Source organism: Entelurus aequoreus, linkage group LG26 (assembly GCF_033978785.1).
Source record: "Entelurus aequoreus isolate RoL-2023_Sb linkage group LG26, RoL_Eaeq_v1.1, whole genome shotgun sequence".
NCBI lineage: Eukaryota > Metazoa > Chordata > Actinopteri > Syngnathiformes > Syngnathidae > Entelurus > Entelurus aequoreus.
The window spans coordinates 33169588-33313766 of NC_084756.1; the positions used below are offsets into that span (position 1 = coordinate 33169588).

Here is a 144179-nt window from a genome sequence, read left to right on the forward strand (position 1 = left end):
ATTAAAGGTTTCTTGATGACTTCAGTTTAAGTTTGTTGACTGATTGACTTTGAAGTGTCCACTGTAATATCACTATCCCAGTCATGTTCTCTCTTAATAATGTCTTCTTACCAGTTCTATCTAGTGCTATCACGTGGTGTGTGTGTGGACGTCTTACCTCTGTACATGCCAAAGTAGCCGTCTGATCGAACTGTCTTGACAAGGCAGTCCATCCTACAACAAAAAGACCGTAAGAAAGAGACAAACGAGTCACTGAAAGTTGAGTTTAGTACAACTGGATGGTGGCTTTTCAACTTGTGACTCTAAGGCACCGGTGTCAAACTCAGGGTGTGTCACTAAAATAAATACTTTTTGCCTAAATAGATTTGTTATTTTCATTTTGACGGAAAAACATACTGAATATTAGAATCTTTGGACACTCGATGTTGATTCTTGGGATGACAATTCAATTTAACACAATTCTTCATATATATTTTCTGCTACATCAATTATAACAAAAGCTCCTCTTGACTGCTGACATACAACTTTGAACACGTTTGGCTGAGTTAAAAATGTGTTTAAAAAAAAATATATACCGTATTTTTCGGATTATAAATCGCAGTTTTTTTTCCATAGTTTTGGCCAAACTATGGAAAAAAACTGCGATTTATAATCCGAAAAATACGTAGTTTTTTCTTTTTAAACACACTTTTAAGCCAACAAAACGGGTGCGACATATACTCCGGAGCGATTTATGTGTGAAATTATTAACACATTACCGTAAAATATCAAATATTATTCATCTCATTCGCGTGAGAGACGAAGCAAATGTCAGCAATCGTCACACACACGTCAACCAATAAGAATTCGACGGGGGCGGGTCATGGCAGAAGTGCATTGTGGGTCATGGGATGCTAACTGCGTACAATGTGTTAATTCCACGATTGCATATATCAGTTGATATCGGTATCGGTAATTAAAGAGTTGGACAATATCGGAATATCGGATATCGGCAAAAAGCCATTATCGGACATCCCTAATATATATATATATATATTTTTTAAATTGTATTTACAAAACTCACAGTATGTTAAAATATTAAATGACAATAGAGCAACCCCAGCTTTACGATACTAAGGATGGAAGTTTAAAAAGCACTTAATACAAAAATGTATAAAATCACCAGTATGAATAATATCAATAATAGTTGTTTCTAATGTTGATTTAAAAAATAATTTGGCAATAAATACATGATGAAAATGTAATAAATACTGTGTATCTGCATGTATTTTAAATATCTGTGCATACAACCAGATTATTTCCAGTCATCAAAAATAAATACATGAATATCTGCTTGTCAAGTCGACCTAGATTTCATAGCAAGTTATCCATCTGTCTGTGGGTTAAAAAAAAAAATCACCTGGAAATTGTGTAAGGAGGCTATTCTACATTTTATTCCTAAGGGGCCCTACTGTGTGACAGCTAGGGATGATACCCAAAACCGGTTTTCCCGGTTGTTCGATAAGAAAAGAACCAAGTCCTCGGACTCTAATCCCTTTTTGAGAACCGGTACCCGTTATCGAGACCACTGTAGTAAAGAAAAAGAGTTGGTTCTTTATTCGAATCCCTGGGAACGAATCCCGTCCCGACCAGAAATGCCCCGTGAGACATCACAAGAAATGGCGTCACGTAGCTCAGTCATTAGGCGCAGATAGGGAAAGCAGGAAAACAAGGAAAACAATGGATGGGAAAAAGCGCTCCAAGGTGTAATAAAGTTCAAAACAAAAAGGTATAATCCAATGAATAACTTTACTGAGAGATTTGAGCAGGGTACAAACACATGACCAACACTTTTACGACCAACCGGAAACATAGCAACCAGGCTAGCAACGCACCTCCTTTACGGCAGCTGTTGCAACGTTCTTAAAGCAACCGCAGCACATACATATATACACAACACATCTCCCTTTTTTAACTTTTGTTTTTCTTTCCTTGTAAACAAAACAAAATCACACTGTATACGTGTTGTCTGTCTAATTATAAATAATGCAGACGAGGCGTGTTGGCTGAGTTCTTGACGTTTACTTTCACAGCGTGCTCATTCTTAGCTGCCGGGTGGCGACATCCAACAACACTTTTCGGGGCTACCGCGCATGCTCGTCACTCCCGTCGCATGCTGGGTAGTGTAGTTGTTATATTCCCTAGCTCATAACATCACATCTTTCCCCCTATAAAGAAATAATGTTAACTCAATAAAGTGTATTTCTTTTTTTAGCTTTACTTTTCATTGTTTAGCATTGTAACCACATTTGCAGACAACTTTTCTCTTCATAGAATTTTCTTTCAATAAAGAAATAAAGTGCAAAAATGTCAAAGCATCATAAATAGTTATGTCAAATAGCAGCAGAAGTGCACTTTTTGGAGAGCTGTATTATTTTCAGTTTTGTGCCCAAGGGACTGATTTTATTTACACCTATAGTGATCACAGAGACAGCTTGTTTTTGTCTTACTGTATATATTTGTTTTTCTGAAAAATCCCACTTAATATACTTTGGGTAACAACAGTCAATATTTATTTATTTTATTTTATTATTTTAGGGGGGTAACAGTCAATATTTATTTATTTATTACATTTTATTTTTTTTCTTATATAATAAAAGTGAGCTTTTGTTAAACCAAATATTGTGGTTTTTTTTTCCATATACAACAACCTATCTGGACTCCATAAGAGAATCAGTTCCATAAGAGGATTCGATAATAGGCTCGAACTCGATCATTTCTTATCAAACATCATCCTTAGTGACAGCCCTGCTCTGATGCATCATCAGCTACAATAGTTATGTCAGGCAAGTGCTAAGTCACCTCAAAGTCAAGTATTCCAGGAATGTGCCCCCATCACATGGTCACTTCTTTCCACACTGGATTAACCAGACTAAGGCTGCATTGAAAAGTGGGGCCCCGTGTGGGTGCGACGTCACAGTAAAAGGATTTAAAGACTGTATACTCACATGCTCTTGTAGACCTGCTGACCTTGCCTCTGGTTCTGTAACCTGGTCTTTGCCAGGTCGATGGGGAAGACACAAGTCACCCCCACAATGCCGGCAATGCCGCCATTAATGAGCTTGGCGGGGAGGCTGTGAGGAGCAAAAGCCTTGGTGAAGGAAAACTGTTCCATCCTAGAAAACCCTGGAGCTACAGACTATATACATACCTGATCTGCTGCTGAGACATGATGATTAGGAGTGGATTTATCTGGAAGCAGTGGACAAGTCCTGGAGGATCAGAGTTCAAAGTTGCTTTAGGTTACAGCACTGCACGGATCTTCTCAGTAGACATGACACGATTAAATAAGCTCTGCTTCTTCCTACTCCTTTTCGAACATGTTGAAAAGAGAAACTGGAAATTGTGATGTATCACGTTGTATGTTTGCATGTTCCAAATAAACTCAAACTCAACTCCACACACAGGAGGGCTTGTATGCATGTAGTGACGTCACCACGTTACAACCGGTGGGCGTCGCATTCCGGAACACCATAAATGGACATGAGTCGCACAACGTTACTTTTGATGGAGGCCAAATGAATCTTTTGTTTACAACAAAGCTAAAACCAGATGATAAAACCTTCGTGCGATTAGCAGCGTAATTAACAATACTTCGTACTTTTAACACAATTAACATAAGGACATGACCAACCTTACTTAGAAAGATGCTACTAATATATAATATGGAGGAAGTTATTTCAAAGAACATGTAGTTAGTTAGTTAACATTGCATGAATGAGTGAAGGCGGTAAGCCTCATAGAGACGTGACGAAAACACCCTCAAAGCGCTACGTTATTTAATAAAAGGCACACGTAAGTGAAAAACACTCACCTTAAATACTGTGTTGATCTTTTTGTGTGATAGTCGGTTGGCGTTGAGGATTAGTTCGTCAACTGCTTTGTCCTCTTGTTCAGTTCTAGAGCACGATGGAAATTTCCATTGATACTTAAAGGAATAAGACCGCCCCTTTCGCCACAAACCCACCAATCAGAGCGGAGGTAGTTTCCATACCAGGCATTGATTGGCTGCCTTAAGCTGCCGTTCTCATTGGGCCGTCGACCTGTCGCTCAAAGTGTTCCGCCAATGAACGACTAGTTTGGGAGAAAGGGGTGTGCAGGAAAAAAGCCTGCAAAGAAAGGAAGTCCCGCGTGTAGGACACCTTTAGTCAGGTCCTTGTGTAACATGTCGACAGCAATGATTACATCCATTTTCTACCGCTTGTCCCTTGTTGTGTTCCATACAGAATAAAAGCAAACATCTTGCTATCACCACAGTTTATTCTGTTTTCCTGTTGCTAGTTTGACAGGTTAAAAATGAGTGTGAATAAATGGGGCTGCACCGTGTCAGGACAGGTCTGAACTATCTGATATCCTCAGGCTTGACTTTGAGTGCAATGCAGTATGCTTGCTAAACTTAATCAATGTGCAGTTTATTGCTAAGAAGGTGTCACATCCAATAGACCTTTGCAAACCTCTTGTCAAAGTGACGACTCAGTGCTATGTGCGTCCAGCACTCTTTCATTTACGTCTTCGTAACAGCTCAGAAATGACACCTTCCTGGCCCCTGAGGTCAGTTCAAACCTTGGTGGACAAACAAGTTTGCAGCAAAGTGCTCCTGTTGTATGCAGGAAGTTGCGTTGCATTGACCTTTGACCTTGCTAATGGACCATGTGTTCGTTAGTAAACCTCCACAGCCTGCCGTTGTTTTCTTGGAAATGTGCCAATCATTCTCAATCCAGACATGTTTTTCTTCTATTCTAACTCATACACTATGGCAAGTAGGAGGCAGCTAACAATACAGATAATGGCAGGGATCTATTGAACCAACCAACGTAACGTGTGGAGTCCCCCAAGGTTCAATCTTGGGGCCGACTTTATTTAACATCTATATGCTCCCACTAGGACAAATCATGCAAAATAATAACATTGACCATCATTGCTATGCCGATGACACCCAAATCTATGTAGCGCTATCACCAAATGACTATCGCCCCATAGATCTTCTGTGCCAGTGCATTGAGCAAGTCACACACTGGATGTGCCAACATTTCCTACAACTAAATGAAGATAAAACTGAGATAATTGTTTATGGTGCTAAAAAAGAAAGGTTTAAAGTCGTCCAACACCTTCAATCACGGTCCCTGAAAACCTCAAATAAAGCCAGAAATCTTGGGGTTATTTTAGATTCTGATTTACATTTCGACAGTCACATCAAATCAGTAACAAAATCGGCCTACTATCACCTCAAAAATGTAAAAAGACTTAGAGGGCTCATGTCAGCTCAAGACTTAGAAAAACTTGTACATGCCTTTATTACCAGTAGGCTAGACCAGTGGTTCTCAACCTTTTTTCAGTGATGTACCCCCTGTGAACGTTTTTTTAATTCAAGTACCTCCTAATCAGAGCAAAGCATTTTTGGTTGAAAAAAAGAGATAAAGAAGTAAAATACAGCACTATGTCATCAGTTTCTGATTTATTAAATTGTATAACAGTGCAAAATATTGCTCATCTGTTGTGGTCTTTCTTGAACTATTTGGAAAAAAAGATATAAAAATAACTAAAAACTTGTTGAAAAATAAACAAGTGATTCAATTATAAATAAAGATTTCTACATATAGAAGTAATCATCATTTAAAGGGCCCTCTTTGGGGATTGTAATAGAGATCCATCTGGATTCATCAACTTAATTCTAAACATTTCTTCACAAAAAATAAATCTTTAACATCAATATTTATGGAACATGTCCACAAAAAATCTAGCTGTCAACACTGAATATTGCATTGCTGCATTTCTTTTCACAGTTCTTTTTGACAAACATTTAAAAAAAATCTCACGTACCCCTTGGCATACCTTCAAGTACCCCCAGGGGTACGCGTACCCCCATTTGAGAACCACTGGGCTAGACTATTGTAATGGTCTCCTTGCAGGTCTTCCCAAAAAAACTGTCAGGCAGCTACAGCTTGTTCAGAACGCTGCTGCTAGAGTTCTAACAAAGACCAAAAAATGTGAGCACATTACAGCAATTCTTAAATCCTTACATTGGCTCCCTGTACATCAGAGACTTGATTTGAAAATCCTCCTGCTCACATATAAATCACTACATGGTCTAGGGCCCAAGTATATCACTGATATGCTCCCACTATATAAGCCCTCTAGATCACTAAGATCTTCTGAGACCAATCTGTTAGTGGTTCCCAGAGTAAAGTCAAATCAAGGGAGAGCATCATTCAGTCACTATGCAACACATAGCTGGAATAAACTTCCTGAAGATGTCAGACTCTCCCCAACTCTGACTACTTTTAAAACTAGACTGAAAACTTTTATGTTCACCTTAGCTTTCAGCTAAATCTTTTAACTTTGAATGTCCGCACTGTTTTTAGTTTTATTGTCTGCATTTTAGTTTTGCTTTTATTTTCTTTCATTTCATTTTGTTGTCTGTGAAGCACTTTGAGTCTGCCTTGTTTATGAAAAGTGCTATAGAAATAAAGTTGCCTTGCCTATTGCGCCCATAAAGCCTTCTAAAAAGACATCAAATAAGTGCCAACAAAACTCTATTTACATCTCATTACCTGAATATTAACCAAAAATGTGCAATATTGCTATTATATGTTGCTGTCACATATACTGTATATACTGTAATATTGTACATGGTCATTGGTTTATATTGTATATATGTTATAGACATAATATATCTGTATATATATATTGTTCTGTACACATATTATGTATATATGTTAGATTTTTTTCATAGCTATATTAGTCTATTTATACCTGCATTGTCCTTTCCATCCTTACACTTTCCATCATTGTAACTGAGCTACCGTGTTGAATAATTTCCCCTGTGGATCATTAAAGTTTGTCTAAGTCTAAGTCTATAGGCGCTAGTCCTGAGGAACTACATTTAGCGGTGCCGTGATTACAGAGGAAACTAGCTACTGCAACTATTGACTTAGGTGAGCTGATGTATGGCCTCTGAGTTGGTAAAAGTTATTTCTAGATTTGAAATCAAGCGTCTTAGACTTAGACTCCCTTTTTATTGTCATTCAAATGTGAACTTTACAGTACGGATAAGAACGAAATTTCGTTGCTTTAGCTCATGGTAATGCAGGATAAAAAAGCAATAAGGTGCATATATAAATAAATAAATAGATTACTGTACAGATAAATATATTGCACTTTTTCACATGCGTCCACGTTTATGGATGTATGTTATATTGTCTTTATATTCCAGCCACTTAATCCATTTTTGGGGGGAGTTGAGGGGATAATTATGATGCGTTCAAGAGTCTTACGGCCTGAGGGAAGAAGCTGTTACAGAACCTGGAGTTCTGCTACGGAGGCTGCGGAACCTCTTTCTAGAGTCCAGCAGTGAAAACAGTCCTTGGTGGGGGTGGGAGGAGTCTCTGCAGATTTTCTGAGCCCTGGTCAGGCAGCGGCTTTTTGCCATCTCCTGGATTGGAGGAAGAGGAGTCCTGATGATCTTTTCCGCCATCCTCACCACTCTCTGGAGAGACTTCCAGTCTGAGGCACTGCAGGCTCCAGTCCAGACAGAGATGCTGTTGGTCAGCAGGCTCTCTATAGTGCCTCTGTAGAATGTGCTGAGAATGGGGGGAGGGAGCTGTGCTATTTTATAATATAATATTAGAAGGTTGTGGACATAAACTGACAAGTTGGTCAACTTTTACATATCATTTGTTTGGTTGGTTGAGGTTTATTTGGAACATGTATACAATTTCAACATATAACATCACATCAATTTAATTTCTCTTTACAAGTCCGAAAAGGAGTAGGAAGAAGCAAATCTTATTTAATCCTACCCCTTTTCCACTTCATAGTAACTACTAAGACATATGTTTACTTCCTGTTGTCAATTTGTGACATCATTCTTTTTATGACATTTGCAGCTCATTTTATCATCTATTTCTACACACCCAAAAGATGTTGTGTTTGACTTCCTCTTCTACTCCATCCAGGCATCCATCTTCTTCCGCTTATCCGAGGTCGGGTCGCGGGGGAAGCAGCCTAAGCAGGGAAGCCCAGACCTTCCTCTCCCAGCTCTTCCCGGGGGATCCCGAGGCGTTCCCAGGCCAGCCGGGAGACATAGTCTTCCCAACGTGTCCTGGGTCTTCCCCGTGGCCTTCTACCGGTCGGACGTGCCCTAAACACCTCCCTAGGGAGGCGTTCGGGGGGCATCCTGACCAGATGCCTGAACCACCTCATCTGGCTCCTCTCGATGTGGAGGAGCAGCGGCTTTACTTTGAGCTCCTCCCGGATGGCAGAGCTTCTCACCCTATCTCTAAGGGTCACCACCACCCGGCGGAGGAAACTCATTTGGGCCGCTTGTACCCGTGATCTTGTCCTTTCGGTCATGACTCAAAGCTCATGACCATAGGTGAGGATGGGAACATAGGTTGACCGGTAAATTGAGAGCTTTGCCTTCCGGCTCAGCTCCTTCTTCACCACAACAGATCGATACAGCGTCCGCATTACTGAAGACGCCGCACCGATCCGCCTGTCGCTGTCACGATCCACTTTTCCCCTCACTCGTGAACAAGACTCCGAGGTACTTGAACTCCTCCACTTGGGGCAAGATCTCCTCCCCAACCCAACCATCTTCTACTGTTATCAAATAACATTATTTTAGTTGTATGACCCGCAGATGGCGAGAAAAACACAAAAAAACCCCGTTTGTTTCAGGTTTTATTTACGTTCTACCTGCATGAGGATTATGAATAATTGTTCATGTAAAGGGGAAATATAAACAAGCCATTAGTGTTTATACCAGTGAGAGCAGACATTGTACAGTAAGTGACAGTTGTATTATGTTGATAGTTTGTATATGTTGTTTGGAACTTAGCAACACTGCTACTTGCTGGGTCTGCTCATCACTCAGCTTGTACAGTAAAACTTGTAGATCATCCTCCTTATATTCAGGCTCAAAAATAGAAGCTTCTGGATCATCATTTATCCCCAAGAAGTCTTTGTTGTCTCTCATCAAGTCTGCCATGATTAGTAGTCTTGTTGTTGTTGAAGGGAACACGAACGTTGTGATGCGTGTGTGTGAAACTAATATGTCGCCGTATTCCAAAAAGGATCCAAATATGTAAATACTGCATGTTATTACTTACTGTACATAGTTATACTTACAGCGTGTAAATGAAACATTGGAGGTTTTTAAGAGCGCTCTTTATGCGGAATAGACAATGATGTGATGATGCCGTGTTAGCTGACTTTTGCTAGTGTTTATTTACGACTTAGAATGCAACATGTTCTTGTCTCACATAAACATTGTGAATGATTGGCTACATTCCTAAAGAGTGCAGTTCCCCTTTAAGAGCCAGCGCTGTACAGCCACAGCTTTTAGCTCGTTGTCTGTCATTGTGGACAACCCAGGTTCTCAGGGGTTACACCAGCAAACTGCGATTGGGAGGTGTTTGACATAACTGTTCCTCAAAGCACCGCCTGTAGTCCATTACTTTTTGTGTGTGATGTCTTTTATGTGACTGTGTTTGTGGAAGGGGCGTGGTCCACGCGACCCCTGCGGGCAGGGCGTGTGCTGGAACCAGTTGTCTAATCACCTGTCTCTTTATTAGCAGCGTCGGAGACCATGAGGGGAGCGCGGTGACACTCACGAGGAAGAGGAAGAAAAAAGTTATGATTTGATTTATGTAAGGGAAAACATTAAAAGTGAACAAATAACCCTCCCAGTTGATCATCTTGAGTGTGTTGGAATTAAAATCACATTGTCCTCAGAAATGTATTTCAAGGTAATTGTAGCATACCGACCGCCCACAGCTAAAGACATTTTTCTCAGTTCATTTTCAGACATCCTCAAACAGCACAGTATGAAAGAATAGATCGTTATGGGGACGTTAATCTGGACTGGTTAAATAAATCGTGTAGAAAGAAACTTAAAGGCCTACTGATATGAAATTGTTTTATTTAAACGGGGATAATGTTAATATTTAGTTCAAGAGTGGATGCAGAGAATGGAGGCGAGGTATGCGATAAAAACACACAACAAAGTCAATGTTACAGAAATATGCGAAGGCAACATACCAGGGAAGCAGAATCAAGGTAGCACATGTCAAGGTGGAGTTCAGGAAACAATAACCGGCAGGGACCAGCTGGTGGAGACGCGCTTAAATGCAACCGGGAAGTGATTAGCAGCAGGTGTGCCTCGTTGGGGACAAAAAACTGGGGGAAGAAACTGACAGACCAATAGAGAAGGCAGGGAGAAGACAACAAACACAACAGATAGCAGATCCATTCTATGTGTCATACTTGATCATTTCGCGATATTGCCATATTTTTGCTGAAAGGATTTAGTAGAGAACATCGACGATAAAGTTCGCAACTTTTGGTCGCTGATAAAAAAAGCCTTGCCTGTAGCGGAAGTAGCGTGACGTCACAGGTTGAAAGGCTCCTCACATTTCCCCATTGTTTACACCAGCAGCGAGAGAGATTCGGACCGAGAAAGCGACGATTACCCCATTAATTTGAGCCAGGATGAAAGATTCGTGGATAAGGAACGTGAGAGTGAAGGACTAGAATGCAGTGCAGGACGCATCTTTTTTCCGCTCTGACCGTAACTTAGGTACAAGCTGGCTCATTGGATTCCACACTTTCTCCTTTTTCTATTGTGGATCACGGATTTGTATTTTAAACCACCTGGGATACTATATCCTCTTGAAAATGAGAGTCCAGAACGCCAAATGGACATTCAGTGCCTTTTATCTCCACGACAATACATCGGCGAAACACTTTAGCTACGGAGCTAACATGATAGCATTGGGCTTAACTGCATATAGAAACAGACGAAATAAACCCCTGACTGGAAGGATAGACAGAAAATCAACAATACTATTAAACCATGGACATGTAAATACACGGTTAATGCTTTCCAGCCTGGCGAAGCTTAACAATGCTGTTGCTAACGACGCCATTGAAGCTAACTTAGCAACAGGACCTCGTCAGAGCTATGCTAAAAACATTAGCTATCCACCTACGCCAGCCAGCCCTCATCTGCTCATCAACACCCGTGCTCACCTGCGTTCCAGCGATCGACGGTGCGACGAAGGACTTCACCCGATCACCGATGCAGTCGGCGGCTAGCGTCGGATAGCGCGTCTGCTATCCACCTCAAAGTCCTCCTGGTTGTGTTGCTGCAGCCAGCCGCTAATTCACCGATCCCACCTACAACTTTCTTCTTTGCAGTGTTCATTAAACAAATTGCAAAAGATTCACCAACACAGATGTCCAGAATACTGTGGAATTTTGCGATGAAAACCGAGCTTTTTGTATTGGATTCAATGGCGTCCGAATACTTCCGTTTCAACGATTGACGTCACGCGCATACGTCATCATACATAGACGTTTTCAACTGGAAGTTTAGCGGGAAATGTCACTTTATAAGTATTGGCATGTGTTGCAATGTTAAGATTTCATCATTGATATATAAACTATCAGACTGCGTGGTCGGTAGTAGTGGCTTTCAGTAGGCCTTTAAGGATATTATAAACAGCTTCTACATGACACAAATGATAAGCAGCCCTACTAGAATTACACATTCCTCCCGAATCTTGCTGGATTTGGTATTTACTAATAAACCTGATCGCATAAAAAAAACGTACAATTTACTAACAGGCTTATCAGACCATAACCTCACATTGATAACACGGAAGTTGTCAAAATTTAGGCATCACAGCCAAAAAGGTACACAAAAGTGCTTGCCCTATATCCCTAAAAAAGACCAACACCTACTAGAGAATGAACTTAAAACTGTCCCATGGAGTGACATAAATTGGATGAGCACCGAACATGCCTGTGATGACCTAATGACAAAAAACAAAGAGATCATCTGTAAATACACTAAAACAAAACCCAGAATGAAAAGTGCTAAAATAAAAAATACCTTGGGTTAATGAAACAATTTGGATTCTAATGAAAAATCGGGACTCAGCTCTCAAAAGAGCAATTAAAACAAGTCTAAATACGGATCGTATGATTTTTTGAAGTTTGAGGAACAAAGTTACAATGCTTATGCGGAAGTCTAAGGCTGACTTTCACTTAGAATTAATCAAAGCTGCAAAAGGGAACATTAGACAGTTATGGAAAACCATTGACACACTCACTGGAGGAGAGCAAACAAGAAACAACACTATAACATTAAACATCAATGGCGCTACTATCACAGACAGTCTGGACATAAGTAATCATTTTAATGAACATTTCATCCAGTCTGTACAAACCCTGAATAAAAAATTCCCTCAAAATCAGTGCAAAGAATTGCCATTTATTCAGGATGGACTAAGTTTAGAATTAACAAATGAAACAAAGTTAAAACAAAATCCTCCCTGCATTATCAAACTCACGATCTAGAGATATATACGGTCTGGACACTTTCTTCCTAAAAACGTATAAAGATAGTCTTACTGCTCCTATAACAACATTGATAAATAAATCAATAACGGAAAACACTTTCCCTACCACGTTGAAAACTGCCACTATCATCCCAATCCATAAAGCAGGAAATAAACAAGACATCAACAACTACAGACCAATTAGCCATCTCCCCGTTATATCCAAAGCAATAGAAAAAGTGATGGTCTAGCAACTCATAGAACATTTGGACTATGAAGACCTCCTACATCCCATGCAGTTTGGGTTTCGGGCAAATCACTCGACCGAAACGGCATGTTGCCTTCTACTAGAAACAATCAAACTGCATGTTACCTTCTACTAGAAACAATCAAACTGCATGTTACCTTCTACTGGAAACAATCAAACTGCATGTTACCTTCTACTAGAAACAATCAAACGGCATGTTACCTTCTACTGGAAACAATCAAACTGCATGTTACCTTCCACTAGAAACAATCAAACTGCATGTTACCTTCTACTGGAAACAATCAAACTGCATATTACCTTCTACTGGAAACAATCAAACTGCATGTTGCCTTCTACTGAAAACAATCAAACTGCATGTTACCTTCTACTGGAAACAATCAAACTGCATGTTACCTTCTACTAGAAACAATCAAACTGCAAGTTACCTTCTACTGGAAACAATCAAACTGCATGTTACCTTCTACTAGAAACAATCAAACTGCATGTTAGCTTCTACTGGAAACAATCAAACTGCATGTTACCTTCTACTAGAAACAATCAAACAAAACCTTGATATTGGAGGTGTAGTTGGAGCAATATTCTTAGACCTCCGCAAGACATTCGATACAGTCAGTCACCCCACGTTACTTACAAAATTAACAACTTTTAAACTGTCGACAGATACTCTGGCCTGGATTATGTCATATCTATCTGGTCGGACCCAATGTGTCCGTATTGATAACACAACATCCAGTCTCACTGCTACTGATATTGGCCTGCCACAAGGCTCTAATATCGGCCCTCTTCTTTTCTCCATGTATATCAACCACCTGCCATCTGTATGTGAGGATGTAAATATCCAGATGTATGCAGATGACACGGTTATTTATACTTGGGGAAAGGACGCTGAAACGGTTGCCAGAAAACTTCCAGCAGCCATGGAGAAGGTGGCAAGATGGCTACATGACTCTTGTCTTACATTCAACTTTAAGAAAACTGCAACAATGTATTTTGTAAACAAATATAAAATGTCATCCTTTCCAAATATAACGGTTAATAAGGAAATAATACAAAATGTTAGTGAATATCGTTACCTGGGTGTCATTTTAGAGCCAACACTTGGCTTTAAAAACATATCAAACAGATGTGCCAGAGTCTTAAATACAACATAAAAACGTTCAAATGTATCAGGCATTCATTAACACTGGAGGCCGCTCAAACTTATTTTAATGCAATGATTATGTCTCCTTTTTATTATTGTATAACATGTTGGTCGCAGGCAAGCAAAATGACACTGAGGCCATTGGAAACTTCGCACAAACAATCCCTCAAAATCCTTGACCGAAAACCACAACACTACCATCACTGTTTAGTTGTCCAAAAATATAGATTGTTAAATTTAGCTAACATTCAAAGATTAGCATCAATACGAATGGCCCATCCAATCCTAAATAACTGCACCAGCGCCACTTAAGCACTTTGTCCAGTTTACATCTGCTGTGACAACTAGCAACACACGAGCCTCCACCAGGGGGCAGTGTAGCGTACCCAGATGTAAAACCTCTTTTGCACAATCAGCCTTTTCATATAAAGCCATAAGGAATGGAACGACCTCACAACAAACTTGAAAAGTCTAACAGATTACTCTTCATTCATAATTGAACTTAAAGGCCTACTGAAAGCCACTACTAGCGACCACGCAGTCTGATAGTTTATATATCAATGATGAAATCTTAACATTGCAACACATGCCAATACGGCCGGGTTAACTTATAAAGTGCAATTTTAAATTTCCCGGGAAATATCCATCTGAAAACGTCTCGGTATGATGACGTATGCGCGTGACGTCACGGGTTGAATCAGACATTTTGGAACGGCACGGTGGCCAGCTTAAGTTGTCTTCCACAGTATTCTGGACATCTGTGTTGGTGAATCTTTTGCAATTTGTTTAATGAACAATGAAGACCGCAAAGAAGAAAGCTGTAGGTGGGATCGGTGTATTAGGGGCTGGCTACAGGAACACAACCAGGAGGACTATGAGTTGGATAGCAGACGCGCTAGCCGACGCTAGCCGACGCTAGCCGACGCTAGCCGCCGACCGCACCGATGATCGGGGTGAAGTCCTTCGTCGCGCCGTCAATCGCTGGAACACAGGTGAGCACGGGTCGTGATGAGCAGATGAGGGCTGGCGTAGGAGGAGAGCTAATGTTTTTAGCATAGCTTTGTCGAGGTACCGTTGCTAAGTTAGCTTCAATGGCGTCGTTAGCAACAGCATTACTAGGCTTCGCCAGGCTGGACAGCATTAACTGTGTAGTTACAGGTCCAGTGTTTGGTTTGGTGTCTCCTGATAGTAGAAGTAATAGTAGTATTGTTGATCTTCTGTCTATCCTTCCAGTCAGGGGCATGTTTCTTCTGTTTCTATCCACAGTTAAGCACGATGCTATCACGTTAGCTCCGTAGCTAAAGTGCTTCGCCGATGTATTGTCGTGGAGATAAAAGTCACTGTGAATGTCCATTTCGCGTTCTCGACTCTCATTTTCAAGAGGATATAGTATCCCAGGTGGTTTAAAATACAAATCCGTGATCCACAATAGAAAAAAGAGAAAGTGTGGAATCCAATGAACCCTTGTACCTAAGTTACGGTCAGAGCGAAAAAAGATACGTCCTGCACTGCACTCTAGTCCGTCACTCTTACTTTCCTCATCCACGAATCTTTCATCCTCACTCAAATTAATGGGGTAATCGTCGCTTTCTCGGTCCGAATCGCTCTCGCTGCTGGTAGGAATGATTGTAAACAATGTGCAGATGTGAGGCGCTCCACAACCTGTGACGTCACGCTACTTCCGGTACAGGCAAGGCTTTTTTATCAGCGACCAAAAGTTGCGAACTTTATCGTCGATGTTCTCTACTAAATCCTTTCAGCAAAAATATGGCAATATCGCGAAATGATCAAGTATGACACATAGAATGGATCTGCTATCCCTGTTTAAATAAGAAAATTTCATTTCAGTAGGCCTTTAAAAAGTGTCTTTGGAGCAATCAAAGCTGCTCACACGGTCACTAATGTCACATGTCAACTTAATGTGTATTATATTTATCCATGAGAGCATTTTTGTTGTAAATTGTGAGGTGTGTGTGTTAAAATCATGGTTGTTTTTACAAATGATGACAGATGTGAACAAAGCATGTATTGTCTTTGTGTGATGATGTAAATGAGGTGTGGCTGTATTGTCTATTAAGTATGTGTCCATTAAAGGGCATTTTATGACTTTTTTCTTAATACTTGTGTATGATTTCATTGTCATAATTTTACTGCATGATTTTTGTATCCCTTTAATTTATGTAGACAGCGACTGCAGATGGAAATGAGCTATTTAGCTATAATCTGGTACAGAACATATCTGTCTTTGAGCTTAATGTTTCTGTGCATTGTCCCTTTAAATAAATACTCAACTCAACTCAAAAGACGACGATTGCACGAAAGAGCAAAATAAAAGAGACTTGTACACCCTGACAGCGGCCCTGCATCAGTTATATTGGTCCAAAAGAACCCACAAGGGAAAGAGCATTACAGTGTTGTTGTAGCTTCATTCTTTACTTTTCATTTGTTCAACTTCTGTAGTTTGTTATTCTACTGCAGGCCCGTGAGATCAGTCATAAAAACATGACACTCACATTTTCTCAGCAGATTCCTAGGAGACCGGAGGAGATGTCACCCAGATGATCTTTGACCTGCTTCTAAGTAGCAGCAGATGGCTCCTGAAAGTCAGACAAAATAAATAGAGCATGTCTACTGTAGGGTATACAAAATAGGACTAACAGTGAAGTGGCCCCTGAAACAACTTAGTGGAACATCCCTGCCTGAGTGTATGGATTCTTCTGTCAACAATGAGGAGTCCAAGTAGAGAATTACTTTCTAATCTATTGTTTTTAAGGACAAGTTGACACAACAAACCTAAAGAGCTGGGCTGGTATCAGGAGTTACGTCCTATATAAATATACTTACCGGGAAGAAGAAAGAGGGGAATTCAGGGCGTCCCATGATGTCTCACTGACACGACAATGTGCATCATGCATTCTCCCCGTCTATTAATATGCTCCAGCTGCCCCCTTGGCCCCCTGGTGACAACACCTCAGTGTAACCTTGGAGCCTCTCCCAATAAATGAGCAGATGTGTGCATGCATCTTGTCACCTGTACCTGGCTGCTCTTCTACATTCAGGTTAGCTCCTTGACACGCATGTTGGGGCCCGGGCAGGGTGCGGGGCTGGACACGACGGTGCCATGACCCACATGGGAGTGGCGTTCCGGGAGGTGAGCGTAATGGATGCCAACTAGTGTGGCTGTGCAATAGTACGTTGTGTCAGTCACACCTCAGGAGCTGTGCTGGACAATGGCTTTTAGTTCATTAGCTAGCACTCTGTGATCAACATGTTGGGGCCCGGGCACAAGTTCATTGTACACATGTAGTTGTCAATGATAATAAATAAATAATGATACATGGGTTATACTTGTATAGCGCTTTTCTACCTTCAAGGTACTCAAAGCGCTTTGACAGTATTTCCACATTCACCCATTCACACACACGGCGGGAGCTGCCATGCAAGGCGCTAACCAGCAGCCATCAGGAGCAAGGGTGAAGTGTCTTGCCCAAGGACACAACGGAAGTGACAAGGATGGTAGAAGGTGGGGATTGAACCCCAGTAACCAGCAACCTTCCAATTGCTGGCACAGCCACTCTACCAACTTCGCCATGCCGTCCCCATGATGCTTGCTTGTCTCCCCTGTGATTGACAGGTGACCAGTCCACGGTGGATCTACACCAAAGTCTACTGGGATATGTTCTAGCTCAGTGTTTCGTAACCATAGGGCAGTCCCCACTAAAAATATATTCGTACTCAGTTGTAATACACCTTTCTACCACTTGTGGCAGTATTGACAATCGCAAAAGTCATAGAGAAGCATCTTCAGCGCAAAAAATATGATTAATGTGGTAAAGGTAAATTTTCATTTCCACTCTAATTCTATTGACAGTTTAGTCAGGAAACATATTTAATAATAATTTAGTTCATACATTTTAGCACTACATACTTATTTTCTTAAGTCATTTATGAGTCCCTTTCTATGCAGTATTTATTTTTGTAATCAGCCTGACCTAAACCTAAGGTTAATGTGTTAAATAGTAATCTTTGTGATGAACACATGCTTTCATATCATTGAACCAGGTGGTAAAGTGTAAGTATGATTATTGAACATGATTCAAATCAAGAGTAGGATGACTCATTCATTGTTAATATTTGAGTGGGCCCCGGGCCCCTATGTTGTGGAAATTCCTGTCATAGCTTAGACTTAGACTTAATATAGACAATAATATTGGTGCTCCTTGACAATGATTGACTGGCAGTAAAGCAAGTCACCAAGATGACAATGTCTAGAGATGAAGTAGGAAACAGAAGAACAGGGCTTAGTCTGAGAGCTACTAAGTGACTTTAATTGAGTCTGAGAGCGACTTAGTGAGTTGAATGAGTCACATGGGGTATAGAGCGTGTCAACAAAAGAGTCAAAGAGGGAGCATTAGACTGTCAGTGTCAGTAAACATGTGTCTGACCGCCTTAGAGCATCTAGCCCCGCCCCCACCGGCCCTGTGGGCGCACTGGTCGCTGTCAGTGCGACACGCTCCACAGTGGCAGCTGAGGGCCACTGGGTAGGTGAAGGCAGCGTTGGTGGAGAGGGGACATCCGGGCAGCTGGGCCGTACGGTACTCCACCTTCTGGTAGGTGCAGCCTCTCTGGATGAGGAAGCGTGAGCCAAATATGTCCCGCATGTTGCTGTCCTGTGAAGATACACAGCAGATCTTTACATGGAACAAAGAACATGGAACACTTTCATTTGCTGGAACTGTTGCTATTGTATATATATATATATATATATATATATATATATATATATATATATATATATATATATATATATATATATATATATATATATTAGGGGTGTGGGGAAAAATCGATTTGAATTTGAATCGCGATTCTCACGTTGTGCGATTCAGAATCGATTCTCATTTTAAAAAAATCGATTTTTGTATTTAAAAAAAAAAAATTTTGATTTTGATTTTTTAAATTAATCAATCCAACAAAACAATACACAGCAATACCATAACAATGCAATCCAATTCCAAAAGCAAACCCGACCCAGCAACACTCAGAACTGCAATAAACAGAGCAATTGAGAGGAGACACAAACACGACACAGAACAAACCAAAAGTAGTGAAACAAAAATGAATATTATCAACAACAGTATCAATATTAGTTACAATTTCAACATAGAAGTAATTAAAAATCCCTCATTGACATTATCATTAGACATTTATATATATAAAAAAAAAAGAACAATAGTGTCACAGTGGCTTACACTTGCATTGCATCTCATAAGCTTGACAACACACTGTGTCCAATATTTTCACAAAGATAAAATAAGTCATATTTTTGGTTCATTTAATAGTTAAAACAAATTTACATTATTGCAATCAGTTGATAAAACATTGTCCTTTACAATTATAAAAGCTTTTTACAAAAATCTACTACTCTGCTTGCATGTCAGCAGACTCGTGTAGATCCTGCTGAAATCTATGTATTGAATGAATGATAATTCTTTTGAATCGGAAAAATATAGTTTTTGAATCAAAATTTGCGTTGAATCGAAAAAAAAATAAAGATTTTCAATCGAATCGTGACCCCAAGAATCGATATTGAATCGAATCGTGGGACACCCAAAGATTCACAGCCCTAATATATATATATATATATATATATATATATATATATATATATATATATATATATATATATATATATATATATATATATATATATATACAGTGGGGCAAAAAAGTATTTAGTCAGCCACCCATTGACAATCAATGGGTGGCTGACTAAATACTTTTTTATATATATATATATATATATATATATATATATATATATATATATATATATATATATATATATATATATATATATATATATATATATATATATATATATATATATATATAGTGACCACGTCACTGGTATATATATATATATATATATATATATATATATATATATATATATATATACCAGTGACGTGGTCACAAGTGCACATACACTTGTAAAGAACATCATGTCATGGCTGTCTTGAGTTTCCAATCATTTCTACAACTCTTATTTTTTTGTGATGTAGTGATTGGAGCACATACTTGTTGGTCACAAAAAACATTCATGAAGTTTGCTTCTTTTATGAATTTATTATGGGTCTACTGAAAATGTGAGCAAATGTGCTGGGTCAAAAGTATACGTACAGCAATGTTAATATTTGCTTACATGTCCCTTGGCAAGTTTACCTGCAATAAGGCGCTTTTGGTAGCCATCCACAAGCTTCTGCTTGAATTTTTGACCACTCCTTTTCTGGACTTGTTTCTTCAGCATTGTCCACACGTCAGGACTTTGGGAAGGCCATTCTAAAACCTTCATTCTAGCCTGATTTAGCCATTCCTTTACCACTTTTGAGGTCTGTTAGGGGTCATTGTCCTGTTGGAACACCCAACTGTGCCCAAGACCCACTGTATCTTCCGAACCATAGAACGCACTACTTTATAATCTGCACCCACTAAATTTGAGAAGAAACAAATATTTCTCCACATGAACTACTGTAAGCCACCGATAGATATTTTGTGACATGAGTTATTTGTACTGTAAAATGTCAAAACATTTTGCAATATTTGGCAAAACTACTAGTATTGCACAGTTGTTATAGCATTTTCTAAAAATAAAACACTAATTACTAAAGAGCAATGTTTTTTTTTATATTAAACCACTAATTTGTCACCTGTATCACAAACTTACAGACACCTATTGTTAGCTGAGCTGGCATATAGTCACTTACATTGGATTGGTTTTAGCTAGGACTGTCAACAATAATAATATCCATCCATTTTCTACAGTTTGTCCCTTTTTGGGGTCGCGGCGGGGTGCTGGAGCCTATCTAAGCTATCATTGTTATATAATCATGATTTGGTTGAGTTACCGCAGGATGCAAGGGCAAGGCTGCATGTAGGATCAATGACAGTTGACAGGAAGCAGAAACATACAAAATAAAGTAATAAACTGAGCAGTGCAGAGAGTAAACTAAATAAAAACAGACTAACGGATACAAGCTGGGTCATAGAAACAACTGATCTTCCAGCTTGAGATATGACTATTTGTATTTAAATGATGACTATACTCACATTTTGGTCAAGTGAAAGTCTTTAGCAGAAAGAGTGAGTGAAACAGCATCATGGTGAGTAGGGTACATACCCTGGAGTAGCAGGTCACCCAGAGTAGGGTACATACCCTGGAGTATAAGGTCAACCAGAGTAGGGTACATACCCTGGAGTAGCAGAAGCCCACACAGATGGTGGTGTTGATGGCCACACAGAAGTCACACTCTGGCTTCTCCACGTACAAAGTGAAATCTGTGGGCATGCAGGTTGGTGCTGCTGGGTTGAAGATGAGGAGGAGGAGGAGGCCGCAGGTGATCGCTGCAGTCTTCATCTTCAGAAGGCTCCAAGTCACTTTCAGACCTATCAAAGAAAAAAACAAAGGAAGTCACAAAAGAACTTTTCTTATTTATGTGCTCTCTTCTGCATCAGCGACTTGAGATAGGTGGAAGTGGTGATGCTGTGCCTGAGCAGCCTCCTGCACATAAATAGTCTACACCTCAGGAATAATCATCTCTTATCTTCAATCTGAAAGAAGAGGAGACCATTAGACTGATGTCATGAATGACTGATTATTTTCCTCCAGGAGTTCATGCATGTTCAAACCTCCTATAAGCCTTGTTTTTGCTTGGAGTCTCTCGAATATCCATCCATGTGTAAACATTAACTGTTGTCTTCATATAACGTCCCCTTACAAATGTGAGTAAAGACCACAGCATTGCAAAAAGTATACACACTCACAAACACAATTCCATTCTAACTAACATCAGCCAGTGTTTTAAAGTCAATGAAGCTACTGGATACCTTCTGTACGGGAGTTAGTTTAATGATTGTCCAGGATAGTCAAAGTCTCGTCCACTAAGATAATGTAGAATTGGTTTTCCCCACAGCCACACTCGCTTGTTTTGAAAGGTCCGTCATTGTCCTGCTCAAATACCAACATAGGAAAGTGTTGTGGTATATTTCTGTGCAATGAAGATGGACAGACATGTACAGTAAAGTAGATTTTACACCAACAAACAATAACAATTGAGTTTCTCCTCATTATGGCCGTTGAAACCAATCACCCATCAAATCTCTGCTCTTGACAAATACTACACGCCAACCCAAAGGTCCTTCTGATAAACATGGTTTCCTGTCATATTTTCCTGTCAAGTGCAATAAAGTCTCCATCATTGGAGACTGTGACATGACTAGGAGTGATTATGATGTGATGGTCCAGCTGCATAAACCTGCCCTGCCTTCTGAGATAAGCGGCAGGTCGAGAGCACACTGAAGCTGTTCATTGACCACTCCAGGAAACGTGTGACTGTCAAGCTGCTGTATCAGAACATTGACAACAGCTTTTTTACAATGCTGGCTGGCACTCAGGTGTCCTTGATGGATTATTAACAAAGGGATATGATTTATATTGTCTTTGGAGCACTTCAGGTGGACTTGGCTTCTGTTGTAAGTGTGAACAGTGTTGGCCACTATAAACCACATGGAGATTTAGTTTAGCTTTTGTTGTTTAACTGGACTATTCTACAAGACTGCAGCCTCAAGTAGAAAGGTACACAGCACCTTCTCGTCTGAACCAACCATGGTTGGTACAGGTGGTCCAGTGGCCACCTTCTCCGTGTGGGACTATGTGGTGTTTGCCGGGACAATCCTGGGAGCAGCAGGCATCGGCCTCTTTCAAGCCATCCGAGGCCGCAAGGAGACCAGCTGCGAAGAGTTCCTGTTGGGCGGGCGGCAGATGACGGCGGTACCGGTGGCCATGTCTTTAACGGCCAGCTTCATGTCTGGCATCACCGTCATCGGCACACCTGCCGAGGCGTACTTGTTTGGGGCATCCTTCTGGCTGTTTGGCTTCTCCTACGCCATCATGTCCACCCTCACTGCCGAGTTCTTTGTGCCCCTTTTCTACAGACTGGAGATCACCAGTGCCTATGAGGTAAGAGACCGTGGATCAACTTCACAAATACTGTTTTTACAATATTCAGGGATCCCAGCGAGGTAAAAAACTATTGAAAAATATCAACTTTTGGAGGTGGAAGATATTTGTCAATTTTTAAGATGCTTTAGAAGTCATATCCTACATGTGTAGAAAAACACGACCCAATGTGACGTTAAGATAATCACTGATTAAACTGCTCCAAATGTCTTGTAGTGAAGCAAAAAGCCTTGTTATTTTGTAGAGACCAGTTGGCTAACAGTCTTATAAAGATGTTTGGCTCAAGTACACTATATTGCCAAAAGTATTTGGCCACCCATCCAAACGATGAGAATCAGGTGTCCTAATCACTTGGCCTGGCCACAGGTGTATAAAATCAAGCACTTAGGGATGGAGAGCGTTTCTACAAACATTTGTGAAAGAATGGGCCGCTCTCAGTGATTTCCAGCGTGGAACTGTCATAGGATGCCACCTGTGCAACAAATCCAGTCGTGAAATTTCCTCACTCCTAAATATTCCAAAGTCAACTGTCGGCTTTATTATACAAACCTCGTTTCCATATGAGTTGGGAAATTGTGTTAGATGTAAATATAAACGGAATACAATGATTTGCAAATCCTTTTCAACCCATATTCAATTGAATGCACTACAAAGACAAGATATTTGATGTTCAAACTCATAAACTTTATTTTTTTGTGCAAATAATAATTAACTTAGAATTTCATGGCTGCAACACGTGCCAAAGTAGTTGGGTAAGGGCATGTTCACCACTATGTTACATCACCTTTTCTTTTAACAACACTCAATAAACGATTGGGAACTGAGGAAACTAATTGTTGAAGCTTTGAAAGTGGAATTCTTTCCCATTCTTGTTTAATGTAGAGCTTCAGTCGTTCAACAGTCTGGGGTCTCCGCTGTCGTATTTTAGGCTTCATAATGCGCCACACATTTTCGATGGGAGACAGGTCTGGACTGCAGGCGAGCCAGGAAAGTAACCGCACTCTTTTTTTACGAAGCCATGCTGTTGTAACACGTGCTGAATGTGGCTTGGCATTGTCTTGCTGAAATAAGCAGGGGCGTCCATGAAAAAGACGGCGCTTAGATGGCAGCATATGTTGTTTCAAAACCTGTATGTACCTTTCAGCATTAATGGTGCTTTCACAGATGTGTGAACTTTGCGTCGATAACAGTCTGGATGATTCGCTTCCCCTTTGGTCCGGATGACACGATGTCGAATATTTCCAAAAACAATTTGAAATGTGGACTCGTCAGACCACAGAACACTTTTCCACTTTGCATGAGTCCATCTTAGATGATCTCGGGCCCAGAGAAGCCGGCGGCGTTTCTGGATGTTGTTGATAAATGGCTTTCGCTTTGCATAGTAGAGCTTTAACTTGCACTTACAGATGTAGCGACCAACTGTATTTAGTGACAGTGGGTTTCTGAAGTGTTCCTGAGCCCATGTGGTGATATCCTTTAGAGATTGATGTCGGTTTTTGATACAGTGCCATCTGAGGGATCGAAGGTCACGGTCATTCAATGTTGGTTTCCGGCCGTGAATTGATGTGAATTCATTGTATTCCGTTTATATTTACATCTAACACAATTTCCCAACTCATATGGAAACAGGGTTTGTAAGAAAAGTGAAGACTTTGGGAACAACAGCAAGTCAGCCACCTAGTGGTAGGCCACGTAAACTGACAGAGAGGGGTCAGTGGATGCTGAAGCGCATAGTGCAAAGACTTTCTGCACAGTCAGTTGCTACAGAGCTTCAAACTTCATGTGACCTTCCAATTAGCCCACGTACAGTAGGCAGAGAGCTTCATGGAATGGGTTTCCATGGCCAATCAGCTGCATCTAAGACACCACTGGACTCTAGAGCAGTGGAGACGCCTTGTCTGGACTGATAAATCACGCTTTTCCATCTGGCAATCTGATGGACCAGTCTGGGTTTGGAGGTTGCCAGTAGAACGCTACATTTCGGACTGCATTGTACCGAGTATGAAATTTGGTGAAGGAGGATTTATGGTGTGGGGTTGTTTTTCAGGAGTTGGGCTTGGCCCCTTAGTTCCAGTGAAATGAACTTTGAATGCTCCAGGATACCAAAACACTTTGGACAATTCCATGCTCCCAACCTTGTGGGAACAGTTTGGAGCGGGCCCCTTCCTTTTCCAACATGACTGTGCACCAGTGCACAAAGTAAGGTCCATAAAGACATGGATGACAGAGTCTGGTGTGGTTGAATTTGACTGGTCTGCACAGAGTCCTGACCTGAAAGCACCTTAGGGATGAATAAGAACAGAGACTGAGAGCCAGGCCTTCTACACCAACATCAGTGTGTGACCTCAACAATGCGCTTTTCGAGAAGAATGGTGGAAAATTCCTATAAACACACTCAGCAACCTTGTAAACAGCCTTCCCAGAAGAGTTGAAGCTGTAATAACTGCAAAAGGTGGACTGACATCATATTGAACCCTATGGGTTAGGAATGGGATGGCACTTCAACTTCATATGTGAGTCAAGGCAAGTGACTAAATTCATTTGGCAATATAGTGTATTTACGAGGAGACCAGCGGTGAAATCCCACATTCTTCACTAGCTTGATCGTACAATACTATGAATTCCTTTACTTTACCACAAATGTTGGGATTCTGGCGTAAACTTGGCATGAATCTGTCAGGGTATCTTCATTGTGTGCGTCAAGTGCTTCCTTAAGATGCTTGTGTCGTCCCACCCGTCCATACAGAGATACAACATTGCAAAGTTTGGATTTTGCCGTGCGACTTGTTGGCTACTCCACTTTCAAATATTGCCACACTGTCATCATGATGTTTGCTATGGTCGCCCACTCCTGAGGTTTCCATTTGCGGGGAAAAGAGGCGAAGAAGAAGACATTTTCGTGTAACAACATTAGCATGCTAACGGACTTATTAGCTTGTGTGCACTCTATTTATCTCGTACACAACCCACATTAGTATGGTATCAGAGATGTAGTTACAAGTACTCTCCCATACATGTACCTAAAAAAGAGCCGTATATTGAATGGCCTACCACGACAGTTTAAGAATCACTGGGCGAGAAGAATAGCAGAATTTCATTAAATAGAGGACATCTGGGATCCCTGAAAAACAAAGCTGATAAATGAAATGAAAAACAAATCACGTGGACAGATCAATTACAATGCTTTACAATGTTTTATCCTTTCTAGTACCTGGAGTTGCGTTTCAGCCGGCCCATTCGAGTATTAGGGACTTCAATGTACATTGTTCAGACGGTTAGTGACCTAAAACTACTTCTGTGAGAATGTGGACTAAGACTGGAAAAAAAGCACAGCAAACAACATCTGTCTGTTCCCCTCTTGCTTTATGGAAAAGGACATCTTGTGTGAATGTGAATAACAAGCATCAACCAATCAACTAATGGCAGCTCTCTTATCAGGCCCTGTACACTGGTCTGGTCATTTACGCTCCTGCCCTGGCACTGAATCAGAGTAAGTCAACAAAGAGCAACTTTGTCAAGCGTTTACATGTCCCAGTGATGCCTTCTCTCAGTAAAACAAGGCTAGAACATCTCAACAAAACCAAGGTGAGGTGAAGTCCATATCTGGAATCAAGTACCATGGTAGGTGCACGCAGAAAAGCAAGAAGTGCAGTGAGGTGGTTTAGAGTTCAACAAGGAATGGAGCTGAGATAAGGTGGTGAGGACTGCTGCAAGGCTCGCAACAAGGAAATAAAAAGTAAATATAGCATGGAAGCTAATATGTGCACAGACTAGAGGGGCTGTATAGCTCGGTTGGTAGAGTGGCCGTGCCAGCAACTTGAGGGTTCCAGGTTCGATCCCCACTTCTGCCATCCTAGTAACTTCCGTTGTGTCCTTGGGCAAGACACTTTACCCACCTGCTCCCAGTGCCACCCACACTGGTTTAAATGTAACTTAGATATTGGGTTTCACAATGTAAAGCACTTTGAGTCACCAGAGAAAAGCGCTATATAAATATAATCCACTTCACTTCACTACATGTGGACACACAAGGAAGCAACTGGAACTAGGACAGACTCTGTGCTGACTCAATATCCAAACTTTCTTCTGATTCAGTCACTGGACTGGACCTGTGGGGAGTGCTGGTGGCCACAGGGGCAGTGTGCATCCTCTACTGCACCTTGGTTGGTAAAACACTGTTTCAATCCACAGCAGTTGTGTGCAAACCTTGTTTGACTAATTATCTATTCCAAGCATTGCATTTTAGCTGCTCATGCTACACTTGTGCTCATCTTGTCCCTAGGGCGGCCTGAAAGCAGTCATTTGGACCGACGTGCTGCAGATGGTGATTATGTTGGCAGGTTTTGTGGCTGTGATAGCGAGAGGGGCAGTGCTGCAGGGGGGCCTGGCCAACATCTGGGAAGATGCCAGGCGAGGAGGCAGGCTGGAGGCCTTTGAGTAAGATCACAACTTGTCGTACATAGTTAGGCTTGGACACACCAGTGATATTCTATATCTGGAGAGTTTATGAAAATAAGCTTTTATAGTGCAGTATATATACAAATAAATATTTATTCTGACTATTTCCAGCCAGTAAATACACATGTATCAGACAGAAATAAAATAAAATAACTTTAACTAGCCAGGGTATGAAAACTTAATGATTTAACTGCATGTTTTGGAGCACTTATAGGAATCTATGATTTACAGAAGCTTTGAGTGTACTAAAACACGTGCAAACTTGATAGCACACAAAGTGATCTACTAAACGTGTGCAAAGAAGATTGCATCTTTTAAGTGAGCAGAATAAGTTGTGCAAACCCTTCATTAGTATGCAAAATATACAGTACAGGCCAAAAGTTTGGACATACCTTCTCATTCAATGTGTTTTCTTTATTTTCAAGACTATTTACATTGTAGATTGTCACATCAAAACTATGAATGAACACATGTGGAGTTATGTACTTAACAAAAAAAGGTGAAATAACTGAAAACATGTTTTATATTCTAGTTTATTCAAAATAGCCACCCTTTGCTCTGATTACTTTTTCGCACACTCTTGGCATTCTCTCCAATAGCTTTAAGAGGTGAAATGGTTTTCACTTCACAGGTGTTCATTCATAGTTTTGATGTGACAATCTACAATGTAAATAGTCATGAAAATAAAGAAAACACATTGAATGAGGAGAAGGTGTTTGGCCTGTACTGTGTACTGATCATCTAAACAACCACAATACTGGGAGGAGAAGATGCAACTATAATTTTCTAGCACGCACAATGTGATTAGATGACTCATCTGCACTACTTGGCGTTTTATTGAGAAGGACACACTTGGCTGTGAGAGAGGAGTGCAAAGACACACGATGGATGTACAACATGTGCGTTTCAACATATTAGGATGGTCAGAAATAAAAAAAAAATATTATACTAGTCACTATTCTACTCAGTAACACTATTCTATAATTTTAGCTGCTAGATGACTTAAAGGGGAACTGCAATTTTTTGGAACTTTGCCTATCATTCACAATGAGAGACAAGAAAACATGTTTTATTTGTGCATTCTAATTTTTAATAATCAGCTTGCTAGGTGCTAGCAATGCAGCTAAAGGGATCAATCCATTCTGCCTCTAAATCACTTTAAAATGCATTCAAAAACTGTCAAAAATACTTCCTTTATGTTATGTAACCTGCATTATAACCAAACTGTAGCAACATTATTTTTGTAAGAGCGAACACTGAGGAACTCTTTTTCTAGCATACTAACATATCACCTTGAGACGGCATGCTACAGTATTAGTCATAAACTAGCTTCTACGTCAGCAGCTGAATGCCTTTTGAGTTAGTAATACACAACACAATCTGTACTGAGTGAAAAACATGAACAATCATATCACAGTATCTATCCATCCATCCATCTTCTTCCGCCTATCCGAGGTCGGGTCACGGGGGCAGCAGCCGAAGCAGGGAAGCCCAGACTTCCCTCTCCCCAGCCACTTCGTCCAGCTCTTTCCGGGGGATCCCGAGGCGTTCCCAGGCCAGCTGGGAGACATAGTCTTCCCAACGTGTCCTGGGTCTTCCCCGTGGCCTCCTACCGGTCGGACGTGCCCTAAACACCTCCCTAGGGAGGCGTTCGGGTGGCATCCTAAACAGATGCCTGAACCACCTCATCTGGCTCCTCTTGATGTGGAGGAGCAGCGGCTTTACTTTGAGTTCCTCCCGGATGGCAGAGCTTCTCACCCTATCTCTAAGGGAGAACCCCGCCACCCGGCGGAGGAAACTAATTTCGGCCGCTTGAACCCGTGATCTTGTCCTTTCGGTCATAACCCAAAGCTCATGACCATAGGTGAGGATGGGAACGTAGATCGACCTGTAAATTGAGAGCTTTGCCTTCCGGCTCAGCTCCTTCTTCACCACAACGGATCGATACAGCGTCCGCAATACTGAAGACCCTGCACCAATTTGCTTGTCGATCTCACGATCCACTCTTCCCTCACTAGTGAACAAGACTCCGAGGTACTTAAACTCCTTCACTTGGGGCAGGGGCTCCTCCCCAACAAATAGGTGGCACTCCACCCTTTTCCGGGCGAGAACCATTGACTCGGACATGGAGGTGCTGATTCTCATCCCAGTTGCTTCACACTCGGCTGCGAACCGATCCAGTGAGAGCTGAAGATCCTGGCCAGATGAAACCATCAGGACCACATCATCTACAAAAAGCAGAGACTTAATCCTGCAGCCACCAAACCGGATCCCCTCAACACCCTGACTGCGCCTAGAAATTCTGTCCATAAAAGTTATGAACAGAATCGGTTACAAAGGGCAGCCCTGGCGGAGTCCAACCCTCACTGGAAACGTGTCCGACTTACTGCTGGCAATGCGGACCAAGCTCTGACACTGATCATACAGGGAGTGGACCGCCACAATCAGACAGTCCGATACCCCATACTCTCTGAGCACTCCCCACAGGATTTCCAGAGGGACACGGTTGAATGCCTTCTCCAAGTCCACAAAGCACATGTAGACTGGTTGGGCAAACTCCCATGCACCCTCAAGGACCCTGCCGAGAGTATAGAGCTGGTCCACAGTTCCACGACCAGGACGAAAACTGCTCTGTTCCTCCTGAATCCGAGGTTCGACTATCCGGCGTAGCCTCCTCTCCAGCACACCTGAATAGACCTTACCGGGAAGTGGGATCACACATACCCTCCGGTTCCCCTTCTTAAAGAGAGGAACCACCACCCCGGTCTGCCAATCCAGAGGCACCGCCCCCGATGTCCACGCGATGCTGCAGAGTCTTGTCAACCAAGACAGCCCCACAGCATCCAGAGCCTTAAGGAACTCCGGGCGGATCTCATCCACCCCCGGGGCCTTGCCACCGAGGAGCTTTTTAACTACCTCAGCAACCTCAGCCCCAGAAATAGGACAGCCCACCACAGATTCCCCAGGAACTGCTTCCTCATAGGAAGACATGTCGGTAGGATTAAGGAGGTCTTCAAAGTATTCCTTCCACCGATCCAAAACATCAGCAGTCGAGGTCAGCAGCACACCATCCTCACCATACCCAGTGTTGACAGTGCACTGCTTCCCCTTCCTGGGGTGGCGGTTGGTGGGCCAGAATCGCTTCGAAGCTGTCCGGAAGTCTTTTTCCATGGCTTCCCCGAACTCCTCCCATGTCCGAGTTTTTGCCTCCGCGACCGCTAAAGCCGCACACCGTTTGGCCTGTTGGTACCTGTCCGCTGCCTCTAGAGTCCTATGAGCCAAAAGAACCCGATAGGACTCTTTCTTCAGCTTGACGGCATCCCTCACTGCTGGTGTCCACCAGCGGGTTCCAGGATTACCGCCACGACAGGCACCAACTACCTTGCGGCCACAGGTACAATCAGCTGCCTCGACAATAGAGGCACGGAACATGGTCCACTCGGACTCAATGTCCAGCACCTCCCTCGTGACATGTTCAAAGTTCTTCCGGCGGTGGGAATTGAAACTCTCTCTGACAGGAGACTCTGCTAGACGTTCCCAGCAGACCCTCACAATGCGTTTAGGCCTGCCAGGTCTTTCCGGCATTCTCCCCCACCATCGCAGCCAACTCACCACCAGGTGGTGATCGGTAGAAAGCTCCGCCCCTCTCTTCACCCGAGTGTCCAAAACATGAGGCCGCAAATCCGGTGACACAACTACAAAGTCGATCATGGAACTGCGGCCTAGGGTGTCCTGGTGCCAAATGCACATATGGACACCCTTATGTTTGAACATGGTTGTTATGGACAATCTGTGACGAGCACAATAGTCCAATAACAAAACACCACTCAGGTTCAGATCTGGGCGGCCATTCGTCCCTATCACATCTCCCCAGGTTTCACTGCCGTTGCCAACATGAGCGTTGAAGTCCCCCAGTAGGACAAGGGCATCACCCGTGGGAGCACTTTCCAGTACTCCCTCGAGTGTATCCAAAAAGGGTGGGTACTCTGAACTGCTGTTTGGTGCATAAGCACAAACAACAGTCAGGACCCACCCCCCCACCCAAAGGCGGAGGGAAGCTACCCTCTCGTCCACTGGGTTGAACTCCAACGTGCAGGCTTTCAGCCGGGGAGCAACAAGAATTGCTACTCCAGCCCGTCGCCTCTCACTGCGTGCAACGCCAGTGTCGAAGAGAGTCCAGCCCCTCTCGAGAGAACCGGTTCCAGAGCCCTTGCTGTGCGTTGAAGTGAGTCCGACTATATCCAGCAGGAACTTCTCCACCTTGCGCACTAGCTCAGGCTCCTTCCCCCCCAGCGAGGTGATATTCCACGTCCCAAGAGCCAGCTTATGTTGCCAGGGATCGGACCGCCAAGTGCCCTATGACTAAGGTGTGGTTACCGGTAGACTGGGGTGTAGGACTAGCTAAAGGGCTAAATCTATTATGCGTCTCAACCGGTTCACCGTTGCTTATAGGCCACTTAGGGCTGCTATAAGCTGGGCTAGTTAGCTCGCTACAGCTAACGCTAGCAGATGTGTCCGTGACGTCTAAAGTTATGAAATTACTCTGCTGTAACTGGCGGACACGGCCCTGGAGTAGAGCTATGCATGAGTAAGGTGCACAAAGAACAGGAAGCCACACTTACTTCTTTCTTTCACTGAGTCAAGTTTTTGTTGCCTTGGAGCACAGTAGCTTCAAACTGTACCTAGTTTAGCTTCGCTAGCTTAGTAACTAGCTAGCTGAAAGTGAGGCACTGAAACAGAGAGTGTAAGTTTGATAAGACTGTTAAATATGTTGGAGAGGGAATAACGCAAGTTGTAAATCGATTAGAAGCACACAGACAGAAAGTTAGCAGCGAGAGCGGTCAGACTTAGAAGGCTACATTGGTGACTCTCATTAGCTTCATTTTGCAAGGGTTATTTATTATTTTTAGATTCCTAAAATAAAAAGACACGTTTGTTCTTGTTTCTCATGATTGTGAACGATAGGCAACCTTCCAAATACCAGTGCAGTTCCCCTTTAAAGGGCTGATTAAAACAAATTTAAATGATGTGTTTTGTTGTCATTTAATTGTTTTAAAGACGTTTGTTTTCTCACATAGAATATATGTTACTAACATAAATCCTTTGCGATAAAAACTTCTTGAAGTATGCATGTTTTGCAACTTGAGCACAGCAGTGCAGCCTCCATCCAGCCATGCACCTTCAGCACTAAATGTCAATGTAAGTGCACTGAACGACTGCTTCTACAACGCTCATAAAAAGTGGTAGATGTCTGCTGCTTTTGTGAAAACATAGTAAAACACCAAAGTTATGAGCATTATAACATGAATGTGCAGCAAATGAGTCTGCCTATTACTTGGTACACGCAAAATCGTCATTTAAATAAGGCGTTTTGCACCACTTTTTAGTTGTTGTCTTAGTAAATCAAACGCAACACGCCCACTAAAAGTACACATTATTTTATAGACTGCACACACTGTTTAGCGCGTGGTGTTTTGGATCTGAGTAAGTCAGGCACATACTGCATACTAGGGCTGTGAATCTTTGGGTGTCCCACGATTCGATTCAAAATCGATTCTTGGGGTCACGATTCGATTCAGAATCGATTTTTTTTTTTCAATTCAACACGATTCTCGATTCAAAAACGATTTTTTATTTTTTTTAAATTTTTTTTATGAAAACAATACACAACAATACCATAATAATGCAATACAATTTCAAAACAAAACCCGACCCAGCAACATTCAGAATAGCAATAAACAGAGCAATTGAGAGCAATTGAGGACACACAAACATGACACGGAACAATCTAAAAGTAGTGAGACAAAAATGAATATTATCAACAACAGTATCAATATTAGTAACAATTTCAACATAGCAGTGATTAAAAATCCCTCATTGATATTATCATTACAAACATTAATAAAAAAAACAATTACAAAAAATGAACAATAGTGTCACAGTGACTTACACTTGCATCGCATCTCATAAACTAAATGTCTAATGATAATGTCAATGAGGGCTTTTTAATCACTACTGTGTTGAAATTGTAACTAATATTGATACTGTTGTTGATAATATTCATTTTTGTTTTACTACTTTTGGTTTGTTCTGTGTTGTGTTTGTGTCTCCTCTCAATTGCTCTGTTTATTGCAGTTCTGAGTGTTGCTGGGTCGGGTTTGGTTTTGGAATTGGATTGCATTGTTATGGTATTGCTGTGTATTGTTTTGTTGGATTGATTAATTTTAAAAAATATAAAAAATTTTTTTTTTTTTAAATCAAAAAAAATAAATCGATTTTTTTATAATGAGAATTGATTCTGAATCGCACAACGTGAATATCACGATTCGAATTTGAATCGATTTTTTCCCACACCCCTTCTGCATACTATATTCATCTCTACAACCAACTTTAAGATGAAACAAAATAGCAAAAACTCAATTTGCTGATTCCCTACATGAAAATGTTGTAATTGGACTTAGCTTTGACCCCGATCCACTGAAGAGGCATACTTTCTGGACCATCACAATCGGTGGCAGCGTGATGTGGGTATCCATCTACGCCATCAACCAGTCCCAGGTGCAGCGCTACATTTCCTGCAAGACATTGGGCCATGCAAAGATGTGAGCATTCCTGCACGCACATCCTCACCATTATGTAACATCTTTGTGACAGCTCGCTTACTGCGCCCAGGTCTTTGTATGTAAACATGGTGGGTTTGTGGGTGACTGTGAGCCTGGCTGTGTTTTCCGGACTCACCATGTTCTCCATTTACAAGAAGTGCGACCCGTTCACCAATGGTGACATCGGCACCACTGACCAGGTAACCAGTCAAATGTCACCTGTGAAGCGTGTGTTAACTGCTTTGTCTTCATAAAAACAGTTGCTGCCTTACCTTGTCATGGACATTTTGGCAGTCTACCCAGGAATCCCTGGCTTGTTTGTGGCTGCTGCATACAGCGGAACCCTGAGGTGAGCACACATTATGCAAACCTGCACGAGCAAACATAACTCTTGGGTACAGGCTTCAATTGGTACTATCAGAGAGAACAATGCAGCATGTTTACTTGTGTGGGAGTGGTTCATTCCCTCTCACCAAGTCAGTTCCTAAGAAATATGACCAACTTCCACATGGGTTCTTCAGCACAGTGTCTTCCAGCATCAATGCTCTTGTTGCTGTCACTGTGGAAGACTTCATCCGTCCCGTATGCAAGAACCTGACACAGAAGCAGATGACATGGTTGAACATGGGCCTGAGTAAGTCTTATCTAACCTAGTTCACAAATACGACAGAAATCACATACGTTGCTCTGTACAAACGTGTCCAAATTGTTTGGAGAGCAGCCTGATGTGCACTTTAAGCTGACATGTTCATAAATCCCAGGTAAATATTCACATACCATAAGAAGCACAACATAAAGGCAACAGTGGAGTGTGAGATCAGTTGTGTTGAAAAATGCCTGGCTACCTGAAACAACACAAGGATGTTAAAATGTGAGTGAAACATAGTAGTCTGTCATAAAGTGACAAGTGTTCACAATGTCATCTCTGGAAGCTTCTGTGAGTAAACTAGCACAAGGTGAATCATGTGTGGAGAGAAGACAGTTCTTACACAAGTTGATGTACAGTATGTATATACTGGGGCGGTATGGCATAGTGGGTAGAGCGGCCGTGCCAGAAACCTGAAGGTTGCAGGTTCGCTCCCCGCCTCTTGACATCCAAATCACTGCCGTTGTGTCCTTGGGCAGGACACGTCACCCTTGCCCCTGGTGCCGCTCACACTGGTGAATGAATGATAGGTGGTGGTCGGAGGGGCTGTAGGTGCAAACTGGCAGCCTCGCTTCCGTCAGTCTACCCCAGGGCAGCTGTGGCTACAAATGTAGCTTACCACCACCAGGTGTGAATAAATGATGGGTTCCCACTTCTCTGTGAGCGCTATGAGTATCTAATAATAGAAAAGCGCGATATAAAATCTAATCCATTATTATTATTATGTACAGTATGTATATGTCTGTCATCCTCATGTTAGAACAGGACTGGGCAATTATTTTCACTCGGGGGGCCACATTTAGAGAATAAAATGTTTCTGGGGGCTGTATATCTGATTTTTAGGAATACTAATACCTCACAATAATGTCTGATTGAATGCTAAAAACGTTATGACAAACCGTCTTAAAAAACGGAATGGAATTTTACATTTTTTTACTGAATGAGACACCCAGAATGAATGTGGGTTTTACAATATTAACTATGAAGGATAAAAGCACTATATAAATATAATTCACTTCACAAAAACACTGAATATTGACAACATATCTCCATCCACATATTGTCGCAAACTCGCATGGCTGCAATTGTAGTGACCCCAAGATGCAGGAACCAGGAGAGTGAAGATCAGGTAAGATGATTGAATTCACTCAAACAGAGATGAAGCAGTCTTGCATGTAACAGTTCTCAAAACATAAGTCAACCCTCGAGCACTGAGGAGCGCGCGAGACAGGCATAAATAGAAACATGCTGATTGGCAGCAGGTGTGGACTGGCTGCCAATCAACAGCAGGTGAGGGGAAAACAACGCTCAGCGGGACACGCAGGAAATAGAACCAAAATAAGAGCACTGATAGGAAATAAACACAAAACAAGGAAGCACAAACAGAAATGAAGTGACGGATCGTCACACATATTTTACAATCAAGCGAAATGCAACAAAAATACAACAAACACGCCGAAATATGAACACGAAGGGTAAAAACCCCGACCTACTATCTGATATATGTGATGTATCACTAAGCTTTAAAACTTTGTTGTAAAAATCTCCTTCCGTGTCTGTCCCTGACACCCACATTTCACTCTGGAAACACTCTGTGGAAACACTCCCCACCCACACTGCTTGGTGCCTTGTCTGAGCTGCTGTGACTTAGATCACCATAGTAACTAATTACATGACCATAGTAACTCATTAGATTGCCATAGTAACTCATTAGATTACCATAGTAACTAATTACATTACCATAGTAACTAATTCGATTACTATAGTAATTAATTAGATGACCATAGTAACTCATTAAATGACCATAGTAACTACTTATATTACCATAGTAACTAATTAGATTAGCAAAGTAACACATTAGATGACCATAGTAACTCATTAAATGACCATAGTAACTAGTACCGTAATTTCCGGACTATAAGCCGCACCAGCTAAATTTAGGGGAAAATACAGATTGCTCCATATATAAGCCGCACCCGACTATAAGCCGCAGGGTTTTGATGTGTAATTACCGTAGTATATAGGGGTTCCTGCTACCACGGAGGGGATTGTCGGGACAGAGATGACTGTTTGGGAACGCAAAGCGTCCCATTTATTAACAATAAATCTTTCAATCATTCAATCAAACTTTCAAATCTTTGACATGGCGAACAGCATTCGTGCAGAGTACAAATAATACAACGGTGCAAAGTAATACAAAGTGCTCGCCTGTACGTTATCAAAATAACCAGCCTACCGGTATATGAAAAGTCAGTCTTTAATCATTGTGTCATCGTCTTCCTCCTGCGTACTAAAACCACCGAAATCCTCTTCGTCTGTGTCGGAGAAGAACAGGCCGTAAATAAGCCGCACCCTTGTATAAGCCGCAGGGACCAGAACGAGGGGAAAAAGTAGCGGCTTATAGTCCGGAAATTACGGTATATCACGCATATTCCAAGCATTGAAAGACTTAGTATAGTTGAAGACTTACGGTCATTAGAAAACATGAGTGCACATCATAATGGCAGCTACACTTTACATCTTAAACATCTAAAAAAAAATGATTTGGGAATGTCCGGCGGGCCAGATTGAAAACCTTAATATATATATTAAGAGAGAAAGTACAGTGCATCCACAAAGTTCAGTGAGGAGGTTGTGTTACGTGTGTTGACTTTTTGTTTTGATTGCAATTAATTTGCGCCATGAGTGGCAAAGGTAGTTTGGATCGGGTCATATAAGTCAATGCTGTGCTAAGCGGGCTTCACACTACATTTCATGGTCATTGAGCTGATTTACTGGCGTTGTCTAAGAGATGGAGGCACACTTGCAGCATTTGGATTCATGTGTAGTGTTCAAATTAAGTAGACTAGGGACATCTCGCGAATTAAACTGAAGATGTCAGCAGGCCGCACTTAGCCCGCTGGCTGAACCCTTCTAGAATAGCAAATCATCCATCTACTTGCCTCATAAAACGGTTCCCTGACAAGAACTATAGTGTACACAAAGTCTGACCCAAGTCAAGAAAGCTGTTTTCCTACAAAGGTGTATTTTTTGGCGCTCTGTGCATCGGGATGGCTGGCGTGGCTTCACTGTTGGGAAGTATTCTGCAGGTAACGCTGACATGCCTTACCACGGACTCTTCAAAGCACACATGTCCTGACACTTTTCTGTGTGCAGGCAGCTCTCTCTATATTTGGCATGGTCAGCGGGCCTCTTCTTGGCCTTTATCTGTTAGGAATGCTGTTCCGCACATCCAACTCCACGGTGAGTATGAAGTATGCATGGACACTGAGCTGACAACCTGACAACCTGTTGACTCTGCAGGGAGGCCTGGCAGGAATGGTCCTGGGCCTGGTGTTGACCCTGTGGGTGGGGATCGGAGGTCAGATTTACCCGGCAACCACTGCCAAGACAAACCCTCTGCTAGTCAGCACTGTGGGATGCAACAGCACACACCAGTACAACACCACCACAGCAGCTCCCTGGACCAGTCCACTGACCATGTCACCTGAGTGAGTACTAAGTACGGAACCAGTCCAGTAACCATGCCACCTGAGTGAGTACTAAGTACTGGACCAGTCCACTGACCATGCCACCTGAGTGAGTACTAAGTACCAAGTACTGAACCAGTCCAGTAACCATGCCACCTGAGTGAGTACTAAGTACCAAGTACTGAACCTGTCCAGTAACCATGCCACCTGAGTGAGTACTAAGTACTGGACCAGTCCACTGACCATGCCACCTGAGTGAGTACTAAGTACTGAATCAGTACAATAACCATGCCACCTCAGTGAGTACTAAGTACTGGACCAATCCACTGACCATGCCACCTGAGTGAGTACCAAGTACTAAGTACTGGACCAGTCCACTGACCATGCCACCTGAGTGAGTATGAAGTACCAAGTACTGGACCAGTCCAGTAACCATGCCACCTGAGTGAGTACTAAGTACCAAGTACTGGACCAGTCCAGTAACCATGCCACCTGAGTGAGTACTAAGTACCAAGTACTGGACCAGTCCAGTAACCATGCCACCTGAGTGAGTACTAAGTACTGGACCAGTCCAGTAACCATGCCACCTGAGTGAGTACTAAGTACCAAGTACTGGACCAGTCCAGTAACCATGCCACCTGAGTGAGTACTAAGTACTGGACCAGTCCAGTAACCATGCCACCTGAGTGAGTACTAAGTACCAAGTACTGCAACAGTCCAGTAACCATGCCACCTGAGTGAGTACTAAGTACTGGACCAGTCCAGTGACCATGCCACCTGAGTGAGTCCTATAAATCATGCAGGTTTTTTTTCAACTGCCTTAAAGGGGAACTAGACTTATTAGGGTGAATTTTGCCATCCTTCTGTAAGACAGGAAGACAGATATATTTGTTTTAATGCCTTCTAAGTCATAAATATATGTAAATAAAAGTCATCTTACAGTGGAGCTAACGGAAGCCCTCTAAATAACCATCCAAAAGCACCAACAATACTCCATTTACATTTCCTGACTGGAATACTAACCAAGTATTAGTCATATTGGTTTTAATGCGCTAAAGCAGACAAACTAGTTTTAGCGGTGCAGTGATCAGAGGCCGCTAACTAGCTTGTGTGTTGACATCATAGGACTTGTAAAAGTTTATTCTTCATCATAAATCATGCCTCTCACCTGGATAGTAGAAGGACGAGGATATAATCTGATAAATTGGCAACAGACATTGTACAGTAAGTGATGTTATATAATGTTTGTTGTCTCTAATGAAGTCTTCAGTGAGTAGAAATCAGTGATGTTGTCAAGGAAAAAGCAAATGTGATGCATTTTTGAAATTATTACATCGTCTTATGCTTAAAATGACCAAAGTACATAAATATTGTTATATATGTTATTATGAATGTTACTACATGACATATATACTTACATCACGTATATATTACATGTTATTATGAATGTTACTACCTGACCTATATACTAACATCATGTATATATTACATGTTATTATGACTGTTACTACATGACATATATACTTACATCATGTATATATTACATGTTATTATGACTGTTACTACATGACATATATACTTACATCATGTATATATTACATGTTATTATGACTGTTACTACATGACATATATACTTACATCATGTATATATTACATGTTATTATGAATGTTACTACATGACATATATACTTACATCATGTATATATTACATGTTATTATGAATGTTACTACATGACATATATACTTACATCATGTATATATTACATGTTATTATGACTGTTACTACATGACATATATACTTACATCATGTATGTGGGCTCTGTACCGAGGATGTCGTTGTGGCTTGTACAGCCCTTTGAGACACTTGTGATTTAGGGCTATATAAATAAACATTGATTGATTGATGTATATATTACATGTTATTATGACTGTTACTACATGACATATATACTTACATCATGTATATATTACATGTTATTATGAATGTTACTACATGACATATATACTTACATCATGTATATATTACATGTTATTATGAATGTTACTACATGACATATATACTTACATCATGTATATATTACATGTTATTATGACTGTTACTACATGACATATATACTTACATCATGTATATATTACATGTTATTATGACTGTTACTACATGACATATATACTTACATCATGTATGTGGGCTCTGTACCGAGGATGTCGTTGTGGCTTGTACAGCCCTTTGAGACACTTGTGATTTAGGGCTATATAAATAAACATTGATTGATTGATGTATATATTACATGTTATTATGACTGTTACTACATGACATATATACTTACATCATGTATATATTACATGTTATTATGAATGTTACCGCATGACATATATACTTACATCATGTATATATTACATGTTATTATGAATGTTACTACATGACATATACTTACATCATGTATGTATTACATGTTATTATGAATGTTACTACATGACATATATACTTACATCATGTATATATTACATGTTATTATGAATGTTACTACATACTACATATGTACTTACATCATGTATATATTACATATTATGAATGTTAATACATGACATATATACTTACATCATGTATATATTACATATTATTATGAATGTTACTCCATGATATATATACTTACATCATGTAAATATTACATAGATAGATAGTACTTTATTGATTCCTTCAGGAGAGTTCCCTCAGGAAAATTAAAATTCCAGCAGTAGTGTACAGAATTGAGATCGAATTTAAAAAAGTAAATAATGTAAATAATACATGTTATTATGAATGTTACTACATGACATATATACTTACATCATGTATATATTACATGTTATTATGAATGTTACTACCTGACATATATACTTACATCATGTATATATTACATGTTATTATGACTGTTACTACATGACATATATACTTACATCATGTATATATTACATGTTATTATGACTGTTACTACATGACATATATACTTACATCATGTATGTGGGCTCTGTACCGAGGATGTCGTTGTGGCTTGTACAGCCCTTTGAGACACTTGTGATTTAGGGCTATATAAATAAACATTGATTGATTGATGTATATATTACATGTTATTATGACTGTTACTACATGACATATATACTTACATCATGTATATATTACATGTTATTATGAATGTTACCGCATGACATATATACTTACATCATGTATATATTACAACATTATTATGAATGTTACTACATGACATATACTTACATCATGTATGTATTACATGTTATTATGAATGTTACTACATGACATATATACTTACATCATGTATATATTACATGTTATTATGAATGTTACTACATACTACATATGTACTTACATCATGTATATATTACATATTATTATGAATGTTACTCCATGATATATATACTTACATCATGTAAATATTACATAGATAGATAGTACTTTATTGATTCCTTCAGGAGAGTTCCCTCAGGAAAATTAAAATTCCAGCAGTAGTGTACAGAATTGAGATCGAATTTAAAAAAGTAAATAATGTAAATAATACATGTTATTATGAATGTTACTACATGACATATATACTTACATCATGTATATATTACATGTTATTATGAATGTTACTACCTGACATATATACTTACATCATGTATATATTACATGTTATTATGACTGTTACTACATGACATATATACTTACATCATGTATATATTACATGTTATTATGACTGTTACTACATGACATATATACTTACATCATGTATGTGGGCTCTGTACCGAGGATGTCGTTGTGGCTTGTACAGCCCTTTGAGACACTTGTGATTTAGGGCTATATAAATAAACATTGATTGATTGATGTATATATTACATGTTATTATGACTGTTACTACATGACATATATACTTACATCATGTATATATTACATGTTATTATGAATGTTACCGCATGACATATATACTTACATCATGTATATATTACAACATTATTATGAATGTTACTACATGACATATACTTACATCATGTATGTATTACATGTTATTATGAATGTTACTACATGACATATATACTTACATCATGTATATATTACATGTTATTATGAATGTTACTACATACTACATATGTACTTACATCATGTATATATTACATATTATTATGAATGTTACTCCATGATATATATACTTACATCATGTAAATATTACATAGATAGATAGTACTTTATTGATTCCTTCAGGAGAGTTCCCTCAGGAAAATTAAAATTCCAGCAGTAGTGTACAGAATTGAGATCGAATTTAAAAAAGTAAATAATGTAAATAATACATGTTATTATGAATGTTACTACATGACACATATACTTACATCATGTATATATTACATGTTATTATGAATGTTACTACATGACATACACTACCGTTCAAAAGTTTGGGGTCACCCAAACAATTTTGTGGAATAGCCTTCATTTCTATGAACAAGAATAGACTGTCGCGTTTCAGATGAAAGTTCTCTTTTTCTGGCCATTTTGAGCGTTTAATTGACCCCACAAATGTGATGCTCCAGAAACTCAATCTGCTCAAAGGAAGGTCAGTTTTGTAGCTTCTGTAACGAGCTAAACTGTTTTCAGATGTGTGAACATGATTGCACAAGGGTTTTCTAATCATCAATTAGCCTTCTGAGCCAATGAGCAAACACATTGTACCATTAGAACACTGGAGTGATAGTTGCTGGAAATCGGCCTATATACACCTATGTAGATATTGCACCAAAAACCAGACATTTGCAGCTAGAATAGTCATTTACCACATTAGCAATGTATAGAGTGTACTTCTTTAAAGTTAAGACTAGTTTAAAGTTATCTTCATTGAAAAATAAGGACATTTTAATGTGACCCCAAACTTTTGAACGGTAGTGTATATACTTACATCATGTATATATTACATGTTATTATGAATGTTACTACATGACATATATACTTACATCATGTATATATTACATGTTATTATGAATGTTACTACATGACATATATACTTACATGTATATATTACATGTTATTATGAATGTTACTACGTACTACATATATACTTACATCATGTATATATTACATGTTATTATGAATGTTACTACATGACATATATACTTACATCATGTATATATTACATGTTATTATGACTGTTACTACATGACATATATACTTACATCATGTATGTGGGCTCTGTACCGAGGATGTCGTTGTGGCTTGTACAGCCCTTTGAGACACTTGTGATTTAGGGCTATATAAATAAACATTGATTGATTGATGTATATATTACATGTTATTATGACTGTTACTACATGACATATATACTTACATCATGTATATATTACATGTTATTATGAATGTTACTACATGACATATATACTTACATCATGTATATATTACATGTTATTATGAATGTTACTACATGACATATATACTTACATCATGTATATATTACATGTTATTATGACTGTTACTACATGACATATATACTTACATCATGTATATATTACATGTTATTATGACTGTTACTACATGACATATATACTTACATCATGTATGTGGGCTCTGTACCGAGGATGTCGTTGTGGCTTGTACAGCCCTTTGAGACACTTGTGATTTAGGGCTATATAAATAAACATTGATTGATTGATGTATATATTACATGTTATTATGACTGTTACTACATGACATATATACTTACATCATGTATATATTACATGTTATTATGAATGTTACCGCATGACATATATACTTACATCATGTATATATTACATGTTATTATGAATGTTACTACATGACATATACTTACATCATGTATGTATTACATGTTATTATGAATGTTACTACATGACATATATACTTACATCATGTATATATTACATGTTATTATGAATGTTACTACATACTACATATGTACTTACATCATGTATATATTACATATTATGAATGTTAATACATGACATATATACTTACATCATGTATATATTACATATTATTATGAATGTTACTCCATGATATATATACTTACATCATGTAAATATTACATAGATAGATAGTACTTTATTGATTCCTTCAGGAGAGTTCCCTCAGGAAAATTAAAATTCCAGCAGTAGTGTACAGAATTGAGATCGAATTTAAAAAAGTAAATAATGTAAATAATACATGTTATTATGAATGTTACTACATGACATATATACTTACATCATGTATATATTACATGTTATTATGAATGTTACTACCTGACATATATACTTACATCATGTATATATTACATGTTATTATGACTGTTACTACATGACATATATACTTACATCATGTATATATTACATGTTATTATGACTGTTACTACATGACATATATACTTACATCATGTATGTGGGCTCTGTACCGAGGATGTCGTTGTGGCTTGTACAGCCCTTTGAGACACTTGTGATTTAGGGCTATATAAATAAACATTGATTGATTGATGTATATATTACATGTTATTATGACTGTTACTACATGACATATATACTTACATCATGTATATATTACATGTTATTATGAATGTTACCGCATGACATATATACTTACATCATGTATATATTACAACATTATTATGAATGTTACTACATGACATATACTTACATCATGTATGTATTACATGTTATTATGAATGTTACTACATGACATATATACTTACATCATGTATATATTACATGTTATTATGAATGTTACTACATACTACATATGTACTTACATCATGTATATATTACATATTATTATGAATGTTACTCCATGATATATATACTTACATCATGTAAATATTACATAGATAGATAGTACTTTATTGATTCCTTCAGGAGAGTTCCCTCAGGAAAATTAAAATTCCAGCAGTAGTGTACAGAATTGAGATCGAATTTAAAAAAGTAAATAATGTAAATAATACATGTTATTATGAATGTTACTACATGACATATATACTTACATCATGTATATATTACATGTTATTATGAATGTTACTACCTGACATATATACTTACATCATGTATATATTACATGTTATTATGACTGTTACTACATGACATATATACTTACATCATGTATATATTACATGTTATTATGACTGTTACTACATGACATATATACTTACATCATGTATGTGGGCTCTGTACCGAGGATGTCGTTGTGGCTTGTACAGCCCTTTGAGACACTTGTGATTTAGGGCTATATAAATAAACATTGATTGATTGATGTATATATTACATGTTATTATGACTGTTACTACATGACATATATACTTACATCATGTATATATTACATGTTATTATGAATGTTACCGCATGACATATATACTTACATCATGTATATATTACAACATTATTATGAATGTTACTACATGACATATACTTACATCATGTATGTATTACATGTTATTATGAATGTTACTACATGACATATATACTTACATCATGTATATATTACATGTTATTATGAATGTTACTACATACTACATATGTACTTACATCATGTATATATTACATATTATTATGAATGTTACTCCATGATATATATACTTACATCATGTAAATATTACATAGATAGATAGTACTTTATTGATTCCTTCAGGAGAGTTCCCTCAGGAAAATTAAAATTCCAGCAGTAGTGTACAGAATTGAGATCGAATTTAAAAAAGTAAATAATGTAAATAATACATGTTATTATGAATGTTACTACATGACACATATACTTACATCATGTATATATTACATGTTATTATGAATGTTACTACATGACATACACTACCGTTCAAAAGTTTGGGGTCACCCAAACAATTTTGTGGAATAGCCTTCATTTCTATGAACAAGAATAGACTGTCGCGTTTCAGATGAAAGTTCTCTTTTTCTGGCCATTTTGAGCGTTTAATTGACCCCACAAATGTGATGCTCCAGAAACTCAATCTGCTCAAAGGAAGGTCAGTTTTGTAGCTTCTGTAACGAGCTAAACTGTTTTCAGATGTGTGAACATGATTGCACAAGGGTTTTCTAATCATCAATTAGCCTTCTGAGCCAATGAGCAAACACATTGTACCATTAGAACACTGGAGTGATAGTTGCTGGAAATCGGCCTATATACACCTATGTAGATATTGCACCAAAAACCAGACATTTGCAGCTAGAATAGTCATTTACCACATTAGCAATGTATAGAGTGTACTTCTTTAAAGTTAAGACTAGTTTAAAGTTATCTTCATTGAAAAATAAGGACATTTTAATGTGACCCCAAACTTTTGAACGGTAGTGTATATACTTACATCATGTATATATTACATGTTATTATGAATGTTACTACATGACATATATACTTACATCATGTATATATTACATGTTATTATGAATGTTACTACATGACATATATACTTACATGTATATATTACATGTTATTATGAATGTTACTACGTACTACATATATACTTACATCATGTATATATTACATGTTATTATGAATGTTACTACATGACATATATACTTACATCATGTATATATTACATGTTATTATGAATGTTACTACATGACATATATACTTACATCATGTATATATTACATGTTATTATGAATGTCACTACATTACATATATACTTACATCATGTATATATTACATGTTATTATGAATATTACTACATGACATACTGTATATACTTACATGAATATATTATGTTATTATGAATGTTACTACATGACATATATACTTACATGTATATATTACATGTTATTATGAATGTTACTACATACTACATATAAACTTACATCATGTATATATTACATGTTATTATGAATGTTACTACATGACATATATACTTACATGTTATTATGAATGTTACTACATACTACATATAAACTTACATCATGTATACATTACATGTTATTATGAATGTTACTCCATGATATATATACTTACATCATGTATATATTACATGTTATTATGGATGTTACTACATGACATATATACTTACATCATGTACATATTACACGTTATTATGAATGTTACTACATGACATATATACTTACATCATGTATATATTACATGTTATTATGAATGTTACGACATGACATAAATACTTACATCATGTATATATTACATGTTATTATGAATGTTACGACATGACATAAATACTTACATCATGTATATATTACATGTTATTATGAATGTTACTACATGACATGTATACTTACATCATGTATATATTACATGTTATTATGAATGTTACTACATGACATATACTTACATCATGTATATATTACATGTTATTATGAATGTTACTACATGACATATATACTTACATCATGTATATATTACATGTTATTATGAATGTTACTACATTACATATATACTTACATCATGTATTTTTTACATGTTATTATAAATGTGTTTTTTTTTAGGTGGGAGGAAGCCGGAGTACCCGTAGGGAACTCACATGCACCTGGGGATAGGTTGATTGGCAACACTAAATGGTCCCTAGTGGGTGAATGTGAGTGTGAATGTTGTCTATCTGTGTTGGCCCTGTGATGAGGTGGCGACTTGTCCAGGGTGTACCCCGCCTTCCGCCCGAATGCAGCTGGGATAAGCTCCAGCACCCCCCGCGACCCCAAAAGGGACAAGCGGTAGAAAATGGATGGATTATAAATGTTACTAAATTACATATATACTTACAGCGTGTATATAAACCTTAATGGAGGTGTTCGGATGTTTTTTAGAGCGCTTTATAGACGGAATAGAGCAACTTCTATAGGCTCCATTGTTAGCTGACTCTTACTAGTTTTTATTTACCAGTTAGAATGCATACAAAAAGAAAAACATGTGTTCTTGTCCTACATAAGGAATGAATGATTTAATTGTGAATGATTTAAAGAAATGCACTTAATTGTGGAGTAATAAAGGAGGATCTCCTGTGTGTGTTTACCAGTGTTAGGCCTCCATTAGCAGACTCCTGGTACTCTCTGTCCTACCTCTACATCTCTTTGCTGGGCACGCTGACCACAGTTGTGAGTGGCCTCTTGGTGAGCATGATCACAGGTAGGAACTACCCATGGTCACAAAACCTTACACAGCATTAGAGAAGACATCATTAAGTTACACTTTCGTTGTTTTTAGGTGGCTGCAAGCAAAAAAAGCTGAACCCCGATCTCTTTGTGAGGAAAAGTGACTTTTTGTGTTTTGGCTGCAACAAAAAATCCCAGGTAGAGATCACAGACCCTATTTTTGTATTACAATTATTCCAAATATAAAGGTGTGGCTGACTAACCTGTCCATCCACTACAGGCATCAGGGGAAAAACTCAAGCATTCCCCACACTTTCACACGGAAGCCGACAAGCCAGGACTTGCACACCCTGAGCGGACGAGAGAAGACGTTGAGAAAGTGACCAAACTTTAGGGTCAAATCATCACATTGCACCTCTGAGATGTATTCATCACACATTGCAAGGTGGCCCCTACTGCTGGATCTGTCTTTAAACACATGTTCCAAGCTTTTGTAGGGTTTGTATTCAAATGAATGTAATATTACTGTGGACTTCAGCGGAGTCAAATTCCTGTGAAGAATCTACTGACTCACCACCAGATGTGACCAGACAGTATGTCAATGGACTAAAAAGCAGTGGTTGCCAACTACCAGGCCCAGAGAAACATGAAATCCTTTATAAAGGACTGCATTGACTTTGGCCTGTGCCACTAGACACACCATAAGCTTGTTTATAGATGTACAATAAACTGCTCATAGGAAGTTGTTATAACTTTGTGACATGACACAATGCACATTAACCAACATACCAAATATAAATGTGACAGATTGTAGCCAAAGGCTGATTTCCATCTGCATCTCATTGCAAAGAAACAAGCTCCCACTAATTCAGCATTATAGTGAGTTGTATCTCTCATGCACTTATGTTCGCTGTATTTATCTGGCACAAATGGAAAGCCGGTCCCTGAAAATAATGCCAACATTACACCGGTCCGTGGTGTACCACTCTATAGACCAGTGGTCACACACATGATTGTATTTCTTTAAAAAAAAAAATAAATACACCCCCCTCCCGGTCCACGGGACAAATTTTCAAGCGTTGACCGGTCCGCAGCTACAAAAGGTTGGGGACCACTGGTATAGACAACACTGGCACCATGTTTTATTTGATTACAACTGCATTTTAAAGTCATATTTCCTTTACTACGCACTCTTTACTAGCAAATTGCCCTCTAAATAAATATTATGCATTAAAGATCTATTGTAGTGTTAACACCTGAGGCACCTGCCTTGTCAACTGTTACTTGGCAACACAAAGCTAGTTTTGACCTGCTCAGCAAGGCAAGTGTTTTCTATGAAGTTGCACCAAAACAGCAACTATTTCATCTAATTATCACTTCCCAGTCCAGGAAGCATGTTATCTGTGAACCCTGACTTGTTGACAGTTGGTCATCCCTTTTCCACCAAGTCCACACTTCTGAGATCAACTTGAAACCTCACAACTTCATTTCATTTGTAACGTTTAATGACCCCAAACCTCACACTACATTCTGAGTCGCTTCAGTAAACAGCTAGGACAACTACATCCATTTTCTACCGCTTGTCCCTCTCAGGGTCGTGGGGGACTGCAGCCTATCCCAGCTGCATTCGGGCGGGGTACACCTTGGGCTAAGAAGACAGGGCACACCCTGGACAAAGAAGACAGTGCACACCCTGGATTAGGAAGGCAGTGTACACCCTGGACAAGGAAGAGGGTACACTCTGGACAAGGAAGACAGGGTACACCATGGACAAGGAAGACAGGGTACACCATGGACAAGGAATGCAGTGTACAACCTGGACAAAGAAGACAGAGTACACCCTGACAAAGAAGACATGGTACACCCTGGACAAGGAAGACAGGGTACACCCTGGACAAGGAAGGCAGGGTACACCCTGGACAAAGAAGACAGGATACACCCTGGACAAGGACAATAGAGTACACCCTGGACAAGGAAGACAGGGTACACCCTGGACAAGGAAGACAGGATACACCCTGGACAAGGACAATAGAGTACACCCTGGACAAAGAGGACAGGGTGCACCCTGGACAAGGAAGACAGTGTACACCCTGGACAAGGAAGGCAGGGTACATCCTGGACTAGGAAGGCAGGGTACACCTTGGACAAAGAAGACAGGGTACACCCTGGACAAGGAAGGCAGGGTACACCCTGGACTAGGAAGGCAGTGTACACCTTGGACAAAGAAGACAGGGTACACCCTGGACAAGGAAGACAGGGTACACCCTGGACAAAAAAGACAGGGTACACCCTGGACAAAAAAGGCAGGGTACACCCTGGACAAGGAAGACAGGGTACACCCTGGACAAGGAAGACAGGGTACACCCTGGACAAGGAAGGCAGGGTACACCCTGGACAAAGAAGACAGGGTACACCCTGGACAAGGAAGACAGCGTACACCCTGGACTAGGCAGGCAGGGTGCACCCTGGACAAGGAAGACAGGGTACACCCTGGACTAGGAAGGCAGAGTACACCCTGGACAAAGAAGACAGGGTACACCCTGGACAAGGAAGGCAGGGTACACCCTGGACTAGGAAGGCAGCGTACACCTTGGACAAAGAAGACAGGGTACACCCTGGACAAAGAAAACAGGGTACACCCTGGACAAGTGGTCACCTCATGGCAGGGCTAACACAGATAGACAAACAATCACTCACACTCACATTCACACACTCGGGCCAATTTAGTGTTGCCAGTCAACCTATCCCCAGGTGCATGTCCTTGGGGGTGGGAGGAGGCCGGAGCACCATCCAAAAATATATAATATCAGTGAAGGGAACTTTTATTGCCAGGGTAGCAGGCCAGACCACAGTTGGGTACACCACCATGTCTTATCAAAGTGCAGCTAGAAATGTACTGTATCTGGCAATACCAATAAAAGCACTCAAGGTAAAGTTCCCATCTCTGTTTTAATTGAAAAGATCCTTTGCTTTGCAGCCCTAACAGGTTTGTAGCTAAATATGTAAAGAAAAACCAGAACAGTACAATAGTACAAGTGTGTTTTTAGATGTTAAATAATACCAGCAGACACTGCACATTCCAGACAGTGACACCCTTGGCATTTCTCAGTGACTTTATGATTGTGATCCAGTCTGTGACAATAGACACCCACCTCAACCACACCATCCAACCAATCTAAGTTCTGCTTACAGTTTTTTCACAAAGAATAATTCTGAAAATGCCAGGAATTCACCCATGACATTTCAACAGATTAAATAGACATACAAGGTAATTTGAACATTGCTTGTACATTTTACTGTCAAACCAATGGAAGTGCATTTAAACATGAAACCATAACAAAACCAACTCTTAAAGGAGTTAAAACCATCACCCTGTGCAAAATAAATACTACTACTACTACTACAGCAGTACAACTACCACGCTATGACTACTACTATTACTCTTTCAGTACTACGACACTAATACTATGAAACTCTATATCTTAATACAACACTTCTATTCTTACTACAGTCTAACTACCTCACTACAAGTAGACTAGCCCACTACTGTATTACTGCTCCTAAACTAAGTCATACAAATACTGTACCATAACTGTACATTGACTATGTTCTGCACTGTCATAAAAGATTACTAATACAGTTGCAATAAGAAACTGAGAGTGTTTTAGTGAATAGCAGGAAAGGCACTACTCATGCAAAGATCTTCTCATGAGTCTTTTTCTTCTTTTTGTCGCAGCCAACAACGGCGGTCCAACCAGCGTCTCTCATTCTCTTCATGGCTGCTAACTTCAGGGAGTTACCAGGAGACTTAATAACAGTGGGGCTCTGGAGCTAAAGAAACAAATAGTTGCAACATGTTTTAGAATGATTGGTCAGTATTGAACATCTCCACATTTCTACCTGTTTGAACATCTGTTTAGATAGGGGGCCAGGAATACAGGGTCCTGGTGTGTTTGCCAAAATCTGTCAGGATCAGAAAGCCAAATGAATGGTTTTCATAACCCACTGCTGACCCTGACTAAGAAATTGTCCACTAATAATACAAATACATAATCACCAGGTTGTTTTGATCAGAGCTGTCAGACTTGGGCTCCAGTTCCATTGTTGTCTTTTCCCAGGTTGCAAGCTTGTTGGCACTAGGGGGTGTCCTTATTCTGTAGGTCTGTGAGAAAATACATCACTTTACAGAATGTATATATGCGTCATTAAAATGGTGTCATCAATTACTTTGATCTTTGATGTTCTGCCAACTCTGCTTGTTGCACTTCCTGGGGTACTCAAGTCCTAAAGCGTAAATTCAAAGTTTGCTTTTTAATATTGTCACTGTGATAAACAACAGAAAATGAATGAGTAAATAATCATTGTTTAATACAGGAGGGGTATTGACCTTGTTCTTTGCTGTAGTGCCATGTGTTTTTCTGATGGATCCAGAGTCCAGTTCCTTCAACATCAAACATTAAATGTTGCAAGTAAAGCTGAATCAGTTTTCATCAAGTCAAAGTCAATTTGAATCACAAAACATCAAGTGAATTCCACCATCTTTGCACAGAGCGAGTTACACAGACCTTGGAGAAGTCAAAGACACTTATCCTTGAAGAGCTGCTTCTTGGTGTGTCCACACATCTCCCTTCATTTACATTGAAGGCCCTTGGCTGCAAGGGTCCCCATAAAAGTTTTAGACATCTTACAGATCATGCATTTGCTACTTGTTCATTCTACCTTCTTCTTCTTTTCTTCTGACAGCTGTAAGAATTTGAGCGATGACAATTCTTTCCTCAGATCACTAAAATCCTTTTGAAAGTTATCCTGTAAGCAAAGTAATATTAATTCTCTGCTGGACACACAATTAAAGTGAAGTATAATACATTTAAATGGGGAAGCTTATCAGATTAAAATGATCCATACCTTTTCTGTCAACAGCTGCTTCTTTAGTTGACTATTTTCACTCTTAAGCTTGGAGACATTCAACTCCTATTATAAACGATATAATATGAAAAGCATATTTTAAATATATATATCTCATATCTATATATTGTAGATATATATATGCCTATTTTATATATATATATACACATACATACATATCAATACATACACGCAAATGTAATTAATGTAATAATAATAATAATAATGTAATACATTTTCAAGTGCAGATTGTTTAAGTTTTGAGTTAGAACTAAAGTGAGAGTGAGCATGTTCAGTTCTTATACCAGTGATTTGCTGCAATCAACTGCCTTCATCTCTCTGGTCTTTGTCTCATCAAGCTCTGCATCCTTTTCTTCTACCATGCGGTCATACTGGCTCTAGGAAGGACAAAGTCAAGTATGTGTTTAAATGGTCAGTTATAGTTTGCAGGCTCCATCTCTAGAAAAGAAGATGTACTTTGTGTTTTTCCATCAGTGCCAGCATCTCTGCTGTCTTGTGCTGACACTTGAGTTCTGCATCTTCTTTGTTCTTGACGGCCTCAGCTGCTGTTGATCTAAGCTTTTGTATCTGGACAAAAAAGTAATTCTATAAGACTAAAGGGATACATGATTAGCTCATATCATACCACATGTAATACAAAGAGAAACCTCAGTGTCACGGTCTGCAGCTACTGATGATGTTGATTCAAAATCTTTCAGTAGCTTCTGGTGCTTTTCCTCATGTTGTCTTTTGAGGTCCTGTGACTCCTCGTGCAGACTGCTTATCTAAAGACAATAAAAGTAGCATAATCATTTACAATACTTATTACATGAACAACAACAGGAAAACGGCATACCTCCTTTTCTAGTTGACTGGATTTCACAATCTCTTTTGCCACTTGTTTCTTTAGCATTTTAATCTGAAAAACACAAATTCACAGAATAGAGAAAAACCTGACTCTCTTCAGTGTTTCCCAGATGTTTATATCTTGACACAGACACACATTATTCCAATGTTAATGTAAATGAATCCTCTGATATCAAAATATGTCTAGGTGGTGTGACCCGAAGAGAACAAACAACCAACATGTTAACAGCTAGCTACACAGCCGTGTGCCATTTACAACCAGAGGGAGTGAAAGTGGGGATGGCCATACACACGTTAGTGAGAAATGGCACAGCCAACCGTTGAGCGGTCTTAAGTATACCAGGCTTCAACTTGTCTCAAGACTTCAATTTATATAGTGTAACATTAGGGTTGTACTGTAAAAACTGCCTTTTGAAAAAGTACAGGGGATAAGAAGTATGTCCTGTAATGGCAGAGGATGCATGTATGACTGAGTTCTAATTTCTTAAAGTACAAACCTCGTTCTGGTATTTGTCTTGGACTTGGCGATTCATTCCAGTTTTCTTCCTGAGATTAGAGAGCTACAAACCAAACAAATAATAGGTTCATTAGATGCAGCAGAAAAGTGATATAACAAGGTTGATTCTTGTCACCTTTGCCTCTGCAGCTTTGACCTGCCTCTCAGCTTTTACGAGGTTCTGCTGCAGATGTTGACACTACACAAAGACACATTACCATCAGTTTCTGACAACACTCACTAAGCTTTAGCTGACACGCTTACATTGTCCTCCATTTTCTTCTGCAACGTCATCAATGTTTCTTCACATTGTCCTTTGATTAGTGTTGGAAGAGAGTTTATCTCCTTTCTGTAAAATATGACAAAATGTACAGCAGCTAATCTCAGCCCAGCAATCATCAATAGACTCAATTATGTTATTTGCTTTGAGCATGTCACACACTATTAGGTCTCTAAAATGCAAGCTGACCTTAAACGCTGGTTTTCCTCCTCCAGTCTCTGAACATCCACTGTGAGCTTGGTGGCTTTCTCCTCACTCGCCTGCCAGTCAAATCATGTTTTATTATTAGATGGACACAACACGAGTCTACACTTTGTGCAGCAATGCTCACACCTTCATGTTTGCCTCCATAGTTTTCACATTAGAGGATATGTCTTTCTTTTCAGACCGAATGTCATTAAAGTTGCACAGAAGTTCTTCATGTGTGGCCCTAAAAATCGGCACATCTCATATTAGTCAAGCATGACAAGGTAGATTTTTATTAAAGTGACTCACTGATTTTGTGCAAGTTCTTCCTGGAGTTGCACCATTACAATACTGCACTCTTCTGTTTTGTTCCTTTCATTGATCAATTGTTCCCTCAGCTCATGTACTTTGCTCTTTAGAATAAAAAAACCCACAGCAAGTCCAATAATATCAAGAGGTTGTATTTGTTAGAATTTGAGGAATTGTGTAAAAACCTCTATGACACTGCAATTCTCCACTGAAGTTTCTTTTGCCTTTTCAGCAGCTTCACAAACTTTCCTCAGTCGCTCATTTTCAGCTAATGTAGTCTTTGCTTCATTCTGGATGGAAGAACGTTGCTTGGTCATGGCAACATCTTTTCTGAGAAAACTGGTGTTACCATGCTGAGCTGGGCTTCTTTGGCCTTTGATGCAAGCTCAATGTGGAGTTGCTTTACTGTGACCTCTAGTGCATCACTTTTCCCTTTTATCAACTCCATAGATGTCCTGCTGTTGTCCTAACAACACAATTTAACACATCCAGTGAATTGGATGCTTGAAATGCAAAAAAGGAAAGGATCCAAGTAAAATTCACCAGTTCACTCGCAAGGACTCGAATCTGCTCATCTTTTCTTGCACTTTGCTCTTTGGTCTCAGCTGTGAAGTAAATGAAGTATTTTACTTCAAGTCTTTTTTACTGAATTCATAAAGTCGTTGTCATGGAAACTTACCTAAAAGGAATTGACTTATTTCCAGTTCCTTGCTATTTTCCAGCAGCTTTGACTCAAAGTCCTTAGACCTTCAACATAAATTAGTTGCAGGGACAAAATGACAAGAGGAAAAACTACCCAGGGATTTGATAATCTTGTAAAGTCCAAACAGTTTATACCTCTGCTCTTCCATGGCCAATACATTCTGCAGGTCTAGAAGGGTGGCCTGAATTTGCCCAAGCTTCTCAGCTTGTTCATGTTTTACCCGGCAAAGATCCTGCAAGCTTAAATCTTTGCTGCTGAGGACTCTTGCATGTTCCTGTTTGCTCTCCTCCAGCATTGCAGAGATGGCTTCCACACGTGTCTTTGATAAAGCAAACATGTTTCAGTGAAAGTTAAAGTACCAATTATAGTCACACACTAGGTGTGGTGAAATTATTCTCTGCATTTGACCCATCCCCTTGTTCCACCCCCTGGGAGCAGTGAGCAGCAGCGGTGGCCGCGCTCGGGAATCAAAAGCCAACATTGCAGCGATGTAGTGTTTTGAGAAGTCTATGTTGAACACACCCGGAATAGAACTCACCTCACTTTCTTTGCAGCGCTGCTCTGAAGAGTGCAGTTTTCCACAAAGGGATGCCATCTCCATTTTAGAACTTTTGACAACGTCACTCAGTTCATCTGCAAAAGTGTGAATAAATACTTGATACAGCGTTTATATTTTGTGCAAATTATTATTTGAGTTTATTTTAATTTTAGATGTAGGCTATTTTTTCCTCTATTGTTCAAATGCTTGAGTGGAAAATGTTCCTGTAAAGTTGATTTGCATGAAGGTTATCTGTACCTTTATCTGTGCCACAAAGTTTGTGAGGTGGGAGAAAATTCAAAATAATGATGTCACTGTCGAAGAATTGGGATACGGTACAACCTTATGGAACATTTACCATGAAAACACTGATGAAATTATAATGTTTTACAATACTTCCACCATGGTGAAAATCTATATTATTCAGATTTTATCTTATAACTTCTTCCTTTAATTATTTCCTTCATAAAAACGAGTAATATTTGAAAATAACAACGAACCAGTCTTTTGAATGGCTCTTTAAACGGAACAGCTCTTCAAGATTTGTCTCTTTCAGAAAGCCATAAATGCCATCTCTAGCTTCTACCTGGCGTGGCGAAGTTGGTAGAGTGGCCGTGCCAGCAATCGGAGGGTTGCTGGTTACTGGGGTTCAATCCCCACCTTCTACCATCCTAGTCATGTCCGTTGTGTCCTTGGGCAAGACACTTCACCCTTGCTCCTGATGGGTGCTGGTAGCGCCTTGCATGGCAGCTCCCGCCATCAGTGTGTGAATGGGTGAATGTGGAAATACTGTCAAAGCGCTTTGAGTACCTTGAAGGTAGAAAAGCGCTATACAAGTATAACCCATTTATCATTTATCAGTCTCCCCCTCACATCCAACAGAACATAAACAAGGTTTAAAGCCAGCACCAGCAGACAATTTGAAATATAACCATTTAAAGAAGCTTCTTTCAAATCTGTTGAAAGCTCCTTGAGGGGAGAGCTCTCACGACTGCAGTTCGTTGTTCCTTGAACACATTTTGCCCACAATGCGGACTTGCAGGTAAAACCCTTTGGCCAGTCTGGGAGATTCAATTTAATTAGAGTTCATCAGAAGAACACAATTCTATATTTAAATATTTTGAATTACACCTTTGTAGATATTCCGTATATTCAAAAGCTCTGCACACTTTTGTGTTTTGCCACAAAATATTCCTGAATTTGCCACACATTGTTTTTTTGCACTAACTCTTGTTCAAACTGTACTTGAAGGTTGTGTCATTCAATACAAGCTATGTGGGTCACTGCTTGCAATGAAGGTGAGGTGATGTGATCCAGCCTTTTCCCATCAAGCCATCAAAGAAGGGAATAGGCTCCCAGACAATCTAAAGAACAACTCAAGTTCCTCACAGGCAGTCCAAGACTGTCTTATAGACCAGCAGTCCTGCTCACACGAACAAAAGCAGGCAGGTAGTTATAAATAAATGATAAATGGGTTATGCTTGTATAGCGCTTTTCTACCTTCAAGGTACTCAAAGCGCTTTGACAGTATTTCCACATTTACCCATTCACACACACTGATGGCGGGAGCTGCCATGCAAGGCGCTAACCAGCAGCCATCAGAGGCAAAGGGTGAAGTGTCTTGCCCAAGGACACAACGGACGTGACTAGGAAGGTAGAAGGTTGGAATTGAACCCCAGTAACCAGCAACACTCCGATTGCTGGCACAGCCACTCTACCAACTTCGCCACGCCGTCCCTTTGACCAGTTGACCATCAGTTGATACCCTAGTCTGATGGCCACCAGAGTACCAGTCTAATCTTGTAACATTGCAATCTTCTTTACGTATGCAGTACCAATAAGGTATATGGCTATTGGATGATACCCTTATGGGTACCATCTGATGACTACTGCACTGTATGCTGTGTTATGTGGACTTTGATCAAAGCTGCTACACTTTATATACTTCTGCACTTTAAATGAAGCTGCTAAAATACTGTAACTTGATCGCCAACTGACCCTCTATGTATTGTACCGTATTTTCCGGACCATAGGATGCACTGGATTATAAGGCGCACTGCCAATGAATGATCTATTTTTTTTCATTTTTATGTTTTTTCATATATAAAGCGCACCTGATTACAAGGTGCATTAAAGGGGTCATATTATCATTTTTTTCTAGATGTAAAAGACTTCCTTGTGGTCTACATAACATGTAATGGTGGTTCTTTGGTCAAAATGTTGCATAGATGATGTTTTACACATCATTTTATCATGTTTATAGACCCCCTAATCAGAGTGATTTCTATGGGGCTTTGGAAGAATGCTTGGCAGAAACATACAACGTGGAGAAAATTAAAACTGGGGATCTGAACACAGATATTCAACGCAAAGATGCGCCTGTCTTCAGATCCTTCAGCAAGTTTTGTAATCTGCACGGTCTTTCCCAGCTAATAGCGCTACCTACAAGGGTGTGTGATTCCACCCAATCAACCATAGATCTCATTCTCACTTCAGACCGGCCTAAAATAAAAAATAGTGGGGTCATGATCTGTGGTCTTAGCGACCACTATCTAACCTTCTGCACCCGCAAAATAGCTAAACCTAAAGCCAATGGCCACATAACAGCCCAATCCAGATCCCTCAAAAAATACTCCAATGACAATTTCAATTTAAAATTAGATGAGTGGGACTGGTCCCCTGTGCTCGCGAGCAACCTGGTCGATGTTGCTTGGGATCGCTTCAAAACGGCGTTCCTAAGGATACTAAATGACATGGCTCCCGTGAAAACAGTCAGGATCAAAGCCCGCTCGGAACCATGGATGAATCCGGACCTATTAGCTGCCATAAAAGACAGAGACAGGAAATACTCTGAATACCAAAAATGTAAAACAGAAGTAGATAAACAACCCAATAATATCAACCTCAAATTACTCCTTTCAACTCTCAAAAAGCAATGCAATAAATTAAGAAATAAGTCAACCAACCTGACTAAATCCTTAAAAAAAAATTACATTAACGACAAAATAGAGGAAAACACAAATAAGCCACGTGAGCTATGGAAAATTCTCAACAACCAGCTTCCTGGTTGCAGCCAGAAACTTAAAACAAGACTCACCAACATCAGCATCAAGGAGGGTGACTCCCTCATTACAGACAAAATGGAGGTAGCTAGCAGACTTAACATCTCTTTCACCAGCATAGCCGCAACTCTTGTCAACATTAAAGCCTTCTGTAGAAAGCTAGGAGTATCCAACGATGATTTCAAATTAGAAATGGTCACAGCTGATGAGGTGTTTAAAAAATTGAGCGTGCTCCACCCTAACAAGGCCACCGGCCTTGATAATATTCCCTCCAGATTCCTCAGGGACTCTGCCTCCATCATTGCCCCGATCATCACGCACATAATAAACCTATCAATTACACAAGGCCAAGTACCAAAAGATTTTAAGATAGCAAGAGTAACTCCCCTCTTTAAAAAAAGAAGCAAATTGGAACCTGGCAACTACCGACCTGTTTCTATTCTCAGTTCCATTTCGAAAGTAATGGAGAAAATAGTTTATGAACAGGTCGATAGTTATCTTGCCACTAATAAACTCATGTACAAATTCCAATCCAGCTTCAGAACTAACCACTCCACTGACACATGCCTTCTCTATCTGACCGACCACATCAAACATGAGGTGGACGCGGGCAAATACTGCGGCATGGTCATGCTGGACCTTCAGAAGGCCTTTGACACCGTTAACCACGCTATACTGTTGGATAAGCTCACAGCAATGGGATTTAACAAAAACTCATGGAGCTGGATGCAATCTTACTTGGAGGGGAGGGAGCAGGTGGTAGAGGTGAACGGCACCGTGCCCCCCCCCCCCCCCCCCCCTCTCGGTGAGCTGTGGAGTCCCCCAAGGCAGTATATTGGGACCTTTACTGTTCCTAATATACATAAACGACATGTCATCGGCATGCGACTGTGAATTGTTTTTGTTTGCGGGTGACTCTGCCCTGCTGGTATCTGGCAAGGACAAGTCACAGGTGGAGAAAATCCTCAGTGCTGAGCTCTGTAGAACTTGCACCTGGCTTGCTGACAACAAGCTATCCATACACTTGGGTAAAACAGAATCCATCCTGTTTGGGTCCCACATCAACCTTAAGAAAGTCAATGACTTCACCATAAAAGTGGGTGACATTGTTATCACCAGGAAAGATGAGGTCACCTACCTAGGTTCCATTCTAGAGGCTAACCTTTCCTGTGATAAAATGGCAACCAAGGTAATCAAAAAGGTTAACCAATGAACGAGATTTCTCTACAGAATCTCCTCTCTGGTCAACAAAAGCACCTTGAGGATTCTGGCGGGAACTCTCGTTCAACCCTTTTTCGATTACGCATGCACCTCCTGGTACCCTAGCACCTCCAAAACCCTCAAATCTAAACTCCAAACATCTCAGAACAAGCTAGTCAGGTTGCTTCTAGACCTCCACCCCAGATCACACCTCACTCCTACCCACTTCTCTAAAGTGGGCTGGCTCAAGGTGGAGGACAGAGTTAAACAACTTGCACCGAGCCTAGTCTATAAAATCCGCTACACCTCCCTGATACCGAAGTACATGTCAAACTACTTCCTTAACGTAAATGACCGCCATAACCACAACACCAGGGGGAGCTCCACTAACCACGTTAAACCCAGATTCCGAACTAACAAAGGTCTTAACTCATTCTCTTTCTATGCCACATCAATGTGGAATGCGCTCCCAACAGGTATAAAAGAAAGGGCATCTCTATCCTCCTTCAAAACCGCAATAAAAGTTCACCTCCAGGCAGCTACAACCCTAAACTAACACCCTTCCAGGATTGCTAATAATCAAATGTAAACAATCAAATGCAGATACTTTTTCTTATGCCTTCTGATCTCTCTCTCTCTCTCTCTCTCTCTCTCTCTCTGTCCACTACTTGATGTCCATATCCTACCCCCCCCCCTCCACACCCCTGATTGTAAATAATGTAAATAATTCATTGTGATTATCTTGTGTGATGACTGTATTATGATGATAGTATATATGATAGTATATATCTGTATCATGAATCAATTTAAGTGGACCCCGACTTAAACAAGTTGAAAAACTTATTCGGGTGGTACCATTTAGTGGTCAATTGTACGGAACATGTACTTCACTGTGCAACCTACTAATAAAAGTCTCAATCAATCAATCAATCAATCTTCAAGTCGCTTTCTGAAAGTCTCTTCAGGATGCGCCGTTTTGTGGGCGGTCTTATTTACGTGCCTCCACTTTGACAGCATCTTCTCCCCGTCATCTTTGTCGTAGCGGTGTAACGTGCAAGGACGGGAGTGGAAGAAGTGTCAAAAGATGGAGCTAACTGTTTTAATGGCATTCAGACTTTACTTCAATCAATAACGGAACATCATCTCCTCATCCGTGGCTCACTAGTGCAACAATAACAACGCCCGAAATGTGTTCCGTGAAAAACCGTCCGACCAGAACTCTCTAATAACTAAAGTTCCTTGGGTGAATAATATAAACTCACTACACCGGTATATTTTAGTGCTTTCATGGTGAGTTTACTGACAGATATAAGTAAGAACTTTACACTACTTTATATTAGAAATGGCAACAGTGGAGGATGAATGTCACATAACAAGATAGAGAAAAAGAAGAAGATTATCAACTACGTTGTCGACACGTGCAATTTTTCAGGATTTATGCAGATCCCAAATACAGATCAGCAGGTACTAGGAGGTAAGAAAAGTTGCTTTTGCATAATATTGTGAAACATAACGCCAGATAATGTCTTACCTTATACACACACCATAATAATACTCCTATGTTGAAGCACAATACAGTCCATCAAGCGGTGTGGCTTCATAGCTAACCAAAGTCCTACTAAAACATTTTGATAGACTGATGAGCGCCATGTGTAATGTTCTATATTTTCAATGGAACATTTAAAATGTTGGTGTTGTTTACTTGAGTCATACTGCCATCATATTGCATTCTACATGTATCTCTTATGTTTGACTGCCATCTACTGGTCACACTTATCATTACACCATGTACCAAATATAATTGCTTCGAGGTTGGTAAGCAAAACCAGAATTATTCCGTACATTAGGCGCACCAGGTTATAAGGCGCACTGTCGAGTTTTGAGGGAAAAAAAGGATTTTAAGTGCGCCTTATAGTCTGGAAAATACGGTACTTGTATTTTAAATTGCTTCTGTAATTTAAATGTTGTTGTGTCATTTTAATTGTGGATGTTAAATGCGCCATAAAAGGACTACAGATGGAAATTAGCATGGTGCTAAATCTGGTGCAGCCATCTTCTTAATGTAACTGCATATTGTCCTTCAAGTAAACAAATACAAACAAACAAACTGTTGAGAAGCACTGGTGTAAACTGGTATCAAGGAATACCAGGAACTTCACCATTTGAAAGTGTTGTGTTTTGTTACTGTTAATTTAAGTCTTGTAGTATGCTTTACACAACTGATACTGTGTTTGCTGCAAAATGTAGTTTATGCTGATGAGCACAATAAAGAGTCGTTTTGGATAGGAAAAAAAGTTGTTTTGCTTAAAGACAAAAAACCATACTGAAAATAAAGGGAAATTGTGACTCAAAAAGCGAAGTACGGCTCGCACCAAGGGTAGCGTTCAGCCCTACTAATGCACGTATCTTACTTGTTGCCTCTTGAAGCTTTTTGTATTGATCTTGAGCATCACTGAGTTCACGTTGCACCTTTTCTAGTTCACCTTCTTTATCACTAAGTTTAGTTTCCAACCCCGACACCTGAGAAGCAATCACATCTTTTAATCCATCCATCCATCCATGGATCTTTTAATAGTAATGGTAATAATAATAATAGTATTTTGTGTGTCATTCTAACTTCTTGCTCTTTCATCGTGTATTCTTGCTGATACTTCTCTTTGAGCACTTCAAATTGCAGCAAGGCTTCTTTGACTGTGAGTGAAAAGGGAGACTGTAAGTCAATGTTTACATGACTTTCAAGAAGTTCATAACAAACCTGATTGCATCTCCTTCTGATCAGCTTCAGCTTGACTGCGAAGGCCTTCAAATGCTGCAATCGATTTCTAGAAAAAACAATTATATATACATACATATACACTCAATTAATGACTGTAGAATTGAATGTGTATTCAATGAGGCTGGACAATTGTGCCAAAAATAATAATGATAATTTGATTGATATTAGAATCACAATTATTAACACTAGAATTCATTAATTTGAAAACATGCTTATTTATTGTACCACCAAAACTCAATTGTATATATAGTTTAAAAGAACAACGGATATAAATTAGTAAAGAATAAAGTACAACAGTTAAAATCATATTTGTAATAACAATACATTAAAATAAAGTAACAATAACATACAGTTTTTCCAATTCAATTTTTTGGAATTCCGTTGTTTACCCTTTTCACTCATTCTACCACCATAGATTGTGTGCTTTTTGTGTCATTAATTACATTTGATTGCAGTTTTGTTAAGCAAAAGCAACAATCCTCACAATTCTTGGTGCAATACATATTTGAACAATTTGACCAGTACTTTAAGTCAGAGCATAATCAATAAGTGCTTTAAGTACATTGTGTTGTGTAAGGTACCGTTTTGAAACCTTTATTTTGTTAGTGCAGTCAGACTGGATGTGGTGCACAGCACTTTTATTGTGAAGGGGGGAAGTGTGCTGCTGTTCTGAGTGAGGAGTTTTGAGACGACTTAAAGCTGTTAAGAAGCTCTCAAGTTGTGACTGCTGTTTGTACATTGATGTTACATCCATGATGTCGTTCACAACAACACAACAGATGACATGTGTTGTGTGTGTATGATTGTTTGTACATTGATGTTACATCCATGATGTCGTTCACAACAACACAACAGATGACATGTGTTGTGTGTGAAGGATTGTTTGTACATTGATGTTACATCCATGATGTCGTTCACAACAACACAACAGATATGTGTTGTGTGCGTATGATTGTTTGTACATTGATGTTACATCCATGATGTCGTTCACAACAACACAACAGATGACATGTGTTGTGTGTGAAGGATTGTTTGTACATTGATGTTACATTCTTGATGTCGTTCACAACAACACAACAGATGACATGTGTTGTGTGTGTATGATTGTTTGTACATTGATGTTACATCCATGATGTCGTTCACAACAACACAACAGATGACATGTGTTGTGTGTGTATGATTGTTTGTACATTGATGTTACATCCATGATGTCGTTCACAACAACACAACAGATGACATGTGTTGTGTGTGTATGATTGTTTGTACATTGATGTTACATCCATGATGTCGTTCACAACAACACAACAGATGACATGTGTTGTGTGTGTATGATTGTTTGTACATTGATGTTACATCCATGATGTCGTTCACAACAACACAACAGATGACATGTGTTGTGTGTGTGTATGATTGTTTGTACATTGATGTTACATCCATGATGTCGTTCACAACAACAAAACAGATGACATGTGTTGTGTGTGTATGATTGTTTGTACATTGATGTTACATCCATGATGTCGTTCACAACAACACAACAGATGACATGTGTTGTGTGTATGATTGTTTGTACATTGATGTTACATCCATGATGTCGTTCACAACAACACAACAGATGACATGTGTTGTGTGTGTGTATGATTGTTTGTACATTGATGTTACATCAATGATGTCGTTCACAACAACACAACAGATGATATGTGTTGTGTGTGTATGATTGTTTGTACATTGATGTTACATCCATGATGTCGTTCACAACAACACAACAGATGAGATGTGTTGTGTGTATGATTGTTTGTACATTGATGTTACATCCATGATGTCGTTCACAACAACACAACAGATGACATGTGTTGTGTGTGTATGATTGTTTGTACATTGATGTTACATCCATGATGTCGTTAACAACAACACAACAGATGACATGTGTTGTGTGTGTGTATGATTGTTTGTACATTGATGTTACATCCATGATGTCGTTCACAACAACACAACAGATATGTGTTGTGTGTGTATGATTGTTTCTACATTGATGTTACATCCATGATGTCGTTCACAACACAACAGATGCCATGTGTTGTGTGTGTATGATTGTTTGTACATTGATGTTACATCCATGATGTCGTTCACAACAACACAACAGATGACATGTGTTGTGTGTGTATGATTGTTTGTACATTGATGTTACATCCATGATGTCGTTCACAACAACACAACAGATATGTGTTGTGTGTGTATGATTGTTTGTACATTGATGTTACATCCATGATGTCGTTCACAACACAACAGATGCCATGTGTTGTGTGTGTATGATTGTTTGTACATTGATGTTACATCCATGATGTCGTTCACAAAAACACAACAGATGATATGTGTTGTGTGGGTATGATTGTTTGTACATTGATGTTACATCCATGATGTCGTTCACAACAACACAACAGATGACATTAGTTGTGTGTGTATGATTGTTTGTACATTGATTTTACATCCATGATGTCGTTCACAACAACACAACAGATGACATGTGTTGTGTGTGTATGATTGTTTGTACATTGATGTTACATCCATGATGCCGTTCACAACAACACAACAGATGATATGTGTTGTGTGTGTGTATGATTGTTTGTACATTGTTGTTACATTCAAGATGTCGTTCACAACAACACAAGAGATATGTGTTGTGTGCGTATGATTGTTTGTACATTGATGTTACATCCATGATGTCGTTCACAACAACACAACAGATGACATGTGTTGTGTGTGAAGGATTGTTTGTACATTGATGTTACATCCATGATGCCGTTCACAACAACACAACAGATGACATGTGTTGTGTGTGAAGGATTGTTTGTACATTGATGTTACATCCATGATGTCGTTCACAACAACACAACAGATGACATGTGTTGTGTGTGAAGGATTGTTTGTACATTGATGTTACATCCATGATGTCGTTCACAACAACATACCAGATGATATGTGTTGTGTGTGTATGATTGTTTGTACATTGATGTTACATCAATTTTCACTTTCCTCCGGCACTGTTCCCCAGCATTCAAAAAAGCGGATATTCATCCTCTGCTCAAAAGACCTAACCTCGATCCTGACCTCATGGTAAACTACCGACCGGTCTCCCACCTTCCGTTTATTTCCAAAATTCTCGAAAAAATTGTTGCACAGCAGCTAAATGAACACTTAGTGACTAACCATCTCTGTGAACCTTTTCAATCCGGTTTCAGGGCAAATCACTCTACGGAGACAGCCCTCGCAAAAATGACTAATGATCTATTGCTAACGATGGATTCTGATGCGTCATCTATGTTGCTGCTTCTTGATCTTAGCGCCGCTTTCGATACCGTCGATCATAATATTTTATTAGAGCGTATCAAAACACGTATTGGTATGTCAGACTTAGCCTTGTCTTGGTTTAACTCTTATCTTACTGACAGGATGCAGTGCGTCTCCCATAACAATGTGACCTCGGACTATGTCAAGGTAACGTGCGGAGTTCCCCAGGGTTCGGTTCTTGGCCCTGCACTCTTTAGTATTTACATGCTGCCGCTGGGTGACATCATACGCAAGTACGGTGTTAGCTTTCACTGTTATGCTGATGACACTCAACTCTACATGCCCCTAAAGCTGACCAACACGCCGGACTGTAGTCAGCTGGAGGCGTGTCTTAATGAAATTAAACAATGGATGTCCGCTAACTTTTTGCAACTCAACGCTAAGAAAACGGAAATGCTGATTATCGGTCCTGCTAGACACCAACATCTATTTAATAATACCACCTTAACATTTGACAACCAAACAATTAAACAAGGCGACTCGGTAAAGAATCTGGGTATTATCTTCGACCCAACTCTCTCGTTTGAGTCACACATTAAGAGTGTTACTAAAACGGCCTTCTTTCATCTCCGTAATATCGCTAAAATTTGTTCCATCTTGTCCACTAGCGACGCTGAGATCATTATTCATGCGTTCGTTACGTCTCGTCTCGATTACTGTAACGTATTATTTTCGGGTCTCCCTATGTCTAGCATTAAAAGATTACAGTTGGTACAAAATGCGGCTGCAAGGCTTTTGACAAAAACAAGAAAGTTTGATCATATTACGCCTATACTGGCTCACCTGCACTGGCTTCCTGTGCACTTAAGATGCGACTTTAAGGTTTTACTACTTACGTATAAAATACTACACGGTTTAGCTCCAGCCTATCTCGCCGATTGTATTGTACCATATGTCCCGACAAGAAATCTGCGTTCAAAGAACTCCGGCTTATTAGTGATTCCCAGAGCCAAAAAAAAGTCTGCGGGCTATAGAGCGTTTTCTATTCGGGCTCCAGTACTCTGGAATGCCCTCCCGGTAACAGTTAGAGATGCTACCTCGGTAGAAGCATTTAAGTCCCATCTTAAAACTAATTTGTATAATCTAGCCTTTAAATAGACCCCCCTTTTTTAGACCAGTTGATCTGCCGTTTCTTTTCTTCTCTCCTCTTCTCCCCTGTCCCTTGCGAGGGGGAGTTGCATAGGTCCGGTGGCCATGGATGAAGTGCTGGCTGTCCAGAGTCGGGACCCCGGGTGGACCACTAGCCTGTGCATCGGTTGGGGACATCTCTGCGCTGCTGACCCGTCTCCGCTCGGGATGGTTTCCTGTTGGCCCCGCTGTGGACTGGACTCCCGCTGATGTGTTGGATCCACTGTGGACTGGACTTTCACAATGTTATGTCAGACCCACTCGACATCCGTTGCTTTCGATCTCCCCTAGAGGGGGGGAGGGGGGAGGTTACCCACATATGCGGTCCTCTCCAAGGTTTCTCATAGTCATTCACCGACGTCCCACTGGGGTGAGTTTTTCCTTGCCCGTATGTGGGCTCTGTACCGAGGATGTCGTTGTGGCTTGTACAGCCCTGTGAGACACTTGTGATTTAGGGCTATATAAATAAACATTGATTGATTGATTGATGTCGTTCACAACAACACACCAGATGAGATGTGTTGTGTGTGTATGATTGTTTGTACATTGATGTTACATCCATAATGTCGATCACAACAACACAACAGATGACACGTGTTGTGTGAATGATTGTTTGTACATTGATGTTACATCCATGATGTCGTTCACAACAACACAACAGATGACATGTGTTGTGTGTGAAGGATTGTTTGTACATTGATGTTACATCCATGATGTCGTTCACAACAACATAACAGATGACATGTGTTGTGTGTGTATGATTGTTTGTACATTGATGTTACATCCATGACGTCGTTCACAACATCACAACAGATGACATGTGTTGTGTGTGTATGATTGTTTGTACATTGATGTTACATCCATGATGCTGTTCACAACAACACAACAGATGACATGTGATGTGTGTGTATGATTGTTTGTACATTGATGTTACATCCATGATGTCGTTCACAACAATACAACAGATGACATGTGTTGTGTGTGTATGATTGTTTGTACATTGATGTTACATCCATGATGTCGTTCACAACAACACAACAGATGAGATGTGTTGTGTGTATGATTGTTTGTACATTGATGTTACATCTATGATGTCGTTCACAACAACAGAACAGATGACATGTGTTGTGTGTGAAGGATTGTTTGTACATTGATGTTACATCCATGATGTCGTTCACAACAACATAACAGATGACATGTGTTGTGTGTGTGTATGATTGTTTGTACATTGATGTTACATCAATGATGTCAGTCACAACAACACAACAGATGATATGTGTTGTGTGTGTATGATTGTTTGTACATTGATGTTACATCAACGATGTCGTTCACAACAACACAATAGATATGTGTTTGTGATAATTGTCCAGCCCTACTACTCTTTGAAATGAATACAAAGCAATTTTGTACCTGAACACTGTTACTATTTTCCATGAAGAGGTGATGAGTTTCCTCTCTTTCAGATTCATCTACAAAACAGAATTCAAAGTCAGTTTCTTTGCAAGTGACTGATGCACGTGCAAACACACGCACACATTTGCATTTTAACAAACACACACTTACACATTTGCATTTTAACAAATACACACTTACACATTTGCATTTTAACAGCTGACCGCTGGAAGGTTTCCTTGAGTATATTACACAAGTTGCGGGTTGCATTGTTTCTGCATGACAACATTTCATTAGAAACATCTGAAGTATGCTGTATTCAAACAATTCAACCATACTTGTTCCTCAAATTCTCATTTTCACTCATCTGCTCTTCAAGCTTGATGCTGATACTTTCACCTTGAAGCTGTAAAGAGCAAACAACAAATGGTAAAGCTCTGTACTTCCTTTGTGTGAAAAGGCAGGCACCTGCAGCTCTTTAATGGCTTTGCGCTGACTCTCAATTGTTCTTTTGTTCTCCTGAAGTTTCCTCTCGCTTTGCACAGCGTCACAGTCCACTTTGGCTTTCCAGCACTGGATTTTCTCCACTTCGTCAAACATTTTGGAATAAAGCTGCACAGGACTACATTCACTCTGTGGAACAATGGCAGGAAGATATTCAATGAGCTTTTGAGTGGTGGCAGATTGTTGACTGTTTAATGTTCATTCTCACCTCTTTTTCTCTCGGGGCAACTTGCATCTTGACGGACTCTTTTCAGGGGAGACAATTCATCAATAACAAGTGGTGACTTAAAGGGGAACTGCATCATTCACAATCCTTATGTGGGACAAGAACACATGTTTTTCTAACTCGTAAATAAATGTTAGCAAAAGTCAGCTTACAGAGAGTCGCTCTCTTCTGCTTATAAAGCACCTCAAACCTCCAAACACTTCCATTAGTGTTTTACATACATTTTGTAAGTGCATACAGTATGTAATGTACTAACATTCATTGTCACGTGTATTATTTACGCATTTTGCTCATTTCAAGCATACAGCGGCGTATTAATTTCACCGACGCATCACAACGTTTGCTTTTCCTTTAACAACACTACTAATCATGGCAGACTTCATGTGAGACAACAAACATAAGAAAATAATCACTTACTGTACAATGTCTGCTCTCACTTGAATGACGACAGATGGGATGATTATATCTTCCCCTGTACAATAATCCTTGCAAAGAAAAAGCGTGGTGCAACCGAGCATCCTTTCTGGTCTTTTTTGTCGTTTCTGGGTCTAAATTGGATGTCAAACATTGACCAACTTGTTGATTTATGTCCACAACCTTCTACAATCCGGGTGAGAGGCATGATTTAAATCTAGAATGAACTTACACTAAATCAGAGGCGATGCAGCAGCTCATGTCAATATAGTGTAATAGCATAAGCTACTTAGCGCTCCGTGATCAATGTGCCGCTAAATGTAGGTCCTTAACGTTGGTGCTTATAATAACAATACTGCTAATATTTGGTTAATATTCAGGTCACGAGTATTGTTGGCACTTTTTGGATGTTTTGGGGGGTTTTAAAGGCCTACTGAAATGAAATTTTTTGATTTAAACGGGGATAGCAGATCCATTCTATGTGTCATACTTGATCATTTCGCAGTATTGCCATATTTTTGCTGAAAGGATTTAGTATAGAACAACGACGATGAAGTTCTCAACTTTTGGTCGCTGATAAAAAAAAGCCTTGCCTATACCGGAAGTAGTGTGACGTCACAGGAGGTAGGATTCCTCACAATTCCCCGTTGTTTACAATGGAGCAAGAGAGATTCGGACCGAGAAAGCGACGATTACCCCATTAATTTGAGTGAGGATGAAAGATTCGTGGATGAGGAACGTTAGAGTGAAGGACTAGAGAGGCAGTGCAGGGTGTATCTTTTTTCGCTCTGACCGTAACTTAGGTACAAGGTTTCATTGGATTCCACACACTCTCCTTTTTCTATTGTGGATCACGGATTTGTATTTTAAACCACCTCGGATACTATATCCTCTTGAAAATGGGAGTCGAGAACGCGAAATGGACATTCACAGTGACTTTTATCTCCATGACAATACATCAGCGAAGCTCTTTAGCTACTGAGCTAACGTGATAGCATCTGGTTCAAATGCAGATAGAAACAAAATAAATAAATCCCTGACTGGAAGGACAGACAGAAGATCAACAATACTATTAAACCATTGACATGTAACTACACAGTTAATAATTCTCAGCCTGGCAAAGCTTAACAATGCTGTTGCTAACGACGCTGAAGTTAACTTAGCAACTTAGCAACCGGACCTCACAGAGCTATGATAAAAACATTAGCGCTCCACCTACGCCAGCCAGCCCTCATCTGCTCATCAACACCCGTGCTCACCTGCGTTCCAGCGATCGACGGCGCGACAAAGGACTTCACCCGATCATCCGTGCGGTTGGCGGCTAGCATCGGCTAGGCGTCTGCTATCCAAGTAAGTCTTCCTTGTTGTGTTGCTACAGCCAGCCGCTAATACACAGATCCCACCTACAGCTTTCTTCTTTGCAGTCTTCATTGTTCATTAAACAAATTGCAAAAGATTCACCAACACAGATGTCCAGAATACTGTGGAATTGTTCGATGAAAACAGAGCAGTTTGTATGGTGACACATTGGGTACGAATACTTCCGTTGCCGTCGTGACGTCACGCGCATACGTCATATCCAAAAGAGTTTTTCAACCGGAAGTTTAGCGGGAAATTTAAAATTGCACTTTATAAGTTAACCCGGCCGTATTGGCATGTGTTGCAATGTTAAGATTTCATCATTGATATATAAACTATCAGACTGCGTGGTCGGTAGTAGTGGCTTTCAGTAGGCCTTTAATGTACGAAATAGACGCAATGACGTCATGGCTCCTATTCACTCCATTGTAAGCTGACTTTGATGCAAGTTTATTTACGAGTTAGACTGCATTACAGCAAAGAGTTCTTGTCTAAACGTACTTATCTCCATTGCAGCTAAAACTGTCTGTTGGAAATTGTGTGACTTTTCATCCAGAAAAACTGCACTAAGGTGAGATAGAATCATGCTAATGCACAATTATTTGCTCTAAATGGTGTTTTATGTTTTGAAACCATTCACAGTTTGTATTCAAAACAGCATGCCTATAACGTAAGTATACTCATGTCGCTATTAACTAAATAAAATGTAATTAGAAAAATGTCACGTGTCTATAGCATGGTATGATGTTTTTTATTTACATACAGTACAGGCCAAAAGTTTGGACACACCTTCTCCTCATTCAATGAGTTTTCTTTATTGTCATGACTATTTACATTGTAGATTGTCACATCAAAACTATGAATGAACACATGTGGAGTTATGTACTTAACAAAAAAAGGAGAAATAACTGAACACATGTTTTATATTCTAGTTTCTTCAAAATAGCCACCCTTTGCTCTGATTAATGCTTTGGTTTTCATTTCACAGGTTTGCTTGAAGCTCATGGAGAGAATGCCAAGAGTGTGCAAAGCAGTAATCAGAGCAAAGGGTGGCTATTTTGAAAGAAACTAGAATACAAAACATGTTTTCAGTTATTTCACCTTTTTTGTTAAGTACATAACTCCACATGTGTTCATTCATAGTTTTGATGTGTCAATCTACAGTGTAAATAGTCATGAAAATAAAAAAAACACATTGCATGAGGGGGAGGTGCGTCCAAACATGTGGCCTGTACTGTATATTTATGGGTAAATTAAATTAATTAAAAAACTAAATGTGTTCTCGTCTCTCATAAGGATTGTGAAATATAGTTAGAATGACAAGTTAGATTGATTATTACATGTCAGTTACTTGACTTACCTTGTCTGCTTGCTTTAGTCGGTGCGACCACACTTTTATTGAGGAAAGGCGTGTTTTGGTCTTGGGCAAAATATTTACTGGCTCCCTAAATGAAAGCAGTCATATGAATGTATCCATTACTGTCAATCATGAGAGTGTTAGTCCGTTATTACACAACAACCTACCAGCTCGGCTCCATTGTCCACACTTTCTTGTGGTTTGACGGCAGAAACCTGGTTTCTCTTCACTCTGGGCGGCACAAGAAGTTTGAAGTTGAAGCGCCGGTCTTTCTCCATCTTGCCGAGTCACCACTTGATGCGTACACTTCTTGCAGAGTCACCACTTGATGTGTACACTTGTGGGGAAAGTAGGACAAAAAGACACACAAGTGTTATTAATGAACAACTGTAATTAGCTAATTACCATAGGCTGACCATACGTCCTCTTTTCCCCGGACATGTCCTCTTTTGCGGGGCTGTCCAGGCGGGGTTTCTTAAATGCCTCAAATGTCCGGTATTTTGAGTTAGGGTTGCGTGTATTTTCAATGTACGTCCAGGGTTAAGAAGGGGTTAAAAACTAAACAAATTGTGAAGGCGTGCGCACGCAGCAACATTCGTGAGGGAGGGGCAGAGACAAGAGAGCGAGACAGACAGAACACAAGAGCGAAGCCGAAACGTAAATGCAACTTCACGGATGATTTGCGGGAAGAGTATCTGTGTTTTCGTTCTGGCCGTGACACATGGAAAGCAGAATGCACTGTGTGCAAAGCAGGAAGGTATATATCTGTGGCAAATAATGATCTACAAGCCCATATCCACACTACAAAGCACAAAACAGCAGTGCAGGGCGAGAGCTCGTCTGCTGTTTTTTGTTTGAATTTAATTAACTTGTTTTGAGGCATTATTTATGTTTAGATTATATACAAGAGGTTATTTATTTCTACCTCTGCACTTTTTACCAAAACTGTGAGTGTTACAGAATATAAGTGTGACTTATTTTGTAATACTGTCGACCAGTGTTGGCGTTAACACACTTTTTGTGTCTTTTTAACGCATTGAAATCAGAAAGGACACTTTTTTTTTTTTTTTTTACCATTTGCGGCCCACAGCTGTTTTAAAGGCCCACGGCACATTCTAAAAATACTATTAAAATTAACAAAAACATAACAATAGTGAAATAAAAAAGCTTAAAGGTGAAATGTAATTTAGAAAAAGTTGCAATGTTGACTAATAAAACAAAGCTGTTTTTTTTCAAACGGTCATTGCTCAAAACATAATATTGAATCAAAATCAATGTTATTATGAATTATTGACCTATCCAAGGTTCCCATTACTTCACATCAAATATTCCACTTTGAAAATTATTTTCGGTGGAAGAGTCTGCAAAACATAGTTTTGTTTGACAAAAAAGGGCGGAAAACAAACAAACAAAAAAACAACATAAAAAAACGAAAACATTTTGAAATGAGGAATAGATGTGAAGTTGATGTAGACTCCAGAGATTTAAGCGCTAAATATAAAATGTATGTATGCCCTGGCACATCATTATCATCATTTCATGAACCAAGCAAAACACTTTTGACACTTTTATATTGAAATAAATACACCTACAACTTATTAAATAAAAATATAGAAAAAACTACCAGCAGCGGTAAAGTTTAGATCCATGAAGGAAAGAAGAAAGTGAATGAATGTTTATAACTGATACATTTACATATGTATACACATTTGTTTTCTTTTGTATTATCTTTTTTAATGATTCAAGTAATGTTAATGACAACCTTTTTCCAAAACACAATAAAGAATGTGAGATATAACAGGATAATGCATACATTTGTCATTTGTTTTCAAAACGCTTACAAAAAAGTGGGACCCCAAAAATGTACTGTGGGACCCCATTTTTATGACTTGGTGGGCATTTTGAAAATTCCTAGCACCAACACTGCTGTCAACAGAGGAGAAAAAATGCTTTATTTAAATAAATACATTATTTATAAAGCAAGTTGGAGTATAATTGGCAAATGTTCACCTAGTCCCGGCCTTGGCACGCATATATGTGTCCTCTTTTTGCCATTTCACAATATGGTCAGCCTATGTTACCATGAATTGATTAACGTGGACCCCGACTTAAACAAGTTGGAAAACTTATTGGGGTGTTACCATTTAGTGGTCAATTGTAGGGAATATGTACTGTACTGTGCAATCTACTAATACAAGTCTCAATCAATCAATCAATCAATAGCGTGTTTAGCTAGCTAGCTCCCGCCAAACTGAACAATAGCCATCGAAACACCGAGCAACTCTCAGCGAAGGAGTTTAAAGTCGTTCGTTACCGGTAATTACTTGATGTTACCTCTTATAAACGTCACCAACAGGGTAATTACTTGATGTTACCTCTTATAAACGTCACCAACAGGGTAAAATGCCGAAATATTGAGAGCCAGGACGTCCTTCACCTCCTCAAATTAACTCTACACTGCGCTCGAGCGACGTGTCGTTCACGAACGATCCGAGTCTTTCGAACGGTTCTTTTTAAGTGTCGTGAGCCGTCAGTTTGGGGGGCGTTTTTATGCACACGCAGAAACAAAAGTCACCCGTCTGGTAACTGGACTAAAAAACCCGAATCTTTTAAGTAATTTGTTCATTTATTTTTATTTTATTGAGTCACTATTTTTATTTGGATCCACTTTTACAGTTCGTTGTTGTTGTGATGTCGCCCAGATGTACACCGCGAGGTCTATAAATAATACAATATTGCATGTTCATTATCTAGATCAGTGAAAAAATGTCTACTAAGTACATCAATAGTAATAATGTTGTGTACATAATAATAATAATAATAATAGTGTTGTGTTCTTTACCTTGTTGGAGGTACCGAACCCCACCAGTTTCCTATGCGCATTCACCGAACCCTTCTTTAGTGAAAAATAAAATGTTATTTTTTTTCAAATTCAAGACAAAGTTATATGTTTTTGGTAACACTTTAGTATGGGGAACATATTCTAAGTAACACATTCTTAATTTAGAGTTTTTTGGACACTAGGGGGGAACATATTCTAAGTAATAAAGACTTAATTTAGAGTTATTTGTTAGGGTCAGAGTTAGAGGGTTAGGGTTATAATAAGGCCATGCCGAATAAGGCATTAATAAGTACTTAGTAATGACTAGTTAAGAGCCAATATGTTACTAATTTGCATGTTAACAAACAACTAATTAATGGTGAATATGTTCCCCATACTAAAGTGTTACCATGTTGGTTTTTTTTTACTGTTGCATAAAATGAACCGTGCATGAACATCACATTTCTCGTTCATGTTTTACTTGGTAAACACTTGAACGCAACATTTTTACTATTGATGTACTTAATAGACATTTGAACGCAACAATCTCGTTAATGTTTTACTTGGTAAACTCTTGAACACAACATTCTTACTTTTAATGTACTTAGTAGACATTTGAATGCAGCACTATTATTTTACTTGGTAAACACTTGAACACACCATCCTTACTATTGATGTACTTAATAGACATTTGAACGCAACACTCCCACTATTATTTTACTTGGTAAACACTTGAACACAACATTATTACTATTGATGTACTTAGTAGACATTTGAACGCAACACTCCCACTATTATTTTACTTGGTAAACACTTGAACACACCATCCTTACTATTGATGTACTTAATAGACATTTGAACGCAACACTCCCACTATTATTTTACTTGGTAAACACTTGAACACAGCATTCTTACTATTGATGTACTTAGTAGACATTTGAACGCAACACTCTCATTTATGTTTTACTTGGTAAACACTTGAACGCAACATTTTTACTATTGATGTACTTAATAGACATTTGAACGCAACACTCTCGTTTATGTTTTACTCGGTAAACACTTGAACGCAACGTTTTTACTATTGATGTACTTAATAGACATTTGAACGCAACACTCTCGTTTATGTTTTACTTGGTAACCCTTGAACGCAACATTTTTACTATTGATGTACTTAATAGACATTTGAGTTGAGTTGAGTTGAGTTGAGTTTGAGTTTATTTGGAACATGCAAGCATACAACATGATACATCACAATTTCCAGTTTCTCTTTTCAACATGTTCGAAAAGGAGTAGGAAGAAGCAGAGCTTATTTAATCCTACCCCTTTTCTTTACATAACAGTTGCTAAAACTTTTTGTTCACTTCCTGTTCTTAATTTATTCACAATAAACTCCATAAGTAATCACAATAAAAATAAATAAATAAATAATAGTAAGAATTTAATAATAAGAACGCAACACTCCCACTATTATTTTACTTGGTAAACACTTGAAAACAACATTTTTACTATTGATGTACTTAATAGACATTTGAACGCAACAATCTCGTTAATGTTTTAATGTTCAAACAACAAAACCAACACAGTGCATAAACTCACAACAAACGAGACACCTGCAAACAAGTCAGCTGTTGCCGTATACGTAATTCGCCGATAGGGAGAAGTTTGTATTTACACGATGAGTCGGGTGTGTTTTCACCTCGGCCGAACCCCTGAGGCCGACTCACCGAACCCCTAGGGTTCGATCGAACCCAGGTTACGAACCACTGATCTAGAACATTCCAAATGGTGACATCACTGTCACATCATGGGGCTATAGAAGATCAAATTACAGTAAAATAAGAAAAAGATACAATTATTGCCAATATTTCAGAATAATTCTTACTAATATAGTAATATTTGTGTGTATTTAAATGATTCTGATTCACATCTCGCAGTTATTGGACTGAAATGTTGAATACTTTGTCTTTGTTGATTGGTCATCATTGTGTGGATTCTGAGAGACTTACAGTCAAAATCTATTTGAGTGACAAATTGTGCACTGACTTTACTGTATTTACAGTGACAACACAAACATCTCATTTTTTTTTAGTTTATTGTAACATTATTATTATTTTTTATTTTTGAAGAACTACGTTAATTATTTACAAAGGCATATACATTTTGGAAATAATGTGTTTTATGTATGTAATAGTTAATATATATTAGTTATTAATGAAGTATTATCTTATTATTATATTGGCGTATTTATTTATTTATATATGCACCTTATTGCTTTTTTATCCTGCACTACCATGAGCTAATGCAAAAAAATGTCGTTCTTATCTGTACTGTAAAGTTCAAATTTGAATGAAAATAAAAAGGAAGTCTAAAGTCTAAAGTATAAAGTCTATTGTTATTAGTTATTTTAAAACATTTATTTAACATCAAATCAGTTTATGTACTCTGACGCCATCTAGTGGTCAAAGTTGGCCGCTGCATGCATGAAGAGAAGAACTACATCAAACCTTTTGGCCACATTTGGTGAAAAACATTTGGTAAATAATAATTTCCCCCCACCATTTCCCTTCTGTCCTCTTTGTTTCTTCTTTTGTCTGTCGCCTCCTGCTCTGCTCCGGCCGCCCCAAACATGAAATAGAGTCCAACATTTAGTAAAGTCAAATCCCACACTTCTCTCTGCACAGCATATATATGATCATCAGGCTGGAACCTATTTATTATCAACCAGACTTATGCTGTCTTTAAGTTGAAGTAGAGTGGCCACAGTAACTCATGAAGTTGGACTCATGTACTGTAAATGGGCTGCAGGACTACTTTATTAGACATTTCTCATGCAGGCCGATTTTCATTTGATCGTTGTTTTTTTAAACTATCAGACCGATATGTGATATCATATCAGATTGTGACACTACTATCATAAATATCTCTTTGTCAACTTGAGTTATGAGTGGTCCATCATTACACATATAAGAAACAAGAGGCAATTCACCTCTGAGGGCCGCATAACTGCAATGTGGCCCTCAATGAAGAGAGTTGCTTTAAAGTTTGAGAATCATTGCACCACACCACATTTGATGAATGATCTTTATTTGTGTGGGGCACAAGAAAGTGTTCAAGTTCCACTGGAGCACCAATAGTTCTCATTTCTGTATTGTTTCAGAAATACATTTCAAACCTGGCAAAATCAATCAATCAATCAATCAATGTTTATTTATATAGCCCTAAATCACAAGTGTCTCAAAGGGCTGCACAAGCCACAACGACATCCTCGGTACAGAGCCCACATAAGGGCAAGGAACAACTTTAATATTCTTTAGAACTTGTCAATATGTTTTCTATGAACAACAATACATAAATGTTGCAATTATCAACCTGTCAGAAATGGCTGAGTCAGCAGTTTAATGGACGCTGATGCAGACAAACAAGAGGAAATAATTAGTCATGTTTATATTGTAGTCTTTACAGAAATACACACACAAGTACACACACTCTGTGTATGTTTGGGAGTGTAAACAATATATTGAATATAACAACATCAATTTATCTAGTGTGTTAAAGTGATTGCAAACCAAAGAAGTAGTAGAATATACATGTTTAAGTGCGTGTGAGGGAGAGTATAAAGGTTCTAGAAGGTGGGAGTCAGGAGCAAACGCTCAGACGGTGTCGGTGCTTCTGGCCTCCACCACCCTGGATGACTTGGGATGTCCTGCTCTGGCCAGCCGCTCCTCCTCTTGTTTCTCCTTCCTCAGCAGACGATAGTTGAGGCCCATCCCCATGAAGAGGAAGAAGCTGGAGACGATGAGGAGGATCCCGCAGCCCTGGTAGGTGTACTTGTAGTCGTGGTAGACGTCCTTGAACTTGCCTGCCGAAGTCAAAGGTTGGTGTTTGTCGTGCAGATCAAAGAAAGAACAGTGAGTTACCTAGCAGAGGCGGGCCGAGCAGCACGGGTCCACATTCGATGATGGTCACCAGGCCCACGGCGCTGGAGAAGCGTTGGGCTCCCACCAGGTCCATCAAGGTCTCGAACAACACGGAGCTGAGCCAGCCGAAAGCAAAGCCGAAGAAGATGGAGTAGATGACAAAGCCTTTGTAGTCCACGGACATGGGGGCCAGGACGTGGCACACGCCGTTGTACAGCACAGAGGCGGCAAAGAAATACTGAATCCTGGGCCGGACCCACTTGGTGTTGGCTACAATGCCCATGGAGGGCCGGGCCACCATATCAACGAAGGCCAGAACTGACAGCAGAAAAGCTGCTTTCTCTTTTGGGATCTCCTTGCTCTTTGCAAAGTTACTGAGGAACACCAGCGGTGCAAAAAGACCAAAGAACATAATAATATTGCCCGAGATGTAGAGCAGGAAGCCGCGGTGCTTGAACAAGGACATGTCAATGAAGCTGTTCAGGATCTGCGAGCAGCCCGACCTCCCCGTGGTCTTCTCGGCGGGCTTGGCCTTGGGTCCGATGGGCCTCATGAGGGACCCGGCCACGCAGCAGTTGAGAAGCAGGCCGCCCAGGATGAGGAAGCTTCCTCTCCAGCCGAAGCGGTCGTAGAACCATGTGTTGAGAGGGGCCAGCGTGGAGAGGAAGACCGGACTGCCGGCCATGGCGATGCCGTTGGCGATGGGTCGCCGGTTGTAGAAGTATTTCCCGATCATGGTGAGGGCGGGGTTGAGGTTGAAGGACAATCCCAGTCCTGAAAACATTTACAGAGGATCAGCACTTTTCCAACAGCAGGTGGCAGCAGTGTGCATGACCAACAACAACACCAGTACCTCCCACCACACCGATGCACAAGTACAAGGCTTGCACGGAGTTGCAGAAGGAGGCGGCAACCAGACCCAGACCGGACAGACATCCTCCCAGCATCATCACACGCCGACTCCCGTACTTGTTGACCAGGATGCTGCTGATGGGACCTGAGAGTTCACAAACAGTGCAGGTGTGTGTTTGTCCACAAGAGGGCGACAGCAGAACAACTCTTGCAAAACCACTCCTGCAATCATCTGTATCAGTGCTGTAGTCCACTTCTTTATACACTTTTAATAAATCATCTTTTATTTGTGTCAGTGCTCCACTGCAGTGTAGTCCACTTCTTTATACACTTTTAATATATCATCTTTTATTGGCCTCACAGAAGTCATTTGTTTGTGGGACCTCCTTAAATGGACTGTACATGTGTGTGTGTGTGTGTGTGTGTGTGTGGGTGTTTGTGTGTGTGTGTGTGTGTGTCGTGTGTGTGTGTGTTGTGTCCTGGGCATGACGTTAAAGTGCATCCGGCAGTGGAGGCTCCTCTATGGGGTCTTGGGGCACTAGGAGTTTAACCCCTTTACGACTGTTACCCCAGGTGGCCCTTGGCAAAGGCCTAGTACCTGACTGCCCCCTAGCCAGGGATACGGTGAAGACCTCAACGGCGGAGCAGGCGGAAAACGGTAGATGTAAGAACTACCGCAACGGCTGCGATGGCGGAAGAAGGCACCCCCACATCCATGTGGGCCCAGTTATGGGGAAATAACAACCCAAGACCTCAACGGTGGAACAGGCGGAGGATGACTGCTAACCCTATGGAGCGTCACAACGGCTGGGATGGCGGATGAAGGCTGCAGCAGAAAAGGGTCCCCAGTCGTCTTGGACTCCATGCCACTGGACCCTGACCCGGATCTGTCAAGGATCGTGTGGTGACTGTCTGTGCACCAGTCTCCCCACGTTAAACAAAGTCACGCAAAGGCATCCTCCATAAAAGGATACCCCCCTACCAGGAGGATCGTCATACTCGCTTCGAGTGACCGCCGATGATGATGGTGTGTGTGTGTGTGTGTGTGTGTGTGTGTGTGCGTGTGCGGGTGTGTTTGTGTGTCATGCCAATATTGGTATGACTCAGTGGTGTGCCAGCAAGGCCTTCTCTGCTGGTCTAACATAAATCATGATCATAAACTAATACAAGTTTTTATTTTTAGTTAGTTTTTTATTTACTTTTCATAAATATATAAAAGTATTCATCACATTCTCTTCATGTCATATTAGGCTCCAGTGTTGCTGTTTTTAAGTTAGAACTTTTATGCAATCAGAATTCATCTAGCTTGTTGCCAGCGCTGGATGAATTCTGCCGGAGTCCTTCTGAACCAGTGCAGTGTAAACAAACAAAGACCTTCAGTTAACAGACAGTTGCCATCAGATCACGAGTTGTTGACAGTAGCCCATCTAGGTAGCCTAACGTTGAACATGACTGTGATTGGATACTCACTTGTCACTACCAAGTATCCAATCACAAGTTGTGATTTACGAAAGCAGAAAGTGGCACCGGAGCTATACCCGGCCAGCGGAGAAATCAGCGGTATTCACTTTTTTAGCCAACAAAAAAGCAGAGCGACATTTTGATTAGGTGGCAGATATATATTTGCAAGGGCAATTTCAAGAAGGATATTTAAAGAGAAACTAGATCTTGTGAGACGACGTCGGCCAACCCCGGAAACGAGTTAAGCTGTCCTGGCGGTGAAATGGTTTGCCTGCCACTTCCACTCGAATCAAGCAACTACGAGCGGTACCACTGGCTTATACGCCATCAAATTCTGACTTCAAATATATTTTTCACATTCAATATGTTTTTTACAATTATTTTACTACCACGTCCGATGCGGGTTTATCTATTTTTAAATGCACCAAAAATAGCCCATTTGGTACAGTAGTGACACATTGAGGTGATTCAATGCCCAGTAGTGCACACCTGTGTTTCTGTATAGTATTTGTCATGTGGCGACATAAATGATGGCCTTTTGAGTGGTATTTATTAAAGTGGGACTAAGTAGGACATCACTAAGGCCTAGGTGGGACACACCACTGCTTTGACTCCACACGTCTGGGAGTGTGAGACTTTGCAAGGTGTATTTATTGAAGTGGGACCTACTTAGTCACTAAGTAGGACATCACTAAGGCCTAGGTGGGAAACACCACTGCTTTGACTCCACACGTCTGGGAGTGTGAGACTTTGCAAGGTGTATTTTTTGAAGTGGGACCTACTTAGTCACTAAGTAGGACATCACTAAGGCCTAGGTGGGACACACCACTGGTTTGACTCCACACGTCTGGGAGTGTGAGACTTTGCAAGGTGTATTTATTGAAGTGGGACCTACTTAGTCACTAAGTAGGACATCACTAAGGCCTAGGTGGGAAACACCACTGCTTTGACTCCACACGTCTGGGAGTGTGAGACTTTGCAAGGTGTATTTATTGAAGTGGGACCTACTTAGTCACTAAGTAGGACATCACTAAGGCCTAGGTGGGACACACCACTGGTTTGACTCCACACGTCTGGGAGTGTGAGACTTTGCAAGGTGTATTTATTGAAGTGGGACCTACTTAGTCACTAAGTAGGACATCACTAAGGCCTAGGTGGGACACACCACTGGTTTGACTCCACACGTCTGGGAGTGTGAGACTTTGCAAGGTGTATTTATTGAAGTGGGACCTACTTAGTCACTAAGTAGGACATCACTAAGGCCTAGGTGGGAAACACCACTGCTTTGACTCCACACGTCTGGGAGTGTGAGACTTTGCAAGGTGTATTTTTTGAAGTGGGACCTACTTAGTCACTAAGTAGGACATCACTAAGGCCTAGGTGGGACACACCACTGGTTTGACTCCACACGTCTGGGAGTGTGAGACTTTGCAAGGTGTATTTATTGAAGTGGGACCTACTTAGTCACTAAGTAGGACATCACTAAGGCCTAGGTGGGAAACACCACTGCTTTGACTCCACACGTCTGGGAGTGTGAGACTTTGCAAGGTGTATTTATTGAAGTGGGACCTACTTAGTCACTAAGTAGGACATCACTAAGGCCTAGGTGGGACACACCACTGGTTTGACTCCACACGTCTGGGAGTGTGAGACTTTGCAAGGTGTATTTATTGAAGTGGGACCTACTTAGTCACTAAGTAGGACATCACTAAGGCCTAGGTGGGACACACCACTGGTTTGACTCCACACGTCTGGGAGTGTGAGACTTTGCAAGGTGTATTTATTGAAGTGGGACCTACTTAGTCACTAAGTAGGACATCACTAAGGCCTAGGTGGGAAACACCACTGCTTTGACTCCACACGTCTGGGAGTGTGAGACTTTGCAAGGTGTATTTATTGAAGTGTGACCTACTTAGTCACTAAGTAGGACATCACTAAGGCCTAGGTGGGAAACACCACTGCTTTGACTCCACACGTCTGGGAGTGTGAGACTTTGCAAGGTGTATTTATTGAAGTGGGACCTACTTAGTCCCTAAGTAGGACATCACTAAGGCCTAGGTGGGAAACACCACTGGTATGACTAAAGAGTATTTCAGGGAGTGTGAGACTCTGCAAGGTGTAAACAACAACGCAAACAGACATAGTTGACACCAGCGAGTGTGTGTGAGGGTCCACCAGGAAGACCCCTGCACTGCCCACCATGTGGAAGTAGAACTTGTTGTTTGGAGGTTGTCCTAACTCATTTGGCAGCAGAGTGGCAGACAAAGACTTGTTAGATTGTCATGCTGCATCAAGTCTCCACACTAGCAATGACTTCCTTCCTGCAGGGACAGCTGCTGGGGATCAAAAGAATGGTGTGGAATATTATGAAGGTAATGGATGAAAATATTATGAAGGTAATGGATGAACATTTTATGAAGGTAATGGATGAAAATATTATGAAGGTAATGGATGAAAACATTATGAAAGTAACGGATGAAAATATTATGAAGGTAATGGATGAACATTTTATGAAGGTAATGGATGAACATTTTATGAAGGTAATGGATGAAAATATTATGAAGGTAATGGATGAAAATATTATGAAAGTAATGGATGAACATATTATGAAGGTAATGGATGAAAATATTATGAAAGTAAAGGATGAAAATATTATGAAGGTAATGGATGAACATATTATGAAGGTAATGGATGAACATATTATGAAGGTAATGGATGAAAATATTATGAAGGTAATGGATGAACATATTATGAAGGTAATGGATGAAAATATTATGAAGGTAATGGATGAAAATATTATGAAAGTAAAGGATGAACATATTATGAAGGTAATGGATGAACATATTATGAAGGTAATGGATGAAAATATTATGAAGGTAATGGATGAACATATTATGAAGGTAATGGATGCGGTAGAAATGGATGGATGGATGGATGGATGAAAATATTATGAAGGTAATGGATGAAAATATTATGAAGGTAATGGATGAACATATTATGAAGGTAATGGATGAAAATATTATGAAGGTAATGGATGAAAATATTATGAAAGTAAAGGATGAACATATTATGAAGGTAATGGATGAACATATTATGAAGGTAATGGATGAAAATATTATGAAGGTAATGGATGAACATATTATGAAGGTAATGGATGCGGTAGAAATGGATGGATGGATGGATGGATGAAAATATTATGAAGGTAATGGATGGAAATATTATGAAGGTAATGGATGAAAATATTATGAAGGTAATGGATGAAAATATTATGAAGGTAATGGATGAACATTTTATAAAGGTAATGGATGAAAATATTATGAAGGTAATGGATGAAAATATTATGAAGGTAATGGATGAAAATATTATGAATGTAATGGATGAACATATTATGAAGGTAATGGATGAACATATTATGAAGGTAATGGATGAAAATATTATGAAGGTAATGGATGAACATATTATGAAGGTAATGGATGAACATATTATGAAGGTAATGGATGAACATATTATGAAGGTAATGGATGAAAATATTATGAAGGTAATGGATGAACATTTTATGAAGGTAATCGATGAAAATATTATGAAGGTAATGGATGAACATTTTATGAAGGTAATCGATGAAAATATTATGAAGGTAACGGATGAAAATATTATGAAGGTAATCGATGAAAACATTATGAAGGTAACGGGTGAACATATTATGAAGGTAATGGATGAACATTTTATGAAGGTAATCGATGAAAATATTATGAAGGTAATGGATGAAAATATTATGAAGGTAATGGATGAACATATTATGAAGGTAATGGATGAAAATATTGTGAAGGTAATGGATGAACATATTATGAAAGTAATGGATGAAAATGTTATGAAGGTAACGGATGAAAATATTATGAAGGTAATGGATGAAAATATTATGAAGGTAATGGATGAAAACATTACGAAGGTAACGGATGAACATATTATGAAGGTAATGGATGAACATTTTATGAAGGTAATCGATGAAAATATTATGAAGGTAATGGATGAAAATATTATGAAGGTAATGGATGAAAACATTATGAAGGTAATGGATGAAAATATTATGAAGGTAATGGATGAAAATGTTATGAAGGTAATGGATGAAAATATTATGAAGGTAATGGATGAAAATATTATGAAGGTAATGGATGAACATATTATGAAGGTAATGGATGAAAATATTACAAAGGTAATGGATGAACATATTATGAAGGAAATGGATGAAAATATTATGAAGGTAATGGATGAAAATATTATGAAGGTAATGGATGAAAATATTATGAAGGTAATGGATGAAAATATTGTGAAGGTAATGGATGAAAATATTATGAAGGTAATGGATGAAAATGTTATGAAGGTAATGGATGAAAATATTATGAATGTAATGGATGAAAATATTATGAAGGTAATGGATGAAAATATTATGAAGGTAACGGATGAACATATTATGAAGGTAATGGATGAAAATATTATGAAGGTAATGGATGAACATATTATGAAGGTAATGGATGAAAATATTATGAAGGTAACGGATGAACATATTATGAAGGTAATGGATGAACATTTTATGAAGGTAATGGATGAACATATTATGAAGGTAATGGATGAAAATATTATGAAGGTAATGGATGAACATAATATGAAGGTAATGGATGAAAATATTATGAAGGTAATGGATGAAAATATTATGAAGGTAATGATGAACATATTATGAAGGTAATGGATGAAAATATTATGAAGGTAATGGATGAAAATATTATGAAGGTAATGGATGAACATATTATGAAGGTAATGGATGAAAATATTATGAAGGTAATGGATGAAAATATTATGAAGGTAATGATGAACATATTATGAAGGTAATGGATGAAAATATTATGAAGGTAATGGATGAAAATATTATGAAGGTAATGGATGAAAATATTATGAAGGTAATGGATGGACATATTATGAAGGTAATGGGTGAACATATTATGAAGGTAAAGGATGAAAATATTGTGAAGGTAATGGATGAAAACATTATGAAGGTAATGGATGAAAATATTATGAAGGTAATGGATGAAAACATTATGAAGGTAATGGATGAAAATATTATGAAGGTAATGGATGAAAATGTTATGAAGGTAATGGGTGAAAATATTATGAAGGTAATGGATGAAAATATTATGAAGGTAATGGATGAAAATATTATGAAGGTAATGGATGAAAATATTATGAAGGTAATGGATGAAAATATTATGAAGGTAATGGGTGAAAATATTATGAAGGTAATGGATGAAAATATTATGAAGGTAATGGATGAAAATATTATGAAGGTAATGGGTGAAAATATTATGAAGGTAATGGATGAAAATATTATGAAGGTAATGGATGAAAATATTATGAAGGTAATGGATGAAAATATTATGAAGGTAATGGGTGAAAATATTATGAAGGTAATCGATGAAAATATTATGAAGGTAATGGATGAACATATTATGAAGGTAATGGATGAACATATTATGAAGGTAATGGATGAACATATTATGAAGGTAAAGGATGAAAATATTATGAAGGTAATGGATGAAAATATTATGAAGGTAATGGATGAACATATGAAGGTAATGGATGAACATATTATGAAGGTAATGGATGAAAATGTTATGATGGTAATGGATGAAAATATTATGAAGGTAATGGATGAAAATATTATGAAGGTAATGGATGAAAATATTATGAAGGTAATGGATGAACATATTATGAAGGTAATGGATGAACATATTCTGAAGGTAATGGATGAAAATGAAAATGCTTGCTAATGAAGTGGTGATGTGGACGTGCAGTCAAACATTCTCCTGCTGTCAGCCGAGTGTTGACACACAATATTTGCATTCATAACATAAGAAGCTTTGGATGCAAACATCCTGCTTGCTGACGTAATGAGGGATTAGTGAACAAGCTCCTGTTGACACAACAGTAAATAACTGGTGAGTACATCGTGTGTGCATGGACACAATGCAGCAGTTTACTTCACACCAGTGTTGACACAACAACAGTAAATAACTGGTGAGTACATCATGTGTGCATGGACACACTGCAGCAGTTTACTTCACAGCAGTGTTGACACAACAGTAAATAACTGGTGAGTACATCGTGTGTGCATGGACACAATGCAGCAGTTTACTTCACAGCAGTGTTGACACAACAGTAAATAACTGGTGAGTACATCGTGTGTGCATGGACACAATGCAGCAGTTTACTTCACTACAGTGTTGACACAACAACAGTAAATAACTGGTGAGTACATTATGTGTGCATGGACACACTGCAGCAGTTTACTTCACTACAGTGTTGACACAACAACAGTAAATAACTGGTGAGTACATCATGTGTGCATGGACACAATGCAGCAGTTTACTTCACAGCAGTGTTGACACAACAGTAAATAACTGGTGAGTGCATTGTGTGTGCATGGACACAATGCAGCAGTTTACTTCACTGCAGTGTTGACACAACAACAGTAAATAACTGGTGAGTACATCATGTGTGCATGGACACAATGCAGCAGTTTACTTCACACCAGTGTTGACACAACAACAGTAAATAACTGGTGAGTACATCATGTGTGCATGGACACAATGCAGCAGTTTACTTCACAGTAGTGTTGACACAACAGTAAATAACTGGTGAGTAAATCGTGTGTGCATGGACACAATGCAGCAGTTTACTTCACAGCAGTGTTGACACAACAACAGTAAATAACTGGTGAGTACATCATGTGTGAATGGACACAATGCAGCAGTTTACTTCACAGCAGTGTTGACACAACAACAGTAAATAACTGGTGAGTACATCATGTGTGCATGGACACAATGCAGCAGTTTACTTCACTGCAGTGTTGACACAACAGTAAATAACTGGTGAGTACATCATGTGTGCATGGACACAATGCAGCAGTTTACTTCACAGCAGTGTTGACACAACAACAGTAAATAACTGGTGAGTACATCATGTGTCCATGGACAAAATGCAGCAGTTTACTTCACACCAGTGTTGACACAACAACAGTAATTAACTGGTGAGTACATCGTGTGTGCATGGACACAATGCAGTAGTTTACTTCACACCAGTGTTGACACAACAACAGTAAATAACTGGTGAGTACATCGTGTGTGCATGGACACAATGCAGCAGTTTACTTCACACCAGTGTTGACACAACAACAGTAAATAACTGGTGAGTACATTGTGTGTGCATGGGCACAATGCAGCAGTTTACTTCACACCAGTGTTGACAAAACAACAGTAAATAACTGGTGAGTACATCATGTGTGCATGGACACAATGCAGCTGTTTACTTAAATGATAAATGATAAATGGGTTATACTTGTATAGCGCTTTTCTACCTTCAAGGTACTCAAAGCGCTTTGACAGTATTTCCACATTCACCCATTCACACACACATTCACACACTGATGGCGGGAGCTGCCATGCAAGGCACTAACCAGCAGCCATCAGGAGCAAGGGTGAAGTGTCTTGCCCAAGGACACAACGGGCATGACTAGGATGGTAGAAGGTGGGAATTGAACCCCAGTACCAGCAACCGTCCAATTGCTGGCACAGCCACTCTACCAACTTCGCCACACCGTCCCTTCACACCAGTGTTGACACAACAACAGTAAATAACTGGTGAGTACATCGTGTGTGCATGGACACAATGCAGCAGTTTACTTCACACCAGTGTTGACACAACAACAGTAAATAACTGGTGAGTACATCGTGTGTGCATGGACACAATGCAGCAGTTTACTTCACACCAGTGTTGACATAACAACAGTAAATAACTGGTGAGTACATCGTGTGTGCATGGACACAATGCAGCAGTTTACTTCACACCAGTGTTGACACAACTACAGTAAACAACTGGTGAGTACATCGTGTGTGCATGGACACAATGCAGTAGTTTACTTCACAGCAGTGTTAACACAACAACAGTAAATAACTGGTGAGTACATCGTGTGTGCATGGACACAATGCAGTAGTTTACTTCACAGCAGTGTTAACACAACAACAGTAAATAACTGGTGAGTACATTGTGTGTGCATGGACACAATGCAGCAGTTTACTTCATAGCAGTGTTGACATAACAACAGTAAATAACTGGTGAGTACATCATGTGTGAATGGACACAATGCAGTAGTTTACTTCACAGCAGTGTTAACACAACAACAGTAAATAACTGGTGAGTACATCGTGTGTGCATGGACACAATGCAGTAGTTTACTTCACAGCAGTGTTAACACAACAACAGTAAATAACTGGTGAGTACATCGTGTGTGCATGGACACAATGCAGCAGTTTACTTCATAGCAGTGTTGACACAAAAACAGTAAATAACTGGTGAGTACATCGTGTGTGCATGGACACAATGCAGCAGTTTACTTCACAGCAGTGTTGACACAACAACAGTAAATAACTGGTGAGTACATCGTGTGTGCATGGACACAATGCAGCAGTTTACTTCACAGCAGTGTTGACACAACAACAGTAAATAACTGGTGAGTACATCGTGTGTGCATGGACACAATGCAGCAGTTTACTTCACACCAGTGTTGACACAACAACAGTAAATAACTGGTGAGTACATCGTGTGTGCATGGACACAATGCAGCAGTTTACTTCACACCAGTGTTGACATAACAACAGTAAATAACTGGTGAGTACATCGTGTGTGCATGGACACAATGCAGCAGTTTACTTCACACCAGTGTTGACACAACTACAGTAAACAACTGGTGAGTACATCGTGTGTGCATGGACACAATGCAGTAGTTTACTTCACAGCAGTGTTAACACAACAACAGTAAATAACTGGTGAGTACATCGTGTGTGCATGGACACAATGCAGTAGTTTACTTCACAGCAGTGTTAACACAACAACAGTAAATAACTGGTGAGTACATTGTGTGTGCATGGACACAATGCAGCAGTTTACTTCATAGCAGTGTTGACATAACAACAGTAAATAACTGGTGAGTACATCATGTGTGAATGGACACAATGCAGTAGTTTACTTCACAGCAGTGTTAACACAACAACAGTAAATAACTGGTGAGTACATCGTGTGTGCATGGACACAATGCAGTAGTTTACTTCACAGCAGTGTTAACACAACAACAGTAAATAACTGGTGAGTACATCGTGTGTGCATGGACACAATGCAGCAGTTTACTTCATAGCAGTGTTGACACAAAAACAGTAAATAACTGGTGAGTACATCGTGTGTGCATGGACACAATGCAGCAGTTTACTTCACAGCAGTGTTGACACAACAACAGTAAATAACTGGTGAGTACATCGTGTGTGCATGGACACAATGCAGCAGTTTACTTCACAGCAGTGTTGACACAACAACAGTAAATAACTGGTGAGTACATCGTGTGTGCATGGACACAATGCAGCAGTTTACTTCACAGCAGTGTTAACACAACAACAGTAAATAACTGGTGAGTACATCATGTGTGCATGGACACAATGCAGCAGTTTACTTCACAGCAGTGTTGACACAACAACAGTAAATAACTGGTGAGTACATCGTGTGTGCATGGACACAATGCAGCAGTTTACTTCACAGCAGTGTTGACACAACAACAGTAAATAACTGGTGAGTACATCGTGTGTGCATGGACACAATGCAGCAGTTTACTTCACAGCAGTGTTGACACAACAACAGTAAATAACTGGTGAGTACATCATGTGTGCATAGACACAAGGCAGCATTTTACTTCACAGCAGTGAAGTAAAATGCGGTATAGCTCGGTTGGTAGAGCGGCCGTGCCAGCAACTTGAGGGTTGCAGGTTCGATCCCCGCTTCCGCCATCCTAGTCACTGCCGTTGTGTCCTTGGGCAAGACACTTTACCCACCTGCTCCCAGTGCCACCCACACTGGTTTGAATGTAACTTAGATATTGGGTTTCACTATGTAAAGCGCTTTGAGTCACTTGAGAAAAAGCGCTATATAAATGTAATTCACTTCACTTCACTTCAGTGTTGACACAACAACAGTAAATAACTGGTGAGTACATCGTGTGTGCATGGACACAATGCAGCAGTTTACTTCACAGCAGTGTTGACACAACAACAGTAAATAACTGGTGAGTACATCATGTGTGCATAGACACAAGGCAGTATTTTACTTCACAGCAGTGTTGACACAACAACAGTAAATAACTGGTGAGTACATCATGTGTGCATGGACACAATGCAGCAGTTTACTTCACAGCAGTGTTGACACAACAACAGTAAATAACTGGTGAGTACATCGTGTGTGCATGGACACAATGCAGCAGTTTACTTCACAGCAGTGTTGACACAACAACAGTAAATAACTGGTGAGTACATCGTGTGTGCATGGACACAATGCAGCAGTTTACTTCACAGCAGTGTTGACACAACAACAGTAAATAACTGGTGAGTACATCATGTGTGCATGGACACAATGCAGCAGTTTACTTCACAGCAAGAAGTGTCATCCACAAACCTTCTGCCAAAAAGTATCGTTTGTTTATCTGTTCTTCAAATATAAGAAGTGCTAATGTTATTATTGTAAGAATGAGGAGAACGAAGCCTGTCATCATCTGCAAGTGAGACACACGTCATGTGCTGGCACACGAGCCATGCTGCCATCAAAACAAGCACAGCTCATCCAGCCTGCAACTACCAGTAATTGTTACTCTGAGAGAAGCTTCTTCCTACTCCAGTGATGACACACTGTAATGATATCATGTCAACTAAGACCGTAACATACAGTAACACTTACAGTCAACTAACACCGTACCATACAGTAACATGTACAGTCAACTAACACCGTACCATACAGTAACATGTACAGTCAACTAACACCGTACCATACAGTAACATGTACAGTCAACTAACACCGTACCATACAGTAACACTTACAGTCAACTAACACCGTACCATACAGTAACATGTACAGTCAACTAACACCGTACCATACAGTAACATGTACAGTCAACTAACACTGTACCATACAGTAACATGTACAGTCAACTAACACTGTACCATACAGTAACACTTACAGTCAACTAACACCGTACCATACAGTAACATGTACAGTCAACTAACACCGTACCATACAGTAACACTTACAGTCAACTAACACCGTACCATACAGTAACATGTACAGTCAACTAACACTGTACCATACAGTAACATGTACAGTCAACTAACACTGTACCATACAGTAACATGTACAGTCAACTAACACCGTACTATACAGTAACATGTACAGTCAACTAACACCGTACCATACAGTAACACTTACAGTCAACTAACACCGTACCATACAGTAACATGTACAGTCAACTAACACCGTACCATACAGTAACATGTACAGTCAACTAACACCGTACTATACAGTAACATGTACAGTCAACTAACACCGTACCATACAGTAACATGTACAGTCAACAAACACCGTACCATACAGTAACACTTACAGTCAACTAACACTGTACGATACAGTAACATGTACAGTCAACTAACACCGTACCAAACAGTAACATGTACAGTCAACTAACACCGTACCATACAGTAACACTTACAGTCAACTAACACCGTACCATACAGTAACATGTACAGTCAACTAACACCGTACCATACAGTAACATGTACAGTCAACTAACACCGTACTATACAGTAACATGTACAGTCAACTAACACCGTACCATACAGTAACATGTACAGTCAACTAACACCGTACCATACAGTAACATGTACAGTCAACTAACACCGTACCATACAGTAACATGTACAGTCAACAAACACCGTACCATACAGTAACACTTACAGTCAACTAACACTGTACGATACAGTAACATGTACAGTCAACTAACACCGTACCAAACAGTAACATGTACAGTCAACTAACACCGTACCATACAGTAACACTTACAGTCAACTAACACCGTACTCTACAGTAACATGTACAGTCAACTAACACCGTACCATACAGTAACACTTACAGTCAACTAACACCGTACCATACAGTAACATGTACAGTCAACTAACACCGTACCATACAGTAACACTTACAGTCAACTAACACCGTACCATACAGTAACATGTACAGTCAACTAACACCGTACCATACAGTAACACTTACAGTCAACTAACACCGTACCATACAGTAACACTTACAGTCAACTAACACCGTACCATACAGTAACATGTACAGTCAACTAACACCGTACCATACAGTAACATGTACAGTCAACTAACACCGTACCATACAGTAACATGTACAGTCAACTAACACCGTACCATACAGTAACAAGTACAGTACATTACTGTCCTACTCCAGTACTTATGTCATGCATCATATTGTAAACTAACAAGTAACATTTACAGTGCATTACTATAAATGTCTTTACAATCATTTACTGTAACTGCAGAGCGGTGATTTTAAAGTTAATTACTATAAAGTTATAACTAAATAACGCTGTACTTTTTTTAACGCTTTGACCCTGCGGTTTATAAAACGGTGCGGCTCATTTCTTTGCCAGTGGCCAATAATGTTTTGTATTCAACAAATAGTTTTCTTGTCACACCGACAGTGACACTGAAAAGGTGTGTTATTATTTGTGCTACAGTGCCATATTTAAGTATTAATATCTGGAGTGTTTTCAACAGCCACTATATATGTAACCAATCTAAGTCTAAGACTAGATGTGACCAGTCTAAGTCTAAGACTAGTTGTGACCAATCTAAGTCTAAGACTAGATGTGACCAATCTAAGTCTAAGACTAGATGTGACCAGTCTAAGTCTAAGACTAGTTGTGACCAATCTAAGTCTAAGACTAGATGTGACCAATCTAAGTCTAAGACTAGATGTGATCAATCTAAGTCTAAGACTAGATGTGACCAATCTAAGTCTAAGACTACATGTGACCAATCTAAGTCTAAAACGAGATGTGACCAATCTAAGTCCAAGACTATATGTGACCAATCTAAGTCTAAGACTAGATGTGACCAATCTAAGTCCAAGACTATATGTGACCAATCTAAGTCTAAGACTAGATGTGACCAATCTAAGTCTAAGACTAGATGTGACCAATCTAAGTCTTGGACTAGATGTGACCAATCTAAGTCTAAGACAAGATGTGACCAATCTAAGTCTAAGACAAGATGTGACCAATCTAAGTCTTGGACTAGATGTGACCAATCTAAGTCTAAGACTAGATGTGACCAATCTAAGTCTAAGACTAGATGTGACCAATCTAAGTCTAAGACTAGATGTGACCAATCTAAGTCTAAGACTAGATGTGATCAATCTAAGTCTAAGACTAGATGTGACCAATCTAAGTCCAAGACTATATGTGACCAATCTAAGTCTAAGACTAGATGTGACCAATGTAAGTCTTAGACTAGATGTGACCAATCTAAGTCTTGGACTTGATGTGACCAATCTAAGTTTAAGACCAGATGTGACCAATCTAAGTCTAAGACTAGATGTGACCAATCTAAGTCTTAGACTAGATGTGACCAATCTAAGTCTAAGACTAGATGTGACCAATCTAAGTCTTAGACTAGATGTGACCAATCTAAGTCTAAAACGAGATGTCACCAATCTAAGTCTAAGACTAGATGTGATCAATCTAAGTCTAAGACTAGATGTGACCAATCTAAGTCTTGGACTAGATGTGACCAATCTAAGTCTAAGACTAGATGTGACCAATCTAAGTCTAAGACTAGATGTGACCAATCTAAGTCTAAGACTAGATGTGACCAATCTAAGTCTAAGACTAGATGTGACCAATCTAAGTCTAAGACTAGATGTGATCAATCTAAGTCTAAGACTAGATGTGACCAATCTAAGTCCAAGACTATATGTGACCAATCTAAGTCTAAGACTAGATGTGACCAATGTAAGTCTTAGACTAGATGTGACCAATCTAAGTCTTGGACTTGATGTGACCAATCTAAGTTTAAGACCAGATGTGACCAATCTAAGTCTAAGACTAGATGTGACCAATCTAAGTCTTAGACTAGATGTGACCAATCTAAGTCTAAGACTAGATGTGACCAATCTAAGTCTTGGACTTGATGTGACCAATCTAAGTCTAAGACCAGATGTGACCAATCTAAGTCTAAGACTAGATGTGACCAATCTAAGTCTAAGACTAGATGTGACCAATCTAAGTCTAAGACTAGATGTGACCAATCTAAGTCTAAGACTAGATGTGACCAATCTAAGTCTTAGACTAGATGTGACCAATCTAAGTCTAAGACTAGATGTGACCAATCTAAGCCTAAGACTAGATGTGACCAATCTAAGTCTAAGACTAGATGTGATCAATCTAAGTCTAAGACTAGATGTGACCAATCTAAGTCCAAGACTATATGTGACCAATCTAAGTCTAAGACTAGTTGTAATCAATCTAAGTCTAAGACTAGATGTGACCAATCTAAGTCCACGACTATATGTGACCAAACTAAGTCTAAGACTAGATGTGACCAATCTAAGTCTAAGACTAGATGTGACCAATCTAAGTCTTGGACTAGATGTGACCAATCTAAGTCTAAGACCAGATGTGACCAATCTAAGTCTAAGACTAGATGTGACCAATCTAAGTCTTAGACTAGATGTGACCAATATAAGTCTAAGACCAGATGTGACCAATATAAGTCTAAGACTAGATGTGACCAATCTAAGTCTTAGACTAGATGTGACCAATCTAAGTCTAAGACCAGATGTGACCAATCTAAGTCTAAGACTACATGTGACCAATCTAAGTCTAAGACCATATGTGACCAATGTAAGTCTAAGACTAGATGTGACCAATCTAAGTCTTAGACTAGATGTGACCAATCTAAGTCTTGGACTTGATGTGACCAATCTAAGTCTAAGACCAGATGTGACCAATCTAAGTCTAAGACTAGATGTGACCAATCTAAGTCTAAGACTAGATGTGACCAATCTAAGTCTAAGACTAGATGTGACCAATCTAAGTCTAAGACTAGATGTGACCAATCTAAGTCTTAGACTAGATGTGACCAATCTAAGTCTAAGACCAGATGTGACCAATCTAAGTCTAAGACCAGATGTGACCAATCTAAGTCTAAAACCAGATGTGACCAATCCAAGTTTAAGACTAGATGTGACCAATCTAAGTTTAAGACCAGATTTGACCAGTCTAAGTCTAAGACTAGTTGTGACCAAACTAAGTCTAAGACTAGATGTGACCAATCTTAGTCTAAGACTAGATGTGACCAATCTAAGTCTAAGACTAGATGTGACCAATCTAAGTCTAAGACCAGATGTGACCAATCTAAGTCTAAAACCAGATGTGACCAATCTAAGTCTAAAACCAGATGTGACCAATCCAAGTTCAAGACTAGATGTGACCAATCTAAGTCTAAGACCAGATGTGACCAATCTAAGTCTAAAACCAGATGTGACTAATCAAAGTTCAAGACCAGATGTGACCAATCTAAGTCTAATACTAGATGTGACCAGTCTAAGTCTAAGACTAGATGTGACCAATCTAAGTCTAAGGTCATGAACTAATGAAGTCTACTGGGATGATAGGCTGAAGTCTTCTAAAACGGACCAAAGAGTTTTCTTCATCTTTCTGAAGCTGCTGTGCCGAGTCTTAAAGACCAGCAGGATTATGGTTGTCAAGTCCAGTACTGGCATGGAGTCTGTAGACCAGTAGAACTCACCTCCTCCATAGGTGACTGCCAGCATGATGGAGGAGATCCAGGAGACCTGGCTGCTGGTCACGTCGAAGATGGCCTCGATCTCTTTGAAGAAGACGGTGATGGACTTGGGGAAGGCGTAGGAGAAGCCGATGGAGATGAAGGCTCCGACCACCACCATCCAGCCCCAGCCTCCCTCAGGGGGGGTGTAGCCCACAGGACCGCCCACTGCTGCCGGCATCTTCTTCTCCTAACTTCTGCTTGTGTGTGTGAGCTGCAGCTAGGACTTCCTCTGCAGGACAACACAACATGGACTTTAGACAAGATATTTCATGTTCACACTGAGAAACTTTGTTCTTTTTTGCAAATTATCATGAAGTTAAAAATGAATGGCAGCAACACATTGCAAAAAAGGTATGTTTACCAGTGTGTTACATGGCCTTTCCTTTTAACAACACTCAGTAAAGGTTTGGGAACTGAGGAGACACATTTTTGAAGTGGAATTATTTCCCATTCTTGCTTGATGTACAGCTTAAGTTGTTCAACAGTCTCCCTTCTCATATTTTAGCTGCCACACATTTTCAATGTCTGGACTACAGGCAGGCCAGTCTAGTACTCTTTCCACTGCTCCCCTCACCTCCCAGGGGGTGATCAAGGGGATGGGTCAAATGCAGAGGACACATTTCACCACACCTAGTGTGTGTGTGACAATCATTGGTACTTTAACTTTAACTTTTACTATGAAGCCATGCTGTTGTAACACGTGGCTTGGCGTTGTCTTGCTGAAATAAACAGGGGCGTCCATGGTAACGTTGCTGGGATGGCAACGTATGTTGCTCCAAAAGCTGTATGTACCTTTCAGCTTTAATGGTGCCTTCACAGATGTGTAAGTTACCCATGTCTTGGCCACTAATACACCCCCATACCATCACACATGCTGGCTTCTACACTTTCACCCTAGAACAGTCCGGATGATTCTTTTCCTGTTTGTTCCACAGTTTCCAAAAACAATTTGAAATGTGGACTCGTCAGACCACAGAACACTTTTCCACTTTGCATCAGTCCATCTTAGATGAGCTCGGGCCCAGCGAAGTGTTTCTGGGTGTTGTTGATAAATGGCTTTGGCTTAGCATAGTAGAGTTTTAACTTGCACTTACAGATGTAGCGACCAACTGTAGTTAGTGACAGTGGTTTTCTGAAGTGTTCCTGAGCCCATGTGGTGATATCCTTTACACACTGATGTGGCTTTTTGATGCAGTAGCGCCTGAGGGATCCAAAGTGCGTAATATCATGGCTTACCTGCAGTGATTTCTCCATATTCTCTGAACCTTTTGATGATATTACGGAGCGTAGATGGTGAAATCCCTAAATTCCTTGCAATAGCTGCTTGAGAAATGTTGTTCTTAAACAATTTGCTCAGGCATTTGTTGACAAAGTGGTGACCCTCGCCCCATCCTTGTTTGTGAATGACTGAGCATTTCATGGAATCTACTTTTATACCCAATCATGGCACCCACCTATTCCCAATTAGCCTGTTCACCTGTGGGATGTTCCAAATAAGTCTTTGATGAGCATTCCTCAACTTTCTCACTCTTTTTTTGCCACTTGTGCCAGCTTTTTTGAAACATGTTGCAGCCATCAAATTCCAAATGAGCTAATATTTACAAAAAATAACAAAGTTTCTCAGTGTGAACATGAAATTTCATGTCTTTGCAGTCTATTGAATTGAATATAAGTTGAAAAGGATTTGTTGTATTCTCTTTTTATTTACCATTTACACAACGTGACAACTTCACTGCTTTTGGAGTTTGTACTTTTAACATTTTAAATCTCAACTTCAGGTCTATCTGTCAATTATAATAATTTTTAAGTTTGTATTATTTTTAATGTTTTTTTTGTTTGTTTTGTGCTCTTTTTGTCAACCAAAACTTTGTATTTTTATGGCAAACACACAAAATATACAATATTTTCCCCTAAAAATATTTCAAAGTGGAATTTTTGATCCTTGGAGTCTCGATCGGTCAATAATCCATAACATTGATTTTGATTCATTGATATTTTTTGAGAAATGAAAAAACAAAAGACCTCTATGAAAAATAAAAACAAAGGACCCAGTTTTCCCTCACCCAGACGTGGGTCACCGGGACCCCCTTCTGGAGCCAGGCCTGGAGATGGGGCACGATGGCAAGCGCCTGGTGGCCGGGCCTGTCCCCATGGGGCCCGGCCGGGCACAGCCCAAAGAGGCAACGTGGGTCCCCCCTCCAATGGGCTCACCACTCATGGGAGGGGCCATAGAGTTCGGGTGTGATGTGAGCTGGGCGGAAGCCAAAAGCAGGGCACTTGGCGGTCCGATCCTCGGCTACATAAGCTAGCTTTTGGGACGTGGAACGTCACCTCGCTGGGAGGGAAGGAGCCTGAGCTAGTGCGCGAGGTGGAGAAGTTCCGGCTAGATATAGTCAGACTCACTTTGACGCACAGCAAGGGGTCTGGAACCAGTTCTCTCGACTCTCTTCCACTCTGGCGTTCCACGCAGTGTGAGGCAACGGACTGGGGTGGCAATTCTTGTTATCCCCCGGCTCAAAGCCCGCACGTTAGAGCTCAACCCGGTGGACGAGAGGGTAGCCTCCCTCCGCCTTCGGGTGGGGGGACTGGTCCTGACTGTTGTTTGTGCTTACGCACCAAATAGCAGTTCAGAGTACCCACCCTTTTTGGATTCACTCGAGGGAATACTGGAGAGTGCTCTCCCAGGTGATTCCCTTGTTCTACTGGGGGACTTCAACGCTCATATTGGCAACGACAGTGAAACCTGGAGAGGCGTGATTGGGAACCCGAGTGATGTTTTGTTATTGGACTTTTGTGCTCGTCATGGATTGTCCATAACAAACACCATGTTCAAACATAAGGGTGTCCATATGTGCACTTGGCACCAGGACACCCTAGGCTGCAGTTCCAAGATCGACTTTGTAGTTGTGTCTTCGGATTTGCTGTCTCATGTTTTGGACACTCGGGTGAAGAGAGGGGCAGAGCTTTCTATCTATCACCATCTGGTGGTGAGTTGGCTGCGATGGTGGGGGAGGATGCCAGACAGACCTGGCAGGCCCAAACGCATTGTGAGGGTCTGCTGGGAACATCTAGCAGAGTCTCCTGTCAGAGAGAGTTTCAATTCCCAACTCCGGAAGAACTTTGAACATGTCACGAGGCAGGCACTGGACAGTGAGTCCGAGTGGACCATGTTCCGTACCTCTATTGTTGAGGCGGCCGATTGGAGCAATGGTCGCAAGGTGGTTGGTGACTGTCGTGCCAGCAGTCAAGCTGAAGAACGAGTCCTATTGGGTCCTTTTGGCTCATGGCACTCTGGAGGCAGCGGATAAGTACCGACAGGCCAAGCGGTGTGCGGCTTCAGCGGTCGTGGAGGCAAAAACTCGGACATGGGAGGAGTTCGGGGTAGCCATGGAAAACGACTTCCAGGCGGCTTCGAAGCGATTCTGGACCACCATACGCCGCCTCTAGAAGGGGAAACAGTTTACTGTCAACACAGTGTATGGTGAGGATAGTGTGCTGCTGACCTCGACTGCGGATGTCATGGATCGGTGGATGACCTCCTCAATCCCACCAACATGTCTTCCTGTGAGGAAGCAGTGCCTGGGGATTTTGTGGTATTTCTGGGGCTGAGGTTGCCGAGGTAGTTAAAAAGCTCCTTGGTGGATAGGCCCCGGGGGTGGATGAGATCCGCCCGGACTTCCTTAAGGCTCTGGATGCTATGGGGCTGTCTTGGTTGACAAGACTCTGCAATATCACGTGGACATCGGGGGCGGTACCTCTGGATTGGCAGACCGGGGTGGTGATTCCTCTCTTTAAGAAGGGGAACCAGAGGGGTGTGTTCCACCTATCGTGGGATCACGCTCCTCAGTCTTCCCGATAAGGTCTATTCAGGTATACTGGAGAGGAGGCTACGCTGGATAGTCGAACCGCGGATTCAGGAGGAACAGTGTGGTTTTCGTCCTGGTCGTGGAACTTTGGACCAGCTCTGTACTCTTGGCAGGGTCCTTGAGGGTGCATGGGAGTTTGCCCAACCAGCCTACATGTACTTTGAGGACTTGGAGAAGGCATTTGACCGTGTCTTGTGGGGGTGCTCAGAGAGTATGGGGTATCAAACTGTCTGATTGTGATGGTCCGCACCTGTATGATCAGTGTCAGAGCTTGGTCCGCATTGCCGGCAGTAAGTCGGACCCATTTCCAGTGAGGGTTGGACTCCGCCAAGGCTGCCCTTTGTCACCGATTGTGTTCATAACTTTTATGGACAGAATTTCTAGGCGCAGTCAAGGCATTGAGAGGGACTGGTTTGGTGGCAGCAGGATTAGGTCTCTGCTTTTTGCAGATGATGTGGTCCTGATGGCTTCATCTGGCTAGGATTTTCAGCTCTTTCTGGATCGGTTTGCAGCCGAGTGTGAAGCGACTGGGATGGGAATCAGCACCTCCAAGTCAGAGTCCATGGTTCTCGCCCGGAAAAGGGTGGAGTGCCATTTCCGGGTTAAGGAGGAGATCTTTCCCCAAGTGGAGGAGTTCAAGTACCTTGAAGTCTTGTTCACGAGTGAGGGAAGAGTGGATCGTGAGATCAACAGGCGGATCGGTGCGGTTTCTTTAGTAATGCGAACGCTGTATCGATCCATTGTGGTGAAGAAGGTGCTGAGCCGGAAGGCAAAGCTCTCAATTTACCGGTCAATCTACGTTCCCATCCTCACCTATGGTCATGAGCTTTGGGTTATGACTGAAAGGACAAGATCACGGGTACAAGCGGCCAAAATGAGCTTCCTCCGCCAGGTGGCGGGGCTCTCCCTTAGAGATAGGGTGAGAAGATCTGTCATCAGGGAGGAGTTCAAAGTAACGCCACCGCTCCTCCACATCGAGAGGTGCCAGATGAGGTGGTTCGGGCATCTGGTCAGGATGTCACTTGAACGCCTCCCTAGGAAGGTGTTTAGGTTATGTCCGACCAGTAGGAGGCCACGGGGAAGACCCAGGACACGTTGGGAAGACTATGTCTCCCGGTTAACCTGGGAACGCCTCGGGATCCCCCAGGAGGAGCTGGAAGAAGTGGCTGGGGAGAGGGAAGTCTGGGCTTCTCTGCTTAGGCTGCTGCCCCCGCGATCCCACCTCGGATAAGCGGAAGAGGATTGATGGATGGATGAAAAAAAAGGCCTGCATGGCAGATTTGTGTTATTGGAACCAACATTGCAACATGTTTTCATGAAATTCACCTGTTTCATCTTTTATTGCACTTATGTGTGTAGTAGAATTTCTGACCTTTGACCTATATTGCATGTCTAATAAGAATGTACGCTCATTTAATTTCTCTTCTATTCTGTGCCAGTGGGACAAAAGTGAATATTAAGTCGTGCCAACCTGTCTACAGAATGTGTTGACTGTCTAAAGGATTCGAGTTGTTATGGAACAGATAGGGAAAACAAAAAGACATTGACGCACTAGATAAAAAACAATGACGCACAAGAGACATATAAAAAATGGCAGAAGACCGGAACTCGACAGTGATTTTGGCTTGTGTGTGTCTTGTTTACTCCGGAGTAACATGTGGTCTGTCTGCACGGCCAACTTAATTCAATCTGCACTTCTTATAATAGGTAAATAAATTTGTTGTACTAAACTACTTTTGTTGCCTGCTTAAGCTTCGGACAATCCACTACACAAATTGGCGTCACGAACAGGATGGTTTAGAAGCTACAGGTCGACAGCCGCTCCCGCTCTCTCTGTCAGGCAGACAGTGTGTTAAACGCGCGCATCACAAGGTAAGCAGTTTGCTTTAAAGTGTAAACATTTTCTGCCTGGAGAGAGCCGGATCGATAAGACTAATTGCTGAATCTATTTTTGATAAAATATAGGTTTAGTCAGGTTCTCCAAACACAACCTGGAATGGGGTAAATTATGGTTGGATTGAGTTGTTTTATATGTGATTATTTGTCTGTGTGTTTGTTGAAAACTTGTGATTTCTTGTTTTTAACATAAGTTAATTCTAATGTTATTAGAATTTTGGTGGTTTGGAGTGTAGAAGCACAGACGATGTGAGACGAAAAATTTCTTTTAACCTCTTCATCCTCTGTCGTTGCTGGCAGAGGATGCTTCTTTCTGCAAGTGCATCAGAATTAGCCAGAGTTGGACAAAGATAAATTTAAGGCAAGGTTTGCTAACTGGTGTGACATTTGGCCCATATAAAATTGATACGTCTGTGAAAGTGCGAGTCTATGTGGAAACATAGTCATTGCACAGTCTGCCCAATGGACTGAACCACACCCCAAGAAGAGACAGAGACAGACTGTTTGAGTGGATCTCTTTCTTCACCAAGGCAGCCAAAAGCCCAACGAGGTGTCGGCAGGCCACCAGCCTGAGGCACCACCGAGCCATCTATACGAGCACTAATCGAACATGGACTCATACGAAATTCAGTTGTGTGTTCAAAATCAATTGATAATTAACAATATTGGTAACTACATTCATTGCAAATACCGGGAAAAATATTTTTGCAAATGTCTTACAGTCATAAGTCTATATACATTCATCTATTTATGTTCAATGATGTTCATGATCAAAGTATTTTGGTATTACGTTACTAAATCAAAGGGTAGGCCACTAATTGTGTTCTGTGAGATGGTTTTACTGCAGGCTGGTAACAGCGATCGCTCTGAAGGAGGGTCATAGACGGAATTTTTGCCTCGTATAAAAACATTGAGGTTTTTGCCTCTATCTGTGGTAGAGATTTAACTTAGTGGTCTACATCAGAAATTGTTTTGGTCCAGGGTCTTAACCCTGGAAGGCGGGTATGTAGTAGAATTTCTGACCTTTGACCTATATTGTATGTCTAATAAGAATGTACGCTCATTTAATTTCTCTTCTATTCTGTGCCAGTGGGACAAAAGTGAATATTAAGTCGTGCCAACCTGTCTACAGAATGTGTTGACTGTCTAAAGGATTCGAGTTGTTATGGAACAGATAGGGAAAACAAAAAGACATTGACGCACTAGATAAAAAACAATGACGCACAAGAGACATATAAAAAATGGCAGAAGACCGGAACTCGACAGTGATTTTGGCTTGTGTGTACTCCGGAGTAACATGTGGTCTGTCTGCACAGCCAACTTAATTCAACCTGCACTTCTGATAATGGGTAAATAAATTTGTTGTACTAAACTACTTTTGTTGCCTGCTTAAGCTTCGGACAATCCACTACATGTGGGTTAGTATTTGTAAAATGTGCCGTTAAAACTTTGTGTAACGTAGGTGTCAAATCCATACCTTTTGCAGTGACTTTCTATGTACTCTTTGCGCTCTTCCTAGTCACGTGACCGCCACAGTCCATTCAGCTTTGGTTATATGCCGGTAGCAGAAAGTGACTGGTATGCGCTTGCTTATATTACTCTTTGAGCGCTGTGTGCACTTCCTAGTCACGTGACCGCCACGGTCCAATTAGCTGTGCTTATTAGCCGGTAGCAGGAAGTGGCCTGTAGACCATTTGATTTGATTTTTATTAAGGATCCCCATTAGCTGGTTGCCTCAACAACCCACTAGTCTTCCTGGGGTCCACAATTCAATACAATTACAAGTAAAAGCATATAATTATAACTACACGACATCACTTGAGGGGAGACCGATTGTATTTCTGCTCGAGCGCCGACTACCAGCCCAGACAGAACAGGTGGTGGGGTCCCTGGCTGCAATCTTCTAAGAACGATCCTTGGACTAGATGCTTCTTTTCCTTAGCTCGCCATCAAAAAGAGAAGCCTGGCCAACTTCGCGTCTACAGTCACCCACAGCTTAATGACAAAAAATCCGGTGCTGGTAGTCGGCTCTCGAGCAGAAATACAATCGGTCTCCCCTCAAGTGATGTCTACAGGCAACTTCCTGCTACCGGCTAATAAGCACAGCTAATTGGACAGTGGCGGTCACGTGACTAGGAAGTGCGCACAGCGCTCAAAGAGTAATAGAAGCAAGAACATACCAGTACCTATTACTCTTTGAGCGCTGTGCGCACTTCGTAGTGTGTGACTGTAGAAGCAAAGTGGGCCAGGCTTCTCTTTTTGATGGCGAGCTAAGGAAAAGAAGCATCGAGTCCAAGCATCGTTCTTGGAATATTCCAGCCAGGGACCCCACCACCTGTTCTGTCTGGGCGGGTAGGAGGCTCTCGAGCCGACCCTTTACATTTTCATCCTTAACCTGCAGTACATCCTTTTTTCAAGAACTATATTAAGTCTGAACTGAGATTTATACAAGATCCAGGGACACCGATTAATGTAATTTATATACAAACCCCGTTTCCATATGAGTTGGGAAATTGTGTTAGATATAAATATAAACGGAATACAATGATTTGCAAATCATGTTCAACCCATATTCAGTTGAATTTGCTACAAAGATAACATATTTGATGTTCAAACTGATAAAAAATTTTTTTTTTGCAAATAATCATTAACTTTCGAATTTGATGCTAGCAACACATGACAAAGAAGTTGGGAAAGGTGGCAATAAATACTGATAAAGTTGAGGAATGCTCATCAAACACTTATTTGGAACATCCCACAGGTGTGCAGGCAAATTGGGAACAGGTGGGTGCCATGCTTGGGTATAAAAGTAGATTCCATGAAATGCTCAGTCATTCACAAACAAGGATGGGGCGAGAGTCACCACTTTGTCAACAAATGCGTGAGCAAATTGTTGAACAGTTTAAGAAAAACCTTTCTCAACCAGCTATTGCAAGGAATTTAGGGATTTCACCATCTATGCTCCGTAATATCATCAAAGGGTTCAGAGAATCTGGAGAAATCACTGCACGTAAGCAGCTAAGCCCGTGACCTTCCATCCCTCAGGCTGTACTGCATCAACAAGCGACATCAGTGTGTAAAGGATATCACCACATGGGCTCAGGAACACTTCAGAAACTCACTGTCAGTAACTACAGTTGGTCGCTACATCTGTAAGTGCAAGTTAAAACTCTCCTATGCAAGGCGAACACTGTTTATCAACAACACCCAGAAACGCCGTCGGCTTCGCTGGGCCTGAGCTCATCTAAGATGGACTGATACAAAGTGGAAAACTGTTCTGTGGTCTGACGAGTCCACATTTCAAATTGTTTTTGGAAACTGTGGACGTCGTGTCCTCCGGACCAAAAAGGAAAAGAACCATCCGGATTGTTATAGGCGCAAAGTGTAAAAGGCAGCATGTGTGATGGTATGGGGGTGTATTATTGCCCAAGACATGGGCAGCTTACACATCTGTGAAGGCACCATTAATGCTGAAAGGTACATTCAGGTTTTGGAGCAACATATGTTGCCATCCAAGCAACGTTACCATGGACGCCCCTGCTTATTTCAGCAAGACAATGCCAAGCCACGTGTTACATCAACGTGGCTTCATAGTAAAAGAGTGCGGGTACTAGACTGGCCTGCCTGTAGTCCAGACCTGTCTCCCATTGAAAATGTGTGGTGCATTATGAAGCCTAAAATAGCACAAGGGAGACCCCGGACTGTTGAACAACTTAAGCTGTACATCAAGCAAGAATGGGAAAGAATTCCACCTGAGAAGCTTCAAAAATGTGTCTCCTCAGTTCCCAAACCTTTACTGAGTGTTGTTAAAAGGAAAGGCCATGTAACACAGTGGTGAACATGAACATGCCCTTTCCCAACTACTTTGGCACGTGTTGCAGCCATGAAATTCTAAGTTAATTATTATTTGCAAAAAAAAAAAAAAAGTTTATGAGTTTGAACATCAAATATGTTGTCTTTGTAGTGCATTCAATTAAATATGGGTTGAAAAGGATTTGCAAATCATTGTATTCCGTTTATATTTACATCCAACACAATGTCCAACTCATATGGAAACGGGGTTTGTAGTACTTGTGTTTGTTTCTTCAAAATTGCTTTCATGTTGAATGGCCATTGAACTAATTGTTGTGTATATATCTGCTGTCCATAATACACGGTGTCAACCAAACTGCAATTCAAGCTCTGCCTCTCTCTTCGAGTCGAAACCCTTGTCTTCTGTTCCTAGCCCATAACACCCCATATATATATTGCATTGATTTGTAGCACGTATAGGTTACATTTAGCTGTGGCCCCTGGTCCAAACATAGTAGCTAAAGAGGAGCCTCTTAAAGGCACAGACCCTTTGGGCCCCTGGTGTAAACATGGCAGCTAAAGAGGAGCCTCTTAAAGGCACAGACCCTTTGGGCCCCTGGTCTAAACACGGCTGCTACAGAGGAGCCTCTTAAAGGCACATACCCTTTGGGCCCCTGGTATAAATATGGCAGCTACAGAGGAGCCTCTTAAAGGCACATACCCTTTGGGCCCCTGGTGTAAACATGGCAGCTAAAGAGGAGCCTCTTAAAGGCACAGACCCTTATGGCCCCTGGTACAAACATGGGAGATACAGAAAAGCCTCTTGAAGGCACATACCCTTTGGGCCCCTGGTCTAAACATGGCAGCTAAAGAGGAGCCTCTGAAAGGCACAAACCCTTTGGGCCCCTGGTCTAAATATGGCAGCTTCATATGAGCCTCTTAAAGGCACATAGCCTTTGGGCCCCTGGTCTAAACATGGCAGCTAAAGAGGAGCCTCTGAAAGGCACAAACCCTTTGGGCCCCTGGTCTAAATATGGCAGCTTCATAGGAGCCTCTTAAAGGCGCATAGCCTTTGGGTCCCTGGTCTAAACATGGCAGCTAAAGAGGAGCCTCTTAAAGGCACAGACCCTTTGGGCCCCTGGTCTAAATATGGCAGTTACATAGGAGCCTCTTAAAGGCACATACCCTTTGGGCCCCTAGTCTAAACATGGCAGCTAAAGAGGAGCCTCTTAAAGCCACAGACCCTTTGGGCCCCTGGTCTAAACACGGCAGCTACAGAGGAGCCTCTTAAAGGCACATACCCTTTGAGTCCCTGGTCCAAACATGGGAGATACAGAGAAGCCTCTTGAAGGCACATACCCTTTGGGCCCCTGGTCTAAACATGGCAGCTAAAGAGGAGCCTCTTAAAGGCACAGACCCTTTGGGCCCCTGGTCTAAACATGGGAGATACAGAGAAGCCTCTTGAAGGCACATACCCTTTGGGCCCCTGGTGTAAACATGGCAGCTAAAGAGGAGCCTCTTAAAGGCACAGACCCTTTGGGCCCCTGGTGTAAATGTGGCAGCTAAAGAGGAGCCTCTTAAAGGCACAGACCCTTTGGGCCCCTGGTCTAAATGTGGCAGCTACAGAGGAGCCTCTTAAAGGCACATAGCCTTTGGGCCCCTGGTCTAAACATGGCAGCTAAAGAGGAGCCTCTTAAAGCCACAGACCCTTTGGGCCCCTGGTCTAAACACGGCAGCTACAGAGGAGCCCCTTAAAGGCACAGACACGTGGCAGATAGTAAACAACACCACTACTTTCTTGTCAGCTGATCACTAGAAACTGAAACTTAACAGAAGTTGTTCCTGGCAGGCATGTCCTACTTTCAGTGTACTATCAGTTGTAGAACCAAGGTACAAAATACTTTTAATTTGAAAGAACTTCCTGACCACTGAACTTCCTTCAAGGCTGATATTAATCATCTCATTGGTTCATTCCAACCTTCTAGAATCTCCAAAAGCCTCTGAAACTTCATAAGTCCTCACCAGGACTATGACTCCTGAGGACTATTGTCACATCAGGTGACTATTTCACCTGGACAGGTAAATGCCACCTTTTCATAACACCTGTGTGACCCTAGGGCTGGGCCGTTATCTGATGGTGTACTATACTATATATATATATATATATATATATATATATATATATATATATATATATATATATATATATATATATATATATATATATATATATATATATATATATATATATATATATATATATTTATTTTTGTTTAGTTTTTATTGACATCGTGCATCAGACATTCCTATCCATGACGTCATATTTGCATACATCATACATCTATTGTATGGTCAACATGTCAGTTATATTTTTATGTTTACATCCCAACAATGCCAATCCTCCCCCAAAAGAAAAAAAAAAGTAAAGCGGAAACAAAACAAAAAAACCCAAAACAAACCAAAATAGTAATAATTACAAATAAATAAATAATAATACTAAAATATATTATAATAATAATAATAACAATATTAATAATAAAACAAATGAAATAATATAAACAGATAGAAAATTTATAAAATAATATTTTTTTGTTTGACTTCTTGGCCATACGGCCCAGCCCTATGTCCCTACTAGCATTGTGACCGTGGTCTACGTGCACTATGAGGTATTTTGGCTCGCGTGAAAGGGTTCAGCATCTTACCTCTCAAAGCGGGCCAGATAATCTCAGCGGGACACGTCCACACCAGTCATCTGAAGATGTCCACACAAATACCACTGATGTACTTCACAGATGTTCCAGAAGTCTTCTGTGGTTCTCCATCAGGTGGACCACAGAAGGGTTGCCTCAGACCTCATCAGGTGCCAACAAAGTCCAGTTGGGAGTTGATTCAGTGGCCAGAAGAAACCTGGACCCTGTGGAGCCAAGTGCTTGTGTGGGTCAGCTCTTATTGGCTTAGAACCATGGTCTTACAATGGCTGTCCCCGCCCCCTGGTCATGTGCTAGGTCTGGGTCCTTCACATGGTGACCTCAGGAAGTGCCAGCAGGTCTGGGCTCTCAGAGATAAGATGTGACACCACTTCCTCCATTGGCTGATTCATTGACTATGACCCGCCTCCAGCAGATATTGTTGATCACCCCTAGAAGCACTTGAAGACCTCACAGGTCCTAAATGAACCAGTCCTTTCTAGAAGAACTTGAAGACCACACAGGTCCTACATGACCCAGTCCTTTGTAGAAGAACTTGAAGACCACACAGGTCCAACATGACCCAATCCTTTGTAGAAGCACTGGAACACTTCACAGGACCTACATGACCCAGTCTATTGTAGAAGAACTTGAAGACCTCATAGGTCCTACATGACCCAATCCTTTGTAGAAGCACTGGAACACTTCACAGGACCTACATGACCCAGTCTATTGTAGAAGAACTTGAAGACCTCATAGGTCCTACATGACCCAGTCCTTTGTAGAAGAACTTGAAGACCTCACAGGTCCTACATGACCCAGTCTATTGTAGAAGAACTTGAAGAACTCACAGGTCCTTCATCATGACCCAGTCCTTTGTAGAAGAACTTGAAGACCTCACAGGTCCTACATGACCCAGTCCTTTCTTCTCAAGTCTCCAATGAGTCTGGACCAAGGCTGGGGAACAAGTCACATAATCCTCAAACTGGACTTGGTTGGAGTCAGTAGTGACGTTCAATGTAGGGAGATGACAATATACTCTAATAATACTCAGTAATACTCATAGTACTAACCTGGTAATACATACACTCCTGTAATACTCATAGTACTAACCTGGTAATAGACTTAGACTTAGACTTAGACTTAGACTTAGACTTAGACAAACTTTAATGATCCACAAGGGAAATTGTTCAACACAGTAGCTCAGTTACAATGATGGAAATACATACACTCCTGTAATACTCATAGTACTAACCTGGTAATACATACACTCCTGTAATACTCATAGTACTAACCTGGTAGTACATAAACTCCTGTAATACTCATAGTACCAGGTTAGTACTATGAGTATTACAGGAGTTTATGCATTACTAGGTTAGTACTATGAATATTACAGGAGTTTATGTATTACCAGGTTAGTACTATTAGTACTAACCTGGTAAGAGTGTTTGTATTATGAGGTTAGTACTATGAGTATTACAGGAGTTTATGTATTACTAGGTTAGTACTATGAGTATTACAGGAGTTTATGTATTACCAGGTTAGTACTATTAGTACTAACCTCAACTATTACTAGTTAGTTGGTTAGTTAGTACTATTAGTACTACCCTGGTAATACATAAACTCCTGTAATACTCATAGTACTAACCTGGTAATACATAAACTCCTGTAATACTCATAGTACTAACCTCGTAATACAAACACTCTTGTAATACTCATAGTACTAACCTAGTAATACATAAACTCCTGTAATACTATTAGTACTAACCTGGTAATACATAAACTCCTGTAATACTCATAGTACTAACTTGGTAATACATACACTCCTGTAATACTCATAGTACTAACCTGGTAATATATACACTCCTGTAATACTCATAGTACTAACTTTGTAATACATAAACTCCTGTAATACTCATAGTACTAACCTATTAATACATAAACTCCTGTAATACTCATAGTACTAACCTGGTAATACATAAACTCCTGTAATACTCATAGTACTAACCTCGTAATACAAACACTCTTGTAATACTCATAGTACTAACCTAGTAATACATAAACTCCTGTAATACTATTAGTACTAACCTGGTAATACATAAACTCTTGTAATACTCATTGTACTAACCTGGTAATACATAAACTCTTGTAATACTCATAGTACTAACCTGGTAATACATACACTCCTGTAATACTCATAGTACTAACCTGGTAATACATAAACTCCTGTAATACTCATAGTACTAACCTGGTAATACATAAACTATTGTAATACTCATAGTACTAACCTGGTAATACATAAACTCCTGTAATACTCATAGTACTAACCTGGTAATACATAAACTCCTGTAATACTCATAGTACTAACCTGGTAATACATAAACTCCTGTAATACTCATAGTACTAACCTGGTAATACATAAACTCCTCATATAGTGTCATGTCATGTCATATAGTGATGTCATATACTGATGTCATACAGTGAGGTCATATAGTGATGTCATAGAGTGATGTCATATAGTGATGTCATATAATGTTGTCATACAGTGACATGTGTGTTGAAATTATTCTCTGCATTTGACCCATCACCCTTGTTCACGCTCTGGGAGGTGAGGGGAGCAGTGAGCACCAGCAGTGGCTGCGCCCGGGAATCATAGTGATGTCATACAGTGATGTCATATAATGATGTCATAGAGTGATGTCATATAGTGATGTCATACAATGATGTCATATAGTGATGTCATGCAGTGATGTCATATAGTGATATCATACAGTGATGTCATAGAGTGATGTCATACAGTGAAGTCATATAGTGATGTCATACAGTGATGTCATAAAATGATGTCATACATTGATGTCATACAATGATGTCATATAATGATGTCATACAATGATGTCATATATTGATGTCATGTAGTGATATCATACCGTGATATCATACCATGATGTCATACCGTGATGTCATATAGTGATGTCATACCGTGATGTCATACAGTGATGTCATACAGTGATGTCATATAGTGATGTCATACAGTGATGCCATATAATGATGTCACACAGGGATGTCATATAGTGATGTCATATAATGATGTCATACAATGATGTCATACAGTAGTATGGAGTTAGTATATATACTGTATATATGTATATATATATATATATATATATATATATATATATATATATATATATATATATATATATATATATATATATATATATATATATATATATACAAACCCCGTTTCCATATGAGTTGGGAAATTGTGTTAGATGTAAATATAAACGGAATACAATGATTTGCAAATCCTTTTCAACCCATATTCAGTTGAATATGCTACAAAGACAACATATTTGATGTTCAAACTCATAATTTTTTTTTTTTTTTTTGCAAATAATAATTAACTTAGAATTTCATGACTGCAACATGTGCCAAAGTAGTTGGGAAAGGGCATGTTCACCACTGTGTTACATGGCCTTTCCTTTTAACAACACTCAGTAAAGGTTTGGGAACTGAGGAGACACATTTTTGAAGCTTCTCAGGTGGAATTCTTTCCCATTCTTGCTTGATGTACAGCTTAAGTTGTTCAACAGTCCGGGGGTCTCCCTTCTGCTATTTTAGGCTTCATAATGCGCCACACATTTTCAATGGGAGACAGGTCTGGACTACAGACAGGCCAGTCTAGTACCCGCACTCTTTTACTATGAAGCCACGTTGTTGTAACACGTGGCTTGGCATTGTCTTGCTGAAATAAGCAGGGGCGTCCATGGTAACGTTGCTTGGATGGCAACATATGTTGCTCCAAAAGCTGAATGTACCTTTCAGCATTAATGGTGCCTTCACAGATGTGTAAGCTGCCCATGTCTTGGGCAATAATACACCCCCATACCATCACACATGCTGCCTTTTCAACAGTCTGGATGGTTCGTTTCCCTTTTGGTCCGGAGGACACGACGTCCACAGTTTCCAAAAACAATTTGAAACTCGCCAGACCACAGAACACTTTTCCACTTTGTATCAGTCCATCTTAGATGAGCTCAGGCCCAGCGAAGCCGACGGCGTTTCTGGGTGTTGTTGATAAACGGTTTTCGCCTTGCATAGTAGAGTTTTAACTTGCACTTACAGATGTAGCGACCAACTGTAGTTACTGACAGTGGGTTTCTGAAGTGTTCCTGAGCCCATGTGGTGATATCCTTTACACACTGATGTCGCTTGTTGATGCAGTACAGCCTGAGGGATGGAAGGTCACGGGCTTAGCTGCTTACGTGCAGTAATTTCTCCAGATTCTCTGAACCCTTTGATGATATTACGGAGCATAGATGGTGAAATCCCTAAATTACTTGCAATAGCTGCTTGAGAAAGGTTTTTCTTAAACTGTTCAAATATACATGTGTATATATATATATATATATATATATATATATATAAATATACATGTGTATATATATATATATATATATATATATATATATATATATATATATATATATATATATATATATATGTATATATATATATATATATATATATATATATATATATATATATATATATATATATATATATATATATATATATACATATATATATATATATATATATATATATATATATACATATATATATATATATATATATATATATATATATATATATATATATATATATATATATATATATATATATATATATATATATATATATATATATATATATATATATATATATATATATATATATATATATATATATATATATATATATATATATATATATATATATATATATATAGGGTTGGCAATATAGTGAATATATTTCCACAGGTTCTGTCCTGGAGAGTATTTGGACTTCTGCATGAAAACAAGGTGATTGGTGATGAAGTTGCTAGAAAAACAAATACTTTGCAACATGAAATTGCCTCCAGTCTTCTGACGTCAGCAGGCTGATGCAGGCCCAAGTTTTCAGGACTATTAGTCGCACCTGACTATAAGTGGCAGATATATACTTTGTGAAATGACTTATTTACACACAATATTTATTTACATACCTTCATTGTTTCCAAACAGTGTCTGTAACAGGGCAGTAAAATGGATGATCAAACAAAACAGAAGTCATGGTCATGGAGCCACTAGCTGCGCAAGCTAGCTCTCAAATCAGGTAAACAGACTCAATAACTCCACACTGACATTTTGCTGAATTTACTAAAGAATTTGTGAAAGTGAATCAATACAAAAATAATGTAAGTTAATAATACTAACACAGACACTTGTAAACATGTTAGCATATTAGCTAATGCTAACAACGCTAGCGTGATTACATTATGATAGCATGTACAAATATGCATGAAAACACTCCTACAGACATCACACATGGGACACTTTAGTAAGTAAGAATAGTTTTAGTTATATTGTAAAACTTACAAACCTTGCTTGGAGTGATGAATGAAGAATACATATGAGTAAATAAATAAATGATAAATGGGTTATACTTGTATAGCGCTTTTCTACCTTCAAGGTACTCAAAGCGCTTTGACAGTATTTCCACATTCACCCATTCACACACACATTCACACACTGATGGCGGGAGCTGCCATGCAAGGCGCTAACCAGCAGCCATCAGGAGCAAGGGTGAAGTGTCTTGCCCAAGGACACAACGGACGTGACTAGGATGGTAGAAGGTGGGGATCGAACCCCAGTAACCAGCAACCCTCCGATTGCTGGCACGGCCACTCTACCAACTTCGCCACGAGTAGAAACGCTATGGACGGCTAAAAGACAGAACAGCACTTGTACTTCCAGTTTTTGTTTTAAAAAGAAGAACACTGCAGCAAATGTGTCCAGAATATGGTGACATACCACACACAATAACACACCTTTTCCGTGTCTTTGTTTGTTCTTTTTTAAAGTGTTTGCATGACGGCCATCAGCCAAGGAAAATACAGAAATTAGCCGCAAAGTTTTAAAGGCCGCAGGGTTTAAAGCGTAGGACAAATATTTAGGATACATAAAGAATACACATGGAATCACTTTGTAATAGTGATATTGATCATAATAGTAATTATTCTCAATGTTTGTAGGTCAAACAATATTTGTTAAAGGTTCTATATGCGGTCATATATTGTGCAGCTACACTTCAGGAAGTTGCTGTTCATCATACAAGTCTTTGTTTACTTGCTGTCTAAGCAGCTAGCGCCATCAGCTGCAGCAAGTGTGGTCTGATATTGACTGCATCTTATTTTGATACACAATATACGATTATTGACTGCATCTTATTTTGATACACAATATACGATTATTGACTGCATCTTATTTTGATACACAATATAAGATTATTGACTGCATCTTATTTTGATACACAATATACGATTATTGACTGCATCTTATTTTGATACACAATATACGATTATTGACTGCATCTTATTTTGATATACAATATAAGATTATTGACTGCATCTTATTTTGATACACAATATACGATTATTGACTGCATCTTATTTTGATACACAATATAAGATTATTGACTGCATTTTATTTTGATACACAATATACGATTATTGACTGTATCTTATTTTGATACACAATATAAGATTATTGACTGCATCTTATTTTGATACACAATATAAGATTATTGACTGCATCTATACGATTATTGATTGTATCTTATTTTGATACACAATATAAGATTATTGACTGCATCTTATTTTGATACACAATATAAGATTATTGACTGCATCTTATTTTGATACACAATATAAGATTATTGACTGCATCTATACGATTATTGACTGTATCTTATTTTGATACACAGTATAAGATTATTGACTGCATCTTATTTTGATACACAATATAAGATTATTGACTGCATCTATACGATTATTGACTGTATCTTATTTTGATACACAATAAAAGATTATTGACTGCATCTTATTTTGATACACAATATAAGATTATTGACTGCATCTTATTTTGATACACAATATAAGATTATTGACTGCATTTTATTTTGATACACAATATACGATTATTGACTGTATCTTATTTTGATACACAATATAAGATTATTGACTGCATCTTATTTTGATACACAATATAAGATTATTGACTGCATCTTATTTTGATACACAATATAAGATTATTGACTGCATCTTATTTTGATACACAATATAAGATTATTGACTGCATCTTATTTTGATACACAACATAAGATTATTGACTGCATCTATACAATTATTGACTGTATCTTATTTTGATACACAATATAAGATTATTGACTGCATCTTATTTTGATACACAATATAAGATTATTGACTGCATCTTATTTTGATACACAATATAAGATTATTGACTGCATCTTATTTTGATACACAATATAAGATTATTGACTGCATCTTATTTTGATACACAATATAAGATTATTGACTGCATCTATACGATTATTGACTGTATCTTATTCTGATACACAATAAAGGATTATTGATTGCATCTTATTTTGATACACAATAAAGGATTATTGATTGCATCTTATTTTGATACACAATAAAAGATTATTGATTGCATCTTATTTTGATACACACCATGAGACCTGCCCTAGGTCTTGCACAGGTTCATGCATCATCAAGTGGTTTGTAGGATCACTAAGCAGTTGAGTTCTATGTTATCGCTGCAACACCAGCAGGCACCACAAAGAAAGGAGAAATGTGGGAAAGGTTCCTGATAAATACCCACTTTGTGTTTTGATCTTTTGTCTTATTTCCAGGACGCACAACATTAGTTTGGAGACTTGACACACTCCTTTGTGCGACACACTCCTTTGTGCGACACACTCCTTTGTGCGACACACAATGTTCATGTCACACTTCTTCTTCCTGCAAGTGCAAGAAACACATTTTACAGGAAGCTCCAACTTTAAAAAGCAGTCTTGATGATCATTTCTTCACTTTAGGCAGCGTTCAAAGAAAGACATTTTGACACTTCATACGATACAGGCATCTACTCCACAATGATATCACATTGTTGGGACTCCAGCACAACAGCAGCTAACTATCAGTAAGACAAGATGGGGCCCGTTGAAGAACCCACTAAAAAGCCTTCAATACTCATGGAATGAATGCTTGAACCTGGTCTGGACTGTTCAGATTCTGGACCAGGAGTCCAAGTTCTCAATGAAGGCCTCACATCTGTGGAACTCTTTGCCACTGGAGTTTAAACATTCGACTTTTCTACACAAAACTGAACAAGTGGAGAGGAAAATCACAAGTCTGAGCACTAGAACTGGGTGTAGTAATGTGAGCACTAGAACTGGGTGTAGTAATGTGAGCACTAGAACTGGGTGTAGTAATGTGAGAACTAGAACTGGGTGTAGTAATGAGAGCACTAGAACTGGGTGTAGTAATGTGAGCACTAGAACTGGGTGTAGTAATGTGAGAACTAGGACTGGGTGTAGTAATGAGAGCACTAGAACTGGGTGTAGTAATGAGAGCACTAGAACTGGGTGTAGTAATGTGAGCACTAGAGCTGGGTGTAGTAATGAGAGCACTAGAACTGGGTGTAGTAATGTGAGCACTAGAACTGGGTGTAGTAATGAGAGCACTAGAACTGGGTGTAGTAATGTGAGCACTAGAGCTGGGTGTAGTAATGTGAGCACTAGAACTGGGTGTAGTAATGTGAGCACTGGAGCTGGGTGTAGTAATGTGAGCACTAGAGCTGGGTGTAGTAATGTGAGCACTAGAACTGGGTGTAGTAATGTGAGCACTGGAGCTGGGTGTAGTAATGTGAGCACTAGAGCTGGGTGTAGTAATGTGAGCACTAGAACTGGGTGTAGTAGTGTGAGCACTAGAACTGGGTGTAGTAATGTGAGCACTAGAGCTGGGTGTAGTAATGTGAGCACTAGAGCTGGGTGTAGTAATGTGAGCACTAGAACTGGGTGTAGTAATGTGAGCACTGGAGCTGGGTGTAGTAATGTGAGCACTAGAGCTGGGTGTAGTAATGTGAGCACTAGAACTGGGTGTAGTAATGTGAGCACTGGAGCTGGGTGTAGTAATGTGAGCACTGGAGCTGGGTGTAGTAATGTGAGCACTAGAACTGGGTGTAGTATGTAACTACTTTTAATGTGGTTTTATTTTGTACTTGTCTTAAACTTTTTGTCTGTGTTTTTCACCTTCTTTAAAAGGCTAACCAGGGACTAGGGTTGCAAATGAGCCTGTAGCTAGAAGTCTGATGTACTTTGACATCAGCTACCTGTGGCTAGCAATGTTTCATTGTACTGTTTCATGGTACTGTTTCATGGTACTGTTTCATGGTACTGTTTCATTGTAATGTTTCATCAGGGTTAGGGTTCTAACCCCAGCAGCGACTAAGGTTGTGGTCAAAAATTTGCACTTATTTGTCAAAGTGCTCCTGATTTTCGGTAGGTGAATGTTTAATTGTAGTCAGAGAAAAGTTGCATGTTTTCTTGCAACCACAGTTTTACTCAGTGGAACTAAAAAAAAAAGGATATTGTGTAAAGGAACATATAACAATTCAACTTCAAAAGTGAAACTAATATGTGGTATTAACTTATGATATGCAGACTGAGATATGTCAATACTTGATTTATTTATTATCATTTAGATGATCATAGCTTACAGTTTTTGAAGATCCCACATTTTCAATTCATAGTTTTCATAAAGTGTAACCATAATCATCAACATGATATCAGAAGAAGACTACTGTGAGGTGCATGTTATGTCATATTTTACTTTCACTTTGTAAATCTAAACCAACTGTCAGAAGTGCTACTGACACTTTGTTTATGTTTGGCTTTTCCTGTGTTTACAATCACTTCCTGTCCTGGTGCTCTTGTTTTGTCACTGTTTCCTGTTTGGTCTCTGTGTTTACAATCACTTCCTGTCCTGGTGCTCTTGTTTTGTCACTGTTTCCTGTTTGGTCTCTGTCTTTTGCAGCACTTTTACTTTCTGTTCCATGTCCTGTCAGCACACCTGTTCCTGGTTTAATTAGTTCTACTTAGTTCCACCTGGGTCCTCCTTCAGTGTTGGATCATTGTTCTTTTGAGACCGATGCTTAGTGTGCTGGTTTGGTTCCCTGCTCCTTGTAAGTACTAACTGGTATTTTACTGCCTTTCTCTGCATCCTGGGGTCACGCATCAACAACACTCCTCACCCTGTGACACAAACCTTTGCAAGATATTCTATTTATTAAGTTTTATCGCTATATTATGACAAAGATTCTTAAAGGCCTACTGAAAGCCACTACTAGCGACCACACAGTCTGATAGTTTATATATCAATGATGAAATCTTAACATTGCAACACATGCCAATACGGCCGGGTTAACTTATAAAGTGACATTTTAAATTTCCCGGCAAACTTCCGGCTGAAAACGTTTCGATATGATGACGTTTGCGCGTGATGTCAATGGTTGAAGCGGAAGTATTCGGAGCCCATTGAATCCAATACAAAAAGCTCTGTTTTCATCTCAAAGTTCCACAGTATTCTGGACATCTGTGTTGGTGAATCTTTTGCAATTTTTTAAATGAACAATGAAGACTGCAAAGAAGAAAGCTGTAGGTGGGATCGGTGTATTAGCGGCTAGCTGCAGCAACACAACCAGGAGGACTTTGAGATGGATAGCAGACACGCTAGCCGCCGACCTCACCTTGACTTCCTCCGTCTCCGGGCCGCCGACCGCATCGGTGATCAGGTGAAGTCCTTCATCGTACTGTCGATCGCTGGAACGCAGGTTAGCACGGGTGTTGATGAGCAGATGAGAGCTGGCGTAGGTGCAGAGCTAATGTTTTTAGCATAGCTCTGTCGAGGTTCCGTAGCTAAGTTAGCTTCAATGGCGTCGTTAGCAACAGCATTGCTAAGCTTCGCCAAGCTGGAAAGCATTAACCGTGTAGTTACATGTCCAGAGTTTGGTAGTATTGTTGATCTTCTGTCTATCCTATTAGTCAGGGACTTATTTGTTTTGTTTCTATCTGCAGTTAAGCCCGATGCTATCACGTTAGCTCAGTAGCTAAAGTGCTTCACCGATGTATTGTCGTGGAGATAAAAGTCACTGTGAATGTCCATTTCGCGTTCTCGACTCTCATTTTCAAGAGGATATAGTATCCCAGGTGGTTTAAAATACAAATCCGTGATCCACAATAGAAAAAGGAGAAAGTGTGGAATCCAATGAGACCTTGTACCTAAGTTACGGTCAGAGCGAAAAAAGATACGTTCTGCACTGCACTTTCACGTTCCTCATCCACGAATCTTTCATCCTCGCTCAAATTAATGGGGTAGTCGTCGCTTTCTCGGTCCGAATCGCTCTCGCTGCTGGTGTAAACAATGGGGAAATGTGAGCAGCCCTTCCTCCGGTGACGTCACGCTACTTCCGGTAGGAGCCAGGCTTTTTTTAATCAGCGACCAAAAGTTGCGAACTTTATCGTCGTTGTTCTATACTAAATCCTTTCAGCAAAAATATGGCAATATCACGAAATGATCAAGTATGACACATGGAATGGATCTGCTATCCCCGTTTCAATAAATAAAAAATAATTTTAGTAGGCCTTTAAGATGTTACTAAATGTTTTATTCCTGTGTAACTTCCACATGCTTTTATTTTGTCAAATTATCCATCCATCCATCCATTTTCTACCACTTGTACAGAAGAATATTTCTTATTATATATTGTTTTCTATGCCAAGTATGTGCTTCTTAAGACCTCTCTATCACCTTTTAAGGTCACGTTAGCTCTAAAACTAAACTAAATTGATGGTAATCCACCTTTTTGTTATTTTTTTTACAAATAAGAATTGATAAGAAAACCAATAAAGAACCAAATTTGAAGCAGAATCAAAAATGGAATCAGAAAATTCTGATCAGTTCCCATCCCTGCTGATGTGTAACAGGAAGAAGATTTGTGACTAAGTTTGGCGCCACCTGTCAGTTAGCATGTGTACATGTCAGTGCTGTCCTATGATGTCGCTAACTCCTTTATGTCCAACAACTCAGCAAGTCCTGGTCCACCATGTTGGTACAAGTGTCCACTTAAATACATGGTCCGCCACTATTAGTGGGCGTGTTGCAGGTGATCTACTAAGACCGCGTGTACAATTGATAACAAGTATTTAGATGAGATTGTTGTGAGTACTATTAGTGGGCGTGTTGCAGGTGATCTACTAAGACCGCGTGTACAATTGATAACACGTATTTAGATGAGATTGTTGTGAGTACTATTAGTGGGCGTGTTGCAGGTGATCTACTAAGGCCGCGTGTACAATTGATAACAAGTATTTAGATGAGATTGTTGTGAGTACTATTAGTGGGCGTGTTGCAGGTGATCTACTAAGGCCGTGTGTACAAATGATAACAAGTATTTAGATGAGATTGTTGTGAGTACTATTAGTGGGCGTGTTGCAGGTGATCTACTAAGGCCGTGTGTACAATTGATAACAAGTATTTAGATGAGATTGTTGTGAGTACTATTAGTGGGCGTGTTGCAGGTGATCTACTAAGACCGCATGTACAATTGATAACAAGTATTTAGATGAGATTGTTGTGAGTACTATTAGTGGGCGTGTTGCAGGTGATCTACTAAGACCGCGTGTACAATTGACAACAAGTATTTAGATGAGATTGTTGTGAGTACTATTAGTGGGCGTGTTGCAGGTGATCTACTAAGACCGCGTGTACAATTGATAACAAGTATTTAGATGAGATTGTTGTGAGTACTATTAGTGGGCGTGTTGCAGGTGATCTACTAAGGCCGCGTGTACAATTGATAACAAGTACTTAGATGAGATTGTTGTGAGTACTATTAGTGGGCGTGTTGCAGGTGATCTACTAAGGCCGCGTGTACAATTGATAACAAGTATTTAGATGAGATTGTTGTGAGTACTATTAGTGGGCGTGTTGCAGGTGATCTACTAAGACCGCGTGTACAATTGATAACAAGTATTTAGATGAGATTGTTGTGAGTACTATTAGTGGGCGTGTTGCAGGTGATCTACTAAGACCGTGTGTACAATTGATAACAAGTATTTAGATGAGATTTTTGCGTGTACTATATCGCCCTATGGAGACAATCCACATTCATGTCATCATATGCTCCAACATGTGCTGTTTTGTTATGTTGTGGAAGATACAGCATTCAAATCTGATATCAACAAACTTTATGGAAGTGCGATGTAGAACAGAACTATTTCTAGCATGCCAGAAGTGGGCTCTGGAAAGATTTGGGCCAAGAAAATGAAAGTTGTCAGACGTTTTTCATATAGAAGCTGCCACCTCATCGTGGTAGAGTTTGAGGGTCCCCATGATCCTAGGAGCTATGTTGTTGGAGGGCTTTTATGCCCCCTGGTAGGGTCTCCCAAGACAAACAGGTTATAGGTGAGGGACCAGACAAAGAGCAGCTCGAAGACCTTTACGGAAAGACAAAACCAAGGACCCAGATTTCCCTGGCGCAGTCGCATGTCACCGGCCTGGAGGTGGGGCTCAATGGCGAGCGCCTGGTGGCCGGGCTTGTCCTGAAGAGACAACATGGGTCCCCCCTCCAATGGGTTCACCACTCATAGGAGGGGCCATTGAGGTCTGGTGCAGTGGGAGCTAGGCGGCAGCCAAAGACAGGAATCTTGGCGGTCCGATCCTCGGCTACAGAAGCTAGCTCTTGGGAGGTGGAACATCACCTCGCTGGGAGGGAAGGAGCCTGAGCTGGTGCACGAGGTGGAGAAGTTTCAGCTGAATCTAGTTGGACTCACTTCAACACATGGAAAGGGCTCTGGAACCAGTCCTCTCGAGAGGGGCTGGACTCTCTTCCACTCTGGCGTTACAAGTAGTAAGAGGCAACGGGCGGTGGTGGCAATTCTTGTTGGCCTGCCCGTCCGTACTTTGGAGTTCAACCCAGTGGACAAGAGGGTAGCGTCCCTCCGCCTAAGGGGGAAGGAACAAGTCCTGACTGTTGTTTGTGCTTACGCACCAAAAAGCATCTCAGAGTACCCTCCCCTTTTTGGACTGACGAGAGGGAGTACTGGAGAGTGCTCACCCGGGTGATTTCCTTGTTCTACTGGGGGACTTCAAAGCTCATGTTAGCAATGACATTGAAACCTGGAGTGACGTGATTCGAAAAACGGCCGCCAGGATCTGAGCCAGAGTGGTGTTTTTTTATTGGACTTTTGTGCTGGTCACAGATGATTCACATCATGTTCACACACAAGGGAGTCCATATGTGCACTTGGCACCAGGACACCCTAGGCCGCAGTTCCATGATTGACTTTGTAGTTGTGTCATCGGATTTGCACTCTCATGTTTTGGACACTCGAGTGAAGAAAGGGGCTGAGTCGATCGCTTCCATGGGGAAGACCCAGGAAACGTTGGGCAGACTATGTATCCCAGCTAGCCTGGGAACGCCTCAGGATCCACCGGGAGGAGCTGGACGAAACACCAATTAATATGTCTACTAATAGGTGCCATTTTGCCGTCCTTTTACACACATCATAATAATACTTTATGTTGAAGCACAGTACGTCTGACTATGGTAGCCGTAATGCTCCCACAATCCATCAAGCGGTGTGGCTTCGTTGCTTACCAAAGTCCTACTAAAACATTTTGACAGAGTTTTGAGCGCCGTGTGTAATGTTCTATATTCTTAATGAAACATTAAAAGTGTTGGTGTTGCTTGCTAGCATCATTTATTGAACGGGCATCAACCTGCACTGCCATGTAGCAAATAAAACTGGTTTGTTGTCAGTAAACACAAGCAGATTCATTACGTACATTAGGCGCACCGAGTTATAAGATGCACCGTCCATTTTTGAGATAATTAAAGGTTTTAAAGTGCACCTTGTAGTCTGAAAAACACGGTCATTCATAGTTTTTTTCATGTTTTACAGTTTTTACACTACACCATACTACATTACACTTTACTACATTACACTACACTACACTACACTACACTACACTACACTACACTACACTACACTACACTACACCATACTACATTACACTACACTATACTACACTACATTACACTACACTACACTATACTACACTACACTACATTACACTACACTATACTACACCACACTATACTACATTACACTGCACTATACTACACTACACTATACTACACTACATTACACTACACTACACTACACTACACTATACTACATTACACTACACTATACTACACTACACCATACTACATTACACTACACTATACTACACTACATTACACTACACTATACTACACTACACTATACTACATTACACTACACTATACTACACTACACCATACTACATTGCACTACACTACACTACACTACACTACAGACATGTAAACACACTCTAGTCAGCAACTATAGGGACAGTGCATTTCAAACTCATATGCCCTTTCACGCAGCACATCACACCTCTAGTTCCAACCGCAATAATACTCCCCTTCTCTCTTCAATCAAACATGTTTGCTTGCAAGAAAGCAAATCTGTAAGTTAAACACGTAGATGTTGACATTTAGTTGGCACCATGTCATATTAATGTCACATTTACCCTAGGGTGCTAAAAGTCACATGTTCACCCTGACCTAAAAGCAGAGGTAAACACTGTAATGATGAACAACTGCTGTTGGACTCATTTACTTAGTGCAGTGGTTGACTAAATGTAGTACTCAGACTCCATCTAGTGGTACTCCAGTGAAGTATGTGAATTGGTACTGTATATGCAGTTTTATTGTTGATGTATTAAATATAATGTTAGATAAACCTCTGCCTTGTTTATTATCATTATTTAGTACTACTACACTACTGTATTTAATGTTATCATTATGGTGATACTTAATGAATACTTAGGTCTACTACACTACTGTATTTAATGTTGCCATTATGGTGGTACTTAATGAATACTTAGGTCTACTACACTACTGTATTTAATGTTGTCATTATGGTGGTACTTAATGAATACTTAGGTCTACTACACTACTGTATTTAATGTTGCCATTATGGTGGTACTTAATGAATACTTAGGTCTACTACACTACTGTATTTAATGTTGTCATTATGGTGGTACTTAATGAATACTTAGGTCTACTACACTACTGTATTTAATGTTGTCATTATGGTGGTACTTAATGAATACTTAGGTCTACTACACTACTGTATTTTAATGTTGTCATTATGGTGGTAATTAATGAATACTTAGGTCTAGTACACTACTGTATTTAATGTTGTCATTATGGTGGTACTTAATGAATACTTAGGTCTACTACACTACTGTATTTAATGTTGTCATTATGGTGGTACTTAATGAATACTTAGGTCTACTACACTACTGTATTTTAATGTTGTCATTATAGGGGTACTTAATGAATACTTAGGTCTACTACACTACTGTATTTAATGTTGTCATTATGGTGGTACTTAATGAATACTTAGGTCTACTACACTACTGTATTTTAATGTTGTCATTATAGTGGTAATTAATGAATACTTAGGTCTACTACACTATTGTATTTAATGTTAAATGAGGTTGAAGGGTGTACCTAATGTAGTGACCAGTGATATGGGTGTTGTTGCATTAGCGTTAGCATAGTCGCTAGATGAGATGAGTTTGTTGACGTGGAGAGGATCAAATGTTCCTTCTGAATGCAACAATCCTCCTCAAAGTGTGTCAAAGAGAGCAAAACCCGCTAATCTTTAATATCACAAATGTGTGTAATCTCCTTTTTTCTTTTACTTTGACCTTCTGCACAGAAAAATGTGTGGACTCCATTGGTGAGGTGCGCCTCGTGCAGCTGACATTTCAATACAAGATGATGCAATCCTGAATACATCCTGATAAGACGGAAGAGCTTTCAGCTCACTTCATGAGGAGGTCTTTGTTATGGTTGGAGGAGGGAGTTGAGACGGTACAGACACAAGGGGGCAATATTGCTCTATGTATTTATTATATATATATAAATATATATATTTAAAGGTAAAGTACCAATGATTGTCACACACACACTAGGTGTGCTGAAATTTGTCTTCTGCATTTGACCCATCCCCTTGTTCACCCCCTGGGAGATGAGGGGAGCAGTGGGCAGCAGCGGTGCCGCGCCCGGGAATCATTTTTGGTGATTTAACCCCCAATTCCAACCCTTGATGCTGAGTGCCAAGCAGGGAGGTAATGGGTCCCATTTTTAGAGTCTTTGGTATGACTTGGCCGGGGTTTGAACTCGCAACCTACCGATCTCAGGGCGGACACTCTAACCACTAGGCCACTGAGTAGGTAGTAGGTATATATATATATATATATATAAATATATATATATATATATGTATATATATATATATATATATATATATATATATTATATATATATATATATATATATATATATATATATATATACATATATATATATATATATATATATATATATATATATATATACATATATATATATATATATATATATATATATATATATATATATATATATATATATACACAAATATACATACAGTATATACAGTATATATATATTTAAATAATATAATAAATAATGAACAATATATTTAATTAAACAACAAGGAATGGTGTGTGACAACAATCCAAGAGTGTGTATAGTGTAAGACTATGTGTAGGAATTAATTGCTGAGTGTTTAGCAGAAGAGATGAGTGAAGGCAGAAGATCAGGAGGACAAGGGAGCTTGGAGGTCCATGAGACGAGCAGGAAGTCGGGGGCTAAGCGGGGCATCAAGAGGTCCGTGTCCAAAGCAGGGTCGAGGATCAAGGGAGGCAGTCGAGATCCAAGGGGGGGGGGGGGGGGGGGGGGGTCCAAGGAAGCGAGACGCACAGCTGGAATCCAAGGTACGGAAGGAAAACACGGAGAGCAAGGAGCTAAGTTGCATAGAGCCAACGATCGCTTACGGGACATCAACAGAAGGTTATGTTCCGGCGAGGGATGGCAGGTTGTGCAGGCTTTTGAAGGCAGGTCTGATCATCAGCTCCAGGTGTGCAGATTGCCGGCGATTGATTGCAGCTGTTCACTGCCGCTGGTCTGGTGAACGCGCCCAGACCGTGACAGTACCCACCTCCTATGTGACAGGCTTGACTTGTTATGTTATGTTATGTTATTGGAGAAACAAAAAATAAAATAAAAATAAAATAAAATAAATAAAAATACAGAAACAGAGACTGAGACACACAAAGGAATCTAAACTAAACATTTAAGACTCACAATGAACACATTAATCAAAAGTCATCTGCGGTAAAAAGGTGAGTTTTAAGCTGTGCGCTAAAAGAGTCCAGAGTGGTGGTAGAAGGAATTATTTTTATCTCCTGTGTGGCAGCCTCTCATGCAGCACTTATTTACATCCAACATCTCCTCACTGCCTGTTCTTTACATCCAACATCATCTCCTCTTTACATCCAACATCTTCTCACTACCTCCTGTTTACATCCAACATCTCCTCACTGCCTGTTCTTTACATCCAACATCATCTCCTCTTTACATCCAACATCTTCTCACTGCCTCCTCTTTACATCCAACATCTTCTCACTGCCCCCTGTTTACATCCAACATCTCCTCACTGCCTCCTCTTTACATCCAACATCTCCTCACTGCCTCCTCTTTACATCCAACATCTCCTCTTTCCATCCAACATCTTCTCACTACCTCCTGTTTACATCCAACATCTCCTCACTGCCTCCTCTTTACATCCAACATCATCTCCTCTTTACATCCAACATCTTCTCACTACCTCCTGTTTACATCCAACATCTTCTCACTGCCTCCTCTTTACATCCAACATCTTCTCACTGCCCCCTGTTTACATCCAACATCTCCTCACTGCCTCCTCTTTACATCCACATCTCCTCTTTCCATCCAACATCTTCTCACTACCTCCTTTTTACATCCAACATCTTCTCACTGCCTCCTCTTTCCATCCAACATCTTCTCACTCCCTCCTCTTTACATCCAACATCTTCTCACTGACTTATGTACCTGGGGGTCTGTGATTGACAACCTGTGTGAGCTGACAGTGAGTGATGACCCCAGGTGAGATCACTTCCTGGTCGGACATGTTGAACTTTGACATGTGAAGAACCAGGAAGGGATGAATATTTCATGGCCACCTTTTATACACACTGTTTGTTGTCCTCTCCTGGTTGTTGTCCTCCCCTGTTTGTTGTCCACTCCTGGTTGTTGTCCTTTCCTGTTTGGTGTCCTCTCCTGTTTGTTGTCCACTCCTGTTTGTTGTCCACTCCTGGTTGTTGTTCTCTCCTGTTTTTTGTCCTGTCCTGTTTGTTGTCCACTCCTGGTTGTTGTCCTCCCCTGTTTGTTGTCCACTCCTGGTTGTTGTCCTTTCCTGTTTGTTGTCCTCTCCTGTTTGTTGTCCACTCCTGTTTGTTGTCCACTCCTGTTTGTTGTCCACTCCTGGTTGTTGTTCTCTCCTGTTTTTTGTCCTGTCCTGTTTGTTGTCCACTCCTGGTTGTTGTCCTCCCCTGTTTGTTGTCCACTCCTGGTTGTTGTCCTTTCCTGTTTGTTGTCCTCTCCTGTTTGTTGTCCACTCCTGTTTGTTGTCCACTCCTGTTTGTTGTCCACTCCTGGTTGTTGTTCTCTCCTGTTTTTTGTCCTGTCCTGTTTGTTGTCCACTCCTGGTTGTTGTCCGCGTGTTCAGCGGGGCCGCCACGCTTCATCCCGCTTCTCAATCTTGCCTTTTGTTCCCCTGTCTTGACCAGAAATGAAACCGTGCAGTTGTCTGCACAGGTGAGCGAGCTCCTTGGACCAGAGGAGGCTTTTGGCTGGGTCAGACATGTTGCCATAGCAGCACGGGTGTGACAATTGACGGGGTTGTGGAAGTTGTTGTGTAAAAGACAAGTAATATTTTGTCAACAAAAAATAACTCATTCATTTCTCAAAACAAGTGCTCAACTTTCATCCACCCTGTCAGTGTTTCCATGCACTAAATCAATCTGATTCCTCAGAGTTTGTTTTTGGTATTTGCACAGCACTCTCTCTCCTGCCACTATGGTCGTACAAGGTGTGCACACTGGGCGGCGCTAGACAATGTGTTGAATTCCCGGTTAACTTAAGATTGTCACCATCGGCTTCGTCGAAGCAGGACCACAACCCAGAGCAGAACAATCAATAAGGATGAAGCCACACCAAAAGTTGGCATCTTTGAGACTCCTCACAAGTCAGCTCCCAGGTCCTGCTTGAGCTTGGGTATTGGTCACGTGACAAATATTACATCTGATGTTGAATAAATGATCCCAGATTGTGCCACAAACATGACGCGAGAATGGAAAATAAACTTTGGAATGTCTGAAGGTTTGTCCAATAAGATCTGTGGAAGGAAGGAAGGAGTCCTTCATCTTTTTGCCCTGATAGCTCTTCAGATGAGGGTTGAACTTGCCAGAATACAGTTCTTGCTCATCAATTTGGTGTAAAGAAATGCAGCATGAAGATGTTTGTGTATGCCTTCTTCTTTGCCTTTTGCCTAATATTCCTGCTTCATTCTCCTCATCTCAATGGTGTTTGTTTGGAGTCCCAATGAAGCCACGTGCTTGGTGACCTTCCTAAATCAAACACTTGTTTTGCTCTCTGCCATCAAACTGTTTCCTTCTTGTCATTTGTCAAGTCTCCTCTCCAGTTGTTGCTCATGTTGTTTTTACTGAACTGGTAACCACCTCTGGGTGAAAACCCTCGCCTTGAGACTGGCGCACACCCCCAGCACTCACACCTACTGCAGAGAGCTGGTTTTAAGTTAAAGTTAAAGTTAAAGTACCAATGATTGTCACACACACACTAGGTGTGGTGAAATTTGTCCTCTGCATTTGACCCATCCCCTTGGGGAGCAGTGGGCAGCAGCGGCGCCGCGCCCGGGAATCATTTTGGTGATTTAACCCCCAATTCCAACCCTTGATGCTGAGTGCCAAGCAGGGAGGTAATGGGTCCCATTTTTATAGTCTTTGGTATGACTCGGCTGGGATTTGAACTCCAACCTGAATCGCATAATCTGGGTGTGTTGGTCTGATTCATTAAAAAACAAACAGTTTCGTGAGTGACTGTGTTTCCATGCACCAATCGAGTCTAATTTCTCAAAAGAAGCATCCTACAACTTGTGGAAACATTTTCATGTGGTCGTGTTTTGGCTTTTGAAAAGTTACACTAACACACCAAGACTATGCGATTGAAAACCAAATCTGCCATCAACACACGGACATAAGATTCCTCCCATTGACACACGGACTTAAGACTCCTCCCATCGACACACAGACTTAAGACTCCTCCCATCGACACACAGACTTAAGACTCCTCCCATCAACACACGGACATAAGACTCCTCCCATCGACACACAGACTTAAGACTCCTCCCATCAACACACAGACATAAGACTCCTCCCATCAACACACAGACTTAAGACTCCTCCCATCAACACACGGACAAAAGACTCCTCTGAAAGACACACGGACATAAGACTCCTCCCATCAACACACGGACATAAGACTCCTCCCATCAACACACTGACTAAAGACTCCTCCCATCGACACACAGACTTAAGACTCCTCCCATCAACACACGGACATAAGACTCCTCCCATCGACACACGGACATAAGACTCCTCCCATCGACACACATACTTAAGACGCCTCCCATCAACACACGGACATAAGACTCCTCCCATCAACACACAGACTTAAGACTCCTCCCATCAACACACGGACATAAGACTCCTTCCATCAACACACAGACTTAAGACTCCTCCCATCGACACACAGACTTAAGACTCCTCCCATCAACACACAGACTTAAGACTCCTCCCATCAACACACGGACATAAGACTCCTCCCATCGACACACAGACTTAAGACTCCTCCTATCAACACACGGACATAAGACTCCTCCCATCTACACACAGACTTAAGACTCCTCCCATCAACACACGGACAAAAGACTCCTCTGAAAGACACACGGACATAAGACTCCTCCCATCAACACACGGACATAAGACTCCTCCCATCAACACACAGACTTAAGACTCCTCCCATCAACACACGGACATAAGACTCCTCTGAAAGACACACGGACATAAGACTCCTCCCATCGACACACATACTTAAGACGCCTCCCATCAACACACGGACATAAGACTCCTCCCATCAACACACAGACTTAAGACTCCTCCCATCAACACACGGACAAAAGACTCCTCTGAAAGACACACGGACATAAGACTCCTCCCATCAACACACGTACATAAGACTCCTCCCATCGACACACAGACTTAAGACTCCTCCCATCAACACACGGACATAAGACTCCTCCCATCGACACACAGACTGAAGACTCCTCCCATCAACACATGGACATAAGACTCCTCCCATCGACACACAGACTTAAGACTCCTCCCATCAACACACGGACATAAGACTCCTCCCATCAACACACGGACATAAGACTCCTCCCATCGACACACAGACATAAGACTCCTCCCATCGACACACAGACTGAAGACTCCTCCCATCAACACACGGACATAAGACTCCTCCCATCGACACACAGACTGAAGACTCCTCCCATCAACACACGGACATAAGACTCCTCCCATCGACACACAGACTGAAGACTCCTCCCATCAACACACGGACATAAGACTCCTCCCATCGACACACAGACTTAAGACTCCTCCCATCGACACACAGACTGAAGACTCCTCCCATCAACACACGGACATAAGACTCCTCCCATCGACACACAGACTGAAGACTCCTCCCATCAACACACGGACATAAGACTCCTCCCATCGACACACAGACTTAAGACTCCTCCCATCAACACACGGACATAAGACTCCTCCCATCGACACACAGACTTAAGACTCCTCCCATCAACACACGGACATAAGACTCCTCCCATCGACACACAGACTTAAGACTCCTCCCATCGACACCCACATCTTATGGAATGCTACATTCCAAAGTGTTTGTCATGGTTCATATCCCAGGTTGTGATGTTTAGTTTTATAATGTTCTCCTTGGTTTATTGTCTTCATCTGTTTCAGCACACTCTTCAGTTTTCTTTGTTGCCATGGGTGCTGATTTCCTGCACCTGCCTCTGATTAGTGGTTGGACGCTCACCTGCTCCTGATCACTAATCAGATACCTGCCTGGCAGTTTGTGTCACTCCCTAGTTGTTGGTTTATTGAGAATACATCATCATCTAACCTGCAGGCTGCTTCCTGACGTCCGTCTGCATGTTGGGGAACCCACCATCGCAATAATGCCACACAAACCCACACCTTTTCTTTCCATGGTCTGTCCAAAAAGTCCTTCAAAATAACTCTCGCCCACCAGTCCTTGCTTTGGACCCGCAGCCACAACTCCGAGAGAACCTTCTTGGTGGTAGTGTCGTGTTTGGCACAATCTGGGATCGTCTCTTGGTGCTGTCTGCTATTTGACATCAGCGTAGTCACAAAGATGCCTTGTGGTGGTGTGACGTCATCTATCTACGATAACATGAAACAAGCTCCACCCCCAGAGACCAATAGTGCATGGACACTGGGACTTGACATGTGGATGTGGAAATACAAACTCTGAGAAATCAGACTAAGTTAGTGCATGGAAACTTTGTCCCTAAGTGAGTGCAGCTGAGTATCAGTGACAATGTTTCTGTTCATGCACAGGATGGAAGTCACCAGACTTAGTTGATACAGACTGCCCTCAAGTTGAAGTAGTTCAGACATTGTCCAGAGTTGTGTGGGTGTTGTGTAGTTCGGAAGTTGTCCAGACTTGTGTGGGTGTTGTGTAGTTCAGAAGTTGTCCAGACTTGTGTAGGTGTTGTGTAGTTCAGACATTGTCCAGAGTTGTGTGGGTGTTGTGTAGTTCAGACATTGTCCAGACTTGTGTGGGTGTTGTGTAGTTCAGACGTTGTCCAGATTTGTGTGGGTGACGTGTAGTTCAGACGTTGTCCAGACTTGTGTGGGTGTTGTGTAGTTCAGACGTTGTCCAGATTTGTGTGGGTGATGTGTAGTTCAGACGTTGTCCAGATTTGTGTGGGTGATGTGTAGTTCAGACGTTGTCCAGATTTGTGTGGGTGATGTGTAGTTCAGACGTTGTCCAGATTTGTGTGGGTGATGTGTAGTTCAGACGTTGTCCAGACTTGTGTGGGTGTTGTGTAGTTCAGACGTTGTCCAGATTTGTGTGGGTGATGTGTAGTTCAGACGTTGTCCAGACTTGTGTAGGTGTTGTGTAGTTCAGACGTTGTCCAGATTTGTGTGGGGGTAGTGTAGTTCAGACGTTGTCCAGACTTGTGTAGGTGTTGTGTAGTTCAGACGTTGTCCAGATTTGTGTGGGTGTAGTGTAGTTCAGACGTTGTCCAGATTTGTGTGGGTGACGTGTAGTTCAGACGTTGTCCAGACTTGTGTGGGTGTTGTGTAGTTCAGACGTTGTCCAGATTTGTGTGGGTGATGTGTAGTTCAGACTTTTTCCAGACTTGTGTAGGTGTTGTGTAGTTCAGACGTTGTCCAGATTTGTGTGGGTGTAGTGTAGTCCAGACGTTGTCCAGATTTGTGTGGGTGATGTGTAGTTCAGACGTTGTCCAGGATTGTGTGGGTGTTGTGTAGTTCAGACGTTGTCCAGATTTGTGTGGGTGATGTGTAGTTCAGACGTTGTCCAGATTTGTGTGGGTGATATGTAGTTCAGACGTTGTCCAGACTTGTGTGGGTGTTGTGTAGTTCAGACGTTGTCCAGATTTGTGTGGGTGATGTGTAGTTCAGACGTTGTTCAGACTTGTGTAGGTGTTGTGTAGTTCAGACGTTGTCCAGATTTAAGTGGGTGTAGTGTAGTTCAGACGTTGTCCAGATTTGTGTGGGTGGTGTGTAGTTCAGACGTTGTCCAGATTTGTGTGGGTGATGTGTAGTTCAGACGTTGTCCAGACTTGTGTGGGTGTTGTGTAGTTCAGACGTTGTCCAGACTTGTGTGGGTGTTGTGTAGTTCAGACGTTGTCCAGATTTGTGTGGGTGATGTGTAGTTCAGACGTTGTTCAGACTTGTGTAGGTGTTGTGTAGTTCAGACGTTGTCCAGATTTAAGTGGGTGTAGTGTAGTTCAGACGTTGTCCAGATTTGTGTGGGTGGTGTGTAGTTCAGACGTTGTCCAGATTTGTGTGGGTGATGTGTAGTTCAGACGTTGTCCAGACTTGTGTGGGTGTTGTGTAGTTCAGACGTTGTCCAGATTTGTGTGGGTGACGTGTAGTTCAGACGTTGTCCAGACATGTGTAGGTGTTGTGTAGTTCAGACATTGTCCAGACTTGTGTGGGTGTAGTGTAGTTCAGACATTGTCCAGATTTGTTTGGGTGATGTGTAGTTCAGACGTTGTCCAGACTTGTGTGGGTGTTGTGTAGTTCAGACGTTGTCCAGATTTGTGCAGGTGAAGTGTAGTTCAGACGTTGTCCAGATTTCTGTGGGTGATGTGTAGTTCAGACGTTGTCCAGACTTGTGTGGGTGTTGTGTAGTTCAGACGTTGTCCAGATTTGTGTGGGTGATGTGTAGTTCAGACGTTGTCCAGACATGTGTAGGTGTTGTGTAGTTCAGACATTGTCCAGATTTGTGTGGGTGTAGTGTAGTTCAGATGTTGTCCAGATTTGTGTGGGTGATGTGTAGTTCAGAAGTTGTCCAGATTTGTGTGGGTGTTGTGTAGTTCAGACGTTGTCCAGATTTGTGTGGGTGATGTGTAGTTCAGACGTTGTCCAGATTTGTGTGGGTGTTGTGTAGTTCAGACGTTGTCCAGATTTCTGTGGGTGATGTGTAGTTCAGACGTTGTCCAGACTTGTGTGGGTGTTGTGTAGTTCAGATGTTGTCCAGATTTGTGTGGGTGATGTGTAGTTTAGACGTTGTCCAGACATGTGTAGGTGTTGTGTAGTTCAGACATTGTCCAGATTTGTGTGGGTGTAGTGTAGTTCAGATGTTGTCCAGATTTGTGTGGGTGATGTGTAGTTCAGAAGTTGTCCAGGCTTCTGTGGGTGTTGTGTAGTTCAGAAGTTGTCCAGACTTGTGTGGGTGTTGTGTAGTTCAGAAGTTGTCTAGACTTGTGTGGGTGTTGTGTAGTTCAGAAGTTGTCCCGGCTTCTGTGGGTGTTGTGTAGTTCAGAAGTTGTCCAGACTTGTGTGGGTGTTGTGTAGTTAAGAAGTTGTCTAGACTTGTGTGGGTGTTGTGTAGTTCAGAAGTTGTCTAGACTTGTGTGGGTGTTGTGTAGTTCAGAAGTTGTCCAGGCTTCTGTGGGTGTTGTGTAGTTCAGAAGTTGTCCAGACTTGTGTGGGTGTTGTGTAGTTCAGAAGTTGTCTAGACTTGTGTGGGTGTTGTGTAGTTCAGACGTTGTCCAGACTTGTGTGGGTGTTGTGTAGTTCAGACATTGTCCAGGCTTGTGTGGGTGTTGTGTAGTTCAGAAGTTGTCCAGACTTGTGTGGGTGTTGTGTAGCTCAGAAGTTGTCCAGACTTGTGTGGGTGTTGTGTAGCTCAGAAGTTGTCCAGACTTGTGTGGGTGTTGTGTAGTTTAGACGTTGTCCAGACTTGTGTGGGTGTTGTGTAGTTCAGACGTTGTCCAGACTTGTGTGGGTGTTGTGTAGTTCAGACATTGTCCAGACTTGTGTGGGTGTTGTGTAGTTCAGATGTTGTCCAGATTTGTGTGGGTGATGTGTAGTTCAGAAGTTGTCTAGACTTGTGTGGGTGTTGTGTAGTTCAGACATTGTCCAGACTTGTGTGGGTGTTGTGTAGTTCAGAAGTTGTCCAGACTTGTGTGGGTGTTGTGTAGTTCAGAAGTTGTCTAGACTTGTGTGGGTGTTGTGTAGTTCAGACATTGTCCAGACTTGTGTGGGTGTTGTGTAGTTCAGACATTGTCCAGACTTGTGTGGGTGTTGTGTAGTTCAGACGTTGTCCAGATTTGTGTGGGTGTTGTGTAGTTCAGACATTGTCCAGGCTTGTGTGGGTGTTGTGTAGTTCAGACATTGTCCAGACTTGTGTGGGTGTTGTGTAGTTCAACCTTCTTCTGGGCTTTATGTGCTCCAAGTTTGGAGGGAGGAAGGGTGAAGCAGTGAGATCTTAATGAGTCTGACATTCTGTGATGTGTGAAGCAGCCAAGATCTGGGAGGACTTAAAAGTAATCCAGAGATGGAGGACAGATTTGCAGGTGGACAGGATGGAATTCTTTTTTGATAACTTTGTTCTGGCAGACAGAGATGTGAGCTTCCTATCTGTGCTGTGTGGTGATGATGAGTGGAACTCTTAAACACACCATTTATTAGTCGGTGTGGACTTCTAGGAGGAAAAGGAGGAAGAAGAAAAGCCCAATACATGAATGTGCCTGTCACTACATTACATGTATGTTTACATCATGTATATAAAGTAGTAATACTGCAAGTAATACATGAATGTGCCTGTCACTACATTACATTTATGTTTACATCATGTATATAAAGTAGTAATACTGCAAGTAATACATGAATGTGCCTGTCACTACATTACATTTATGTTTACATCATGTATATAAAGTAGTAATACTGCAAGTAATACATGAATGTGCCTGTCACTACATTACATTTATGTTTACATCATGTATATAAAGTATTAATAAGAGAACATCGGACCCACTTTGTTTCAAACTGTCAAAAAAACCTATCAATCAAAATGTTTTATGACCTCTGAGCCCCGCCCCCTGCCATCCGGTGTGTATGTCCCGCCCCCTGGCGTCTATGATTTGATATGATTTATATATATTTATTATATATTAAAAAAATCACAAATACAATTTAGTTTGACAGGAAAGTGTGACATACCACACGTCTTCACCTGGTCCTCATCCTGCATGCACCTGTGGAACATGGAGAGGCTGTTACGTGTGAGTGTGTGTGAGTGTGTGGGTGTGTGGGAGTGTGGGTATGTGGTTGTGTGGGTGTGAGGGTGTGTGGGTGGGTGAGTGTGTGGCTGTGTGAGTGTGTGAATATGTGGGTGTGTGAGTTTGTGGGTGTGTGGGTGTGTGAGTGTGTGGGTGTGTGGGTGTGTGAGTGTGTGGGTGTTTGGGTGTGTGGGTGTTTGGGTGTGTGGGTGTTTGAGTGTGTGGGTGTGTGGGTGTGTGAGTGTGTGGATGCGTGGGTGTGTGAGTGTGTGGGTGTGTGGATGTGTGGGTGTATGAGTGTGTGGGTGTGTGGGTGTGTGGGTGTGTGAGTGTGTGGGTGTGTGAGTGTGTAGGTGTGTGGATGTGTGGGTGTGTGAGTGTGTGGGTGTGTGGGTGTGTGAGTGTGTGGATGTGTGAGTGTGTGGATGTGTGGGTGTGTGAGTTTGTGGGTGTGTGGGTGTGTGAGTGGTTGGGTGTGTGAGTGTGTGGGTGTGTGGGTGTGTGAGTGTGTGGGTGTGTGGGTGTGTGAGTGTGTGAGTGTGTGGGTGTGTGAGTGGTTGGGTGTGTGAGTGTGTGGGTGTGTGGGTGTGTGAGTGTGTGAGTGTGTGGGTGTGTGGGTGTGCTTTTATCTTTGCTTTGTCTTTTTACACTATCCCCATCCTTTTATGTTATGTTAATAAGTGTATATACTTACATCATGTATATATTACATGTTATTATATACAAAAATGGATGACTGTTAACAAATATGTCATTAGAAGTGTTAACAAAGTGCAGGACTCTCACTGGTCAAGATTGTTTCCAACTTGCCCCATTGAGCTTTAGGGACACATTAGTGCTAAAATATCAATCAAAAGTCACTTTTACGTGGGCCATCCAAACAAAGAAGTGAACATGTCACGTTTAGAAGCTGGCGTTGTAAGACCTTCCCCCCAGTGAAAGTCTGGTATTTGTTGAGACTGGAAGGCAACTTGGATCCTTTCATCCTGACGCCTCCAGTGAACGTCAGAACGAGTCCAGCATGGCAAGTGAAAGAAGATGAAGAAACATCTCTGTGATGGAGGCACAGATCCCCTGATCCAGCCCAGCTAGCCCAGGATGTCTTTGATATGTGAACAGGACTAATCCTGCTGCCACGTCTTCATCCTCACAACCTTTCATTCACCTTTGACTCGCTGTGCGTGGGGGGGGGGGGGGGGGGGGGGGGCTGCTGCTAAAGTGGCTTGTTGAGACCCTGCAGTGGTTCTCAGGCCTCGCTTTGCTGCGGAATAATTGTTGCACACTTCAGTATCCATCTTCAAAGACTGATGAACATTCATTTTGAAAATTGGACTTATGAGGATGTAATTGTGTCACCTATCTTTCACATCAAAACACGGATATGGATTCAGGCGTAAATACGGAATGGAGATTTGGATCCAGAGGTAATGCTAGAAATGTTGATGAAGGTCAGCATTGTTCAGTTGTCTGTCTTGTGGCTGGAAGCTAAAGGCTACACTACATGCTTAGCAGTGGAGGTACAAGCTAGCAGCACCCTTTTTAGATATTAGCAATGTGAACTCACCCACCAACAAGACCAAGGTTACACATGGACAGACTGCAATACTGGAGAATTGTACCAGACAACTTCAGGAAGGAGCTCCTGATCAATCAGCAGACAGCACAACTGACAAAGAAGTTGGGTTACAGTTTAATCTACAGAGGCTACAGAACCTTTAGCCTGCACAGTGGCCTTGTGGTTAGAGTGTCCGCCCTGAGATGGGTAGGTTGTGAGTCATACCAAAGTCTATAACAATGGGACCCATTACCTCCCTGCTTGGCACTCAGCATCAAGGGTTGGAATTGGGGATGAAATCACCAAAATGATTCCCGAGCGCAGCCACTGCTGCTGCTCACTGCTCCCCTCACCCCCCAGGGAGTGGAACACGGGGATGGGTCAAATGCAGAGGGTAATTTCACCACACCTAATGTGTGTGTGACAATCATTGGTACTTTAACTTTAACTTTAACTTTAACAGGTGCCTTGAAAAGTGGACCAACTATTAATCGAACTTCAGGGAGGAAGTCAAACTTTTTACGTGCAGGTGTTGGGCATTCATTGCAAGATATTAGTTTGGCCTATAAGTAGATATCACGTGTGTTCAATATGCAGCTACTGGACTTCTGAGGACTTCATAATACCAAGCAACCAGCCTGTTGACCACCGGATGCTGAAGTGGCGCTAGCTGGCTTGGACAAGGTGAAGAGAAGGACTCTCTCTGGAGGAACCACAAACTCGCTGGAGCTCCAGGTTCACTGTAGGAACCACACACTCTCTGGAGCTCCTGGTTCACCGCAGGAACCACAAACTCTCTGGAGCTCCTGGTTCACTGTGGGAACCACACACTCTCTGGAGCTCCTGGTTCACCGCAGGAACCACAAACTCTTTGGAGCGCCTGGTTCACTGTGGGAACCACACACTCTCTGGAGCTCCTGGTTCACCGCAGGAACCACAAACTCTCTGGAGCTCCTGGTTCACTGTGGGAACCACACACTCTCTGGAGCTCCTGGTTCACCGCAGGAACCACAAACTCTTTGGAGCGCCTGGTTCACTGTGGGAACCACACACTCTCTGGAGCTCCTGGTTCACTGTAGGAACCACACACTCTCTGGAGCTCCTGGTTCACCGCAGGAACCACAAACTCTTTGGAGCGCCTGGTTCACTGTGGGAACCACACACTCTCTGGAGCTCCTGGTTCACCGCAGGAACCACAAACTCTCTGGAGCTCCTGGTTCACTGTGGGAACCACACACTCTCTGGAGCTCCTGGTTCACCGCAGGAACCACAAACTCTTTGGAGCGCCTGGTTCACTGTGGGAACCACACACTCTCTGGAGCTCCTGGTTCACCGCAGGAACCACAAACTCTCTGGAGCTCCTGGTTCACTGTGGGAACCACACACTCTCTGGAGCTCCTGGTTCACCGCAGGAACTACAAACTCTTTGGAGCTCCTGGTTCACCACAGGAACCACAAACTTTACCACCAAACTGCACACCGTTGGCCAATGAGGAAAAGGACCTTCTGCCATGTTTGAAAAGTCGGCAAATGTTCACATTCTTCCTACACTATTTATTTATCTAATTTGATTGAACATTTTGACTTTGAGCAACGGCTTGAAAAGGCAGAGATGACATATGCAGACTGTAGGTTTGTAATATTCACCCGAAATGGACTCATACTTTTATTTATTTATTTGTATATTATTTATTTAATTAGATTGAACATTTTGACTTTACTTGGGCTCATACTTCCTTGTTACTGGAACCTCTTCAATGCTGCAATGTTGTATTTTATTGTTGCCCTTGCGAAGTCTACCATTTAATTTGCTGCAGTTAGCTCTTTGCTAACAGCTACAGTTATATTTTCATTAGGGCGATCAAATGATGACTTTTTGTAATCAGATGAATCACCGGTGGGTACTGGCTTGCATAATTATAATTTGCTGCAGAAGAGACCCCAATATTTGTACACAAATGTAGTTCTGCTTGTCGTCCTGGAAGGTTTGTAAACATTTGACTTGAATTCATGTCCTTTGTTTGCACAAAACTTGGGAACAGTTTTAGTCTAGTTTCTGTATTTTGGAGCGAGATTTTCCAGCGAGCACAAGCGAGTCTCCTGACTGACGTCTGCATGCATCTGACCACTGACCGCTGACCATTGACCACTGACCAGATCATTGACCATTGACCACTGACCAGACCATTGACCGCTGACCATTGACCACTGACCGCTGACCACTGACCATTGACCACTGAACACTGACCGCATAAAAGAACTAGTAGGCTCAAAATAAATGAAGTGTGTTGGTGATTAATATCATAATTTTTGGTGATTCATCTCATGAGTTATCTCGTTAATATTGACAGCCTCGATATATAAATATGTACAGATTGAAAAAGGCCAGCAGACATTGTAACAAAATAAAAAACAAATAAAAACTGTTCTCGGTATGAAATACTTCAATGGTTTTGTCCAAGTATTAATCCTGGACTTACTCACCAAACAGAGGTAGAAAGTACTCAAGAGGGTTGAACTCCACTCTGCCTTCACTTTGCTCTCTGAAACACTTTGTGAAGTACCAAAGTGCGATGGAAACGAGTAGAAGACCTAAAACGGCAGCTTTGACTTTTCATTTGGGTCAAGGGGGAGGGGCCGCAGCTACGCCATACTGTGTATTGCGTGCTTGGCATACCTGGCCCAGGTATTAACCCTTTGCTTGCCTCACAAAATTGCTATTGCGACTTCCAGTGAGAACTGCAGTTTATTTCAATAAAAAAATTGCAACTCATTTTTATAAGTTAGCAAACACACGTTGAACCTGCTCATGGACCTGATCGTTTGACCCCTGATTAAGAAGTCATTCAGATCTTGATTCAGATGTGGAGTCACATCTGAATTCAGACTTAAATGCAGGCAATGTAAATGTTGATCAAATAGAAGGGCAGTGAAGTGTTGATGCACATAACATTTCATTTTAAAATGCAACAACGACGACGACGGCAAGCAGGTCTAATAATGTGATGGCTGCATAATCCACGACCTCATTTCAAATCTTTTATTTTCTAGGCACTAAGAGGATAAAATCCATTTCCCCAGCCTGGACCTGTTGTGACTTGTAGTGCCAACACACCACAAGTCTTCGCCGGGCATACTAGACAAAGTGGGAGCAGTGAGAAGAAGAAGAAGAAGAAGAAGAAGTGTAGTGAAGTCTTTTCAACTGCTCCTCAGAGAACACGCTGGTTCAGGACAATCAGCTGCTTGTAGACCTTGAGGATTTAGTTGTTGAATGATGCTCACAGTCAAACATCTTGGCCACGAGCCTGAGCAGCCAAAGACTTCATTCGAGCTCCGGGAATGATCCATGCTGGTCATGTTGACTTTCAATTAGGGCGACTCTTATGATCTGAACTTTCATTGAGTGCTGCTCCACTTCACTGGACTGTGTTGTGCCCTCAAGTCTCTTCTTAAGCATCAGGTCCCCCAGAACACATGGAGGCTTTGGATGTTTACCAGGTTTCAGTGTTGTCTCTGTTATGGTTTACTAGGGGAGGTGACGGCAAACATACACCAGGGGACAGTATATACAAATATTTATTATATATATAGACAATATAGATATATATATAATAATAATAAACAATACAACTAAACTAAGGAAATGGAGTGTGAACTAGAATACAAGAGTGTGTGGTGTAAGACTATGTGTGTAGTTAGCTGAAGTGTGTGTGTTACCAAGTGTTGAACAGAGATGAGGAAGTCCAGGGGTAGAGGGGAGCCAAGCGAGGGAAGTCAAGGATCGAGGGAGGCAGTCAGTGTCCAGAGGGAGATCCGGGGAAATGTGAGACGCACAGCTCACTATCCAGGCGACGGAGGGTACTGCGGGGACACGGGAGAAGACAGGGGTCAAGGCACGGAGAGGAAACAAGGAGAGAGAGCTAAAGCTTCGCTTACGGTTCACCATGAGAAGACTAAGTTCCTGCGCCGATCCTTGGGTCCACCCTGCCTTTATCCGGCACGCCCTCATCAGGATCAGGTGTGCAGATAGCCGGTGAGTGTTTGCAGCTGGTGGCTGCTGCCCTGGATGTGCGCACCCGTGGGCGTGTCCCGAGGTGCGCACAGACGGCAGGGGTCTGAGCCGTAACAGTCTCCCATCAAACTTCAAACTCGACTCGTTGTGGTAGCCATTTTTCTATCGTCTCGCATCCTTTGGTCCAAACTAAACCATTTTCAACAAGGTCGTCTCAAATGTCCGTTGTCCTAAAGATGTTTCATGGGGTTAAAGGTCAGGCTGGTCCAAGTTCCTCCTCACGGCGGTTCAAACCCTGGTTCCTCCATCCCAGTCACTGCTGCCATGGTCTTGGGTAAGACTTTTCACCCACCAGCAACACTTTGAGATGTTACCTCAGTCAACGCATTTAACTCCCACCTTAAAACACTTTTATATCCTGGAGCTACTAAATAGACCCCAGTTAAGACCTGCATGGAGAGGTTTCCAGGTGGCCACACATAATTTCTGGAGAGGTACTGGTCTGGAAGAGCTGTCCTAAGTCGTGACTGGGGTTGGGCCAGTCCACCATGCGTCCGTTGGTGACGTCTATGCGTTGTTGACTAGTCCACATGGAAGAAGACCCCCTACAACCTCTGTTG

General features: G+C 40.6%; 5 protein-coding genes across 9 annotated transcripts in view; 1 reads left to right on the forward strand and 4 right to left on the reverse strand.

Moving 5' to 3' along the window:
- The window catches only part of slc25a55a (solute carrier family 25 member 55a), a 29341-nt gene extending 19215 nt beyond the window's left edge, over positions 1–10126 (reverse strand). For 2 of the 4 annotated variants that reach the window (XM_062038179.1, XM_062038176.1), the window contains exons 1-2: positions 2988–3080; positions 158–213 (exon numbers count right to left, since the gene is read on the reverse strand). Coding sequence is in view for 2 of the 4 variants with exons in the window: in XM_062038177.1 (XP_061894161.1) it covers positions 158–213; positions 2988–3113; positions 3191–3210 (202 nt within the window). In the remaining 2 variants the exon portion in view is untranslated. Of the gene's footprint in view, positions 1–157; positions 214–2987; positions 3114–3190; positions 3252–3853; positions 3939–4006; positions 4149–10080 lie in introns of those variants that run through there. The other 2 variants (XM_062038177.1, XM_062038178.1) reach the window with 2 other exon arrangements.
- Positions 10127–18189: 8063 nt separating this feature from the next.
- Positions 18190–21852, reverse strand: tshba (thyroid stimulating hormone subunit beta a). The gene is made up of 3 exons (XM_062037818.1): positions 21482–21852; positions 21045–21403; positions 18190–18462 (listed from the first exon to the last, which is right to left on the reverse strand). Exons 2-3 carry the CDS (start codon positions 21207–21209, stop codon positions 18190–18192), a joined length of 438 nt encoding a protein of 145 aa, XP_061893802.1. The 5' UTR covers positions 21210–21403; positions 21482–21852.
- Positions 21853–22377: 525 nt separating this feature from the next.
- On the forward strand, positions 22378–48901 carry slc5a8l (solute carrier family 5 member 8, like). Its single transcript, XM_062037695.1, has 15 exons — positions 22378–22811; positions 26020–26085; positions 26250–26301; positions 26907–26974; positions 27094–27248; positions 33731–33871; positions 33942–34071; positions 34132–34220; positions 34393–34505; positions 37539–37606; positions 37674–37760; positions 37821–38008; positions 47947–48056; positions 48135–48220; positions 48303–48901. Exons 1-15 carry the CDS (start codon positions 22458–22460, stop codon positions 48414–48416), a joined length of 1821 nt encoding a protein of 606 aa, XP_061893679.1. The 5' UTR covers positions 22378–22457; the 3' UTR covers positions 48417–48901.
- A 2051-nt stretch (positions 48902–50952) lies between these two features.
- On the reverse strand, positions 50953–75582 carry sycp1 (synaptonemal complex protein 1). Of its 2 annotated transcripts, none has more exons than XM_062037764.1 (35): positions 75445–75582; positions 73237–73406; positions 73073–73157; positions 69922–69959; positions 69678–69842; positions 69548–69615; positions 69411–69484; positions 69228–69286; positions 63324–63390; positions 63186–63259; positions 62980–63088; positions 56307–56401; positions 55903–56087; positions 55745–55812; positions 55609–55670; positions 55415–55531; positions 55251–55355; positions 55066–55169; positions 54904–55000; positions 54760–54830; positions 54555–54639; positions 54427–54489; positions 54292–54354; positions 53784–53846; positions 53596–53712; positions 53405–53515; positions 53233–53325; positions 52928–52993; positions 52742–52828; positions 52588–52674; positions 52410–52463; positions 52250–52306; positions 52080–52184; positions 51923–51985; positions 50953–51853 (listed from the first exon to the last, which is right to left on the reverse strand). In XM_062037764.1, exons 2-35 carry the CDS (start codon positions 73345–73347, stop codon positions 51713–51715), a joined length of 3009 nt encoding a protein of 1002 aa, XP_061893748.1. In that variant the 5' UTR covers positions 73348–73406; positions 75445–75582; the 3' UTR covers positions 50953–51712. The 2 variants fall into 2 exon arrangements, with proteins under 2 accessions (XP_061893748.1, XP_061893749.1); XM_062037765.1 differs by having other exon boundaries at positions 75404–75464.
- A 3405-nt stretch (positions 75583–78987) lies between these two features.
- slc16a1a (solute carrier family 16 member 1a) lies at positions 78988–110357 on the reverse strand. Its single transcript, XM_062038270.1, has 5 exons — positions 110159–110357; positions 97864–98131; positions 80661–80804; positions 79808–80581; positions 78988–79749 (listed from the first exon to the last, which is right to left on the reverse strand). The coding sequence occupies exons 2-5, from the start codon at positions 98078–98080 to the stop codon at positions 79541–79543; spliced, it is 1344 nt and encodes a 447-aa protein (XP_061894254.1). The 5' UTR covers positions 98081–98131; positions 110159–110357; the 3' UTR covers positions 78988–79540.
- Between the last annotated feature and the right edge of the window lie 33822 nt (positions 110358–144179).

Coding starts and splice junctions, on each gene's coding strand:
- sycp1 (XM_062037764.1), bottom strand. CDS start 73,347: ATGGAGAAAGACCGGCGCTTCAACTTCAAACTTCTTGTGCCGCCCAGA. Junction 55,532..55,608: donor GAGTCCTTGCGAGTGAACTG/GTGAATTTTACT, acceptor TTGTGTTGTTAG/GACAACAGCAGGACATCTAT. Junction 53,516..53,595: donor CTGCAGACCGTGACACTGAG/GTTTCTCTTTGT, acceptor TTTTTTGTCCAG/ATACAAAAGCTTAGATCAAC.
- slc16a1a (XM_062038270.1), bottom strand. CDS start 98,080: ATGCCGGCAGCAGTGGGCGGTCCTGTGGGCTACACCCCCCCTGAGGGA. Junction 80,582..80,660: donor GTGCATCGGTGTGGTGGGAG/GTACTGGTGTTG, acceptor AAATGTTTTCAG/GACTGGGATTGTCCTTCAAC. Junction 79,750..79,807: donor GCTCGGCCCGCCTCTGCTAG/GTAACTCACTGT, acceptor TGACTTCGGCAG/GCAAGTTCAAGGACGTCTAC.
- slc5a8l (XM_062037695.1), top strand. CDS start 22,458: ATGGTTGGTACAGGTGGTCCAGTGGCCACCTTCTCCGTGTGGGACTAT. Junction 26,975..27,093: donor GCATCCTCTACTGCACCTTG/GTTGGTAAAACA, acceptor TCTTGTCCCTAG/GGCGGCCTGAAAGCAGTCAT. Junction 48,057..48,134: donor CTTGGTGAGCATGATCACAG/GTAGGAACTACC, acceptor CGTTGTTTTTAG/GTGGCTGCAAGCAAAAAAAG.
- tshba (XM_062037818.1), bottom strand. CDS start 21,209: ATGAAGACTGCAGCGATCACCTGCGGCCTCCTCCTCCTCCTCATCTTC. Junction 18,463..21,044: donor TGGGCTTCTGCTACTCCAGG/GTATGTACCCTA, acceptor GTATCTTCACAG/GACAGCAACATGCGGGACAT.